Source organism: Salmo salar, chromosome ssa18 (assembly GCF_905237065.1).
Source record: "Salmo salar chromosome ssa18, Ssal_v3.1, whole genome shotgun sequence".
NCBI lineage: Eukaryota > Metazoa > Chordata > Actinopteri > Salmoniformes > Salmonidae > Salmo > Salmo salar.
The window spans coordinates 20,495,398-20,639,576 of record NC_059459.1 but is presented as its reverse complement, the minus strand read 5'-3'; the positions used below and the strand labels follow the sequence as shown (position 1 = coordinate 20,639,576).

The window sequence follows — 144,179 nt, the reverse complement described above, 5'->3', positions numbered from 1 at the left end:
GGTCAAACATTTCAGGTAGCCTTCCACAAGCTTCCCACAATAAGTTGGGTGAATTTTGGCCCATTCCTCCTGACAGAGCTGATGAAACTGAGTCAGATTTGTAGGCCTCCTTGCTCGCTCACGCTGAGGTCAGGGCTTTGTGATGGCCACTCCAATACCTTGACTTTGTTGTCCTTAAGCCATCTTGCCACAACTTTGGAAGTATGCTTGGGGTCATTGTCCATTTGGAATACCCATTTGTGACCAAGCTTTAACTTCCTGACTGAGGTCTTGAGATGTTGCTTCAATATATCCACATAATTTTTCTTCCTCATGATGCCATCTATTTTGTGAAGTGCACCTGTCCCTCCTGCAGCAAAACACCCCCACAACATGATGCTGCCACCCCCGTGCTTCACAGTTGGGATGGTGTTCTTCAGCTTGCAAGCCTCCCCCTTTTTCTTCCAAACATAAGATGGTCATTATGGCCAAACAGTTCTATTTTTGTTTCATCAGACCAGAGGACATTTCTCCAAAAAGTACGATATTTGTCCCCATGTGCAGTTGCAAACCGTAGTCTGGCTTTTTTATGGCAGTTTTGGAGCAGTGGCTTCTTCCTTGCAGTGCGGCCTTTCAGGTTATGTCCATATAGGACTTGTTTTACTGTGGATATAGATACTTTTGTACCTGTTTCCTCCAGCATCTTCACAAGGTCCTTTGCTGTTGTTCTGGGATTGATTTACACTTTTCGCACCACAGTACGTTCATCTCTAGGAGACAGAACGCGTCTCCTTCCTGAGCGGTATGACATCTTATGGTGTTTATACTTGCGTACTATTGATTGTACAGATGAACATGGCACCTTCAGGCATTTGGAAATTGCTCCCAATGATGAACCCGACGTGTGGAGGTCTACAATTTTTTTCTGAGGTCTTGGCTAATTTCTTTTGATTTTCCCAAGATGTCAAGCAAAGAGGCACCGAGTTTGAAGGTAGGCCTTGAAATACATCCACAGGCACACCTCCATTTGATGTCAATTAGCCTATCAGAAGCTTCTAAAGCCATGACATCATTTTCTGTCAATTTCCAAGCTGTTTAAAGGCACAGTCAACTTATTGTATGTAAAGTTCTGACCCACTGGAATTGTGATACAGTGAATTATTAGTGAAATAATGTGTCTGTAAACAATTGTTGGAAAAATGACTTGTGTCATGCACAAAGTAGATGTCCTAACCGACTTGCCAAAACTATAGTTTGTTAACAAGAAATTTGTGGAGTGGTTGAAAAACGAGTTTTAAGGACTCCAACCTAAGTGTATGTAAACTTCTGACTTCAACTGTATATATATCCATTGATTCTTGAAGAATGTAACTTAGAAATGCCCCATGAGCTTAGTTCAACTCATGAGCTTAGTTCAACTGTTTCACTCCATGTTAATATAAGCTTGTTTTTCACCAATGTTTGTAAACATTGTAAATGTAAACAAACACTGTAATGCCTCATAACATGGTTAAAACAATAATGTTGATATCATGGATGGTCAGGCTTTGCATCCATAGCTCTGTCTATTGATCTGAGAGTGGTTACAATTCTCCAGGCCCATCCCTCAGCTTTTTACTAAAACAGAGGCGTGGCACCCGTTTGTTATTGTTTCATCTCTGGATTTGCCCTTTAAACAGCTGCATATTATCAAGATATCAAAGTGTCACCAACAAAAAGTTTAACAGTAGGCCTATAGCAAATGCATCATCTGGCATACATTTTTCACATGTAAATAGCACTTTTCAGGAGTGCTCAAAGCATGCTATTCCATAAGCGCAGCATTTATTTTTCAACTCAAATCAATGAGCCCAATCAGTCCTCCATAAAAACAAAATCATAGACAACAGAGTATGGCTGGCTAATAAGTCCTTGGTTTTGGGGTTATGCTCAGGTAAAACAATTTGGCTAATCTATACCATATTTCCAAGTCCTATTCTTGAAGATCAAGGTGTATAACATTTATTGGAAGGACTGAAATTCTGATAGACTTTGGGTTTTAATGTAAAGATAATTTAATCGTATTATTATATGTAGTATAAAGTGATAGGTTAGAAAAAGCCTACATAACCAACTCATAAAGTAAAATGTAACATCCAGATATGGCCAGCTATGTAAACTTCAACATTGATTTATCCTGCAATAGATGTGGTTCAACTGGTAACATAAATTTTTGTCTTCTTCTAAATGCCTCTTAAGGGGAAAGTAATCTAAAAGTAACTGAATGTAATCAGATTATGTTACTGAGTTTGGGTAATCCAAAAGTTACGTTACTGATTACAATTTTGGATAGGTAACTAGTCACTGTAGCGGATTACATTTAGAAAGTAACCTCCCCAACCCTGATTGTGGCCTGTGGAATGTTGTTCCACTCCTCATCAATGGCTATGCGAAGTTGCTGGATATTGGCGGGAACTGGAACACGTTGTCGTACACGTCAATCCAGAGCATCCCAAACATGCTCAATGGGTGACAAGTCTGGTGAGTATGCAGGCCATGGAAGAACTGGGACTTTTTCAGCTTCCTGAAATTGTGTACAGATCCTTCTGACATGGGGCCGTGCATTATCATGCTGAAACATGAGGTGATGGTGGCGCGACAATGGGCCTCAGGATCTCGTCACGGTATCTCTGTGACTTCAATTTCCTCTATAAAATGCAGACTTGCAGACTTGTCACCCATTGAGCATGTTTGGGATGCTCTGGATTGACGTGTACGACAACGTGTTCCAGTTCCCGCCAATATCCAGAAACTTCGCACAAGAGAAATAAGCTTTTTAAGAGTATGGACATTTTCAGGGATATTTTATTTCAGCGCATGAAACATGGGACCAACACTTTACATGTTACGTTTATATTTTTGTTCAGTATAACTTGACATCGGAACTGCAACATAGAGGCAAAGGGTGCATTATGTGGGTCCATTACTTCGTTTTCAAATATTTTGGATGTAAACATTCAAAGTGTCCACCTGGGGGCGGCCCGTCAGGAAGTCCAGGATCCAGTTGCAGAGGGAGGTGTTTAGTCCCAGGATCCTTAGCATAGTGATGATGTGAGCCATTACCAGCCTTTCAAAGCACTTCATGGCTACGGACGTGAGTGCTACGGGTCTGTAGTCATTTAGGCAGGTTGCCTTAGTGTTCTTGGTCACAGAGACTTTGGTGGTCTTGAAACATGTTGGTATTACAGACTCACTCAGGGACATGTTGAAAATGTCAGTGAAGACACCTGCCATTTGGTCAGCACATGCCCGGAGAACACGTCCTGGTAATCCATCTGGCCCCGCGGCCTTGTGAATGTTGGCCTGTTTAAAGGTCTTACTCACATTGGCTACGGAGAGCGTGATCACACAGTTGTCCGGAACAGCTGATGCTCTCATGCATGCCTCAGTGTTGCTTGCCTCAAAGCGAGCATAGAAGTTATTTAGCTCGTCTGGTAGGCTCGTGTCACTGGGCAGCTCGCGGCTGTGCTTCCCTTTGTAGTCTGTAATAGTTTGCAAGCCCTGCCTCATAAGACGAGTGTCGGAGCCGGTGTAGTACGATTCAATCTTAGCCCTGTATTGGCGCTTTTCCTGTTTGATGGTTCATCAGCGGGCATAGCAGGATTTCTTATCAGCTTCCGGGTTAGAGTCCCGCACCTTTAAAGCGGCAGCTCTACCCTTTAGCTCAGTGCGAATGTTGCCTGTAATCCATGGCTTCTGTTTGGAGTATGTACGTACAGTCACTGTGGGGACGACGTCCTCGATGCACTTATTGACTGATGTGGTGTACTCCTCAATGCAATCGGAAGAATCCCGGAACATGTTCCAGTCTGTGATAGCAAAACAGTCCTGTAGTTTAGCATCTGCTTCATCTGACCACTTTTTATAGACCGAATCACTGGTGCTTCCTGCTATAGTTTTTGCTTGTAAGCAGGAATCGGGAGGATAGAATTGTGGTCAGATTTACCAAATGGAGGGCGAGGGAGAGCTTTGCACACGTCTCTGTGTGTGGAGTACAGGTGATCTAGAATATGTTTCCCTTTGGTTGCGCATTTGACATGTTGATAGAAATGAGGTAAAACTGATTTAAGTTTCCCTGCATTAAAGTCTCCGGCCACTAGGAGCGTCGCCTCTGGGTGAGCGGTTTCCTGTTTGCTTATTTCCTTATACAGCTGACTGAGTGAGTGTGGTCTTAGTTCCAGCATCCGTCTGTGGTGGTAAATAAACAGCCACGAAAAGTATAGCTGAAAACTCTCTTGGCAAATAGTGTGGTCTACAGTTTATCATTAGATACTTTACTTCAGGTGAGCAAAATCTAGAGACTTTCTTAGATTTTGTGCACCAGCTGTTGTTTACAAATATGCACAGAGCAAACCCCACATAATAACACAATTGGTTAGGCGCCCGTAAAACTTCTGCCATTTCTTCTGGCGCCATTTTCCTCATTAATAACCATAAAGGGGTAGTTTGGGGGCGAGTTGCCCCCAACACACTCATCCAACATATTACTACTTTCCAAAAAAATTATCTCAATTTATCTCTCTAAACAAGTGGATTATTTATCTTAAGGCTTTCCTACTTGTATATTAAAAAAAATATTATAGATCTAACTTCATTGGAATATATATCACTTTTTCAAAATGTCAAAGAATTTGGTCAACTTACCACAAAATCGTTTTGTTGAAATATCTCCAAAAGTTGTGACGACACAGAGGACATTTTTTGTTGAGTAAGAGCTGTGGCAGCCATGAAATGTGTTGGAGAAATAATTTGGTGACATCTTGTGGTTTTAATGTGAATTACGGGAGGGGGGGCTAGTTACACCCTAGTACCTTATAGTACATAATGTTCAAAATGTTGGCTGGATATTTCAACTCTGTATTGCAAGCGTGAATGTCTGACTGAAAACCTTTATGAGGTTGAGCCACAGCTCGTTCTAGCTAGGTTAACCATATAATCATATAATCACATCATTGTTTCCGCGAGACAGCGTGTTGTCGAGAATCTTCACGATCAATTGAAGAATCTTGTAGCTTGTGACCCCCCCTGTGATAAATCGTTTAGTGTGCGCACCACTACGTTGACAAGACAAAAAACTACAGGAAAAACGGTGCCCATTTCAAGCGTATCTTTCTAAAACATGTAAAGTTATTTCAGAATATTTACGCAAATTAGCGGGCTAACTCATTAGTCCTGCTTTGTACGCCTCATGTCTGTGAGTTTTATCTCGAACCACGCGCACAAGCACGCACACACAATCACAGGTTGTTTTGGATTACTATTTTTCTATTATAATATTCATAGTGTATGAAGTACTTCTCAGGCTGCTGTAGCTGTTTCATGTCACAATACAAATAATGTGAGTGCTGTGACATTACATCTTGGATTAAATGGACAGATCTATGTAACATGTTGGGAGAAAGAAACGGTTTCATCACTAAGATCATAACATGTTGTCGTGAGTAGTTTTTTGCCCCGCACCATAGGAGAGTTCTGCCGCTAAAGGGAAGGATAAGAGCACAAGGCGCCACGGGTATAAGGTTCCCCTGAGCAACGATGAAACTTTCAACCTGCGGCACATGGGTGTAACTAACTGGAATAATGTGGATCAAAGACTGACAAACAAAGTGGGTGGAAATGCTGGAGTAGTGTCTGTGTTCGAGTGAAGGACGTTCACCAGAGAGGGACAGCGTTTATGAAACGCAGACAGAGAAACTGTAATTCATTACTGAGATAGTGTGTTTGTGCTCCTGAAGCTACTGAATTCAATTAGCAACATTATTAACACTGTATAACATCTGTGAAATATTTACATTGGTGTTATTTACATTATTTATCTAAGTAAATCGGTGGCAAATTAACAGTGCAACTTATTGTACTTTATAGAAAATATTCAAGTTCAAACACCTGCAGCCTCAGATTTATCAAAGCTGCATTTATTCAATAAACAACAATTAAAAATAAGTGTTTGTTCCCTGAAATCCTGTCAGAAATGTGGTCTTGAAATCTGTGGCATACATGAACTCATCAGAGTGGACCAGTTCAATGTGGAAGTGTAACCTTTACACTGCAATTGAACTTCCACATACACATGTTATGAAAGGTGCCAGTGGCCCCCAGATCTTCTGACATTGATTTGAAGACTTGCTACTTTATTAGGTACTAAGCCCTTTAAACGTGTCCTATACTGTGGCATGTTATGAGCCAATGCTTCATTGTCCAGCTTTATTGAGAGTCAGGGTACGCACAGTCTCCACCATTTCCCCAGAGTGAGGTCATGGTTGTAGGAAGAAGAGAAGATCCAAGTGCAATTTAACCCCTCTCTCTTATCTGTTGTTATAACAGAAGGATTCCAATAAGCCAGGGAATGGCCTAGTCAGGTGTTATTCATAAAAAATGTAAGCAAAGACATATTTGTTTTATTTTCACTTCATATATATGAATTTTGATTGTGAAACAAAAAAGAGGTAACTATCCTATTGAATAATTGTTAACACTAGAAACAAGTTTGCATTTTCCCTGTAAAAAAAATTGTCTTGTAAGTGAGATGAAACCAAATGTATAGGTTGCTCAATTGCATGTGTGGAATCTGTTCATCTGAACATTTCATAGAAATAATGGGTTTGTAAAGATTAACGAGTGTCTTGATTGGTCCTCCCTGTTTTGGCAAAGTTCCTCAATGAGTCAATACAGGTACACAAGCAGATGATGCTTAGAATACATACTGACCCAGCCACATGTGAATTAAGACAGTAAGTTGTTCACATTGTTTTAGACTGATCTTTCAAAATGGCCTGTATGCTATAGGAGGGCTGCTATGGCTATAAGGACTATGAATAGAGCTCGCCAACTTGTAGTCCTAAAATCCAGAAATAACTTACCTCTGGTTTGTTCAGCCACCTCTATGGGAAAATGAATGGGGAAATAAACACCGAAAATAAGGTATGAGGTTAACACAGGTTTAGGAGATATTCTATGACATAATAGCAGTCAGCATGACCTTTATGAAATATGAAGCCTTAATGTGATTTTTTTTTTACGACATAAATTCTTCAAAATTCCCAAAAATGTACGTTAGTTGATGAATACTATCGCATAGAACAACACGTAAAAGGTCGCCTAAGCCTGTGTCTATCACATACCTCATTTTCGGAGTTTATCCAAAACGGCATTCATTTTCCTCATAGGCTTTGTCCAGTGAACCATGGCGGAATTATTGCCTACCTATAGACGCCATTACTATTTCTCTCTATAGTCAGTGACATAACGCCATCTAGTGGAATTCAATATACTAAAGACAATGACATTCCTTTGTATCTTATTGAAACTACAGAGTATGAATCAGTGAGGTAAAGTAGTCAAGTAAAAATGCTTTAAAGTACTACTTAAGTAGTATTTTGGGGTATCTGTACTTTACTTTACTATTCATATTTTTGAAAACTTTTACCTCACGACATTCCAAAATAATGTAATTTTTACTCCATACATTTTACCTGACACCCAGAAGCACTCGTTACATTTTGAATGCTTAGCAGGACAAGAAAATTGTCCAATTCACACACTTATCAAGACAACACATGGTCAACCATTCTGCCTCTGATCTGGGGGACTCACTAAACACAAACACATCTTTTGTAAATTATTTCTGAGTGTTGGGAGTGTGCCCCTGGCTATCCATACATTTTAAAAACAAGAAAAGGGTTCTGCCTGCTTTGCATTAGGAATTTGAAATGATTTATACTTTCACTTTTAATTATTAAGTATATTTTAGCAACCATGTTTACTTTTGATACTTAAGTATATTTAGAACAAAATACTTTTAGACTTTTACTCAAGTAGTATTTTACTGGGTGACTTTCACTTTTACATGAGAAACTTTTTTTAAGGTATCTATAATTTTACTCAAGTATGACAATTGGGTACTTTTTCCACCACTGATGACTATTGTGCCTTGTGTGTGATTTAAGAAAGCAAAAGAAGAGTAAATAAAGTAGCCACAAGTACAGGTAATTATATACCCTACACATACTCTATGTAGCACTTGTGCAACTTTACTAATTGACTGTTAGGTATTGTTAAATAATAAAGAAACAAAAAAACAGAATATTATCTTATGAGCTGTTATATAGACCCATAGGGCTCTTTAGTAGGTCTGCAGTGAGACAGTTTTGAAGGCCAGTTTAACAAGCCAGACCAAGACCAAACCCTCAGGCCTCATATATCTCTCAGTTTCTCCTCTCTGCTTGCAAGAGGAGAGTAGAAAAAACAACAACAGAGAAATAATGAGAAAAGCACAGAAGCCAAGCAAGAGTCAGTACTGAATAATTGATTGTGTTTGTCTTTTCTGTTGTGTGTGAAGACCGAGGGTTGGGCAGAGCTCATGCCCCTGAGCTGACCAGATAGGTCCAGTGTATTGTGTCTGAGACTGACCAGGGAAGAGGGGGAGGGGTGAGTGGAATGGAGGAATGGGGCAACAGCGAATCCAGAAGGTTTAATTTATCTCTGTGATACTGTATTGTGTGTTATATACGTGAGTTTGAGTGTAGCTGCTCAAGTGACAAGAGGCTTCTTTACTGGGGCAAAACACACTGAATATCGTATACGGTAGCCTCCTCAAGTATACTATTAGTCTCTCTCGACAGACATTCATACACACAATATCTAGCTTGAGATTTTGATGGCTCATGAAAATAGTATACCATAGGTCAAGGTGGCTTACTTGATGGTTCAAATATGCATGATACTGATATCACATGCTATTTTCTGATTGCACAACTGTATGGTTTGGTCAAAAAATAAAAGCATGCAATGATGCACGGTTGCATTAACAGATATTATAAACTGGGTGGTTCGGGCCCTGAATGCTGATTGGCTGACAGCTGTGGTATATCAGACCGTATACCACGGGTATGACAAAACATTTATTTTTACTGCTGATCTAATTACGTTGGTAACCAGTTTATGATAGCAATAAGGCACCTCTGGGGTTTGTGGTATATGGCCAATATAAGAGCTGTATCCAGGCACTCCGTGTTGCATTGTGCACAAGAACAGTCATGGTATATTGGCCATATACCACACCCCCTCGTGCCTTATTGCTTAAATATGAACACCTAAGTGGATCTTATCTTTATGTAGTCATATAATATGAAAAGATGCCCACTGACGACTTTTATGAGTGAGACAAGGTTGTTGCTGAGGGGCCTAAGTAACCCTACACAGTATGCAGTGTTCTAAGAGAGAAACAATGTCAATCACAGGAGGTTGGTGGCACGTTAATTGGGGAGGGCAGGCTCGTGGTAATGGCTGGAGCGGAATAGTATTAAATACATGTGTTTGATGACATTCCATTCGCTCTGTTCCAGCCATTATTATGATCTGTCCTCCCCTCAGCAGCCTCCTGTGATGTCAGCATACCTTTATTGTGAGTGTGCCAGTAATAAGGCATATTTTTTCTGGGGGAAATGGCAACTTCTCCTGAGGCACCGTGTCTACTGAATGTGATCCTTGATAAAACAGGAGGCTCACCAATCAATCTCTCTATGTGGCCCACAGCCAGAGAAAGCCACTGCACCAAATGTTTGCCTTGCGTCATAGTGACAAGTTAACATACAGGCAGCAGAGTAACCATCCACAAGCAGCCTCTAGCTGTCTTATAATGAATTCCCAAAGGAATGGGGAACTATCGAAGTCAGTGGTGTTACTGGAGGCTCGGAATAAAGTCAACAAATCTCCTTTAACCCACTGTTCCCCGGGCGCCGATGACGTTGATGTCGATTAAGGCAGCCCCCCGCACCTCTCTGATTCAGAGGGGTTGGGTTAAATGCGGAAGACACATTTCAGTTGAATGCATTCAGTTGCGCAACTGACTAGGTATCCCCCTTTCCCTTTCCTTTCACTTAGACCTTACAGAGGTGAAAGAACCCCATTTGCACACACACCCCATGTACACACACACCCCATGTACACACACACCCCATGTACACACACACACACACACACGCACACACACACACACACACACACACACACACACGCACACACACACACACACACACACACACACACACACACACACACACACACACACACACACACACACACACACACACACACACACAATAAAGGCTTAGGAAAAAGAAAACATGAAAAATACAATGCACACTGATTATGTACACCAATTCAATAGAACTATTATAGAAAATCACAGTAAACATTATTTATATGATGGTGCGAAATTGGGTCTTTTCAGTTAAGTAACTTAAAATACGGGGAGATTTTTGACTGAAGAATTTAAATTCTAAGAACTTAGAATAATGTATCCAAATGTCCACTAGATGTCCCTTGTGCATCATCTATCACAGTAGGCACTTTCAGAAAGTATTTACACCCCTTGACCTTGTTCACATTTTGTTGTGTTACAGCCTGAATTTAAAATGGATTAAATTGATATTTTGAGTCATTGGTCTACACAGATTACCCCATAATGTCAAAGTGGAATTATGTTTTAAAAATTTGTACAAATTAATTAAATATGAAAATCTGAAATGGCTTGAGTCGGTAAGTATTCAACCTCTGTTCAGGAGTAAAAATGTGCTTAACAATTCACATAATAAGTTGCATGGACTCACTCTGTGTGCAATAATAGTACTTAACATGATTTTTGAATGACTACCTCATCTCTGTACAGAGGAGATTGGTGTCACTTTAATTGGGGAGAACGGGCTCATGTTAATGACTGGAGCGGGATCAGTGGAATGGTATCAAATACATCAAACACATGGTTTCCAGGTGTTTGATGCCATTCCATTTGCGCCGTTCCAGCCATTATTACGAGCTGTTCTCCCCTCAGCAGCCTCCACTGTCTCTGTACCTCACACATGCAATTACAATATCTGTAAGGTCCCTCAGTCGAGCAGTGAATTTCAAACACAGATTTAACCACAAAGACCAGGGAGGTTTTCCAATGGTTCGCAAAGAAGGGCACGTATTGATAGATGGGTAAAAATAGAAAAGCAGACATTGATATCCTTTTGAGCATGCTGAAGTTATTCTTTACACTTTGGATGGTGTATCAATACACCCAGTCACTACAAAGATACAGGCATCCTTCCTAACTCAGTTGCCAGAGAGGAAGGAAACCGCTCAGGGATATCACCATGAGGCCAATGGTGACTTTAAAACAGTTACAGATTGTAATGGCTGTGATAGGAGAAAACTGAGGATGGATCAACAACATTCTAGTTACTCCACAATACTAACCTAATTGACAGAGTGAAAAGAAGGAAGTCTGTACAGAATAAAAATATTCAAAAACATGCATCCTGGTTGCAACAAGGCACTAAAGTAAAACTGCAAAAACTGTGGAAAAGAAATTAAATGTATGTCCTGAATACAAAGCGTTATGTTTGGGGCAAATCCAACACTACACATCACTGAGTACCACTCTTAATATTTTTAAGCATGGTGGTGGCTGCATCATGTTATGGGTATGCTTGTCATCGGCAAGGGAGTTTTTTTTAAGATAAAAGACACGAAATAGAGCTAAGCACAGGCAAAATCCTAGAGGAAAACCTGGTTCAGTCTGCTTTCCAACAGACACTGGGAGACAACTTTACCTTTCAGCAGGACAATAACCTAAAACACAAGGCCAAATATATACTGTAGTTGCTTACCAAGACGACATTGAATGTTCCTGAGTGGCCTCGTTACAGTTTTGACTTACATCGGCTTGAAAATCTATTACAAAACTTGAAAATGTCTAGCAACTTGATAGAGCTTTAATTATTGAAAATAATAATGTGCAAATATTGTACAATCTAGGTGTGCAAAGCTCTTAGAGACTTACCCAGAAAGACTCAAAGCTGTAATAACTGCTAAAGGTGATTCTAACATGTATTGACTCAGGGGGTTGAATACTTACAGTACCAGTCAAACGTTTGGAGACACCTACTCATTCTAGGGTTTTTCTTTATTTTTTTTACTATTTTCTACATTGTAGAATAATAGTGAAGACATCAAAACTATGAATAACACATATGGAATCTTGTAGTAACCAAAATAGTGTTCAACAAATCCAAATATATTTTATATTCTTCAAAGGATGTACTGTACCCTTAGCCTTGATGACAGCTTTGCACACTCTGCATGTAATCAATATATATTAGTGTTTATTTTTCATTCTTTTTTAAATTTTGAAATGTTTAAATCAATTTTAATCCCACTTTGTAAGACAACATTTTGAAAAAGTCAAGGGACGTGAATACTTTCTGAAGGTCCTGTATCTCTTCAAAGTGTGACTCAAGTTGCTAAAATGATCTGTTTTGGTAGGCTTAAAGTACACTATATATATACAAAAGTATGTGGACACCACTTCAAATTAGTGGTCTCGGCTATTTCAGCTACACCCATCGCTAACAGGTGTATAAAATCAAGCACACCGCCATGTAATCTCCATAGACAAACATTAGCAGTAGAATGGCATTACAGAAGAGCTCAGTGACTTTCAACGTGGCACCGTCATAGGATGCCACCTTTCCAAATAGTCAGTTTGTAAAATGTCTGCCCTGCTAGAGCTGACCAGGTCTACTGTAAGTGCTGTTATTGTGAAGTGGAAATGTCTAGGAGAAACAACGGCTCAGCCATGAAGTGGTAGGCCACACAAGCTCACAGAACAGAACCATAGAGTGCTGAAGCAGGTAGCGTGTAAAAATTGTTAGTCCTAAATTGTAACACTCACTACCAAGTTCCAAACTTCCTCTGGAAGCAATGTCAGCACAATAACTGTTTGTCGGGAGCTTCATGAAATGGGTTTCCATGGCCGAGAAGCTGCACACAAGCCTAAGATCACCAAGCGCAATGCCAAGTGTTGGCTGGAATGGTGTAAAACTCGCCGCCAATGGACTCTGGAGTAGTGGAAACGCGTTCTCTGGAGTGATGAATCAAGCTTCACCATCTGGCCGTCTGATGGACAAATCAGGGTTTGGCGGATGCCAGGAGCACAATTGCATAGTGCCAACTGTAAAATTTGGTGGGGGAGGAATAATGATCTGGGGCTGTTTTTCATGATTCGGGCTAGGCCCATTAGTTCCAGTGAAGGGAAATCTTAACACTACAGCATACAATTACATTCTAGACGATTTGGTGCTTCCAACTTTGTGCCAACAGTTTGGGGAAGGCCCTTTCCTGTTTCAGCATGACAATGCCCCTGTGCACAAAGTGAGGTCCTGACAGAAATGGTTTGTCGAGATCAGTGTGGAAGAACTTGACTGGCCTGCACAGAGCCCTGAATTAAACTCCATCGAACACATTTGGGATGAATTGGAACGCTGACTGTGAGCCAGCCCTATTTGCCCAACATTAGTACCTGAACTCACTAATGCTCTTGTGGCTGAATGGAAGCAAGTCCCCGCAGCAATGTTACAACATCTAGTGGAAAGCCTACCCAGAAGAGTGGAGGCTGTTATAGCAGCAAAGGGGGGACCAACTCCATATTAATGTCCATGATATTAGAATGAGATGTTCGAAGCACAGGTGTCCACATACCCCAAAACTGATAATCTGGTAACTCATACCCAAATAATGTTGTTCACTCATCCTATATTTGAATTTTCAGCCAGAGCATAAATTTGATTTGGGAAAAATTCTAAAACCTGACCTCAAACTTGTATCTGAAACAGACTGGGCGAGTTTGTTTTGCATGGCCTGGTGCCCCTGGTGGGTGGAGATTTCACTTAAGGACCATGCAATGGAATGGTCTAAAATGTACCAACTCCACACCTCCGGGGCACCGGTTCATGCAAAACAAACTGGCCCAGTGTTTAAAAAATGCTAGCTATTTCCTCATAGAAGATGTTGTCATGTTTTTGGCCGAGACATCTCATTGGCTGCGCTGGCAAATAAGCTGTTTACTTTCATGAATATTTTTATTGCCCAGTGTTATGATACTGATGTATAGTTTATTGTTCACTGCTCGGTGACGCAAACCACCATTAAAATACTGATTGCTTGTCGCAACAGATGGTTTGTTTACATAGCAGGTTAGGATAATTAATGTGGCAGGTTAGGTGAACTAAGGCAGCAGGTTAGGTGTATTAGCATAGAAGGTTAGGAGAATGAGGTTAAGGTTAGAAAATGGTTAGGTTTAGCTATAAATCTACGACGCGAAGATTAGGCTTAGCTATAATGCCACTAGACGAAGCTTTAGGCCTACTCCATCTAGCCACAAAGGTAAAACTTAAACACACCATCTGTGGCAACAAACCATCAGAATCATAATACCCCTTCAAAGTAGGATTATACATATGCAAATAAATGATGACTGGTCATTGGTCAGAATATTCCAAATCATATTGTGATGTCATGCTGTGGGCCAAGAACTCCATCCCACCAGAACAAGCACAAATTCCAGGTGTATTTTTTTTTCTCAAAAAGCTCTTACACTAAAGGGGCATTATCATATTTATTTATTTTTACAATTTCAGTGTTATTTCAACCTCAATAGGGTGGAAATATCTTCTTTCTTTTTTTTACGGAAAATCTAGTTTTTGACTGCACTGACTGGTGCCATGTTGACACTACCGGTGCAATACAGGTAACCACCAGGTGTCACAATAAACAAATAAAAGGTTGTTTCTTACAAACATATTTATTTTTCCCGCAAATAATATATGGTACATTTCATACACATTTCTTACATTTCATAATATTATTTCAACACAAATGATTGTTTATCAAAATGGCTCTAACAGTAGTAGCCAATCACTTGAATTGCTTTAGAGACTCTTTGAACAGGTAGGCTTCTTAGGTTACATTTACAACCATACATGCTGTAACTTGAACTTCAGTGATTAACACGAGGGGTGAGGAGCCATTCGAATTTATCCAGTTTTTCCTGTTGTCTCAATTAAGTTTTAAGGAGTAGGGCCAACTGACTCAAACAAAACTGCCTACAGCTGGGGATGGATGGATGGGTAGATGGATTGTAGATGATAGATAACCGAAAGATGCTTGGAAGCGTGTCGAAATGACGTCATTGTGTTATGCAATGTGCGCCATTTTGGATGGAAAAATCACGGACGATTTCCGTGATCCCTGACTCCTCACTTTGCATGTGAATGTTGACTATTTTTACCTCACGCAAGTTGCACTGGTTGAATAAGCAGTGCAATCCGTGTTCAGTAATAGCTAACTCTGCTAAATTAAACAATGGCAGGTAAGCTACTTATGTAGCCGGGAAAGGGTCCCAATACCACTTACTGCTGTGTGGCCTGAATGCAAGTTTTAAATTACACAGCATTTGACTCTAAATGGGTTGGTGAACTGACGCTAGCGAAGTAATGATTCCAATATTATTGTTATGCAGGAGTTGCCGGTGGAAATGATTTGCAGTGGTGTTTCTCACAAGTGAAGGGGGCGATAGATGAAGATGTTGCAGAAGGTGAGTACAGTAACGTTAGGTTAACGAATGAGTTAGCGTTTGAGCTCAAATGTGATCAAAGATGTGATGCTGTTATCTTATTTCGTTAACTACGCCTTTGACTTACTGTCTTTCACGAACAAAGTCATGACACTGTTCATGTATATGAGTACCACTGCTGGGCAATGCTGAGTTTGTTTTTCTTACTTGCTAACGTTAGCATGGTAGCTAGCTCCTCTTGCTTGCAAATCAAGTTGGCTAGCATTATTAGCAAGCTAACGTTATACCCAAACAACTGTACCCAGTAACTTATGTCCCGCACATGTATGTAACATATAATAAGAATTAGGCAGTCAGAGTACGTCTTAATTATTGTCATGTAGGCTAGGTAGTAAGATACACGCACTGTCGTAAACTAGCGCGTCATCTTGCTAACTACTCTAGCTAGTTATTTGTGGGCGATTTAGTCAGTGACGTCGAAGGTCTGCGTCGGCAATATGGCAACTGAACGCTCTGATGCAGTAGGGAGGAAGTCAGGGTGTTTGATTCATTCAAAGTCATAGTCATTTTTCTTGGGTTGACTGATATATCAATTATTTTCAGGGAAGTAGAAATCCTACTATGCATAGTGTATGCACCCATGAAAGTTGCACCAGGATAGTTTTTTTTTCTTCATATATTGCTTTTGATGTTATTATTTACTAGGTGCTGTTCTTTTGCTGATGTGTATCTATTTGATTAGAATAGCCCTTATACATTACACATAATACTATTCCAGAATCCAGCTTTAATGGGACATGTCCTCCTTTCAGCTGATATCATCTCAACGGTTGAATTCAACCATTCTGGAGAGTTGCTAGCAACTGGAGACAAGGGAGGCAGAGTTGTCATATTTCAACATGAACAGGAGGTGCATTTTATAATTACCAGCGAAATGTATTTTCATGAACAATGACATACATTTTTGGAGTTAGATATGATAGGTTGTTATGGAAAGAAAGGCACTGGATTAAATTCTAAACATAATACATGCTTAATATCCAAGTTTGTCACACAGTGCACATCTACTTTTCTCTTTCAGTGTAAAAATCGACCACACCTGCGAGGGGAATACAATGTTTATAGCACTTTTCAGAGTCATGAACCTGAATTTGACTACTTGAAAAGTTTAGAAATTGAGGAAAAAATTAACAAAATAAGATGGTTACCCCAACAAAACTCTGCTCACTTTCTACTCTCAACAAATGGTAAGAACATTTTGCTTTAACCTACTAACCTTTTTGTTAAGTTCTCTTCACCCTCAATTTCTTTTTTTTTGTACAGATAAAACTATCAAATTGTGGAAAATCGGTGAACGAGACAAGCGAGCTGAGGGTTATAACTTGAAAGACGAAGACGGACGTCTCAGGGATCCCTTTAGAATTACCTCCCTACGGGTTGGTTTAAAGTTGCTTTACCTTTTAAGATTTCAACCGACACTGTACAAGAAAAAACACAAAGTCTATGCATGCTTATAGCTTCCTCCCCTAAATAAATCTGTCCTGTGTTTACAGGTACCAGTGCTGATGCCCATGGATCTCATGGTAGAAGCAAGTCCTCGTAGGGTGTTTGCCAACGCTCACACGTATCATATTAATTCAATTTCTGTAAATAGCGATCATCAAACATACCTCTCTGCTGATGATCTAAGAATTAATCTATGGCACTTGGAAATCACGGACCGAAGTTTTAGTATCCTCTTCTGAAAACGTATCAGTCCTCATCCTCATGACTTTTAGATGCAAATGTTTGCTTCATCCAAACTGTCCTCTATTAGTGTATACAGTTCTCAATTTCAGTTGAGATTTTTTTCTTATTGGTCCTGTGCAGTTATAAGTCAAACAAATACATGTGTGAACACCAAAAGTTTCTTACATTTCAACTTATTTCAGAAGAGATAGGCTCCCTTGCACGATTCACTATGTTTGACCACATCGGTATGAGCCTTTAGTCCTATTTCAGTTAATTTCCTTAACAGTGTCTTCTCAGACATTGTAGACATCAAGCCTGCCAACATGGAGGAACTGACAGAGGTGATCACAGCGGCTGAGTGCCATCCAAACCAATGCAATGTATTTGTGTACAGCAGTAGCAAAGGCACCATACGCCTCTGTGACATGCGAACAGCAGCACTCTGCGATAGGCACACCAAGTGTGAGTATTCATAGAGCCTAGTTCTCTGCATTCCAAATGATGTTCATTCACAGATAAATTAGTTTAAATTAATCTATTTTCAGGGGTTTTGTCTGTCATTTTGAATATCTCTCCATGTTTGTGATTGCAGTCTTTGAGGAGCCTGAGGATCCAAGCAGCAGGTCATTTTTCTCTGAGATCATCTCGTCCATCTCTGACGTGAAGTTCAGTCACAGCGGGCGCTACATGATGACCCGGGACTACCTCTCCGTCAAGGTGTGGGACCTCAACATGGAGAACAGGCCAGTCGAGACATATCAGGTACCTGCCTTGCTCTGCCTAGTGATAACACTACCAACAATGGCATCATTTTCAGTGTGGTCCACAATTGTCCTGTTAGGTGTATGGAAATAGTTGGATAGATGCAATTATTTTCCAAATACACTAATCAACATTCTCCTGCTCAGGTTCACGAATACCTTCGCAGCAAGCTTTGCTCGTTATATGAAAATGATTGCATCTTCGACAAGTTTGAGTGCTGCTGGAACGGTAGCGACAGGTAAGAAACTCTAGCGCTTTCTCTGTTTAAGGCAATCTGCACCAACAATGTTGTTCTTTGGACAACTTTTCTGCCAATATGTAAGTTTAAGGAGTATCTTTGTAGAATTATAAATGACCCACTGTTTCCTTCCTTTCTCAGTGCCATCATGACCGGCTCCTACAACAACTTTTTCCGGATGTTTGACCGCAACACCAGGAAGGACATCACACTGGAGGCCTCTAGGGAGAGCAGCAAACCGCGGGCTACACTCAAACCCCGCAAAGTCTCCACCGGTGGCAAGAGGAAGAAAGACGAAATTAGCGTGGACAGCCTGGACTTCAACAAGAAGATCCTGCACACCGCCTGGCACCCCAAAGAAAACGTAATCGCTGTGGCGGCAACCAACAACCTGTACATTTTCCAGGACAAGATCAACTAAAAAAAAATAATTGGGCTCCATCCTGAGGCCAAGGCTTTACTGTTCCTGCGTAGTTAAGCCTAGTGGTTTATCTGTAACAGAAACAAACAGCCCTCTTGTCCTCCTGGTGAAGTTTAATGCACTTGTCTCCTTTTTTTGTGGCAGGAGGTTGATTGGTCGGCCTGTTTTCTTTTGAGTCTGAGGTTGATTTAGCCTTGGGTAAATCAGTGCCAGGGCCAAGATCGGACCCTGAGAGCCCACCTTGTGTTGAATCAATGGAACGGCACTCATAAGATGTCAAACTCTTGAACATTGGTGTTTGTGTTGACATTTTCAGCCTTCATTTCATAATCTTATCAACCAAACTATGGAAAGCCCTGAAAATGAGCTCTTGTCATTGTTGTAACATCCTCATTACGATTTTTGGGCCTTTCTGAAACATGGATATTTCATGGGTTATAGGCCTACCTGTTAACATTCCCCATTGACCATGCATTCAGGCTAAAGCACTTGCAACAGGTCGTGAATTTGGAAACTGGACTTCTTTTCTCCACCCACTCCCTCCTATCCAAAATGTATCCCCCAGACATGGTAACGTTATATCACAGACTGTATCTATTCAAATACACTTTTATGGTGTCATCCACTTAATAAAAGTAAATCGAACTACATATGTGTTTTAGGATTTAAATCATGTTTTTAATTGCTTTGCATGTTTTTATGTTGTAGTGAGGTGGAAAAAATGTAAAGTCGCACTACAGTCTTTTAAGTAGTTCTTTCAAGCTATCTCTAAAATAACTACTCTTAAGTTTCAGAATCGCCATTTGAGACTGACCATGTGCAAGTGTCAATATATGTGTTGCTCTCATTTAAGATACAGGCTGGAAACTTAATGTGAAGAGACGCAAGACAAAGGGAATCTGCAGCCTTAATACCTACGTCTATCAATGACAGCTACCGGTTATGTCCCCAAATGTTTTACAAACCTTATGTGCATTATTTTTTTATTCTATTTTATAGATGTATGTCTCATATTACTGCTGCTATTTGTGGCTGTCTGTGAAAACAAGGTATATAATAGTCAAAGAGTACTGCACACCATACAGATAGATCTAGTGATATACAGAGTTCCTCCAAAACATGGAAAGTTCTTTGTGTAGTAAGAGGAGATTCAGACAAACTTCTTCTTACATGTGCCCTTTAAATCATTCATTGGTATGCCACTAAAGTCAAAACTGCATACTTTGTTTTCCAAGTTATATCAATGCAAAAATGAAGGTTGAATAGACCTGTACTGATTTTAAAAACAGGAACATTGGTAAAAAAGCCTTTCTGTTTAATCATTCTGAACATGGTGGCAGTGTATTCACTTGTTTGATTATGTTGACCAAAGTTAAATAAAATCTAATTGTGTTCATCTGCTTTATGCCTCCATTACTTTAAATGGGTGAGAATAGTCCTGGAGCTACAGTTGAAGTCGGAAGTTTACATACACTTAGGTTGGTGTCATTAAAACACGTTTTTCAACCACTCCACAAATTTCTTGTTAACAAACTATAGTTTTGGTAAGTCGCTTAGGACATCTACTTTGTGCATGACACAAGTCATTTTTCCAACAATTGTTTACAGACATATTATTTCACGTATAATTCACTGTATCACAATTCCAGTGGGTCAGAACTTTACATACAATAAGTTGACTGTGCCTTTAAACAGCTTGGAAAATACCAGAAAAAATGTCATGGCTTTAGAAGCTTCTGATAGGCTAATTGACATCATTTGAGTCAATTGGAGGTGTACCTGTGGATGTATTTAAAGGCCTACCTTCAAACTCAGTGCCTCTTTGCTTGACATCATAGGAAAATCAAAAGAAATCAGCCAAGACCTCAGAAAACAAATTGTAGACCACAAGTCTGGTTCATCATTGGGAGCAATTTCCAAACATCTGAAGGTACCATGTTCATCTGGTACGCAGGTATAAACACCATGGGACCACGCAGCCATCATACCGCTCAGGAAGGAGACGCGTTCTGTCTCTTAGAGATTAACGTACTTTGGTGCGAAAAGTGCAAATCAACCCCAGAACAACAGCAAAGGATCTTGTGAAGATGCTGGAGGAAACAGGTACAAAAGTATCTATATCCACAGTAAAACAAGTCCAATATCAACATAACCTGAAAGGCTGCTCAGCAAGGAAGAAGCCACTGCTCCAAAACCGTCATAAAAAAGGCAGACTACAGTTTGCAACTGCACATGGGGACAAAGATCGTACTTTTCTGAGAAATGTCCTCTGGTCTGATGAAACAAAAATAGAACAGTTTGGCCATAATGACCATCGTTATGTTTAAAGGAAAAAGGGGGAGGCTAGCAAGCCGAAGAACACCATCCCAACCGTGAAGTACGGGGGTGGCAGCATCATGTTGTGAGGGTGCTTTGCTGCAGGAGGGACTGGTGCACTTCACAAAATAGATGGCATCATGCAGAAGGAAACTTATGTGGATATATTGAAGCAACGTCTCAAGACATCAGTCAGGAAGTTATAGCTTGGTCACAAATGGGTCTTCCAAATGGACAATGACCCCAAGCATACATCCAAGTTGTGGCAAAATGGCTTAAGGACAACAAAGTCAAGGCATTGGAGTGGCCATCACAAAGCCCTGGGCAGAACTGAAAAAGTGTGTGCGAGCAAGGAGGCCTACAAGCCTGACTTAGTTACACCAGCTCTGTCAGGAGGAATGGGCCAAAATTCACCCAACTTATTGTGGGAAGCTTGTGGAAGGCTACCTGAAACGTTTGACTCAAGTTAATCAATTTAAAGGCAACGCTACCAAATACTGAGTGTATGTTAACTTCTGACCCACTGGGAATGTGATGAAAGAAATAAAATCTGAAATAAATAATACTCTCTACTATTATCCTGACATTTCAAATTCTTAAAATAAAGTGGTGATCCTAACTGACCTAAGACAGGGAATTTTTACTAGGATTAAATGTCAGGAATTGTGAAAAACTGAGTTTAAATGTATTTGGCTAAGGTGTATGTAAATGTCCGACTTCAACTGTAGATGATACTGTAGATGTATATTCAGTAAATTGCAGAATTCAGAGAAAATGAGGGAATTCATTTGAGCGCTCAAAAAATACAATGTAAGTAGCAAAGATAGTTTATATGTCTTACTGATCATACAACAAATTGGAGACATCTTATTTCAGTGATATTGACTTATTTGCTTTAAAACTGCATGGTAATTACATAACTTGGGATGCTTTGAAACAAGTGCCACTGCAGATGTGGTACCAGGTACTTCATTCTTTAGAGTACCTGAAAGTACCACTTCTTAGCATATTATGTACCAAATATAGTACCAGCTGAGACTAAAATAAATAATTACCAAATAAAAACATTGTTTTGTATTTGTAACATACTATAGCTATGAAAAACAAACAAAACATTTCATCATGATTGTACTCAAATAGTTGCTACATTTATGGACCTATAATGTTTTTATCCGATTGTCAATCACTGTGCACATTCATCCACTCCACTAATTCCAGCATTCAAACAGTCCACTGTGCACCAGTCATTGGATGAATGGAAAGAGACAGTTGTTACAAAACACCAAAATGTGTAATGACATTCAGTGATTGTCATCAGGCCTTCACTCTTGTAGCCTGAATTAAATCATCTTGCTGACAAATTGAGCTTTTTTGTAAAAAGAAAAGTTGGGACATCTGAAAAGGGGCTGAAATACAGGACGCAAACAAGTGTCTGTCCTGAGCTCATCAGCACGGGAAACTGGGGGCTCAGTTGATAATGTTGCAAGTTTGCGAGCCTGCTGAATCCAGTCAATACAAGGTTGTATGTTTGCTAGCGAAAGCTCAAGACAGACATAAGAGAGATGAATGCAATTGAAAGAACCTGAACCAACGGTCACTGGTTTAAACCATGACAGAGTGGTGGGGGTGTTCATTTCATTTGGAATAAGCTTTTATTTTCATCTTTACCACTGTAACAGTACACAATAGAATGTTAAACAAATAGGAGAATAGGTTAAATTAGAGACCCCCCAAAAGTTGGAATTTTGTTGCAATTCACACCCTGCCTTTCACATGTTGCATGAAATGTATTAACAACCCCAGCTTTTTTTAAAGAAAATTTGTGCAGGAAATTATTTCACAATTAATATTCATTCACATTAATCATTCCCTTAAGAATAACAAAGAGGCAAAACAAACTCAATATGCTTAAGAAAATTAGAAACAACAATGCCAATTGGCAGCAGTTCAATATAAAACAACATTCTAAATAGTGAGAGGAACAAGGCATTACAAATCAGTTCCTGATTCAAGGCATTTCTGGGAGAAAGAAGCAGTCACAGCATTCAGAAGATAAGAGGCAATCAGATAAAAATGGAGAATGCTACATCAACCACTTCTCCTTGGATTCTGAAGTTGCCCCCATTTGAAGGCATGCCAGCTGTATGAGTCAGTGGTGTCATAATGCAGCATCAGCTTCAGTAGGTGCTGTATGTGCTGAGGCGCCTCCCAATGTATATCCTGAGAAGAAGAACAGAATAGCAAATGGCCATTCAAAATACTATTTTGATTCAAGTAAAAATGTATCATGGCTACTCTGAAATATCTATCCATGGCCAGCGGCATGCTTTCACAAAGCCTACATTTCCTCAACAGGGTAGTGTTTGCTTTATTGTATTACAACTCTCTCAAAAGGCATTTAGTTAAAATACAAAACAATTCGACACCCATCTGGGGCACCATACATTTAGTAATAGTAAAAGGCAGCTTTGAAAGTATTCAATAGACTGCATGTATTTGTACTGTGTTTAAATAACAAAATGCTCAGTCCTTTACCCCAGGCCAACTGCGAGTATATGAGAAATGAATAATGAAGGAAGGAAAAGCTTGAGGAAGTCAGGGGAGAGAACGCCTCCCTTCTTCATGACGCTGGTCTTCCTGATGCTGAGAGAGGCTGAGCGCCTGGGGTGTTTCAGCAGAAACTCCCTACAGAGACACAACACAGTTACAACTGGGTTAGTAAATCTTTATCTTAAAATCAGTGATTACAGGTATTTTTCTGACATTGAAATTCTTGGGTGGGCCACCTAAGCATTTTTTCTGGTCGCCTAAGTCTAAACAGTGTGTATGGAAAAACCCTTTCAGTGTAAAATTAAACAACTAAAACCAGATATATAGTGCCTTCAGAAAGTACTCAGACTTTTTCCACTTTGTTACGTTACAACCGTATTCTAAAATGGATTAAATAAAATAAAAATCCTCTGCAATCTACACACAATACCCCAAAATGACAAAGTGAAAACAGGTTTGAACATCTCTGGAGAGACCTGAAAATAGCTGTGCAGTAACACCTGACAGAGCTCGAGTACAACCTGACAGAGCTCAAGAGGTTCTGCAAAGAAGAATGGGAGAAACTCCCCAAATACAGGTGTGTCAAGCTTGTAGCGTCATACCCAAGAAGACTCGAGGCTGTAATCGCTGCCAAAGGTGCTTCAACAAAGTACTGAGTAAAGGGTCTGAATAATTATGTAAATGTATATTTCAGTTTTTAGATGTAAAAATAAACAAATGAGCATTATGGGGTATTGTGTGTAGATTGATGAGGGAAAACAACGATTTAATACATTTTTGAATAGGCTGTAACCTAACAAAATGTGGAAAAAGTCGTCTCTGGCCGGTAAACCGTGCCAATATATCCTCCAAACAGACTTCAATAGCATTATCACTTTTATACAACAGGTTACCAACATTTTCAAATAATGATTTACATATTTCCATTAAAAGCGTTATTTTCATACTATTTCATCCTTCCACAAGATATAGTCCCGACACAAATCTAGGGTTGCTACCCAAGCCGACTGGTCGTTCGTTCTATCGGTTCGTTTGCCAGAGACGCAACCCAGTCGTTCAGTCTTTTTGTTCTTCATGTATGGACACAACCCAGTCATTCGTTCTAAATGTTCCATTGCCATACTGGCTGGCAAAATTCTTATCCCTTGCTTGCTAGCTAGCCAACTACGACTAACTTACAGTCACGTCAAAAAGTACAGACAGAATAACCGCTAAGTAGCTGCATTTGCGTTTGTTTAAGCTGTTTTCTAGTGACATTTATTTGGATCCATCCACAACAATGAGCTAATGGTGAACAATTTCGCCCGGCATAGAAAATGGGCTCTCGTCAGAACACGGTTGTTCAGAGGCGCTAGCCAACAACACAACTAAAACAATCACTTCAAACGGAAGCTGGAAAGAAATCAAACTAGCTGCAATTCGTATTGCTTGACCTGTTTTCTATATATATCCATAAAAATGATGCTGATTCATGATTTCGACTGGCTGAGAAATGCTACCTGTCCGTCTCATCCCTGACACGTTCATTAATACAGGACAGCTGGAGATGTAATTTGAATATTGAAACAATGTTGCAAATGTCAGAGAGACAGACAGAAAGGTTTATACAAATCTCCACTGTTGAAAACTAAATGTTAGAATAAAATAAGAGAGATAATGTTTAAATGCTTTTTATAGTGGAGATCAAGTTGATAAATGGCCTGGCTGGGCTGATGAAACAGTGGATTGCACAGGAAATGTTAACGTCATAGATTTAGCCAGTGGTAATTTGTGGAATAGACACCAGCTGGAATGCGGTTTTAACCAATCAGCATTCATGATTAGACCCACTCGTTGTATAAAGATTATGGACCTTAATTTTTTTTATATATAATATAATCTTTGAAAATTTACAAATCACCAAAATAAAAGCTAGACAGTCAGAGAAAATTGAAAATTCCCAAAACAATGACTTTAGCAGTAATGATTTTGTTATTATATTTGAGCAAAATAATACAGCATTAGCCATAGCAAAATGCATATAATTGCAGGAAATTAGCTTTAAAACGGCAAGATTTTTTTCTCAGCTCCATGGTAGAATATGTAGAATTGCAGGACATTTGCAACATTCTCTCTCAGCTGCATGTCAAAATGTGTAGAATTGCAGGGAGTTTGTTTTAAAATAAGTCTCTCAGCCGCTAAGACCTCTAAAATTCTCTGTACAATTCAGCCGTGCCGAAATGTTCTCTCTCTACATTCAATTTCTATCTTCAGCATTATGAACATTGGGCCCTACTGTATATAATTACGAGGTACTATGCACTTTGGTGGGTTGTTCTCAGGACGACTGGACCAGTCCCAGATCCAGTCAGCATTCTTCTTCAGTAGATTCTCTACTTCCCGGATTATTTCTTGGTTATCTTCCTCAGACTGAAATCAATGAAGAAATTCCTTAGTAAAACCACTTTCCACATTATAATCACAAACATGTTTGTACTATTCACCTAATGTAAAGTCTGGTATTATCATGAATTATTACCTTCTGAACATCACAATACATATCAGAAGATAAACAGAAGACAACTTTACAACCCCTAAGGACCATGTATTTACCTGTGAACTGTTTCCCTCTGAGCCTCTAAACAGAAGAAGAGGAGTCTGTGACCTAAGCGGACTGGAAAGATAGACAATAAAGATGACTCAGGACATCCCTAGAACTTTTGAAATGTGTATTAGGTCATCTGCTAAGAAAGAGCATTATAAATTACATTTACATTTTAGTCATTTAGCAGACGCTCTTATCCAGAGCGACTTACAGTAGAGTGCATACATCTTATTACATTTTTAAATACTGGCCCCCCGTGGGAATCAAACCCACAACCCTGGAGTTGCAAGTGCCATGCTCTACCAACTGAGCTACAGTGGGATAATCCTTATCTCCACATTCTCAGGCCTTGAACAGGGATACCAAGGCTTTGCCTGGAAACCATATGTTGAAATGCATTGAATTGTATAAGGGGCAAAAATGAGCATTTGAATCAGGAAAGTTTCCTCTCAACCTCTACAAGCCAAAATGTTGAATAAAGTTTATTTTAATATACTTTACCGGTTTGCGGTAGAAATGTGAGAGAATATATCCACTAAGAGGATGGCTGACATTTTACATGCTCCTGACCAAATTGTGCTATTTTGTTAGTTTTTTTGCGTTGTTTGTAACTTCTTTTTAAAGTTATTTTGTACATAATGTTGCTGCTACCGTCTCTTATTACCGAAAATAACTTCTGGACATCAGAACAGCGATTACTCACCACGAACTGGAAGAAGCTTTTTCCTTTAACGAGTCCGACGAGAAGGATACACTGCTCTCCCGGGAACAGGCCCAAATCCCTGTCATTTGCGTGAAGAAAATACGGAGCAAAAGAGGATGCAGATCAGGTTGCCTTCTGAGAATCCGTAGGCGAGCAAGTAAACTCCCACTTCCTTCCATTCTACTTGCTAACATGCAATCATTGGAAAATAAAATTGATGACATACGATTACGATGATCCTACCAACAGGACATTAAGAACTGTAATACCTTATGTTTCACAGAGTCGTGGCTGAACAACGACACGGATAATATAGAGCTACCGGGATTTTTCATGCACCAGCAGAATAGAGATGCCACGTCTGGTAAGACGAGGGGTGGGGGTGTGTGTCTTTTTGTCAATAACAGCTGGTGCGCGATGTCTAATATTGAAGAGGTGTCGAGGTATTGCTCGCCTGAGGTAGAGTACCTTACAATAAGCTGTAGACCACACTATCTACCAAGAGAGTTCTCATCTATAGTATTCGTAGCCGTCTATTTACCACCACAGACCGATGCTGGCACTAAGTTCGCACTCAACAAACTGAATAAGGCCATAAGCAAACAAGAAAATGCTCATCAAGAAGCAGCTCTCCTAGTGGCCAGGGATTTTAATGCAGGCAAACTTAAATCAATTTTACCAAAGTTTTACCAGCATGTCACATGCGCAACCTAAAAAATAAATAAATAAAAACTCTAGACCACCTTTACTCCACACACAGAGATGCATACAAAGCTCTCCCCTGCCTTCCATTTGGCAAATCTGACCATAATTATATCCTCCTGATTTCTGCTTACAAGCAAAAACTAAAGCAGGAAGTACCAGTGACTTGCTCAATACGGAAGTAGTCAGATGACACTGATGCTACAGGACTGTTTTGCTTCCACAGACTGGAATATGTTCCGGGATTCATCCAATGGCACTAAGGAGTATACCACCTCAGTCACCAGCTTCATCAATAAGTGCATCGACGACGTCGTGCCCACAGTGAAGCCATGGATTACAGGCAACATCTGTATCGACCTAAAGGCTAGAGCTGTCGCTTTCAAGGAGCGAGACACTAATCCGGACGCTTATTAATTACTTAAAAATCATACAATGTGATTTTCTGGATTTTTGTTTTAGATTCCGTCTCTCACAGTTGAAGTGTACCTATGATAAAAATGACAGACCTCTACATGCTTTGTAAGTAGGAAAACCTGCAAAATCGGCAGTGTATCAAATACTTGTTCTCCCCACTGTATATACACACACACACACACACACACACACACACACACACACACACACACACACACACACACACACACACACACATATATATATACACACATATGAAACCTTTATATAATTATACTCTCCTGTGGATATATTGTTTCACATTCCTACCCCCCAAAAGGACCAACTGCACAGGCAACAGGTAAAGTAGTTTAAAATATAACTGTATTCAACATTCTTGCTTGTAGAGGTCGTAAGAGGTAACTTCCCTGATAGAAATACTAATTTCTGCCAGACATAGAATTCAATGGAATTCATCTTCGGGTTTCCAGGGAAACTAAGGCTCAGCACTGTAACCATTTCCTTTCCCCATACCTGTCACATTGTGAGCTTCCTCTCGAGGTACTCCTGCTTGACTCGTGTTGGGCGTCTAGTAGTAACTTCTCCAGGTCTACATCAAGAGCGGTTGTTGAGATCTGCTCCTGGCACACCTGACTCCCACTGCCAGTGTTATAGTGCAGCTCCACCCAGGAACCTGGGGATACATATTTCCCACAGATAGATATAAACTAGGTTGGCAACTTAGCTAGTAACGTTAGCTAGTTATTTTCCATTGTAGTGTTTAGTGTTGAATCTTGCCAGTCAGGAATGAACGGAAGTATAACGTGATCCAATTCCGTGAGAAATAGAAATTTAGGACTATGTTTACAGTCATAGGACTAGTTAGTTACGTTAGCTATTATTTGACAGGCCTTAACAATATTCCCCTGACCTGACAATTCCAGTTGAGGCAAACATGAACTAACTAACGTTAGGTATATTAGCTAGTTTGTTAGTCAGCTATATAGACTTACATAAAAAGTGTGGCCAGCAGACGTTAGTTTAAAAAAGCGTATTTGATGTTTAGTTACTGTACTGACCCTGCAAGCTCTCCTCATACGGAATTTCCTTCTGAAGCGACATGTTTATTTCAAACTCGTTCGAATCTACCGATAGAGCTCTGTCGACGAACTATAAAAACGTTTGGTCTTATTTTAATAGATCACACGAGTAAGCACTAGAAGTTGTTGTGCAACACTACCAGGCAGCAGGAAAACAATGATAATGAAATCTTTTGTTGACAATGGCCAAGTGAAATGTGATTGGCTAGTAACTTAAGGGCTGTCGTTGGTGAACATCACGCATGCGCTGCTCACATGTACACTACTAGCACAGAGTGTGTACGGTCTTTGGTCAGAGAGGAAGAGAGGTAAAGAGAAAATTCGTCTCCCTCCAGCAGGTGGCGTTTTTCCACCCAGGAATCGATTCGTTTTTGTATGGAGGTCAATGAGAGTGTCAAATTTGGTCAACAAAAAAACGAGTAGCTTATTTACTGTGTCAGGTTTATTTCATTGAATAGACGTTCCGTAAAGCCTAGGTTGTTACGAATGTACTGATATAAGTAGGACACGTGACATCCCCGCAATGTTTAGGGAAAAAAAAAACTTTATATCGAAGTTGTCTCTAGATGGCTATGCATATTCATAACATGAGGCTAGTAGCATAGCGTCTCTCTCCATTGAATTCAAATGATTGACGTCAACAACCCTTATCGAATATTCAAGTATTAAAATGATGAGATGAACCTACCAATCCAAAGAACGGATAGGCGGGAGCTAGACAGCCGGCTGTGCTGCTTTGTGGACAACTAATCCCACTGTTAGGGCAGAAAGACAATTATCTTGACATTATATCCATAATATTTGTTTAGGTACTAGCCTTGGAGCTGGTCGTCACTAGTTACAACAGCCACAGTCACAAACCCCATCTATTTCTACAATTTATCTTCTTAAAATCTGATTTCAGCCTAACTAACCTCAACCCGAACCTTAACCAAACTGATAACGTTATGCCTAACCCAAACCTTAAAAGACCAAAAATATACTTTTTATGATATAGCCAATTATGACGTTCTGGCTGTGGTAACCCCTGGACCTTTTCTATTTTACCTTTATTTAACTAGGCAAGTCAGTTAAGAACAAATTCTTATTTTCAATGACAGCCTAGGAACAGTAGGTTAACTGCCTTGTTCAGGGGCAGAATGACAGATTTTTACTTTGTCAGCTCAGGGATTCAATCTTGCAGTTACAAGTCCAATGCTCTAACCACTAAGCTACCTGCCGCCCCAGCTTGAGGTCCGTGGGGCGTTTAAGCCCTGAACAGTGCCTGACAGGCAAAACTGTCTCCCAGGCTGCGTGCTGCCCCTAAGACTAGAGCCAATTGCATGCAAGGAACAACAAGCCATCGAGCGACAGTCAGAGACAGAAAGCCACCTAATGCACATTCAAATGTCATAAATCAACACTGCAGAGCTCTGCCTGATTGCTTTACTGCTTTTGATATCTGGAAATGTGCATGTAGACCCTGGCCCATTTAATATTGTTAGCCCCAATTCTGACTTGTGCTCCAATATCTGCTTCACTGATTTCTGCTCTCGTAAAAGCCTGGGTTTTCTGCACATTAACACTAGAAGCTTATTATCTAAAAATGATAAATTGAAAGTGTGGGTTCACAGCTCCAATCCAGATGTGTTGGTCATTACTGAGACATGGTTAAGAAAGAGTGTTTTGAACACTGACGTTAACCTTTCTGGTTATAACCTTTTTCGACAAGACAGATCTTCCAAAGGTGGTGGAGTGGCAATCTTACCAAGGAACACCTTTAGTGCTCGGTCGTCTCTACCAAGTCTGTCCCCAAACAACTGGATTTGCCGTTTTTAAGCATTAACTTTCAAATAGCTCTTTGTTGCCTTTGCTGGGTGTTATCGTCCACCATCAGCACCGGCCTGTACCCTAAATACCTATGCTCTCTCCTGGCCCCATACACTAAGTCTGAATTTGTCCTGCTAGGTGACCTAAACTGGGACATGTTTAAACCACCTGTCGAAGTCCTAAAGCAATGGGACTCCCTAAATCTTTCTCAGATTATTACCAATCCCACAAGGTGTAACTCTGGAAAACCCAGAAAAAGTTACTCTCCTTGATGTTATCCTCACAAATAATCCTGATAGGTATCATTCTGGTGTTTTCTGTAATGACCTTAGTGATCAATGTTTTACAGCCTGTGTTCGTAATGGCTGCTCAGTGAAACGACCTGTCCTGATTTGTCATAGACGCTTGCTAAAAACTTGAATGAGCAAGCTTTCCTTCATGATCTGCCCTCTGTAAATTGGTATAGAATCAGCTTGATCCCCCCTCTATCGAAGACGCTTGGACCTTCTTTTTTTATATTTTCAGTAGTATTGTTAACAAATACGCCCCCATAAAGAAAAAGATAATTAAAAACAGGTTCAGCCCCTGATTCGACCGTGATCTGGCAGAGTTACTCCACCCCAAGAATTCCATTTGGAGAATCTAAAGCAAAACTTGAACAACTGAAAACAGTCCACGCATACTCAGGCTGACTGGCTCTCGTTCAGGCAAATGAGAAATAAGTGCACTCAGGCTATCCGGAAGGCCAGTTAGTTACTTTAAGGAGCAGTTCTCTCTCTGTGGGTCTAACCCCAATAAGTTCTGGAAAACGGTTAAAGACCTGGAGAATAAACCCTCCCCCTCACAGCTGCCCATGTCCCTTAATGTTGATGATGTGGTTGTTACTGACAAGGAGCACATGGCTGAGCTCTTTAATCACCACTTCATTAAGTCAGGATTCCAATTTGACTCAGACATGCCTCTTTGCCCGTCTAACATTTCCTCATTTCCCATCCCTTCTAATGTGACTAGTCCCGATGCTCCTCCCCCTTTTACCCCTGCCCCACTGTAACGTTTCTCCCTGCAGGCGGTCACTGAGTCCGAGGTCCTAAAGGAGGTCCTGAAACTTGACCCCAAAAAACATCTGGGTTAGATGGTTTAGAGACCCTTTCTTCTTTAAGGTTGCTGCCCCTATCATCGCCAAGCCTATCTCTGACCTTTTTAACCTCTCTCTCCTCTCTGGGGAGGTTCTCATTTTGTGGAAGGCAGCAACAGTGCATCCTTTATTTAAAGGAGGAGATCAAGCTGATCCTAAATGTTATAGGCCAATTTCTATTTTGCCCTGTTTATCAAAAGTGTTGGAAAAACTTGTCAATAATCAACTGACTGGCTTTCTTGATGTCTATAGTATGCTCTCTGGTATGCAATCTGGTTTCCACTCAGGTTATGGATGTGTCACTGCAACCTTAAAGATCCTAAATGATGCCACCATTGCCCTTGATTCTAAGCAATGTTATGCTGCTATTTTTATTGACTTGGCCAAGGCTTTTGATACGGTAGACCATTCCATTCTTGTGGGCCGGCTAAGGAGTATTGGTGTCTCTGAGGGGTCTTTGGCCTGGTTTGCTAACTACCTCTCTCAAAGAGTGCAGTGTATAAAGTCAGAACATCTGCTGTCTCAGCCACTGCCTGTCACTAAGGGAGTACCCCAAGGCTCGATCCTAGGCCCCACGCTCTTCTCAATTTACATCAACAACATAGCTCAGGCAGTAGGAAGCACTCTCATCCATTTAAATGCAGATGATACAGTCTTCAACTCAGTTGGACCCTCCACGGATTTTCTGTTAAACACTCTACAACAAAGCTTTCTTAGTGTCCAACAAGCTTTCTCTGCATGTAACCTTGTTCGGAACACCTCCAAAACAAAGGTCATGTGGTTTTGTAAGAAGGAGAGCCGGTGTGATTACTACATCTGAGGGTTTAGAGCTTGAGGTAGTCACCTCATACAAGTACTTGAGGGTATGGCTAGACACACACTCCTTCACTCAGCACATATCAAAGCTGCAGGCTAAGGTTAAATCTAGACTTTGTTTCCTCTATCGCAATCGCTCCTTTTTCACCCCAGCTGGCAAACTAACCCTGATTCAGATGACCATCCTACCCATGCTAGATTACGGAGACGTAATTTATAGATTGGCAGGTAAGGGTGCTCTCGAGTGGCTAGATGTTATTTACCATTTGGCCATCAGATTTGCCACCAATGCTCCTTATAGGACACATCACTGCACTCTATACTTCTCTGTAAACTGGTAATCTCTATATACCCGTCGCAAGACACACTGGTGGAATATTATTTTTAAAACCCTCTTAGGCCTCACTCCCCTCTATTTGAGATACCTACTGCAGCCCTCATCCTCCACATACAACACCTGTTCTGCCAGTCACATTCTGTTAAAGGTCCCCAAAGCACACACATCCCTGGGTCGATCCTCTTTTTAGTTCGCTGCAGCTAGTGACTGGAAAGAGCTGCAAAAGACACTTAAACTGGGCAGTTTTATCTCCATCTCTTCATTCAAAGACTCAATCATGGACACTCACTGACTTCGTGTGATATATTGTTCTTTCTACCTTCTTGCTCTTTGTGCTGTTGTCTGTGCCCAATACTGTTTGTACCATGTTTTGTGCTGCTACCATGTTGTGCTGCTACCATGTTGTTTCCATGCTATGTTGTTGTCGTCTTAGGTCTCTATTTATGTAGTGTTGTGGTGTCTCTCTTGTCGGGATGTGTGTTTTGTCTTATATTTTTATTTTTAATCCCAGCCCCCGTCCCCACAGGAGGCCTTTTGACTTTTGGTAGGCCATCATTGTAAATAAGAATGTGTTCTTAACTGATTTGCCTAGTTAAATAAAGGTTAAATAAAATAAATGAATACAAAAATTAGCTTTAAGCCTCAGAGCTTGACCAGATTCAATAGCAGCTTTAGAGGCTGATAAGTCAGGATCAAATCAAATCAAATCATTTTTGTCACATGCACCGAATACAACAGGTGTAGACCTTACTGGGAAATGCTTACTTACAAGCCCTTAACCAACAATGTAGGTCAATAAATAGAGTTAAGAAAATATTTACTAAATAAACTAAATAAATAAAAATCAAAAATATTTACTAAAAATACTTAAAAAAAAAAAAAGTAACACCATAAATGAACAATGACGAGGCTATATACAGGAGGTACCGGTATGGGGGGGACAGGTTAGTCGAGGTAATTTGTACATGTAGTTAGGGGTAAAGTGAGTATGCATAGATAATAAACAGTGAGTAGCAGCAGTGTAAAAACAAAGAGGGGGGGGGGGGGTGTCAATGTAAATAGTCCGGTGGCCATTTGATTACAGTCTTATGGCTTGCGGGTAGAAGCTGTTAAGGAGTGTTTTAGGCCAAGACTTGGCGCTTTGGTACCGCTTGCTGGGCGGTAGCAGAGAGAACAGTCTATGACTTGGGTGACTGGAGTCTTTGACAATTTTTTTGGCCTTCCTCTGACACCGCCTAGGATATAGGTCCTGGATGGCAGGAAGCTTGGCCCCAGTAATGTACTGGGCAGTACACACTACACTCACTACACTCGGCTGCCGAGCAGTTGCCTGTCAGGATGCTCTCAATGCTCTCGATGGTGCAGCTGTAGACATTTTTCAGGATCTGGGGACTCATGCCAAATCTTTTCAGCTTCCTGAGGGGGAAAAGGTGTTGTCGTGCCCTCTTCATGATTGTCTTGGTGTGTTTGGACCATGATAGTTTGTTGGTGATTAGGATACCAAGGAACTTGAAATTCTTGACCCGCTCCACTACAGCCCCGTTGATGTGAATGGGGGCGTGTTCGGCCCTTCATTTCCTGTAGTCCACAATCAGCTTCTTTGTCTTGCTCACATTGAGGGAGAGGCTGCTGTCTTAGCGCCACACTGCTAGGGGCCATCCTCCCTATAGGCTGTCTCATTGTTGTCAGTGATCAAGCCTACCACTGTTGTGTCGTCTGCAAACTTAGTGATGGTGTTGGAGTTGTGCTTGTCCATCCAGTCGTGGGTGAACAGGGAGTACAGGAGGGGACTAAGCACGCACACCTGAGGGGCCCCCGTGTTGAGGATCAGCGTGGAAGATGTGCTGCTGCCTACCCTTACCACCTGGGGGTGGCCCGTCAGGAAGTCCAGGATCCAGTTGCAGAGGGAGGTGTTTAGTCCCAGGGTCCTTAATAGGGATGCACCAATATTACATTTTTGTCCGATACCGATATCCAATATTTTACTTGCCAAAAAAAAAACTATACCGATAACCGATATTTAACATTTTAGCTGCCTTTTAAGCATTATAGTACAGTTAAATAGAAACACACACACACACACACACACACTGACCAAAAACGTATTTTGTTGGCATTTCCGTATTTCCCCATTACCAGTAAAACATAATCAAAACCTATTTCTTTCACTTACTTGCTGTGCTGTTTTGTTGTTTATTTGTTCAGTCTCAACCAGGATTTCATCATACATATCAAGCAGTGAAGTTTCAGCTTTGTCTGTCCGTGGCCTCTCTTCCTCGGTGCGCACTGTCACTGTGTCCATTTCCATCTTGTCCAGCTGTGTCTAACATTTCACGTAAACCCTGTTTCTTGTCTGCATCGAAGTAGCGGTCCTTGTACCTAGAATCGAGCATAGTGGTGACACAGTAAAGAGGCTCAGAGAGAATGCCACCGAATCGCTTGTTCACAGCCTCTTGTACAGTACTTTTGCAAGTTTAACCCCACGGTCTGTGTCGGCAGTTTTGTTGAGCAGGCATTCCAATGCCATGACAGAGGGTATCACGTCTGCTGCAGACACAGTTGATGAGCTTATTTCTTGAGTCAATTGTTCAAATGGAGCTAGGAGTGTGTTCATGTTTCCAAGTTTCAAACATGCTCTCAAATGCCATTGAACAGCAGTGGTATGAGAACCTTGAGCATGCAATACGGCTTTCCTCAGTACGAAATCCTTGTCGACCCACTGTGCTGTCAGACTCAGCATGCTCATGGGGCTGACATCGCTGGTCCAAATGTCAGTCGTAAAGCTAATTGCAGTGACCCTCATAGCAAGTAGCTCATGGATGTGTGTTTCAACAATACTGTGTAACTCCGGTAGGACAAAATAGCGCCTACTTGGTAGTGTGTACCGGGGCTCGAGGTGCTCGACCAGTCGACGAAAGCCAACATCATCCACGACAGAGAACGGTTGATTGTCAAGGGCAATGAATTCCATTATCTTGCCATTAACGGACTTCGCCTTTGAGTTGTCTTGCTGAAATTTTCTTACTCTTTCAAATGACTGCTCGACTTGAACTTGTTTAGTTGTTGGTGTGCGCTTAGTATTCTTCTGCTTTTGTTCTGTGTAGCGCTGTATTTTTCGTGGTGTCATTACGTCATCTACCTACGTCATATAGGTATGCAAGTCAGCTTTGAAATCAGTTTTGCACATCGCCATTAAACTAGACATCGGGACAATGCCGATGTTGGCATTTTTAGCTAATATCGTCCAATTCAGATATGCTTAACGATATATCGTGCATCCCTAGTCCTTAGCTTAGTGATGAGCTTTGTGAGCACTATGCTGTTTAACGCTGAGCTTTTAGTCAGTGAACAGCATTCTCACATAGGTGTTCCTTTTGTCCAGATGGGAAAGGGTTGTGTGGAGTGCGATTGAGATTACGTCATCTGTGGATCTGTTGGGGCGGTATGCGAATTGGAGTGGGTCTAGGGTTTCCGGGAGGATGGTGTTGATGTGAGCCATGACCAGCCTTTCAAAGTGCTTCATGGCTACTGACGTGAGTCCTACGAGGCAGTAGTCATCTAGGCAGGTTACCTTCGCTTTCTTGAGCACAGGGACTATGGTGGTCTGCTTGAAACATGTAGGTATTACAGACTCGGTCAGGGAGAGGTTGAAAATGCAGTGAATACATTTGCCAGTTTGTCCTCGCATGCTCTGAGTACACGTCCTGGTAATCCGTCTGGCCATGCGGCCTTGTGAATGTTGACCTGTTTAAAGGTCTTGCTCACATCGGCTATGGAGAGCGTGATCACACAGTCATCCGGAACAGCTGGTACTCTCATGCATGCTTTAGTGTTGCTTGCCTCGAAGCAAGCATAAAAGGCATTTAGCTCATCTGGTAGGCTTGCTTCACTGGGCAGCTCTTGGCTGGGTTTCCCTTTGTAGTCTGTAATAGTTTGTAAGCCCTGCCACATCCGACGATCGTCAGAGCCGGTGTAGCAGGATTAAATCTTAGTCCTGTATTGAATGCTTTGCCTGTTTTATGGTTAGTCTGAGGACATAGTGGAATTTCTGTAAGCGTTCTGATTAGTGTCCCATTCCTTGAAAGCGGCCGTCTACCCTTTAGCTCGGTACGGATGTTGCCTGTAATCCACGAATCAGGAGGATAGAATTATAGCCAACGAAATGCATTGTGAGCAATGATGTATGTTGTGGAAAATACAGCAGTTTAGTCAAAGATTCTTATTGGTCTTGCACAAAACCCCATATGTAAATACTCAGTGTCTTCTTTTCATGACTCTTCGGACAAGCTCATAGATACCATTTGGATTAATAGATTCACAATGTATATAAATAATTGAATCCTTATATCTGGAAAAGAAGAGAAGAAGAAGATTTGAAGAACATTGCTATAAGATTGGGCTCTTGAGTGGCGCATCTAGCACTGCATCTCAGTGCTAGAGGCGTCACTACAGACCCTGGTTCAATAAAGATATCCTTCAAGGCAGTATTTTGTCTGTCTGCAGGTGGCAGTGAAGGTCCATTGTAAATTCCTGGTCCTGGTGTCAAATTCTCTCCCTCTCTGTGTGACTTTTTGTTTCGATTAATGTCCTGAATGGACAGATAATGTACTGTGCCTCAAGTCTGAAAGGCTCTGGAATAAAGACAAACTTAATTTGAACAACTTGTGAAATGTAGTTTTGTTTTCTTATCCTAGGAGGATAGGAAATATAGGGAGCTGCCATTACAATTGGATGCCAGCTACCTCAAAGTACTGGTTCTTGGCAGGATAAGATGGTTGAAGTTGGGCTTTTTGCTTATTGGTGAGGACTAGCTTAATACAAATTGCCACAAGATGGAAGCTGTTAGAATCGATAGTCATTCTAATGTGGACTTGCTGTAAGGAGATAACTTGATTGAAATGAAATGAAATTTGGCTATAACTTCAACCAATGGGGAACGTATCCTGATGCAAAGACTGTCCCTTTGGAGTGAGAAGGTTTACACTGGATCATTTTAATCCATTAATAAGAATATATCTTTCATTCCTCTCTGGGTGAAAATAAGATAATAGGATGAGAAAATATAACAGGTAATAAGATCCTTGAAGGCAGTTCAGTAGTTTTTCTGCAGATGGCAGTGAAGGTCTGTAGTAATTCCTGGATGCCCAACTCTCGCCTTTCTCTAGCTTATGAGACCTGTCTTGTTTCAAACTGCCCCTAAATCGGAAGCTGTCCAATGCACTGGACATGGCATTTCAACTTCAACACTCCTGGGAATTTATTGTGATGCACTAATCAATTCAGCTTCAGATTCCATATACTGTACCTGCATGTTCTCATTCTCTTTCTCTCTTCCCTATCTCTCCCACACTCACAGTTCAGAATGATAAAACATGATATAGATAGAGCCATTAGGAATTCTCTCCAGTCCATAGATGGAAAGAATACTTTTTTCGCACTGCACCACAAAATTACACTTCAAAGTTAGTATGGGAATTCACCAGCAAACCAGCGGATGCATCAAACAGATACATTTCACACCATTATTACTATTATACATTCTCAGGAAAATGCATACCATATTATAGCCTGAAATCCAGTCTGTTAACACTAACATTCCCTCCTTGTACTCTGTGTCATTTGTTTTGTACATGACAAGGAGTGACAAGCAGTGGAATGATAGCTAAACAGACTGGTACCCAGGCTAACTATTATGCATGGTGTGATTCTGTTGTTCAGATGGAATGGTGCAATGACTGCATGGTTAAAAGGTGCCATGCTTTGTGCTGAATCCCCTACAGTAAACATATTGCAAAATAGGCAAATATATTCAGAGAAATCCACATTATCAAAATGACTATGGCCTCAACAGTAGGTGACTTTTCTGAAAGGTTACAGGAGATGAAAATATTTATCAAAGGATGGCATGATATTTTAATCACTGAACCTCTTATACCATCATTCATCTTCAGCTAGTATAGAATTTTTTTTTTAACTGCTCTCCAAAATATACTTATTTTTTTGGTGCAAATTCTAAAAGTTATTTGAAGTTAGATTGACCTCTGTTTTATGTAAAAACAGTCTTACAGGGGATGCAGTTAGCCAGCCAAACAAGCCAGCCAGTCAAGATTCAGAGAGCTTGACATGTCACCCCATTTTATATGCAACCTATACTTCCTGTTATTTACCTTCCTTGTCAGTGTTTAGTAATATATATATACTGGCAAAATTGAATGTGATCATACTGTAGATATCCAGAAAGAGACTAAATCGACACAAATATGAAAAGTGCATAGGAATGACATATCGTTTTTTTTTCTGCAGTTAGCACAGCAGATCTGATTTGTATAAGTTTTGGTATCTTTCAGTGTTTGCTCCAATACTTGCAGTCTTTGGGCCCGATTCAAACTTATGCCCCATTCACATTAACTATATAATTAGGTTTTACTAGATCATTTCTTCCATCCTAGCCAAATTTCCTCATCTGCTTGCATATGCCTTTCCTATATCAAGGTGTTTTGGTACCTCTCTTATCCACTATGCTTTTCCGCTTGCTAACTTTTACTATACCATAGGTCAATATAGTCTACCAGTCTGTCTATCTTGCTCATTATCCACCATTCATAGTGACAACAGTAGTAGGTGGATCGTTTGTCCAGATCTGCAATTGGCTGACTAGCATATCACACATAAAAGCATTCAATGCTGCATCAATTTTCAATATGAATCCACAAGAACAAATAGGAATAGCTGATAGGCAGTGGAGAAACCAGGTGTATCATTGTGCATGAAAGAACAGTGAAGACATGAGACAAGCAGCTCAATAAGCTCCCCTATTGATCTTGTTTACGGACAGTACAATTATCCTTACTAGACAAGCCTACAACACCACAACGAAATTAATAATTTCATTATTATTTTCAAGTGAGTACAAAATTCCACTCTACAGTGAAAATGTCATTAGAATAATTCTGCAAAAAGCCCTGTATTTGAAAGTTCCATTCCAGTTGGATCAGTTTATAAGGTCTAGAAAGGCACAGTAGCAGGCCAGTCTGACTGTATTTCTACTTCTGATACTGAGATGTGCTGTCTGTTGCAGATCGTAATTCTCCCAAGTCGTCCTATAATAATGTGGAAACATACTGTATGTTCCCGGCAGGCCCACACGGTTAGCCGTTTTTGTAATTTTATCAGTAACTAACTGTTTCAATCAACAGTATGATAATGTATGAACTGAATACAGTAGATGAATGTAGAATGCACAGTAAAATACTGTACATTTGTTTTACTGTGCATTCTAAGACCTTCCTGTAATCTCAACAGTAAAACACTGTAGAATGCACAGTAAAATACAGCAAATGTGTTTTACAGTATTAATTATGGTGTATTGTGAGAAAATGTGGGCGGCGAAAGAGTCTCTGGCTCATTAACATATTTTAAGGTGTGCCTTGAAACAGGCTATATTTGTTGCACCCATGAGTGAGAATGCTGTACCCCCACAGAATACAGTAATATGTTTTTTTTTAGGAATTCTACAAACTTTGCCAATTGCTGCCAGTAATTTACTGTAATTCAGAATATAGTACCATACTGCATTTTTGGGATGCCAAAAGCCTTTTGAATACTATTGGGTATATGGTATTGTTGTTTCTCACCCATTAACATATTTTGAGGCATGTCTTGTAAGAGGCTATATTTCTTGCTCCTGTTTGTGAAAGTGCTGTACCCATTTAAGTGATATGTGGTAGTGGTACTCTAACAATAAAATGTTTAAAAGGGACAGATTAGAATGGCAGCAAGTCTCAAACTTTTAATGGTTGAGTGGCTAGCCATGTCTTTTTGTTCTGTTTTGCTCTTTAGTCACAGTCAGTTTAGAAGCCTTTGTTAAGACTTAAAGTGCAAATGATATCAAACACCAAATATCAGTTGGTATGTTGTATTATAAACTGTGTGGTTCGAGCCCTGAATGCTGACTGGCTGACAGCCGTGGTATATCAGGCCCTATACCACGGGTATGACAAAACATGTATTTTTACTGCTCTTATTACGTTGGTAAACAGTTTATAATAACAATAAGGCACCTCGGTGGTTTGTGATATATGGCCAATATACCATGGCTAAGGGCTGTATCCAGGCACTCCGGAAACAGGTACAAAAGTATCTATATCCACAGTAAACGAGTCCTATATCGACATAACCTGAAAGGCCGCTCAGCAAGGAAGAAGCCATTGTTCCAAAACGACCATAAAAAAGCCTGGCTACGGTTTGCAACTGCAAATGGGGACAAAGACCGTTCTTTTTGGAGAAATGTCCTCTGGTCTGATGAAACAAAAATAGAACTGTTTGGCCATAATGACCATCGTTATATTTGAAGGAAAAAGGGGGAGGCTTGCAAGCCGAAGAACACCATCCCAACCGTGAAGCACGTGGGTGGCGTCATCATGTTGTGGGAGTACTTTGCTGCAGGAGGGACTGATGCACTTCACAAAATAGATGGCATCATGAGGCAGGAAAATGATGTTGATATATTGAAGCAACATCTCAAGACATCAGTCAGGAAGTTAAAGCTTGGTCGCAAATGGGTCTTCCAAATGAACAATGACCCCAAGCATACTTTCAAAGTTGTGGCAAAATGGCTTAAGGACAACAAAGTCAAGGTATTGGAGTGGCCATCACAAAGCCCTGACCTCAATCCTATAGAAAATTTGTGGGCAGAACTGAAAAAGCGTGTGCGAGCAAAGAGGCCTACAAACCTAATTCAGTTTGACCCAAGTTAAACAATTTAAAGGCAACGCTTCCATATACTAATTGAGTGTATGTAAACTTCTGACCCACTGGGAATGTGATGAAAGAAATAAAAGCTGAAATAAATCACTCTCTTTTTTTATTCTGACATTTCATATTCTTAAAATAAAATGGTGATCCTAACTGACCTAAGACAGGGAATTTTTACTAGGATTAAATGTCAGGAACTGTGAAACACTAAGTTTAAATGTATTTGGCTAAGGTGTATGTTTACTTCCGACTTCAACTGTACATTTACTGCAGCATACTGTAAATGATGGTGCTTTGTGGAGAAATATTGAGGGAGGAGAAAGAATCGCTGGAACATTAACATATTTTAAGACTTGCTTTAAGTGCCTATATTTGTTATACCTTATTGAGAGTCCTGTACCAATTTAAGTGATATGTGGTAGTAGGTCCCTAAGAATTAAATGTATGTAGGGAACAGATCAGACTGGTAGTGGGTCTTAAACCTTTTAATGGTTAAATATTTACCCATGTCCATTTGATCTGTTTTGCCCTGTATTCACAGACAGTTTGGAAGCCTTTATTTAGGCCTCTACAAGTGCAAGTGACATAAAACATAAAGTATTCTTTAATATGAAAATGCCTTTAGCCAACCTGCTTGCCCTAATCCCTTGTAATTACAGTAAAATACTGTAGAAATGATTGTCTTACAGCTTAATAGTCACGTTTAATGCATTATACTGCGCTTCATTGCTCTGGCATCAAGTTACTGTGAATATCTCAGTATATCATAAGATAGCTGGTTGTAATTTATTTTGCTCCTTCTTCAAAGTAGCCATCCTTTGCCTTGATGACAGCTTTGCACACTCTTGGCATTCTCTCAAACAGCTTCATGAGGAATACTTTTCCAACAATCTTTAAGGAGTTCCCAAATATGCTGAGCACTTGTTGGCTGCTTTTCTTTCCCTCTGCAGTCCAACTCATCCCAAACCATCTCAATTGGTTTGAGGTCGGATGATTGTGGAGGCCTTGTCATCTGATGCAGCACTCCATCACTCTCCTTGGTCAAATAGCCCTTGTACAGCCTGGAGGTGTGTTTGTCCTGTTGAAAAACAAATGACAGTCCCACTGAGCGCAAACCAGATGGGATGGCGTATCGCTGCAGAATGCTGTGGTAGCCATGCTGGTGGGAACCATACATGCAGAGATCATCCGTTCACCTACACTGCGTCTCACAAAGACACAGCGGTTGGAACCAAAAATCTTAAATTTGGACTCATCAGACCAAAGGACAGATTTCTACCGGTCTAATGTTCATTGTTCGTGTTTGTTGGCCCAAGTCTCCTCTGAACAGTTGATGTTGAAATGTGTCTGTTAGTTGACCTACGTATGTGAAGCATTTATTTGGGCTGTAATCTGAGGTGCAGTTAACTCCAATGAACTTATCCTCTGGAGCAGAGGTAACTCTGGGTCTTCGTTCCTGTGCCCGGTCCTCATGAGTGCCAGTTTCATCATTGCACTTGATGGTTTTTGAGACTGCAAATAAAGAAACTTTCAAAGTTCTTTACATTTTCCGGATTGACTGACCTTCATGTCTTAAAGTAATGATGGACTGTCATTTCTCTTTGCTTATTTGAGCTGTTCTTGCCATAATATTGACTTTGTCTTTTACCAAATAGGGCTATCTTCTGTATACTACCCCTACCTTGTCACAACAGAACTGATTGGCTCAAACGCATTAAGAAGGAAAGACATTTCACAAATTAACAAAGCACACCTGTTAATTGAAATGCATTCCAGGTGACTACCTCATGAAGCTGGATGAGAGAATGCCAAGAGTGTGCAAAGCTGTCATCAAGGCAAAGGGTGGCTACTTTGAAGAATCTCAAATATAACATACATTTTGATTTAACACTTTTTTTTTGGTGACTACATGATTCCATATATGCTATTTCATAGTTTTGATGTCTTCACTATTATTCTACAATGTAGAAAAGAGTAAAAATAAAGAAAATGAGTAGGAATGCAATGAGTAGGTGTGTTCAAACTTTTGACTGGTACTGTATGTACAGTATTTGTTGATTAATATACTTCTACTTTATGCTTTTTGTTAAGTTTTACAATTGTGTTTTTGTTTTTGTGCATTCTGCGCTTTGAAGATCATTCAAAAAACGTCTTTTTTTTTTTAAATGTCCCACGTTATTACAGGGAAGACCCCTCTCCCCATTCTGTTCCATCATCCTTTTTAGATCTGCTGGAAATGGATGACTCATTACTTTTTGACAAGATAGAGTTCCTTCCATCCAGTGAAGGACACACACATACACACACACACACACACACACACACACACACACACACACACACACACACACACACACACACACACACACACACACACACACACACACACACACACACACACACACAGAGAGAGAGAGAGACATTCTGAATTCCCAAATCCGCAGAGGACATGGAATATATCCACATTCATTAGCATTCATGGTCTGTAACGCCTGGATGTTCTTAGTTCTTTTAATCAAAATTACAACCAGGGGTATAATGAAGGCATGCGTCATGCATGGTCAGCTATGCATACATTACAATTAAAAGCTTTGGTTTAGCACAGTTTTTAACTGACAATAAAAAGGTTGAATGTGAATGCATGTGTATTAATCTCAATTGCTCAAAGTGATGAGAAAATTGTGGAAGCAAAGACGGTAGCCTATTTGTTGAACCTTTGACTTGATAATTGCTGAAAGTAATGCTGTCATCACATATAAGTTATGTTAATTTACATATGGATGTTACAGGCATGATCAAACAAATATTACCTTTTAACCTATAACCCCTTTGATTTAGCATAATTTTAACGCTGATTTTTGTTTTTATTCCCGGTTACGATAGCACTGTAGCACTATCGTCATCGCTACACTTTCACACACATACAGTTTTTACTCTGGATTTCCATCAATGATTTATCTCCCACTCTAAGGTTCTCGAACATGGTCGCAATTTATGGCTGTGACACCAAGGCTGGTAAAAGTATGCTTTATAAGCTGCATATGGCAGTAGTTCCCACTGCTTTCACATCGCTGTCCAGTCTGCTTCTCCCTATTTCACCCTTCTATATAAGCCACATTAAGTCACAGTGATTCTGGAAAATTCGACTGTGCTGTCTGAAACATTGCTGGTGTAGTCAGAGCCGGAGGGGGTTTCACACAGTAGGGAGAGAGGGTCAAATACAATACTGAACAGGTTGAGGGAGGAGCACCTGTAAGAATGAGAAGAAGTATGAAACCAAGGCACAAAGTGTCAGAGCACATGCCAGGAATACTGAGAGGGTAAAGTGTACATAACCAAACAACAAAGAGTAGCTTATATCATAACTACAAACAATTGCTTGGAAAGTTAATTGAACATACAGTATGGATATGAAAACCATGAGAAGAGAGGTGGATTATCATCAGCATATACTGAGCAGAAGAAAAAGAAGTAACATGACCGCTTCAGGTATTCAAAAACAACCACAGGTGCTCTTGGAGGGGAATAGCTAGGCCCTACTAGAAAAGCAAAAGGAAAAATTCTAACCACAAATAGGTGCTAAGTGGCATAAAAAATCTAAGTCCAGGGACTTGTTAAAAAGCCTAAGTGGGCTCCTGAGTGGTGCAGTGGTCTAAGGCACTGCATCGCAATGCTTGAGGCGTCACTACAGACCCGGGTTTGATCCCAGGCTGTGTCACAGCCAGCCGTGACCGGGAGTCCCATAGGGCCGCTCACAATTGGCCCAGCGTCATTAGGGGAGGGTTTGGCCGGGGGGACTTTACTTTTGTCATCGTGTTCTAGTGACTCCTTGTGGCGGGCGGGGCGCCTGCAGGCTGTCAGTTGAGCAGTGTTTCCTCTGACACATTGGTTAAGCAGGCAGGTGTTAAGAAGCGTGGTTTGGCAGGTCATGTTTCGGAGGACGCATGACTTGACATTGGCCTCTCCTGAGCCCGTTAGGGAGTTGCAGTGATGAGACAAGATTGTAATTGGATATCATGAAAAAGGGGATCAAAAATAAAATCTAAGTGGGTTAAGTTATTTTTGAAATACACCCTGATGATGGTGTAAGCCGATAAACGTTTGTGTATATACTGAGCAGAGTTGGGACAATTTATTGAATAAATACAAAATAATGTTAATGAATTGAAAATATCATTCTCTTCTATGGACCATCTCTGAAAAGACAATTGAAGAAGTTGGTCTAGCTTTTTTCTTATTTCTGATCTTTGAGTGGACATTTGTAGATAAGGGAACATGGGCACATAGATTTATTCATTTCAGTTTTTTCTTAGCATGAAGTCAGCTAGGCTATATTGTGTTGGGGATATTGCAATATTTTTCCTTGTGTAGGATATACAGCAACCGTACCTCGCTATTGCCAAACAGTACCCTATCTTTGCCAAGGTAATTGATTGTGTTTTTCTTGCCCTTGTACAGTGCATTGCCAATATTCTTGAGATTTACCAGATACAACATAGGATTATATATGGTACATTTTCTACACCTCTACCTCATTGATTACAGAGTTTCTATTTTCAGAGGTAGGCCAACATATTATTCAGCCACTGTAATAGCACAGCAAGTTGTTGAATAACTTAATGTTTGTATCTTGGCATTCCCTTATTTACAATGACAGCCTACTAGGGAACAGTGGGTTAACTTCCTTGTTCAGGGGCAGAACAACAGATTTTTACCTTGTCAGCTCAGGAATTCGATCCAGCAACCTTTCGGTTACTGGCCCAACGCTCTAACCACTAGGCTATCTGCCGCCCCAGCAAATTAGCTGCCAAGTATAGTCTGTCCAATTGGAGTGCTCATTCATCTCATTAATCTGCCTCCCTACTGTTTGATCGGGCTAAAAAGAGATTACTAACTTGTCTTGCAGTAACTCAGCTCTACTAAGCAGTGTTTTCTATTATATTAAACCCCTGGTTATTCTCAGAAAGTGATGCTAGTGTACTGTTTTGTGGCCATTGAGACCACTCCTATTGGGATGTTATAAAACGGCTGCCTTTTAACAAGCATGAGATCTCTCTTCCATGAGAAAGATAATGAGAGAGAGTGATCGCTTGGATGAACAAATTCCTTTGGTTTCTTTCTTTGCTTTGCTCATCAGAAAATGCAAAACTGGCTTGTCTGAGGTTTCATGAGCCCCATGGGAAACTCACAGAGCATAGAGGATGTGGATTTAACAAAGGATAACACACCAATCAACAAATAAGATTTCAGTTTCTATGGGACAGCCGGGAGAGCTTCTGTAGAGTACACTCAGACTGTCTGTGTTTTACAGACTGTATCAAATAGCAAAGTTAGATTTTTATTTATTTAGGCCTATTGCTTTGAAAGTTTGATAAATTATTCAAACACTACACAACACTTTCACAAAGAACATCTCATCTGGTGTTCAATTTTACCATCGTGAAAACAAAATACAGAATACCTTTTTCAGGTGCTAAGAGTAAAAATGTGTGAGCATTTTTTAAAGTGATTACATCTGTACACTAAGCCAGGTGCTTCATTACTTAAAGATGAAAAGATCAGGACTATGGGACATCAAACCAGGATTAGATATCTCCAAGCAGTCAAAGATTATTCACTGTATAGAACAAAGCCATACCCATTTTTACGTGCTTAAATTTATATCGATATTCACCTGATTAGAACGCATCTTCATATTCATGTAGTTAAAACATAGCTACTGTATATCAGCAGTAAACCTACTATCTCACACATCAAGACTTTATCAAATGGTGTATGATTGCTAGATGGTTTGGATCATCAGTTTGGATTACTTTCTCTGATTTGTCTCTGAAACCCCTACTGTGTAATGATTGGCCAGGATTCAATGTGGTATTCGTAAATCAAACATTCCTATGAGAAGTTCTTTAAGTTTGCCTCACTAGAGGTTACTACTTTCCAGACAAATGAGGTACCAGGATTTTCTGGAGACTCTCTGCCACAGATTGTATTTTGAGTGCATTGACACATAAAGTCCTCCCACCATATAAATGTAAACAACTAAAATACACTAATGGATCCTTTGAGTGAACTTCTCTGACCCCGAGAGAGAGAGAGAGAGAGAGAGAGAGAGAGAGAGAGAGAGAGAGAGAGAGAGAGAGAGAGAGAGAGAGAGAGAGAGAGAGAGAGAGAGAGAGAGAGAGAGAGAGAGAGAGAGAGAGGGCATATTGTTTACAGAGGGATGTACTGTATCATAAGTTGTCAAGCCCTTGAACATTTCCAGTCTGTTCAACACTCTTAGAAAAAAAGGTTCTTTGGCTGTCCCCATAGAAGAACCGTTTTTGGTTCCGTTCTTCAAAGGGTTCTCCTATGGGGATAGCCGAAGAACCCTATTTGGTTCTAGATAGCACCTTTTTTTTTTACCCCTTTTTCTCCCCAATTTCGTGGTATCCAATTGGTATTTACAGTCTTGTCTCATCGCTGCAACTTTACGGGAGAGGCGAAGGTCGAGAGCCATGCGTCCTCCGAAACACAACCCAACCAATCCGCACTGCTTCTTGACACAATGCCCATCCAACCTGGAAGCCAGCCACACCAATGTGTCGGAGGAAACACCGTACACCTGGCGACCGTGTCAGCGTGCACTGCACCCGGCCCGCCACTGGAGTCGCTAGTGCGCGATGGGACAAGGACATCCCTGCCGGCCAAACCCTCCCCTAACCCAGACGACGCTGGGCCAATTGTGCGCCGCCCCATGGGTCTCCTGGTCGCGGCCGGCTACGAGAGCTTGGACTCAAACCCAGAATCTCTAGTGGAACAGCTAAGCACCTTTTTTTCTAATAGTGTACACTCTATTCAAATAAAACTGCCAAAGAGTGTGTCTCTGCTCATAGTTCTTCTTACTAATGGAATGGTTTTTCATAACTCATCACATGAATCAGAAGTAAAGATGCTCTCCCCTGCATCTACTTGCAGCTCTCGTTTCTCTCTGTAACAAATTCTACAGTACATTGATGCCAAACCGTGCTCTGGCTAATCTCCCACCCTGAACGCCATAATTCTCTTTTTGCCGCCTTACCTTGTCTACACTATCGATCTACTTCAATTCCAGTGTGGCCTTTTCCTCTGCTCTGCTCTCCTCTCCTCCCCTGTTCTATCCACCTTCCCTGATGCCTGGTTCCACTGGCTACCTCTACCCAGCAGCATCATTGCTGTACTTTATCTCTCTAGTCAGCAGTCAGCAGTGCTGGATCACAAATTACCCCTCAGTATGTTGTCAATTACCATTCCACTCGCTGTATATTACAGTGCTATGTGCCATAAATCACTCCTCAATGGTCTTTCTGCTTCTGTTAGCAGCTGCAAGTGCCATTGGATTGTCCAGACATCCAGATATTCTCTCATTTAGACAGGTGCTCTCTGACAGCATGATAAAATACTACACATATCCATCCAATAGCTCTGTCAAGTGCTGCATGGCTTTAGCACTGAAGGACTTCAAGTTGTTTCCATTGTTACATATCTCGTGATTAAACCTCTTGGTAGACACAAGAGCCTGAGAATTTATCAGCAAGAGGGTAGAAAAGTCTGTCAACAAGGTGCAAATATATGGTCTTTTAAAATGATAAACAACAACGGCACACATGAACACCCACAACAGAGGACGATGGTGTGATTAACCATCACACTCAGATTTGTAGGCACAAGGAATCTCTCCAAAGAGAGCGGTGTTCTGTTTTTGTTTACCTGTAATTGCCTCAAGTTATGACACATCATTTTCATTTGGCAGTGGTGAAGTAGGAACCTCTGGAAACATGTTCCTTGAATACCAATGGGTGCACCTATCACTATCTTTAATATTTAATATTCTATGATGGAGAGAAAGTCAGTCATCCATGACCTGTCAGTCCAACTAAGACCCTCGCTCTACTATGTGGGATAATTGTCTTGATTTAACATATTTTTCATATTCATCATAATACCCCAAACTCTACCCAAGTCCCCAGCTATCACAGATTTTGTTTTAATTTAAGGGAAATGTAGGTATGGAAAATTGAAGAATGAAAATATATGCAAGACATGTGCAAAATGAAGATAATCTCAGTGAGCTAGCTATAACTTTTCCAATATTGTATCTTGCTTTACTCCCAAAAGTATCTGTAACCTGATTACAATATTTTTGTTGATAACATAACTGATTACAGTTACTGTTTTTTTGTTTTAATCTGATTACATGTAACCACCTTTATGCGCGATGAAACAATGAATAACGTCAGGCAACCTGTCGTTTCCAAGTGAAACACCTACTTTTTTTTTTGTCAGATACAAATAACATTCTCCATGCACTGTAATTTACAAATTGATAAGAGGCTGAGCTGTTGATAAGAACTAGGTAAATGAGTAAGATGCTTGGAGAAGGGGATTGTAAATATAAATGACAATTATTTTAGATATATTTTAACTTTTGATCGCGGGAGACAAATGGGAAACCAGTAATACGGCTGCAAACAAAAGCATATCAACATATAACATTTTCCAGTGAAGTTGGAGACTAACTATAGGCTTCTGTAGCCATGCGCAAATGACAGTATAGCGCCAAAATTACCAAGTTGATTTATGATTTCTAGAATGTTTTAATTATATGCCCAGACATTTCACTGTATTTTTAGATCATGTTAAATATTAGCAACTATCGGTAGCCACTGTCAGTTATACCTACATACACTACCGTTCAAAAGTTTGGGGTCACTTAGAAATGTCCTTGTTTTTGAAAGAAAAGCTAATTTTTTTGTCCATTAAAATAACATCAAATTGATCAGAAATACAGTGTAGACATTGTTAATGTTAATGTAAATGACTATTGTAGCTGGAAACAGCTGATTTTTTTATGGAATATCTACATAGGCGTACAGAGGCCCATTATCAGCAACCATCACTCCTGTGTTTCAATGGCACGTTGTGTTAGCTAATCCAAGTTTATAATTTTCAAAGGCTAACTGATCATTAGAAAACCATTTTGCAAATATGTTAGCACAGCTGAAAACGGTTGTGCTGATTATGTCCATTACTGTCCTGGTTGGTGATTACTGTCTTATTTCACTGTAGAGCCTCTCGCCCTGCTCAATATGCCTTAAACAACCATGTTGTTCCACCTCCTACATATGTGATGACATCACCTGGTTTAAACGTCTCTAGAGACTATATCTCTCTCATCATTACTCAATGCCTAGGTTTACCTCCAATGTACTCACATCCTACCTTACCTTTGTCTGTACACTATGCCTTGAATCTATGCTATCGTGCCCAGAAACCTGCTCCTTTTACTTTCTGTTCCGAACGTGCTAGACGGCCAGTTCGTATAGCCTTTAGCCGTACCCTTATCCTACTTCTCCTCCGTTCCTCTGGTGATGTAGCGGTTAATCCAGGTCCTGCAGTGACTAGCTCCACTCCCACTCCCCAGGTGCTCTCATTTGTTGACTTCTGTAACCGTAAAAGCCTTGGTTTCATGCATGTTAACATTAGAAGCCTACTCCCTAAGTTTGTTTTACTCACTGCTTTAGCACACTCTGCCAACCCGGATGTCTTAGCCGTGTCTGAATCCTGGCTTAGGAAAACCACCAAAAACCCTGAAATCTCCATCCCTAACTATAACATTTTCCGCCAAGATAGAACTGCCAAAGGGGGCGGTGTTGCAACCTACTGCAGAGATAGCCTGCAGAGTTCTGTCTTACTATCCAGGTCTGTACCCAAACAATTCGAGCTTCTACTTCTAAAAATTCACCTTTCCAGAAACAAGTCTCTCACTGTTGCCGCTTGCTATAGACCACCCTCTGCCCCCAGCTGTGCCCTCGACACCATATGTGAATTGATTGCCCCCCATCTATCTTCTGAGTTCGTGCTACTAGGTGACCTAAACTGGGACATGCTTAACACCCCGGTCATCCTACAATCTAAGCTTGATGCCCTCAATCTCACACAAATTATCAATAAACCTACCAGGTACAACCCCAAATCTGTAAACACGGTCACCCTCATAGATATCATCCTAACTAACTCACCCTCCAAATACACCTCTGCTGCTTCAATCAAGATCTCAGCGATCACTGCCTCATTGCCTGCATCCGTAATGGGTCTGCGATCAAATGACCACCCCTCATCACTGTCAAACGGTCCCTAAAACACTTCTGTGAGCAGGCCTTTCTAATTGACCTGGCCGGGGTATCCCGGAATGACATTGACCTCATCCCGTCAGTAGAGGATGCATGGTTATTCTTTAAAAGTGCCTTCCTCACCATCTTAAATAAGCATGCCCCATTCCAAAAATATAGAACTAAGAATAGATATAGTCCTTGGTTCACTCCAGACCTGTCTGCCCTTGACCAGCACAAAAACATCTTGTGGCGTTCTGCATTAGCATCGAATAGCCCCCGTGATATGCAACTTTTCAGGGAAGTTAGGAACAAATATACACAGGCAGTTAGGAAAGGTAAGGCTAGCTTTTTCAAACAGAAATGTGCATCCTGTAGTACAAACTCAAAAACGTTCTGGGACACTGTAAAGTCCATGGAGAATAAGAGCACCTCCTCCCAGCTGCCCACTGCTCTGAGGCTAGGAAACACTGTTACCACCGATAAATCCACTATAATTGAGAATTTCAATAAACATTTCTCTACAGCTGGCCATGCTTTCCACCTGGCTACCCCTACCCCAGTCAACTGCCCGGCACCCTCCACAGCAACCCGCCCAAGCCACCACCATTTCTCCTTCACCCAAATCCAGATAGCTGATGTTCTGAAAGAGCTGCAAAATCTGGACCCCTACAAATCAGTCGGGCTAGACAATCTGGACCCTCTCTTTCTAAAATGATCTGCCGAAATTGTTGCAACCCCTATTACTAGCCTGTTCAACCTCTCTTTCGTATCGTCTGAGATTCCCAAAGATTGAAAGCTGCCGCGGTCATCCCCCCTCTTCAAAGGGGTGACACTCTAGACCCAAACTGCTACAGACCTATATCTATCCTACCCTGTCTTTCTAAGGTCTTCGAAAGCCAAGTTAACAAACAGATTACCGACCATTTCGAATCCCACCATACCTACCTATGCAATCTGGATTCAGAGCTGGTCATGGGTGCACCTCAGCCATGCTCAGGGTCCTAAGCGATATCATAACTGCCATCGATAAGAGACGTTACTGTGCAGCCGTATTCATCGACCTGGCCAAGGCTTTCAACTCTGTCAATCACCACATTCTTATTGGCAGACTCAACAGCCTTGGTTTCTCAAATGATTGCCTCGCCTGGTTTACCAACCACTTCTCTGATAGAGTTCAGTATGTCAAATCGGAGGGCCTGTTGTCCGGACCTCTGGCAGTCTCTATGGGGGTGCCACAGGGTTCAATTCTCAGGCCGACTCTCTTCTCTGTATACATCAATGATGTCGCGCTTGCTGCTGGTGATTCTCTGATCCACCTCTATGCAGACGACAGTATTTCGCATACTTCTGGCCCCTTTGGACATTGCGTTAACTAACCTCCAGACGAGCTTCAATGCCATACAACTCTCCTTCCGTGGCCTCCAACTGCTCTTAAATGCAAGTAAAACTAAATTCATGCTATTCAATCGATCACTGCCCGCACCTGCCCGCCCATCCAACATCACTACTCTGGATGGCTCTGACTTTGAATACGTGGACAACTACAAATAGCTAGGTGTCTGGTTAGACTGTAAACTCTCCTTCCAGACTCACATTAAGCATCTCCAATCCAAAATTAAATCTAGAATCGGCTTCCTATATCGCAACAAAGCATCCTTCACTCATGCTGCCAAACATACCCTCGTAAATGTCACAACTTCCGCCGAAGTTGGTCCCTCTCCTTGTTCAGGCGGCGTTCGGCGGTCGACGTCACCGGTTTTCTAGCCGCCACCGATCTACTTTTCATTTTCCATTTGTTTTGTCTTCATTGTACACACCTAGATTCCATTCCCATAATTATATGTTCCTTATTTAACCCTCTGGTTCCCCCACAGTTTTGTGCGTGTTTGTTCATTGTAAGTTGGTCTGTATTTGTGAGCTTGAATATTTTCCTTAGAATATTTTTTGTTTTTAGTAAAGTTACGTGAATTACTCATCTCTGTGTCCTGCGCCTGACTCCGCCTTACCTGCTACACCTAGACGCCTTACAGAAACACGCACCAGAAAATGGAGTCAGCAGGTGCACAAAGCCCTCCTTTGTTAGTAGAGGAGCGCGTCCAGCAGCATGCGACCATGTTGCATAGTCTCGGCACAGCCATGGATCGCGTGCTGCAAACAATGGAGCGATGGGAGAGAGGAGGTTTTCCAGCGCCCCCATCATCATCACAACAACCCACACCGCTGTCCACCCCTCCTTCACCTGGTCCCAGTGGGATTCGGCTCGTGCTCCAGAGGGAATATGATGGGACCGCTGCCGGGTGCCAGTGGTTCCTAATCCAGCTGGAGCTCTACCTGGCGACCATCCACCCGGCTCCTTCGGGACGCGAGAGAGTGTCCCCCCTTGTCTCCTGTCTATCCGGGAAGGCTCTGGAGTGGGCCAACGCCGTATGGGGAGAGGGCGATGCAGCGTTGGACCACTATGAGGATTTCACCCGCTGCTTCCGGGCGGTTTTTGACCATCCGCCTGAGGGTAGAGTGGCAGGGGAACGCTTGTTTCACCTAAGGCAGGGGACAAGGAGCACACAGGACTTTGCTTTGGACTTCCGAACCCTGGCCGCCGGCGTGGAATGGAATGACAGGGCCCTGATCAACCATTACCGGTGCAGTCTGTGTGAGGACGTCCGTCGGGAGCTGGCCTGCAGGGACACCACCCTTACCTTCGACCAGCTGGTGGACCTGTCCATCCGGCTTTATAACCTGCTGGCCACCCGCAGACATCCAGATCGGGGTCCGTCAGTTCCATCCCCCAGCACCTCCGCTCCGACACCCATGGAGCTAGGAGGTGCTGCTCTTAGGGTGACCGGAGGGGGGGGGCATTCCCTGCACCATCTGTGGCCGCAGAGGGCACACTGCTGGTCGGTGCTGGGGGGGTTCCTCAGGGAGTCGAGGCAGCAGGCAGGGCACAGTCGTGTCACCCCAGGTGAGTAGGTACCAGACTCACCCAGAGCCCCCTGTTGCTCACATGTTTGTGTTTATAGAATTTCCTGAGTTTTCCCCGCATTCCCAGCATAAGGCGCTAGTAGATTCAGGTGCAGCTGGGAACTTTATTGACCGTTCATTTGCCCATAGTTTAGGGATCCCCATTGTTCCTGTTGATATGCCCTTCCCTGTGCACGCCTTAGATAGTCGACCATTAGGGTCAGGGCTGATTAGGGAGGCCACCGCTCCACTATGCATGTTTATACAGGAGGGTCATGAGGAGAGAATCAGCTTCTTCCTTATTGATTCTCCTGCATTTCCTGTGGTGCTGGGCCGACCCTGGTTGGCCTATCATGACCCCACTATTTCGTGGCAACAGAGGGCTCTCAAGGGATGGTCACGGAAGTGCTCGGGGAGGTGTGTAGGTGTTTCCATCAGTGCGACTACGGTGGAGAGTCCAGACCAGGTCTCCAGCATGCACATCCCCTCAGAATATGCCGATTTGGCTCTCGCTTTCTGTAAGAAGAATGTGACTCAACTACCACCCCATCGACGGGGGGATTGTGCGATAAATCTCCTGGTAGACGCAGCACTTCCCAGGAGTCACGTGTATCCTCTGTCACAGGAGGAGACGGCGGCTATGGAAACATATCTCTCCGAATCTCTGGGGCAGGGATACATTCGGCCTTCCACTTAATCTGCCTCCTCGAGTTTATTTTTTGTGAAAAAGAAGGATGGAGGTCTGCGCCCGTGTATTGACTATCGAGGTATCAATCAGATCACTGTGAGGTACAGCTACCGGCGGCCTCTCATAGCCAGTGCGATCGAGTCAATGCACGGGGCGCGCTTCTTCACAAAATTGGATCTCAGGAGCGCTTACAATCTGGTGCGTATCCGGGAGGGGGATGAGTGGAAGACGGCATTTAGAACCACCTCTGGGCACTATGAGTACCTCGTCATGCCGTACGGTTTGATGAATGCTCCATCAGTCTTCCAGGCATTTGTAGACAAGATTTTCCGGGACCTGCACAGGCAGGGTGTAGCGGTGTATATCGACGACATTCTGATATACTCCGCTACATGCGCCGAGCATGTGTCCCTGGTGCGCAAGGTGCTTGGTCGACTGTTGGAGCATGATCTGTACGTCAAGGCTGAGAAATGTCTGTTCTTCAAACAGTCCGTCTCCTTCCTAGGGTACCGCATTTCCACGTCAGGGGTGGAGATGGAAAGTGACCGCATTGCAGCCGTGCGTAATTGGCCAACTCCAACCACGGTAAAGGAGGTGCAGCGGTTCTTAGGGTTTGCCAACTACTACCGGAGGTTTATCCGGGGCTTTGGCCAGGTAACGGCTCCCATTACCTCACTGCTGATGGGGGGACCAGTGCGACTGCAGTGGTCAGCTGAGGCGGACAGGGCTTTTGGTCACCTGAGGGCTATGTTTACCTCGGCTCCCGTGCTGGCTCATACGGATCCCTCCTTGGCATTCATAGCGGAGTTGGACGCGTCCGAGGCTGGGATAGGAGCTGTGCTGTCTCAGCGCTCGGGTACGCCACCAAAGCTCCGCCCCTGTGCCTTCTTTTCGAAGAAGCTCAGCTCGGCGGAGCGAAACCATGATGAGGGGGACCGGGAGCTGTTGGCTGTCGTCAAGGCTCTGAAGGCGTGGAGGCATTGGCTTGAGGGGGCTAAACACCCTTTTCTCATCTGGACTGACCACCGCAATCTGGAGTAGATCCGGGCGGCGAGGAGACTGAACCCTCGCCAGGCAAGGTGGGCCATGTTTTTCACCCGTTTTGTTTTCACCCTATCCTACAGACCAGGTTCCCAAAATGCCAAGGCAGACGCACTGTCCCAGATGTATGACACAGAGGAGCGGCCCATGGATCCCACTCCCATACTTCCGGCTTCTTGCCTGGTGGCACCGATGGTATGGGAGCTGGACGCGGACATCGAGCGGGCGTTACGTACAGAGCCCACTCCCACCCAGTGTCCAGCTGAGCGTCTGTACGTTCTGTCTGCTGTCCGCGACCGTTTGATCTATTGGGCCCACACGTCACCCTCCTCTGGTCATCCTGGCATCGGTCGGACAGTGCGCTGTCTTAGTGGGAAGTACTGGTGGTCCACCTTGGCTAAGGACGTGAGGGTTTATGTTTCCTCCTGCTCGGTGTGCGCCCAGTGCAAGGCACCTAGACACCTGCCCAGAGGGAAATTACAACCCCTACCCGTTCCACAACGGCCGTGGTCACACCTGTCGGTGGAATTCTTGACGGATCTTCCTCCATCACAGGGAAACACCACGATCCTGGTCGTTGCGGATCGGTTTTCTAAGTCCTGCCATCTCCTTCCTTTGCCCGGTCTCCCTACGGCCCTACAGAATGCGGAGGCCCTGCTCACCCATGTCTTCCGGCACTACGAGGTGCCTGGGGACATAGTTTCTGATCGGGGTCCCCAGTTCACGTCCAGGGTCTGGAGGGCGTTCATGGAACGTCTGGGGGTCTCGGTCAGCCTCACCTCAGGTTTTCACCCCGAGAGTAACGGGCAGGTGGAAAGAGTTAACCAGGATGTGGGTAGGTTTCTGCGGTCCTATTGCCAGGACAGGCCGGGGGAGTGGGCGGCTTTCATCCCCTGGGCAGAGATGGCCCAAAACTCACTCCGCCACTAACCTATCTCCCTTCCAGTGCGTACTAGGTTATCAGCCGGTTCTGGCACCGTGGCATCAGAGCCAGATCGAGGCATATGCGGTGGATGAATGGTTTAGGCGCTCGGAGGAGACCTGGGACGCCGCCCATAAGGCGGCAGAAGACGACCGCCGACCGCCACCGGGTCTGGCTCTCGACCCGAAACCTGCCCCTCCGCCTGCCCTGCTGGAAGCTGGGTCCGCGGTTTGTGGGGACATTTAAAGTCCTGAGGAGACTGAACGAGGTTTGTTACAGGTTTGTTACAGGTTACAGCTCCCCCCTGTTACAGGTTACAGCTCCCCCCTGATGTGTCTCCCCTCAGGCCGATGGTGGCTGGTCCACTCCAGGAATCTGAGGTGCGGGAGGTTCCTCCGCCCCCTCTGGACATCGAGGGGGCCCCCGGCGTATGCTGTTCGAGCCATCATGGACTCAATGCGTCGGTCGAGGGGCCTTCAGTACCTCGTGGAGTGGGAGGGGTACGGTCCGGAGGAGAGATGCTGGGTGCCGGTGGAGGACATCCTGGACCCTTCGTTGCTGCGGGAGTCACCATCTCCACCCGGATTGCCCTGCGCCTCGTCCTCCACGTCGTCCCCGCTGCTGGAGCCGCGCATCGGGGGGTACTGTCACGACTTCCGCCGAAGTTGGTCCTTGTTCGTTCGGCTCGACGTCACCGGTTTTCTAGCCGCCACCGATCCACTTTTTATTTTCCATTTGTTTTGTCTTCATTGTACACACCTGGTTTCCATTCCCATAATTATATGTTCCTTATTTAACCCTCTGGTTCCCCCACGCACGGTTTTGTGCGTGTTTGTTCATTGTAAGTTGGTCTGTATTTGTGAGCTTGAATATTTTTCTTCTTGGAATATTTGTTGTTTTGAGTAAAGTTACGTGAATTACTCATCTCTGTCCTGCGCCTGATTCCGCCTTACCTGCTACACCTAGACGCCTTACAGTAAAACTGACCATCCTACCGATCCTCGACTTCAGCGATGTCATCTATAAAATAGCCTCCAACACTCTACTCAACAAATTGGATGCAGTCTATCACAGTGCCATCCGTTTTGTCAGCAAAGCCCCATATACTACCCACCACTGCGACCTGTATGCTCTCGTTGGTTGCCCCTCGCTTCATACTCATCGCCAAACCCACTGGTTACAGGTTATCTACAAGTCCCTGCTAGGTAAAGCCCAGCCTTATCTCAGCTCACTGGTCACCATAGCATCACCCACTCGTAGCACGCGCTCCAGCAGGTATATCTCACTGGTCACCCCCAAAGCCAATTCCTCCTTTGGTCGCCTTTCCTTACAGTTCTCTGCTGCCAATGACTAGAACGAACTGCACAAATCACTGAAGCTGGAGACTCATATCTCCCTCACTAGCTTTAAGCACCAGCTGTCAGAGCAGCTCACAGATCACTGCACATAGCCCATCTGTAAACAGCCCATCTATCTACCTCATCCCCTAACTGTATTTATTTATTTATCTTGCTCCTTTGCACCCCAGTATCTCTACTTGCACATTCATATTCTGCACATATACCATTCCAGTGTTTAATTGCGATATTGTAATTACTTCGCCACCATGACCTATTTATTGCCTTAACTCCCTTATCTTACCTCATTTGCACTCACTGTATATAGACTTTTTGTTTTCTTTTTTTCTACTGTATTATTGACTGTATGGCCAGGTCGCAGTTGCAAATGAGAACTTGTTCTCAACTAGCCTACTTGGTTAAATAAAGGTGAATTTTTTTTTTTTTTAACAAATTAAAGAAGCAATAAAACTGGCCTTCTTTAGACTTCTTGAGTATCTGGAGCATCAGCATTTGTGGGTTTGATTACAGGCTCAAAATGGGCAGAAACAAAGAACTTTCTTCTGAAAGTTCATTAGACAAGTACATTAGAGTGTCTAGTTTGAGAACCCACTCGTAGAGTGTCTAGTCTTGCTCAGTTGGGCCTCCCACTCCTCTTTCTATTCTGGTTAGAGCCAATTTGCGCTGTTCTGTGAAGGGAGTAGTTCACAGCGTTGTACGAGATCTTCAGTTTCTTGGATTTTTTTTGCATGGAATAGTCTTCATTTCTCAGAACAAGAATAGACTGACGAGTTTAAAAAGAAAGTTCTCTGGCCATTTTGGGCCTGTAATCGAACCCACAAATGCTGATGCTCCAGATACACAACAAGTCTAAAATAGGCCAGTTTAATTGCTTCTTTAATCAGTCCAACCGTTTTCAGCTGAGCTAACATAATTGCAAAAGGGTTTTCTAATGATCAATTAGCCTTTTAAAATGATAAACTTGAATTAGCTAACACAACGTGCCATTGGAACACAGGAGTGATGGTTGCTGATATGCCCATGTAGATATTCCATTAAAAATCAGCCGTTTCCAGCTACAATAGTCATTTACAACATTAACAATGTCTACACTGTATTTCTGATCAATTTGATGTTATTTTAATGGACAAAAAATGTTATTTTCTTTCAAAAACAAGGACATTTCTAAGTGACCCCAAACTTTTGAACGGTAGTGTACATTTATATCTGCCACTTTAGCTTCCTTGGATTTTGCATGTAATCAGTTACTGCCAACCCTTTGCACGCACTCACAATATTTGTATTCTGGAAAACTGAATTCAATGCTCCAACCACTTATTCTCAAAGAACATTGGAAACCATATGAAACCATGCTGTCCCAAGTAGAGACTCAAATACGCAGCAAGACTTCTATTAAATCAATCTATTATACTATGTGACTCCTGGTTACAGCTGCAACTGACTAATGCTATTTTCTATGTTATCCGTAATGTAACTCAACTTTATATAGCGAGGTACCGTAGCCAGCAAAATGTTTACATCTTTGTGTTTTATTCCATAACAACAGGCATAAGGATATGTTTCTGGCAGAGAGCCTTTGTCTGTAGTTACCATGGAGATAACACAGCACCATTATGCCTCTGTCCATCCCAACAGGACAGGCTGGTCTCAGACTCTCAGCAGGATGTGACATAATGAGGTCACCACACTGCAAATGTCCTTATTTCAGCCAAGTTGCTCTAAATTGACGTCGAAATTGGACATATTTCCATGTCCTGAGGACGTCGGGAAATTAGTTCAAAACCAGACACTAGGGCAACAGTGAGCGCTATTGCCATCAAGTAGGGTTGGGTTTTGCTAGGGCGTTGTGGATAAGTGTAATCTCATGACTCTGGATCAGAAGGTTGTGTGTTTGATCCCAGTTGTGGACACTGTTGTTTTATGTTGACCATGAGAAGCAAGATTAACTTAACCATTCAGAATGATTGCCTAAACTTAACCCGTATTAACTTTAAAAAATGTGACTTTTGGAGAAATGGAATATACAGAGCAGCAGGAGCAACAAAAACACAGAGAACGTGGATCAAATCAAATCATATTTTATTGGTCACATACACATATTTAGCAGTTGTTATTGCAGGTGTTAGAGAAATGCTTGTGTTCCCAGCTCCAACATGAACATCTGATTCTGCAGTGAGACTGTGAGAGCTTGTTGCTTATTTTCCAAGGGGGTCATTCCGACCTGAGTTAAGCGCAGGGAAATGGAACGTAATTCCCTTTTTATGCACTTTTCTCCCTAGGTGTATTCTGACCTTGAACTTAAGCATGAGAATAGCATTCTATTTTCACCTGCTATTCGTTTGGGGTGGATATCAAAGAAATCAAGGTGTGGCAGAGGTGTGTCTACAGATACACCGTATTTTGACCTTGACTTAATTCCCTCATAATTCCACCACCTTTATGCGTGATGAAATTATGAATAAGGTCGGGCAACCTAGCGGTTCCAAGTGGAACAACATCTACTTGATTTTTTCCCATAGAAATAACACCAGGCATGCTCCATATATTATAATTTACAAATTGATAAGAGGCTAAAATATTGATTAGAGCTAGGTAAACAAGGACATTCAGAGACTTGTCCGAAGCCACTCCTGCACTGTCTTGGCTGTGTGCTAAGGGTTATTGTCCTGTTGGAAGGTGAACCTTTGCCCCAGTCTAAGGTTCTGAGCGCTCTGGAGCAGGTTTTCATTAAGGATCTCTCTGTACTTTGCTCCATTCATCTTTCCCTCGATCCTGACTAGTCTCCCAGTCCTTGCCGCTGAAACAAATCACCACAGCATGATGCTGCCACCATCATGCTTCACCGTTCTGGCGGTGCCAGGTTTCCACCAGACATGACACTTGGCATTCAGGCCAAAGAGGTCAAGGTTGGTTTCATCAGACCAGAGAATCTTGCTTCTCATGGTCTGAGAGTCCTTTAGGTGCCTTTTGGCAAACTCCAGGTGGGCTGTCATGTGCCTTTTACTGAGGAGTGGCTTCCATCTGGCCACTCTACCTTAAAGGTCTGATTGGTGTAATGCTGCAGAGATGGTTGTCCTTTTGGATGGTTCTCCCATCTCCACAGAGGAACTCTGGAGCTCTGTCAGAGTGACCATCGGGTTCTTGGTCACCTCCCTGACCAAAGCCCTTCTCCCCCGATTGCTCAGTTTGGCCGGGCGGCCAGCTCTAGGAAGAGTCTTGGTGGTTCCAAACTTCTTCCATTTAAGAATGATGGAGGCCACTGTGTTCTTGGGAACCTTCAATGCTGCAGACATTTTTTGGTACCCTTCCCCAGATCTGTACCTCGACACAATCCTGTCAACATTTCTAAAAACCGGTTTTCTCTTTGTCATTATGGGGTATTGTGTGTAGATTGGTGAGAAAAAATGTGTATTCAATCCATTTTAGAATAAGGCTGTAACATAACAAAATGTGGAAAAAGTTCTGAATACTTTTCGATTGCACTGTCAGATGGTTCGTGGGAATCCATCAAAGATGGATCTATAATTTACCATCTGTGGTGAGTAATAGTTGTTGTATTTTAAGACTGGCAACATGGCTAACCCCAAGTATGTGTAGCACAGGAATGTTAAACAGCAGAACTTCTGCAACTGAGACATATTCCATCAACTGGAATGAGAAAGGACTTTTGGAGATGAGTTATGAGAATACCAAATTATGTGTATTTTACTGTGTGCCTTCCTCACTGGCAAATACAGATATGAAAATGTTTTATAACAACAGTAAAATGAAATAACTAATATTTCAAATGGTAATAAGAATGCCACCATCATTATGTTGCATAAGACTTGAAGAACGAGTGCAAACTTGTTTCAAAGGGAAACAAATAGAGTAGCCTATAACATTTCCACAGACGAAAAGAGCATGCTAATCAAAGAAACTGTCTGGCACGGAGGCAACCATAAATAAGGCTGTGAATATAACCTCACAATAAAATTACATGCACCATAATGTGTGTGCAGGGCCTATAACAATAACCAATAAAATGTGGCTCTTGGTATGTTTCTTGTTTGACTTGGGGGAAGGATGTAATGATATCTCAAACTGTAGCGTTATCATTTCTTGAGCGCTGAACTGTTCTGTGTTCAATATTGTTGTGCCAGCCATGACCTTGTAGGCATAATTTCCCTCTCATTTGATTGCCTTGTTCTCATTGGTAGTTTGGAGAGGAGGGGGCTCTTTGAAGGCAATGCAATTTGTTTTGATCAAAAGTTTCATCACCCAATTGTGAGCAGATGATGAAACACAAGGAGATCTTGGCTCCTCGGAATACACTTATCATGTTCCAATTGCCCTCCTGAATAGGGCTTAATGTAATGTTCATGTTCTAGATTCTCTGCCATTTTGTATTGATTTCAGTGCTATATTCCCCTGCTCATGTTCATAATATGTCATTCTCAAATAAGCTTTTATTCAAAGGTTTATTCCTTATGGAGACCATTTCTAGTCCAATTAGCCTGATGAGCTAAGGAAGGACATAACACAGAATTCGGCGCGTGATGAATTAAAGGACAGTTCCACAGCATGTTGCATAATCCTTACTTATGTGATAACATAAACAGAACAATTACTAACTACAATGCATTCGGAAAGTATTCAGACTCCTTTACTTTTTCCATATTTTGATACGTTAGCCTTATTCTAAAATTGATTAAATAAATAAAAATCCTCAATCTACACACAATAACCAATAATGACAAAGCAAAAACAGGTCTTTAGAAATTGTTGCAAATTTGTTCAAAATAAAAAACTGAAATAGCACATTTACGTAAGTATTCAGGCCCTTTTTTCAGTACTTTGTTGAAGCACCTTTGGCAGCGATTACAGCCTCGAGACTTCTTGGGTATGGCGCTACAAGCTTGGCACACCTGTATTTGAGGAGTTTCTCCCATTCTTCTCTGCAGATCCTCTCAAACTCTGTCAGGTTGGATGAGGAGCGTCTCTGCACAGCTATTTTCAGGTCTCTCCAGAGATGTTCGATCAGGTTCAAGTCCGAGCTCTGGCTGGGCCACTCAAGGACATTCAGAGACTTGTGCCGAAGCCACTCCTGAGTTGTCTTGGCTGTGTGCTTAGGGTCATTGTCCTGTTGGAAGGTGAAACTTTGCCCCAGTCTGAGATCCTGAGCGCTCTGCATCCGGTTTTCATCAAGAATCTCTCTGTACTTTGCCCCGTTCATCTTTCCCTCGATCCTGACTAGTCTCCCAGTCCCAGCCGCTGAAAAACATCCACACACCATGATGTTGCCACCACCATGCTTCACCGTAAGGATGGTGCCAGGTTTCCTCCAGACATGATGCTTGGCATTCAGGCCAAAGAGTTCGATCTTGTTTCTCATGGTCTGAGAGTCCTTTAGGTGCCTTTTGGCAAATTCCAAGCGGGCTGTCATGTGCCTTTTACTGAGGAGTGGCTTCCGCCTGGCCACTCTACCATAAAGGCCTGATTGGTGTAGTGCTGCAGAGATGGTTGTCCTTCTGGAAGGTTCTCCCATCTCCACAGAGGAACTCTGGAGCTCTGTCAGAGTGACCATCGGGTTCTTGGTCACCTCCCTGACCAAGGCCCTTCTCCTTGGCCCTTCTCCTTCTCCTTGCTCAGTTTGGCAAGGTGGCCAGCTCTAGGAAGAGCCTTGGTGGTTCCAAACTTCTTCCATTTAAGAATGGTGGAGGCCACTGTGTTCTTGGGGACCTTCAATGTGGCAGACATGTTTTGGTACCCTTCCCCAGATCTGTGCCTCAACACAATCCTGTCTCGGAGCTCTACGGACAATTCAGTCAACCTCACGACTTGGTTTTTGCTCTGACATGCACTGTCAACTGTGGGACCTTATATGGACAGGTGTTTTGCCTTTCCAAATAATGTCCAATCACTTCAATTTAACACAGGTGGACTCCAATCAAGTTGTAGAAACATCTCAAGGATTATCAATGGAAACAGGATGCACCTGAGCTCAATTTCGTGTTTCATAACAAAAGGTCTGAATACTTATGTAAATAAGGTATTTCTTATATATATATATACACATACACACATTTTCAAACATTTCTAAAAACCGGTTTTCGCTTTGTCATGGGGTTTTGTGTGTAGATTGATGAGGGAAAAAAATATTTAATCAATTTTAGAATAAGGCTTTAACGTAACAAAATGTTGGAAAAGTCAAGGGGTCTGAATACTTTCCGAATACACGGTATATAGAATGGAAAACCGTTTTTCTTTCAGTCACATTGTTAAGGCAATAGAATTCCTCTATTTCGATTAATTCAAGCTATCTGAAATGGTGGTGTTAAAGCAAATGCAAGGCCCCAGAGAGAAGGAAGTGAAGACAACTGCATAGACAGGTTGGTTGTTTAGCAACAAAACCGATGCGTGCACAACTATGGGACAAAACAGACAAGGTTGGCATAGATTGTTGACAACATGTAGACTATATATTGTCTCCAATGTTTATTGAAAACATAAATACATTTACACAATAAGCACCTCTTGTCTCTCAAATACATCGTTACAGATGTTGGTTAGTTGGCTCGCAACTTTTTTGCAATATTAGCATTAGCATAGATATGACATCAGCCAAACACCTCAAAACAAGACATGGTATCAAGAACAAGATAAAATTAGCTGAAATGAGCCACATACGATTCCCCACATGACAGCTTCATGTCATTGTTGCTAGCTATCTGGCCATCCAGAATTATAACCACACACAGCCTTCAGCTCCATTGCAGCATGCATCATTTCGTGACTTTGTCAGCTAACCTGTCTATACATATTATGATTATATAGTTTGTTTTGCTATGGATCATCAACAGGGGTTGCAGTGACTCATGTGTGCATCACTAACATAATTTACTTCTCTCTGATGGCATAAATCCAACACCCATCAATTAAAGGAAAATTCCACCCCAAAACTAGATTTTGGTATTTGTTTCATTAGTCCATTGTTGACATAGTCCCAAAATGTTTTGCTTGTCAGCAATCAAGTTTTCAAGATATTCAACTTTCAAAATATAAAAATCATCCCCATATGATGCAAAATGCACTATCATATGATGCAAAAAAATAATGTATTTTGAAAGTTATCTTCAAAACTTGATCGGTGACAAGCAAAACATTTTGAGACAGTCAACAATGGGCTAATGAAACAAATACCAAAATATATTTTTGGGGTGGACTTTTCCTTTAATGTACTGATATATTTTACTGAAAAAAATGATAACCTTTTCTTCTTTTGTGTTCATCCTGCCAATTTGCAGGCTGTGAGTGAAATATCATATAAATAATATACTGTATTCAGCATGCACCATAAAATCTGTTGATTCTGGCATGGTGTTTCCTCTCGCTACTGATAAAGACAGAAATAATCAAATTATATTGGTAGTGATGTCTGCAGTAGAATGATTCAGTCTGTCTTGCCATGTGGGAAACCAGGGATCTCTTTCTGTTATCTCCTCTGGGTCTGTGCAATATGGTACATGAAGGTTGAAACATTGTCCTTATTCCGTAGGTAGAATACAATGAACATGTTTAGAGCGTAGAGTTATAGTTTTGGTTTTCTGGAACATTTACATAATGTACAAAAATCATACCCCTCAAACTCAATTGGTACCCCAAATGCATGTATGCTTATATAACTTACGTAATATTCAGGGAATACTGTAATATTCAGGGAAGACATGTTTAAATATGTTTATTCATAAGACATGCATATGCTCCCTGACATTATACATGAACAAATTATAGCCTAGATATTAACATTTAGCATTACATTATGGGCAGCAGTTAGCTTAGTGGTTAGAGTGTTGGGCCAGTAACTGAAAGGTTTGAATACCTGAGCCTACTGGGTGAAAAAATATTTTGCTCCAGGGTCACCATACTACTATGGCTGATCCTGTAAAACAACACATTTCACTGCATCCCAACCGGTGTATGTGACAATAAAAACATACTTTTTTTATTGTATTTTTATTAAGCAAGATCCATGGAGATATTAGCCAGCTCCCTTACAACATGCATGAAGTACTAAACAACATGGCATTCATTAGTTTCAAAGTCAAATACATCTAAATGGTTGTTATGGGATTAAAGATTGTAATGAACTCAAAACTATTGTACATTGACACACACATAAAAACAGTAACAGGTGCATTACAAATTGATCACAGTTTGCTTGCAGCACCCCACTGGGCACAAACGTCAATTTAACGTATATTCCAAATTGGTTCTACGTAATTTCATTGAAATTATGTTGAAACAACATTGATTCAATCAGTGTGTGCCCAGTGGGACAGAACTGAATATGGAACGTTTTAGGAAGTTGGGAAGTTTTTCCCAATAGGTACATTGTCTTTCCTTAATCCATAAGAGACTGTACATGACTCCAACTTGTAAAAAATGAAATCTGTATTCAGACAAGAAATAGTAGCTAGTCCAAAAAAAGCGTATTCATAGCCCTCGTCGATCCCTTTTGCAAAGGATCTTTTTGAAAGACCTCCTGAAGTCATTGTTGAATATAGTGTATATGACTGGATTCAGTGAGCTATTGCAGTATCCGAACCAGAAAAAGAAATTGAACAATGTCTCAGGGACACAGCAGGAGTCACATATAGCGGTGAGTGTGTACGTGAAAAAGAAGGGGAACCAGCAGACGACAAACACTCCCATGACCACAGCCAGAACAAATGTGAAGCGCTTCTCTCTGTTCTGCCTTCCTTTCCACCGGCTCACTTTCACATACTGCTGTGCATCATCACCTTTAGTGGACGGTTCTCCTAGTTTCACCTGACACACTTTGGTCTTTTCCTTGCTCCGCTTCATTTTGATGGAGCACTGGTTCTCGTTCCCATCAGACGAGGAGCACTCTTCCTCCACATTTAGTCCATTGACCTCCTCGTCCTCCTCCACTCCATCTCTCCCTCCTTTGTTCCCTGTCTCCAAAGGGTCCTGCTGAACTAAGCCATACTGACTTTTATCTGGATTATCGTTTTCTCTTCTCCTCTCACCCGGAGGGGCCCTGGTTCTCTTCTTGGCAACCTGGTAAATTCGAACGTACACCAAAATCATGATCACACATGGGGCGAAGAATGAGGCGGTGCTGGAGAATATGATGTACCACTTCTCCTCATTGATCTTACATGTGGGACCCTCCTCTTTGGCTCCTTCCTTCTCCATCGAAATGAGAGGTGGGAATGATATAATGGCAGCCAGCACCCACACGAATAACACTATACATTTGATCCTGCGTGGCGTCCTTTTCGAGTTGTACTCAATGGCTTGAGTGACCGACCAGTATCTGTCCAGACTTATGGCACACAGATGTGTGATGGACGAGGTGCAGAACAGAACATCCAGGGCCAGGTAGATCTCACACCACACTTGACCAAAGTACCAATATCCCATCAGTTCATTAGCCAGAGAAAAGGGCATTACCAGAGTGGCCACTAAAATGTCTGCACATGCTAAGGACACTAAAAACAAGTTCTGAGGGGCTCTTAGGGCCTGGCTGGTGAACACAGCGATGACCACTAGGACATTGCCGAACACTGTGAGTAGAATAAGGATACCCACCAGTATTGTCAGAGGCACAGAAGTCTGCACAGTGTAAGGGTGCCTAGCAGGCAAAGTCCCGTTGCTGTAAGTCAAGTTATCACAACCCATAAGGATGAAGCGTGTGTCTGTATAAGAGTCCTTGTTCGAAGAGCCACAACCGATCCACTATTTTCACACATTTGTTAATGAAGCATCCAAGGATGAAGTAGCCTTCATTTTTGCCCACTGGGGAAAATAATGTCATATGAACAATCTAACAAACAAATAATCTCAATGTTAGATATTTTTGTTGATCAAAAAAGTTGATACAAAAATAAATAACCAGGTAAAAGAGAAAATACTCCTTAAACAGAACTGTAGTTCTACTCCCTCTGTTTTCCAGCTTCCAAAAACTCAGCTTTATCAACTACATATTCAGGGAAAAAAGTGGTCAATCGTTATCCTTCAAAAACGTCAAATGGCCCCACGTTGTGCATAGAATAATATCTGATCAGGATGATATTTCTCTGCCCACTGAAACAGTAGTTGGTGAAACAGATCTGTATGTGGCAGAGGATGGGACTGCTGCTTTATATATGGTTTGGAGCCTCCGCTCCCCAGTCAGTATATTTCAGTGGGAATTATGGGCGGGGTCCAACTCTATCGCAGCTACAGATTAGTTATATTGCTGCTTTCCAAACTGAACATTGACAAAATATCGTCATTCCGAATATTCTCCGGATATACATATATATTTAGTATTTTGTGACTACGTCTACTGTTTATTAATGAGACAAATTAGACATTGATAAAAATGTTAATGACAGGAAATATCCCAAGATAAACGCTGCAAGCAGTAAATGATAGTTTCATATACTAATTGGAGCGGGGGTTAAATTGACATGACATGTTGAAGACAACTTAATGGCTTTTATTCAAGATGACAACATATTATAGAATAAGATTTACAGTCAGAGTTGACCTTTTACAGGTAATTCGTTAGGGAGTCGAATCAAAGACCCAATTGTTACATTTAATCACCATGGACAGAAATTATAGGGATAAAGCCCCATCTGCTGACAAAGCGCGATATAACACTTTAGGATACTGTAGTATCGCGAGAAGAACATGTTATATCAACAATCGGCATTTCCGGTAGAATTTACTGAGGAGGAAGGGAACTGTTTTGTTGTTGTCTACGATTTGATTTATTAGAAACAATTTAAGTAAAATCTGAATATCCTGAGTCTGTATTAAAGCAAATACGGGAAGGTAAGATTATTAATTAACATTGAATAATTTTCAATTAGTTTTTTTCTGGCCAAAATTGTCATTGCTGCCAGCGGTCGCTGTGTTGTGGTTGTGATGATGGCCTAGCTACTAACGTTACTTGCTAGTGGTAGCTAACATTCTAGCTAGCGATGCCTATTTTAAATTAATTTGGAAGTCGGTAACTAGATTTTATACCTATCAGAGTATGGAAATAGAGGTCAATAACGAACTAGTTACTTTAAAAACGAGTGAAAATGTGTTAACCTACCCCTAACACCGAAATGTAACTAGCTAACGTTAGCTAAGCCTACTACTACTTAGCTTTGTAGCTAGCTAACTTATTTGCTATTTGTTGGTCGTCCCAACTAGCCACAAAGTCATAATTATAGATAAACCGCCTATTTCTACAAACTCTTTAAAATCTGTTTTTAAATCTAACCATAAACTTTACCACACTGCTAACCTTATGCCCAACCATATCCCTTGATCATGACTCGGGGTCATTTCATTTCACACAAGTATTTGCTTTGGACAAAGCCGTCCTCTGAAGGGGGGGACTTTTGTTAAGAACAGCAACGCTCGGTCTGAACATTAACACGCATCGCTTGCGGTTATGTTTTGGAAACATAAGGAGCAGATTTCATATCTTTTCAAATCGGCGGAAAAAAGGTTAAATTGATACTCACCTTTTATGGGTTTAGGGTTCCCACGCGGACATATTTCCACGTTACAGCGCTTGTTTATGAAAACAGATGGAAGACCGAGTGGAGTAGCTGTGCTAATTGGCTGTCGAACACCAGTGGCGTAAAGTACTTAAGTATTACTTTAAAGTATTTATACTTCAAGTTGTTTTTGGGGGTATGTGTACTTCACTATTTATATTTTTGACAACTTTTCCTGCAATACATTTCTAAAGAAAATGTTGTACTTCTTACTCCATACATTTTCCCTGACAACCACTCGTTACATTTCGAATGCTTAGCAGGACAGGTAACTTGTCAAATTCATGCACTTATCAAGAGAACACGTGGTCATTCCTACTGCTTCTGGCCTGGCAGACTAACTAAACACATGCATCTTTTTGTAAATAACGTTGGAGTGTGCCCCCTGGCTATCCGTAAATTGTAAAAACAAGAAAATGGTGCTGTTTTCTTTGCTTAATATAACGAATTTTAAATGATTTATACTTCTACTTTTGCTACTTAAGTATATTTTAGCAACTACATTTACTTTTGATACGTAAGTATATTTAAAACCAAATACTTTTAGACTTTCTCAAGTAGTATTTTACTGTCTGACTTTTACTTGAGTAACTTTCTATTAAGGTATCTATACCTTTAGTATGACAACTGGGTACTTTTTCCACCACTGCCGAACACCTGTGTTTTAACGGAAGACAGACGCCTCAAAGGCGTTATCTTTAACTGTTTTAATTAAGCTATAAGGCACGAGGGGGTGTGGTATATGGCCACTATACCACGGCTAAGGGCTGGATATACCACGGAGTGTCTGGATACAGCTCTTAGCCGTGGTATATTGGCCATATACCACAAACCCCCTAGGTGCCTTATTGCTATTATAAACTGGTTGCAAACTTAATTAGAGCAGTAAAAATAAGTTTTGTCGTACCCGTGGTATACGGTCTGATATACCACGGCTGTCAGCCAATCGGCATTCAGGGCTCGTTCCATCCAGTTTATTAAACCGGTAAAAAAATTGTAGAGTAAATGTGTATTTTGTATTTGTGAAATCATTTTTTGTGAAATGGAAGTAGCGATTTCTGTTTATAGAACCATACTGTAATTGAGAGTGGAATCCATAGCCAATTCATCCTTTCCACAGAACATGTAAAGTCCTTGGATTAAGGAGTAACGTTAGTCCAATATTGAGCTAGCCTAACCCTAGGAAATATGACTTTTGCTTCCAAAACCGGACTGCGGCTCATAACCCCCCCCTTACAGAAGAAGCCTTCGTCCAATGACTCTTATGTGTAATTTAATGGCACTAAGAGTCATAATCAACGGCTAGCCTAACCTTAAATGAAGACAAAAAGCACATTTTAGTTTTTACGATGTAACCAATTTTGACTTTGTGGTAACTAGTAACAACCGTATTTGTTGTTAATGTATAAATAGGTAGTTAGCAACGCTAACAAAGTAGTAGAAATGAATTGATTTTATTTGACACTTTAAAAACACAATACAAGCACATGTGGATACAATGCATTCAAAAATGTCTACGATAACACAACTTATTTCCATTGTGGTCCTCTTCAAAAATAGCTAAAAGCTGAATAGTAATAAACATCAGCAAAAATAATTAAATTTTGCAAAGACCAAAACAATAACACATTTAAATAGTCCTTCACTGTCCAAACCCCGTTAGTTGCGACGACCTGCGAGTAGCCTGGCTCCGCCTTGCAAATCTTTCCACTGCCTTGCCATCCTCGCTGAGTTGTTGGGGCAATGTGTTTTTTGCTGTTGTTACTTTGTTTTGTCATTTTACTCTGTTGTATCCCCCCCTTTCATTGTCCATTATTAGATGTCAGAGGATTTGTTGAAACAGTTGGGCAGCTACAAAGCCCAGTTACAACAAGTGGAAGCCGCCTTATCAACCGATCCTGAGAACGAAGACCTTCTCAAATTACAGAAAGACTTATCGGTAACTAGCTATCCATGTCACGAGTATTAGCCATTACATTTTTGGGTTTTTAAGTCAATGAGTGTCAATAGGTTTCTTAATGTGATTATTATCTAGGAACAAAATGGCCTCAATGTTATGTATCCTTCACAGGAAGTCATAGACTTGACAAAAGACCTCCTGACGTCGCAGCCCTCTGAAGGTACTGCTAGTGCCAACAGCTCCGATGCAGCCCCCCTGAAACACAGCTGGAGCGTTGGCGACAGGTGTATGACTGTGTGGAGTCAGGATGGACAGTGAGTGTCACCAGAAGTTCCTCAGTCAATATTAACCTACACTGAACAAAAATATAAATGCAACATGCAACAAACATTTTACTTAGTTACAGTTCATCTAAGGAAATCAGGCAATTTAAATGAATTAATTAGGCCCTAATCTATGGATATCACATTACTGGGAATACAGATATGCATCTGTTGGTCACATATGCCTTAAAAAAGGTAGGGGCGTGGATCAGAACCAATCGATATTTGGTGCGACCACCGTTTGCCTCATGTACCGCGACACATCTCCTTCGCATAGAATTTGTCAATCTGTTGACTGTGGCCTGTGGAATTTTGTCCCAATCTTCAATGGCTGTGTGAAGTTGGTGGATATTGGCGGGAACTGGAACACGCTGTCGATCCAGAGCATCCCAAACATGCTCAATGGGTGACATGTCTGGTGAGTATGCAGGCCATGGAAGAACTGGGACATTTTCATCTTCCAGGAATTGTGTACAGGTCCTTGCGACGTAGGGCCGTGCATTATCATGCTCAAACATGAGGTGATGGCGGCGGATGAATGGCACGACAACGGCCCTCAGGATCTCGTCACGGTATCTCTGTCCAATCAAATTGCCATTGATAAAATGCAATTGTTAGTTGTCTGTAGCTTATGCCTGTCCATACCATAACCCCACCGCCACCATGGGGCACTCTGTTCACAACGTTGACATCAGCAAACCGCTCGCCCACACGATGCCATTAACGTGGTCTGCGCTTGTGAGGCCGGTTGGATGTACTGCCAAATTCTCTAAAATGATGGAGGCTGCTTAACAGTAAAATATCTGGCAAGAGCTCTGGTAGACATTCCTGCACAGTCAGCATGCCAATTACATGCTCCCTCAAAACTCCTTCAAAACCCCACCGTGGAGCACTCTGTTCATAATGTTGACATCAACAAACCGCTTGCTCAAACCATGCCACACACGGTCTGCCATCTGCCTGGTAAACTTGAAACCGGGGTTCATCTGTGAAAGCACACTTTTCCAGCGTGCCAGTGGCCATCGAAAGTGAAGATTTTTCCACTGAAGTCGTTTACGGCGCTGAACTGCAGTCAGGTCAAGACTATGGTGAGGACAACGGGCACACAGATGAGCTTCCCTGAGAAGATTTCTGACTGTTTGTGCAGGGGTCCTTCTGTTGTGCAAACCTACAGTTTCATCAGCTGTCCGGGTGGCTGGTCTCAGACGGTCCCGCAGGTGAAGAAGCCGGATGTGGTGGTCCTGGGCTGGCATGGTTACACGTGGTCTGCGCTTGTGGCGCCGGTTGGACGTACTACCAAATTCTCTAAAACTACGTTGGATGGGGCTTGTGGTAGAGAAATTAACATTCAATTCTCTGGCAACAGCTCTGTTGGACATTCCTGCAGTCAACATGCCAATTGCACGCTCCCTCAACTTGAGACATCTATGGCATTGTGTTGTGACAACTACACATTTTAGTGGCCTTTTATTGTCCCCAGCACAAAAATATTATGGGACCAACACTTTACGTGTTGCGTTTATAGTTTTGTTCAGTGTAAAATAATCAACTGATACATGACCAATTTTACAATGCTGCTAAGTGGGAAGGCCATCTTTCTTAATCTTGCTTGCACACTATGGTCTTGACTTACCATTTGACCTACACTCTTGTAATTTATTTGTTCAATGAAGCAGTGATAGACATGACAAAACTGTTGTGAGATATTTTTAATTAAGAGCCTAGGCCCTGAATAAGAACAATAACAAACACTCAACTGTATTTCTTCACAATGTTGTGTGGTAGGGCTTGGGTCTGTGGCTCGTACTCACCTGCTTACAGCCGTGATTCTTTGACAGGGTGTATGAGGCTGAGATTGAGGAGATAGACGGCGAGAACGGCACAGCGGCCATTACCTTCTTCGGCTACGGGAACGCAGAGGTGGTGCCACTGCAGAACCTCAAACCTGCCGAGGAGGGCAAGCATTCTGAGGAGGACGGGAAACCCAAATCCAGGTAGGAGTGACAACGCTTATGTTAAATATGTCCTGTGTAGGGTCAGGAGTTTTTCACTTTTCCGTGATGTCCCGAACAGTCCATGGAGGATCTAAAATTGTAACTTTGTATGTGCGTGCCATGACAGGAAAGAGCAGATAGCAGACCAGAGGGAGTACAAGAAGAAGAAGGCCCAGAAGAAGGTGCTGAGGATGAAGGAGCTGGAACAGGAACGAGAAGACCAGAAATCCAAGTGGCAAAGTTTCAACAACAAGGCCTACAACAAGAACAAGAAAGGACAGGTAAACACATGTTCATCTACTTTACACACACATCTTAACACTAGAAAAGCCGAGCCCCGTAATTTGTTTTACTCTACATTCAAACAGTCAAATACATTTCATGTATGCTATTGCAAAAATAATAATTTGGTTATGTTGACGAAAGTATTAGGTAACATTTAGAATCTGGGGGGGAAAAGTTATTTAATAAATACAATAGCATTTTCATTAGTTTGTTACTGTATGCTATACATAAAAATGAAGACACACCACAATTCAGTATTAAATCCATCACAAAGAAATCATTATTTCATTTTGGAAGGTCTTAAGAAACAACCTAAGAAAATCTATTTCGAAAGAACAGAATAGCATATTTTAAGTTGTATTATGTTACTAGTCTGTGTTTAGTAGCCTAGGCTATATGCTGCAGCGAGTGCTCACATGTTGAATGCATGGATTTTCAGTTATTCTTGGAAAAAGTGATATTTTCACATGCAGCCTGTTGTGGTTTGGCAAAAGTATTTTTATTTTTTAGAAACCTTAGAATATGCTATTTCAAAACATCTGACCTGTGTGAACCTCGGTAGGGTGATTTGAAGAAGTCACTTTTTGGTAAGCTCTGGTCCCCCCTTTGTCAGTTACGCAAGCATCAATTACAATTTGGCAGATGATAATATTGTCACCCATCATACTTTTGTCAATTTAATCTTGTCTTTAGGCTACATCTATTATATATGAAATTAGCTTTGATATAGTTTAGGTGTAGTTTCGATGGGCCCCGTTATGATGGTCAGCCAACTGTCCGATGAAAGGGGGGGGTTACATTTCCTCCCCAAACTGCTTATAACACAAATTCTGTGCTATTGAAATTCTAACAACGTCATTGTGTTAAATAGACTTATTTAGGAAAATGTAAGGATGAATGGGGACATGACTTAAAAAATGGCAAAGATATTACAATTTGAAATGAATGTGAAGTCAAAATGACAATCTCTGCACTTCTAGTCTTAAACTAAGTAAAATTTTGTATGTTATTTGCACATTTTCAGCCATTGCTTTGTTGCAGGAGAGCGGTACCATCACAAATAGTCTTGAGATTTCCATTGTGTGTTGCAGGTGAAGAGGAGTATATTTGCATCGCCCGAGAGCGTAAATGGAAAGGTGGGAGTAGGAACATGTGGCATTGCAGACAAACCCATGACCACGTATCACGACACATCCAAATATAACGTCAGGCATCTCATGCCACAGTGACCAAAAATGTTTTCTTGGTGTTTAAAGTATCCCACTGTATAGTAGGAGGATCAGTGTTTACCATTGTGTTTATATGGCTTAGGTTACTCAAGTAAAGGAGCTTTGAAACTAATCGCTTACTCACCATTGGTTGGCTCATTGGAATATTGTTCTTACCGGTATGTCATATAGAACAGCAGAATTCTTAATAAAATAAACTACCCCTGTAATGGATCAGCACAAATAAGTGTACTCAAGTGTTTAGATTGTGGTGACATTAGTCTGGGTTGCTGTATCTTTCTGAATGCAACAAAGGCAAAAACTATAATATATGCATGTTACACATTTATTATAGCTTTTTCAGGGTGAATTGGACTATATTAGACATTTTTACTTTTTGCTGTTTAGTGGTAACTATTTTTAAAGCATTTTCAGTTTTGTACATTTACAGTAAAACAAATTGTCATTTTTGTTGAGGTAAGATGTCCCTCTCATTTTGCCCTGAAATTACGAGTAGGTTTCCATATTGGTACTGAATGTTTAACAGTTCCTCCAGATGGCAGTAATGCGTTTTGTACCATCTTTGTTTCCGTGATGTACATCAATGACCTTGTATCACTGCTGGCGACGTAAGCTTTTCTTTTTCTCAATTAAAATCAGGGATGAGTTGTGTAGTCTCCTATGTTTGTGATTTATTGCAAGATTGCATCTGTCTGGTGCTAGCACAGAAGTGTACTGCATAGAAAATACATGATTTCAGTAATGAATAGTGTATATATAATTATAGCTTTGGACACACCAATAACAAGGAACAACTGGACATTGTATACCTACGTGGGGTGGTAGAGGTTTATTGATCAAGTTTAAGGGACCACTACCAGGAAACACAAAATGGTAGCAGGGGGCCAGCAGCATGTTCTTTTGTAAAAGTCACCTTTGATGGCTGATTTAGCGCAGTAGTGTTAAGAGACACTTTCTTAGAACCAGTCTTTTTCATAGTGCATTTTACAAATTACCCAACACTGACATTGAATAAAGACTTGGAACTAAGAAACCTGTGCAAGTGTCAATTTAGCCTTGTTAAGACACAGTTGGTGGTGATAATCTATTTAGTTGTATCACAAAAATATGGGTATGGTCATATGACATTTCCAATTTGGTTAGTGGAATAGTCTTGCAGTGCAATTAGGGGAAAGTTAGATTTTTTTCTACATAAATACTCAGAATATACAGTGTCAGGGTTTTAACATTGGAATGCTTCTCAGCTACAATGCAACAAATAAGTTACTAAGTAAAAACTCTGCCATGTGTTGTTCATCAATACAAAGACATGAGCTCTCAACTGGTCAATCCAAAGCCCATGATGAAAAAAATTGAAAACTACATTCAATACACATGCAACATGACTTTTGTTCAAACCATTATCTTAATATTGATTACTATTTGTAATTAAAGCTATTGAAGTTACAAAACAAGCACATTCAATTTGGTGTTGACGGCCAAAATTGTGTGCCTAAAACAGCCAACTTAAGAGTTGACATAACTGGCAAATGTTATTGCTTCAGAATTGTGCTTGGGCCTTGAAGTGCGATATATCTCATAGCTGCCTAATGTATACAAACAATTATTTTGAAATCTCAACAGGGATAAATGTCCATCTCACAACAGACCAGAGTGATACATTTAGCTTGTCGTGTACCATTGCACTAGCTTTTGTCTAAGAACTTGTCAACGCTCAGTTCAAAACCACAAGACTTATATAAAACCAAACTTTACAGTTGTCAAAACATCCAAATAATATTATCCATTCATTTCATAATTCAAGTATGACCAAGACAGTACAGCACGATAAATATTGGGAAAATAAATACATTTCTCAATCATAAGGTAGGAATAACATTGGTGGCTTGTATAAGATTTGGGGTATAACTGTGGGCTATGCAAGCTGTGGGTACTGTATAAGAAAAATGGTTTGGATTGGAGATAGAGAAGCCCTAGTAACTTGCTTGGTGATTGACAAGAATTGTTTCTTTTCTCAGATGGTCATCTTCTAGGGGTTTCCAAAGGGGGGGGGGGAAGTTGCCCTTGTCACTGGTGAGCTTCTGGCTGGTTTTATGTAGTTTTTGTGCTGGTTTTAGGAGGAGATGGGCAACAGACACATCAGAGTCAAGATTTTACAGTTGAGGTAAGATCTGTCTTTTCGAACTGTAGGTGGGGTTTAGCTTTTAGCTGGTTCTTGATTTAGGCTGGTTCTTAGGAGGTGAGTCCAGATTTAGACTGCATAAGGAGTTGAACTTCAGGTTGGTTCGTAGTAGAGGACCAGTTATAGACTGCAGGTGGAGTGGTGTTTTAGACTGGTTCTTAGAAGCCCAGTTTAGACTGCAGGTCTGGATGAGGAACTATAGGTGTGGATGAGGAGCTTCAGGATGATTCCTAGAAGGCCAGTTTAGACTGCAGGTCTGGATGAGGAACTACAGGTGTGGATGAGGAGCTTCAGGATGATTCCTAGAAGGCCAGTTTAGACTGCAGGTGTGGATGAGGAGCTTCAGGCTGGTTCTTAGGAGGAAAAGGCCAGTTTTAGACTGCAGGTGGAGTAGCCCTCGTCGCTGGCCAGGCTCTGCCGACTGTTGTGGTCTTCCAAGTCACTGCAGCCGTTGGTGCTGATACTGTCCAACTCTCCATGGGAGAAGTCAGTGCTTTCCACGTCCACCTTGATCTCTTCTACAGAAATTAGAGTCAGAGGAAATATTTAATAATGATCCTCCCACACTTATTAATCAGGTGAATGTATTGAGTGACAATTAATGCTTGATGACACCCAGTGCTACATTATATAGACTGTAACACATGTAAATTCTATTGACTGGTTTGAAATGGAACTAAACTGTCTTTGTATAACATTGCCACTGTCAGACAAATTACAGTGAGCTCCAAAGGTATTGGGACAGTGACTGTTTTGTTTTGGCACTACTCCAGCACTTTGGATTTTGAAGTTGAAACAGTAAGAGGTTAAAGTGCAGACTGTCTGCTTTAAATTTAGGTTATTTTCATCCATATCGCGGTGAGCAGTTTAAAAATTACAGCACTTTTTGTACATAGTCCCCCCCATTTTTGGGGACCAAAAGTATTGGGACAAATTCACTTATATGTATTACAGAAGTAAAAAGTTGAGTATTAGCTCCCATATTCATAACACGCAATGACTACATCAAGCTTGTGACTACAAATGTGTTGGGTGCATTTGCTTGGGGTGTGTTTCAGATTATTCTGTTCCCTCTAAGGGACTAACTAAGCTCTGTGGAATTGGCTCACCTTGGTCTGAGTCAGAGTGTTCTGGGGAACCTAGGCTGTCCATACGGACCCTGTCCCTGTCTCCGCCTCCGGGGGTCTGCAGGTGGGCCAGCTGCCTCTGCAGGTGCCTCTGCTCTCGCTCCAGGCTTTCCAGCTGGTGCTGGCTCCTCCGGTCCATCTCCTCTAGTTTCTACAAACATACAGAGAGGAGAGAGAGTTAATCAACCTAATGTGTGCATAACCCTTAATATTTTATTAATAATAATTACACACACACACATATATATATTTATATTTTAAATGTAACCTTATTTAACATAAATGGTGTAGGCTAAAGAGCAACTATTTATCAAATTTCCTCAGACATCTGCACATCCCGAGTGGCACAGCGGTCTAAGGCAGTGCCTCTCAGTGCTAGAGGCATCACTACAGACCCTGGTTCGATCCTGGGCTGTATCACAACCGGCCATGACTGGGAGTCCGATAGGGCAGCGCACAATTGGCCCAGCGTCATCAGGGTTAGGGAAGGGTTTGGCAGGGGCAGGCCCTCATTGTAAAATAAGAATTTGTTCTTAACTGACTTGCCTAGGTAAATAAATACAATAAAACACAGCCCTCTGTCTCACAGTACATATTCAGTTTTACTGTACAAATGATAGAATCTTCAACAGCTGCCATTTACAAACATTTTAAATTGAATGTTTTTATTTTAATTTTACTCTACTCTTGCAACACTCAAGATTGAGGGACAAACTGCGTGTTGTGTTCTTCTGAGCCTGAATAATCATATGTGAATTCATCCACATCAGACCAGGCGAAAAATACCAACAGATCCAAACGGCTGTAGTTGCAAAGTAATTCCTGACATTTTTGTATGATGGCCAATTGTAGACCTGAATTTGCTGCTGGGAGGAAAACAAAGGCAACAGCTGTGTTGGTTAAGGCTGAACATACAAGCCACACTTCCTTTCATTTTGTATTTTAATTCTGAAACACAGTAATGTGCCAAACATCTCAGATCAATTGCAAAGGCTTTTTCCGAGTTAACAAGGGGGAGACAAATAGGTTCTCCAGACTCAGGGCCGGTTGCAGGCTTAAGCGGTCACCCCTCCAAAAAAAATACATTGTATTCCTAAAGTACTCAGACCCATTGACTTTTTACACATTCTGTTACATTACAGCCTTATTCTAAAATGAATTCAATTGTTTTTGTTCCTCATCAATCTATACACAATATCCCATAATGACAAAACACATTTTTGCTAATGTATTCAATATAAAAAACTGAACTAATATTAACATAAGTATTCAGACCCTTTACTCAGTACTTTGTTGAAGTACCTTTGGCAGCAATTATAGCCTTGAGTCTTTTTGGTTATTACACTACAAGCTTGGAACACCTGTATTTGGGGAGTTTCTCCCATTCTTCTCTGCAGATCCTCTCAAGCTCTGTCAGGTTGGATGGGGAGCGTCGCTGCACAGCTATTTTCATGATTCTCCAGCGATGTTAGATCGGGTTCAAGTCCGGGCTCTGGCTGGGCCACTCAAGGATATTCAGAGACTGGTCCCGAAACCACTCCTGCGTTGTCTTGGCAGCATGCTTAGGGTCATTGTCCTGTTGGAAGGTGAAGCTTCGCCACAGTCTGAGGTCCTGAGTGCTCTGGAAAGGTTTTCATCAAGGATCTCTCTCTACTTTTCTCCGTTCATCTTTCCATCGATCCTGAAAAGTCTCCCAGTCCCTGCCACTGTAAAACATCCACACAGCATGATGCTGCCACCACCATGCTTCACCGTAGAGATGGTGGCAGGTTTCCTCCAGATGTGATGCTTGGCATTCAGGCGAAAGAGTTCAATCTTGGTTTCATCAGACCAGAGAATCTTGTTTCTCATGGTCTGAGAGTCTTTTGGTGCCTTATGGCAAACTCCAAGCGGGCTGCCATGTGCCTTTTCCTGAGGAGTGGCTTCCGTCTGGCCACTCTACCATAAAGACCTGATTGGTGGAGTGCTGCATAGATGGTTGTCCTTCTGGAAGGTTTTCCTTTCTCCACAGAGGAACTCTGGAGCTCTGTCAGAGTGACCATCAGGTTCTTGGTCACCTCCCTGACCAGGACCCTTCTCTCTTGATTGCTCAGTTTAGCCGGGCGGCCAGCTCTAGGAAGAGTCTGGTGGTTCCAAACTTCTTCCATTTAGGAATGATGGAGGCCACTGTGTTCTCGGGGACCTTCAACGCTGCAGAATTTTTTTTGTAACCTTCCCCAGATCTTGCCACAATCCTGTCTCGGTGCTCTATGAACAACTCCTTCGACCTCATTGCTTGGTTTTTGCTCTGACATGCACTATCAACTGTGAGACCTTATATAGACAGGCGTGTGCCTTTCCAAATCATGTCCATTCAATTTAATTTACCACAGGTGGTCTCAAGTTGTAGAAACACATCTCAAGGATGATCAATGAAAATGGGATGCACCTGAGCTTAATTTCGAGTCTCATAGCAGAAAGGTCTGAATACTTATGTAAATAAGGTATTTTTGTTCTTGCTAAAATGTCTAAAAACCTGTTTTTGACTTTGTAATTATGAGGTGTTGTGTGTAGATTGATGAGGAAAATGTTTTATTTAATCCATTTTAAAATAAAGCTGTAATGTAACAAAATGTGGAACAAGTCAAGGGGTCTGAATCTTTTCCGAATGGTACTGTATATATATTTTTAGGAACTCCATTGGGGTCTCAACTTACTATTGAGAGTAAGAATAGGAAAATACACCTGGTGAAATTTGGTTGTGCATCAGCAGTTTTTCTCTGGTTAGAGTAGGCTATGTCAGTCACTCAATTAGGCATGTCGGCTAACAATTTTTAGATTGGTAGTTAGTCTAGCCAGCTATCTAACTACCAGCTATCTATCTAAACTTGTAGTAATCATGGGCGAATACCAACCGGGCATGCAGGACACGTGCCCAGGAGCCCTGACCTCCAGTGGGCCCCCATTGATTTCTTTTGTCATTCTCACTCAGAAATAATTAGGCATAAGTCATTACAAAATATGTAGAATTGCAGGAAATTAGCTGTACAACTGCAAAAATGTCCCATAGCAAAACGAATTGAATTGCATGACATTTTGTATAAAATTGCAAAGTTTTCACTCTGCCTCATTGCAAAATGTGTAGAATTGCAGAAAACTTCATTTAAAACTGCAACATTTTCTGTACACCCATTGCAAAATGTGTACAATTTCAGGAAATTAACTTTAAAACATACATTTTTCTCTCGTTAGAGCTGGCCCTGTCCAAACTACATCTACAGATAGACACAATAGGGGGAAAACCTTTCTAACCAATCATGTTTGATCAATCAGTTAGACCCATTTAAGGTATATTCCCATTTTCGTTGGATTTGCTTGAGTCAGGCCCAGAAGTGTGCAGTCAGGAGTAGCAAGTGATTTGCAGGCTGAGAAAGTAGATCACATTGTGTTTCTGTGCTGCAGTGCTATGGCAGGTCATGGGAGCACAAAGCTTCTCTATCCATAGGCTAGGGGCTTCAATTTAACCATTCACCAGATCCCATGACACCATGGTCCCCATGACACCACCATGGCGGCATTGTTGACTACAATACCTTAATGTGACCCTTGGCCTTGTTAAGCAACCCCAGGGTAGTGTGCCGACTGCAGTTGGGTCCCAGTGGGATCAACATCTTTAACCTCTCCAAACACAGGCGGAGATGTGCTCGTCTGAGAGGGGGAAGAAACAATAGAGGACTAATCTTTAGTGAAAACAATAATAGGAACAGTCTCTACATCCAGATGCAATTCCTGGAATTGAATAACATTTATTTTATACATAAATTAATTCCTTGATGAGGCCCTATTATTCCCATCCCCTCCACATCGATGGATGAATAAATGAATATATTTGGACAAATTAGACATTGATCTGTTTTTTAGTAATGACATTACCTATATATTTTTTTCCATTTTGTTGGATAGACAGGCTAATCCATTACTTAGATGGAATACATAGTCTGTGCCCAGAGCTATGAGCTGGCAGGCAGACAATCTCATTTTAAGGCCAGGGCCTTTGCGCCATAAGAACTGAACATCCTAGTGTCTAGATTTGGAAGGGCATTATTCTTACTATCAAATGTATTGAAATATAGGTCAAGTTGGGATGTCAACTCCTGTCTGGCTAATGATGACCAACCCTTTGTAGTACAAAGAGTCCGTTTGAGATTACGTTTTTATCATCCAGATGCCTGGCCCTTCACTCTCTGTGATCTACATGATTCCCACACTGGCTGCTCTCTACAGATTAGCACTTGTCACTGTATTTTGGGAACCGTGCCCTGACATGTGCTTTTCCTAGGAAACAAAGATCAGGTCCTGTGCAATAAACTGATTTTCAATGCACAGAAAAGCTTAGTTTATGTGGAGGGAGGCACACCGTCTAAAACAAGCACTTCCAGGTCCAACTGTGGAAACGTATGGTTAAGAATCTGTACTGGACTACACACCCTAATTTGCCTTGCAAAACAGACATCTTTGTTCTATGCATTATGCTACCCCCAGAATGCTAGCATGCTAATGACCACCACTGTACAAACAAGATTGAAATTGTGAAGATGTTGATCAAATAAGTGGTGTTTGAAGTCCAGCCATGAAATAATAAATAAGCCAGTATTACATTTTTAAATTGTGGGTCAATATATTTAGCATATCACTAGGATATGCAAAAATATATGCAGCCTCCTGAGTATTTTGGATTATCAGCTTGAAGTTCCATTTTGAAAAGACAGCTTGGTCTAGAGATAAAGTCCCTGGGAATAGCCATTTTCCACATTACTTAAAATTGTATGAAATTTGTAGAAAAACAATATTTCCATCCCTGTATTATATGTGTGCTATCAAACCATGTATCAGTCTGCACAGTTGAATGATTTTGTGGACACATAATGCACCATAAGACATATAAGCACAATATCCCTTTGACTAATGAATTATCTTGTAACTCAAGTGTTTTACCCCGTAGTACACAGTTGTGTGAGCAAATCACAGTTCGGTGGGGAACGGAGTAGAGAAGAAAATGGCAGATTAATACAAATGTAGTATTTACAGAGATCTTCAATTTATCAATAATAACCATTAACTGTCAATGGAAATTCTCGTAATGGACTCTAACACAGAATGATGGTCACAACCCCTTCTGACTCACCTGTTTTTTTCCAGCTCATTGTGTGCTGACCTGGGTGTAAAAAAAAAAAAAATGGACAGGTTATAGACATAAATCAAAAAACAAGATATGTTAGCAAGAGAGAAGGGAAAAAAAACTGGTTTGACAGTTTCTTTCTAGTTTCACTGGTTTTTTTCCACATTTGACTGATGTTGGAGCCAAGTCCAATAATGAAGGGATAAAAACTAAAATGTTATCATGCAACTGTAACATGGGTATTTATAATAAGAGTTATGAATAATTATGACAAGATTAATTTACCTGTGGTGAATATTGTCAATTTTCTTATTCTTGAATTTCCGTTGTCTCTGATGATGCGTGCTCTGAGTTGCAGGGTATGTTGAGGCATATCCATGTTCACATTCTGGTGATGAAATATACACTAAGTATACAAAACAGTAAGGACACCTGCTCTTACCATGACATAGACTGACCAGGTGAATCAAGGTGAAAGCTATGATCCATTTTGGATGTCACTTGTTAAATCCACTTCAGTCAGTGTAGATGAAGTGGAGGAGACAGGTTAAAGAAGGATTTTTAAGCCTTCAGACAATCGAGACATGGACTGTGTATGTGTGCCATTCAGAGGTTGAAATGGCAAGACAAAAGATTCATGTGCCTTTGAACGGGGTATGGTAGTAGGTGCCAGGCGCACCGGTTTGTGTCTAGAACTGCAAAGCTGCTGGGTTTTTCAAGCTCAACAGTTTCCTGTGTGTTTTAACAATGGAGGGTACCTAATGTTTGGTATACTCAGTGTATATAAGTAACACATTATACACTACAAATTCTGTCATCTCCGTCAGACAAAGGCTTACTTTCATGGTAGTGTTTTGTTCTGTAACATTTGTGACATCAAGCTATAGTCTAAAGTCCCAACACAACAGGGAATGCGCAGACAACATGTCACATACCCCACTCCCTCTTTAGATATGCTGAAGATTCCAATAATCTTTCAATGTTGGCAAACAGTAGTCATATACTGTTGATTATTGTAATATATACACTACCGTTCAAAAGTTTGGGGGCACTTAGAAATGTCCTTGTTTTTGAAAGAAAAGCATTTTTTGGTCCATTAAAATAACATCAAATTGATCAGAAATGGAAACAGCTGATTTTTTATGGAATATCTACATAAGCTCATTATCAGCAACCATCACTCCTGTGTTCCAATGGCACATTGTGTTAGCTAATCCAAGTTTATAATTTTAAAAGGCTAATTGATCATTAGAAAACCCTTTTGAACTGGTATTAGCACAACTGAAAACTATTGTCCTGATTAAATAATTAACTGGCAGCTTCATGAAATAGTACCTGCAAAACACCAGTCTCAACGTCAACATTGAAGAGGCGAGTCCGGGAAACTGGCCTTCTAGGCAGAGTTCTTCTGTTCAGTGTCTGTGTTCTTTTGCCCATCTTAATCTTTTTATTGGCCAGCCTGAGATATGTTTTTTTTTTGCAACTGCTTACAAGGCCAGCATCCCGGAGTCACCTCTTCACTGTTGACGTTGAGACTGGTGTTTTGTGGGTACTATTTCATGAAGCTGCCAGTTGAGGACTTGTGAGGCGTCTGTTTCTCAAACTAGACACTAATGTACTTGTCCTCTTGATCAGTTGTGCACCAGGGCCTCCCACTCCTCTTTCTATTCTGTTTAGAGCCAGTTTGCACTGTTCTGTGAAGGGAGTAGTAAACCGCATTGTATGAGATCATCAGTTTCTTGGCAATTTCTCGCATGGAATAGCCTTCATTTCTCAGAACAAGAATAGACTGATGAGTTTCAGAAGAAAGTTCTTTGTTTCTGACCATTTTGAGCCTGTAATCGAACCCACAAATGCTGATGCTCCAGATACTCAAGTCTACTCAAGTCTAAAGAAGCCGTTTCCAGCTACAATAGTCATTTACAACATTAACAATGTCTACACTGTATTTCTGATCAATTTGATGTTATTTTAATGGACAATCTTTTTTCTTTTCTTTCAAAAACAAGGACATTTCTAAGTGACCCCAAACTTTTGAACGGTAGTGTGTGTATATATATATATGCTTGTAGCTTGACCCAACACTGTCGTTTACCTTCTCAACAGCTGACAAGAGGACAGTTTTAAAGCCACCTGCAATGCATTTTGGGATAAATTCCATCAAGGTTATTTTGTTTGAGTAGCAACCAGTGATTTATATATACTGTATATACACACTAGATTACTGATAGCTGGCACTACCCCACCAGCTGGTAACAGCAGCATGGTGCTAGTTGAAACTTGTCATCTGGATTTGTTCACCATCTCCAATTCTTTCCATTCCACTTGATATTATTTAGAGTAGGATAGCAGCCTACACGAGAAATAACTTGTAATATTGATTGTTACCATCTGGATGTCACTGTGATGCAGTCTACACTGCTCAATGGGGAGTTTGCGCTGAAAGCCGGCAACACAACCACACTGGATACAGTGTCCTTTGCTCCCGCTTGCCACACTAAGGAGAGGGAAGCGGCCACTAGATAGTGCAGCGAATATCAGGCCAGGGTGACAACTAAAGAAGATTTATCGTAGTGATTTTCACCGAAAATGTACAAAGTTATGGCTTTAACATCTAACATTTCATTTTTGTAAAATAATAATCACTCTTGTAAAAACGGAATTATTCTAAACACTCAGACAAGACAAGTTTAAAATTCTAGCTGAAGTTCCTATCCATAAGCATAAAATAGCTAGATGGGATGGGCTCATCAGGACAACTGACTGAATTGAATCTGTTCATCTCCACTCATCAAACATCATCAATTTGGGCACCAAGCATGTCAGTATAGCTTAAAAATGTTTTGGAAGCTATAAAAATGCATTTATTAATGTCTACATTTGTTTTTGACACATTGTATTATATTACAGACACCTTAATGCATACTTTTAAATTATATGTGAGCTAAACATAAAGTATAATTATTTGAGATAACTAATGTTACTGTCCCCACTACAACAAAAAATATTAAATACATGTAATTGTGTCCTTGAAACGTTTAATTGAATTACTGTATAATTCCATTCATTCCTATGGAGGCCTGCTACTACTGGGGAGTGCCAATATGGCCCGAAATGTGGCTTCAAAACAACCCAATTGTCAATAATTCGCAACGTCATCCATCCAGTTTATATACATCATTGGCAGCAACCTAGTGTTCGTGCTGTAAAGCACGTAAGCCTAAACCTATATTTTGTACATGGTTTATTGAAAAATACCAACGAACTCTTTCTTCAAGACATAGGACTATTCATTAATTAGGTAATGATGGAATATCACATAGTAGGCTATTACAGTACGCAATAAAATGCATATAGAAGACTGTGTCCATAAGCCTACAAATCCCAGAGACACTTTGCAAATCGGAATGCGACGTCAAAGTTGAACCTGTGTTTGATTGGATATCTGCAAGGACTCGCAAGATGGGAACATGTGTTTAGTCCAATCAAAACGGTATATTTTGCTCCATGTGGATAGAGAGGAAGCGCAATTGACAGGAATAAAGAAATTATAGGGATGGAATTATAGGGTTTCTCTATTCAGCTTCTGCACAATATGCCGAGTTTTCTCAATGAAAATTAACATTTGTTAAGGTTTGATTTGCCTCATTTGACTTTGGTCTGAGATAAACAGGCCTCCTAGGAATTAATTTGCTTTTCTTCGGCCTGCAGGCATCCACAGATAGAAGTTGAAGGAAACCCTATGCTAAATGTTGAGTAGGCTAGGTTTTTTTAAAACAAGGTGAGTGAGTTTGATAGATCGATTAGCCTATTATGTAGCCTAAATATTTTAATAAGTAATTCGACGTGTTCAACGGAAGACAGTCTATTTTACACACACAGGGATGCCTTCACGGATACCATTAGGCTGTTTAGTTTAGATTGTCTCTAAGGAAAGACATTAATGGAGCCATAGGCAAGTCTCATCCAATTGGAAAATGCGCAATTTAATATACATTTAAATACGGTTACCGTTCATGGAAAATGCCAGAGGGTGAGAAAGTAATTCGATGTCACGGGTTTGTTTTTGACCATGTATTGTTATTTGTAGGCTATAGGCTCTCTTTCATTTAAACCAATTTGCATTGGCATAATAGGTTTAAATATTATTCACAATCAGGCAAACTGCCTCATGTTTACGGTTGCCACTCATGTTTGCGTCTTTTGTCGCCATTTCGGTCCATTGCATTGTTGTCTGCCTTGGCCAGTCTGCGTCTGAAATCACCAGAATAGACCACATTACTTACTTCCGTTGTTCTTTTCATGGTTTTCAATGTAATTTGCTGCATCCAGCAAAACCTGAACGTTTTTCATAAAAGTGTCGATTTGCTCCATTGCGGAACATTCGGAGTATATGACGTCGTTAATAGAATAACCAGACATCTCGCTAAAATCTTGTTGGTCCATGGACTCATCCGACTCCAAAACAACCTCGTTGGATTTCAACTCGCTCTGCTGTCTCATATATTTAACTATTTTATTTTATGACAACTGCCAGTGAGACTGAAGGTCCTCTTGTCCCGACTGTAATGTGCAGAGAGAGAGACTGAAATGAACTGGAGTAGATGAAATTGTGCAGTCCTTGAGCCACTTGCCCTACCTACTTGGTGGTTAATCCCTCCCACCAACGCATGCGTCGCATTCAACATTGTCAACTGTATGTAAGCGTCATAAACATATCGCTGGAAAGTAACATTAATACATGTAGCCTATGTAGTCTTAAACGCACTACATCAGTATGCACAATATAGATAAACCCGATGAACAATTACAACTCCCTGAAATGGACTGAATAATATACTTAAAATGTTTTGCTCAAGTGATCACTCCACCTTCATGATACAAATAGTTCACATAATTTGTAACACATTATTTAATGTATTTGGTTTTAGACTGGTTCAAATAATTACTTTACTTGTCTTGTATATTGTTACCGTCATTATGACTAGCATCTGTATCAAAACACAAACTTAAGTTATGAGGTAAAAACAAATGAGGCTGGAGGGCATTGGATGTTATCAGTTCTAAAAAATCAAGTGTGACCAAGGAGAGAGGAAATGAACCTGCTGGAAATGTCTTCCTCTACCTATCACATCAAGTCTTCACATAAAGTGCATTGTCATCCGGCCTCAATCACTTTGATGTATTTAAATTGGATGCTCTGCAGGGCCTTGATGTGATTGGGAGTGTGCCTCCAAAGTCAGAGTTTACAATATGAGTACACACTGTGGAAGCATTTGGGATTATATATCCCACGTGTTCCTTCCCCAAAGTTTAGGGCTCTATTCATTCACCCTGTAAAGTTCAACTTCCGGGATGCGGGTTGAATAGAGCCCTTAGTTACTTTAGCACCCCCTGTTGCTACTTTGAGCCAGTTTTAAAACATACAGTGCCTTCAGAAAGTGTTCATATCCCTTGACTTATTCCACATTTTGTTGTGTTACAGCCTGAATTCAAAATGTATTAAATACTTTTTAACACACAATACCCCATAATGACAAAGTGAAAACTTGTTTTCAGAAATATTTGCAAAAGCAGACACCACCATGCTAGAAAATGGGAAGAGTGGTACGCAGTGATATGTTGTGTTGGATTTGCCCCGAACATAATACTTTGTATTCACAACATAAAGTTCATTACTTTGGCAAATGTTTTGCAGTTATACTCTAGTGCCTTATTGTAATCAGGATGCATGTTTAGCAATATTTGTATTCTGTACAGGCTTCCTTCTTTTCACTCTGTCATGTAGGTTAGTATTATGGAGTAACTACAATGTTGTTGATCCATCTTTAGTTTTCTCCTCTGTAACTGTTTTAAAGTCAACATTGAAATCCCTGAGCGGTTTCATCCCTCTCCAGCAGTTGAGTTAGGAAGAACACCTGTATCTTTGTAGTGACTGGATGTATTGATACACTATCCAAAGTTTAACTTCACTATGCTCAAAGGGATATTCAATGTCTGCTTTTTTTCCCTCTTTTTTTTACCCATCTACCAATAGGTGCCCTTATTTGCAAGGCGTTGGAAAGTCTCCCTTGTCTTTGTGGTTGAATCTGTGGTTGAAATTCACTGCTCAACTGACGGATATTACATATAATTAAATGTGTGGAGTACAGAGATGAGGTAGTTGTTAAAAAATCATGTTAAACACTATTATTGCACACATAGTGAGTCCATGCAATTTATTATGTGACTTGTTAAGCAAATTTGTACTCCTGGACTTGCCATAAGCTTGCCATAACAAAGGTATTGAATACTTATTTTCTCAAGACATTTCAGCTTTTCATTTTTTTTTTTACATTTGTAAAAATCCCAAAAGACATTCCACTTTTACATTATGGGGTATTGTATGCAGGCCAGTGACACAATCTCAATTTAATCAATTTTAAATTCTGTCTGTAGCACAATAAAATGTGGAAAAAGTCAAAGGGTGTGAATACTTTCTGAAGACAATGTAAACATAACATATTCTGGAGATGAGCTTTATTTACCAAGATAACATTTTGTATTGTTATGTTTGACTTCAATAGACTTGACTTCTGAAAGAGTCAACTCTAAAAAAATTGTTCCATTGTGGGACCACTTCAAATGAAGTACAGAATAATATTTATTGGCCCATATATATAGGATACCATGAAATGACCATATTTCACCATCTAACATTGAAAGCCCCAGAGCTCTACAATAAAGCTTACTTTGAAATTGAATTAATTTCTAGTTGGACGGTCTATTACTATTGTGTCTTTGACTGATTAAGAAGTCATTTTTTCCTTGGCAGAGAAGGAAGGGGGACAGAGGGTAGAGGGGCTGGCTTTTAGGGGGCAGCCATGCGTGTGAGCCTGTGTTGTGCAACTGAGACAATGGCCGCAGATGGCTGCCCCACTGCAGAAGTGACCGTGGCTGTGGCTGTAACGGACGCCTGGGAGAGAGAACACCCTCCCACGGAGTCTATTTCAGCTGCCTGGCAAGGACTGACACACACACACACACACACACACACACACACACACACACACACACACACGACACACACACACACACACACACACACACACACAGAGAGAGTTAGAGAAAGGGAGTGAGACAGATGCTCATGTTGAAAGCGTATGAGGATTGGGTTTAGGTACGAATAGTCAAGGCCTTTTAGTATAACACGTTTTGTGTGGTACACTGAGGCTCAGCTTTTCTTTAGAAAAACTATTCCAGCTAGCACTCTAGCAGACCTTTCCTACAGTCTGTCCCTTGCCAGGCCTTGCTCGGTGCAATCCATTGTTATTAACTATATTCGTTGGCTTGCTGAGACGCATGCTCAGGGATAGTCAGCTGTGTAGTGAGGTTAACCAGGTTTAATCCGCTGTCTTTTTCTTATTGGATAGATATACACTTTATTTTCTACCTAATTAATATGCAAATTCAAAGCACACTCATAGAGCAGAGAGGGTGAGGATTTTGTCTAGACTAGAGAATGTCCTGTCCATATTACAGACTAGGCTAGTGGACAGACTGTCAGCTCTCTGCTTTGACACAGACAACATAGAAAACTGACCCAGTGTAGGATGGTGTAGAATGTGACCCCAACTGGAGTAATCTGAAAAGCTTGAGGATTACACCAGTGGCTCAGCTGTCACAGAGGAGGCAAAGTCACACTTTGTGTGTGTGTGTGTGTGTGTGTCAGTGTGTCAGTCAAACCAGCAGTCCCTATGGTTACCCTCAGTAGGGAGTGTATCACATGTAATGTTCTGAACAGCAAGCTGTGTGTTCTTAAAGAGGAAGGAAAACTATAGATAATAGGCATGTGGAAATTACTAACATTGTCTCTTTCAGCGTGTACAGACATAATGTGGGTGATTTGTCTAATGCAGGTCACATTTTGAATGGAATTGTGTATCCTGACAAATAACAAATGCTATCACATAGTGACCAGAAATACGTTATACTGAACAAAAATATAAACGCAACATGCAACAATTTAAAAGATTTGACTGAGTTCCAGTTCATACAGTGTTAGGAAATCAGTCAATTGAAATAAATTCATTAGACCCTAATCTGTGGATTTCACATGACTGTGCAGGGGTGCAGCCATGGCTAGGGCTTGGAGGGCATTGATTCTAACATACAGTTGCAAGAAAAAGAATGTGAACCCTTTGGAATTACCTGGTTTTCTGCATAAATTAGTCATAAAATTTGATCTGATCTTCATCTTAGTCACAACAATAGACAAACACAGTGTTCTTAAACTAATAGCACACAAATTATTGTATTTTTCTTGTCTATATTGAATCATTTAAACATTCACAGTGTAGGTTGGAAAAAGTATGTGAACCCCTAGGCAAATGACTTTTCCAAAAGCTAATTGGAGTCAGGAGTCAACTAACCTGGAGTCCATTCAATGAGACAATATTGGAGATGTTGGTTAGAGCTGCCTTGCCCTATAAAAAACTCTCACAAAATTTGAGTTTGCCATTCACAAGAAGCATTGCCTGATGTGAACCATGCCTCGAACAAAAGAGATCTCAGAAGACCTAAGATGAAGAATTGTTGACTTGCATAAAGCTGGAAAGGGTTACAAAAGTATCTCTAAAAGCCTTGATGTTCATCAGTCCACGGTAAGACAACTTGTCTATAAATGGAGAAAGTTCAGCACTGTTGCTACTCTCCCTAGGAGTGGCCGTCCTGCAAAGATGACTGCAAGAGCACAATGCAGAATGCTCAATGAGGTTAAGAAGAATCCTGGAGTGTCAGCTAAAGACTTACAGAAATCTCTGGAACATGCTAACATCTCTGACGAGTCTAAGATACAAAGAACACTAAACAAGAATGGTGTTCATGGGAGGACACCATGGAAGAAGCCACTGCTGTCCAAAAAAACACTGCTGCACGTCTGAAGTTCGCAAAAGAGCACCTGGATGTTCCACAGCACTTCTGGCAAAATATTCTGTGGACAGATTAAACTAAAATTGAGTTTGGAAGGAACACACAACACTATGTATGTAGGAGGAAAAAAGGCACAGCACAGCACACCAACATCAAAACCTCATTCCAACTGTAAAGTATGGTGGAGGGAGCATCATGGTTTGGAGCTGCTTTGCTGCCTCAGCTCCTGGACAGCTTGCTATCATCGACGGAAAAATGAATTCCCAAGTTTATCAAGACATTTTGCAGGAGAATGTAGGGCTATCTGTCCGTCAATTGAAGCTCAGCAGAAGATGGGTGATGCAACAGGATAACGACCCAAAACACAGAAGTAAATCAACAACAGAATGGCTTCAACAGAAGAAAATACGCCTTCTGGAGTGGCCCAGTCAGAGTCCTGACCTCAACCTGATTGAGATACTGTGGCATGATCTCGAGAGCAGTTCACACCAGACATCCCAAGAATATTACTGAACTGAAACAGTTTTGTAAAGATGAATGGTCGAAAAATCCTCCTGACCGTTGTGCAGGTCTGATCCGCAACTACAGAAAATGTTTGGTTGAGGTTATTGCTGCTAAAGGAGGGTCAACCAGTTATTAAATCCAAGGGTTCACATATTTTTTCCACCCTACACTGTGAAAGTTTACACAGTGTGTTCAATAAAGACATGAAAATGAATAATTGCTTGTGTGTTATTAGTGTAAGCAGACTGTGTTTGTCTATTGTTGTGACTTAGATGAAGATCAGATCAAATTTTATGACCAATTTATGCAGAAATCCTGGTAATTCCAAAGGGTTCGCATACTTTTTCTTGCCACTGTACTGTCTGCTGACTGACTGTTCTCAAAACTGGTACACAAAATGAAATATTGTGTAAGTGTTCAAAGATATTGTATTTTACTTTAAAGAGTAAGATATTTCCTATCTGACCTTATTGGAACATATTGTCTATATATGACTATGTTATTACATACCATGGTGGTCATCTGATCTGAGATCCTATTTATGTCTGTAGTGAGGCATTATGCAGTTGTGCCTATTGTCTGAACACAATGGTTGTTCTTTGCCCTGAGGTCACAGCAGACGGTCACTCCACCAGGCCAGAGTGTGTCACCTGTTCCTTAAAGCATACCACCACAGACTCCTCCTCCCGTTAACGCTCAGACAAAGCGGGGGTTGCTGTTCAGAAAACTTTCGAAAGTTTGTCACCTACTTTTTCTGAATTATATTCTGAATGATTTAATCCTCCATGTTTGCCTGTCACTTATTGTGTGGTTCACTAGAGGATACAAATAGGCGTCTTATATAAATTCAAAATAAAATTGGATTACAAACGTTTCTTTGACTACTTTAAGAGTAGTTTAATGCAGGGAGATCTCACTCCCAATTATAGTCAATCTGTCACCTCCTGAGATGAGGGTGGTGGTATGATCCTGTCTCACACCCCTTACAGGAACACCTGTTGGATTGTAAATCACCTCTATGTCTCCACGGCCCCTCTCATTGGATTACCATGGCAACCTCTATTTAGGCACTACAGCAATAGACCGAATTAATATAGAAAGGGCTTCATAGGCAATTATCAATCAGGAAGATGCAGTTTTTTTGGGTGATATCGCCATTTTCTAGCACCCTGCTGTGTCTGCTAGAAAATGAAAGCCTTATTACCTGCTGTATTGTATGCGTGTGGGTATTGCCAGGGGTATTCTACCTGGAGCCTGTTGATAGGAGGATGCAACATTATAGAATGTTCTGATCTAAAAGTGTTATGTAGAATCAATATGATCGACTTTAAAGTATCTACAAATAAGAGGCAGCTTTATTCATGACATTTCCATCTGCAATATTCTGACATCACGGAATACACCCCCTTTTGCCCTCAGAACAGCCTCAATTCGTCGAGGCATGGACTCTATAAGGTGTCGAAAGTGTTCCACAGGGATGCTGGCCCATGTTGACTCCAATGCTTACCACAGTTGTGTCAAGTTTGCTGGATGTCCTTTGGTGGACCATTCTTTTTTCCTTTTTTTTTTTACCCTCTTTTTCGTGGTATCCAATTGTTAGTAGTTACTGTCTTGTCTCATCGCTACAACTCCCGTACGAACTCGGGAGAGGCGAAGGTCGAGAACCAAGCCGCACTGCTTCTTGACACAATGCACATCCAACCCGGAAGCCAGCCGCACCAATGTGTTGGAGGAAACACCATACACCTAGCGACCTGATCAGCGTGCACTGCGAAATACACCAATTGTGCGCCGCCCCATGGGCCTCCCAGTCGCGGCCGGCTGCGACAGAGCCTGGACTCGAACCCAGTCTCTGGTGGCACAGCTAGCACTGCGATGCACTGCCTTAGACCACTGCGCCACCCGGGAGGCCCCTAGTGGACCATTCTTGATACACACGGGAAACTGTTGAGCATCAAAAACCCAGCAGCATTGCAGTTCTTGACACAAACTGGTGCACCTGGCACCTACTATCATACCCCGTTCAAAGACACTTAAATATTTTGTCTTGCCCATTCACCCTCAGTGGCGCACATACACAATCATGTGTCAATTGTCTCAAGGCTTAAAAATCCTTCTTTAACCTGTCTCTTCTCCTTCATCTACACTGATTGAAGTGGATTTAACAAGTGACATCAATAAGGGATCATAGCTTTCACCTGGTCAGTCTATGTCATGGAAAGAGCAGATGTTATGTTTTCTACACTCAGTGTATGTCAATGTTTGTTGCATGATTTAATGACATAAAAATGCTAAAATATAGAAAAGAACGCAAGCAATACTGTATGTTTCAATCAACAATGGACCATGGTAAAATAAAACAATCACGTAAACGCACACTGTTTTTATTATATGTTGTGAAATGTCATTTCCTAAGGAATGTAATGAAATTCTATGAAGCTGCTATACAGAGCACAAGTTATATTACAAAAGCTCAGTCCATACAAAAGCAATTCAAACAAAAGAACAAGAACAATATAAGTAATATATTAGTAATGCAGGTTACAAACTGGGAATGTGAACACGATATACTGGGTTTATGCATCTAAGCTTGTAATACTTCAACAGACCATAAACTGACAAGCATCAAAACATACTAAATAAAATGTCAGACCGTAACAAATTGATCAACCTTCATTTCAGTATTGCATTTAAAAACAGCTTCACAAAACACAGTATTTACAAAGGAAAACCATGTTTCTCCTTTTGGATTGAAGCAAATCATTCACATTGCTTACTGGGATAAATCCAATCCTCGATTTATACCATCTCTGGATGTTTTACTGTCTTTAGGTTTAACTCAGGTCCAGAGAACAGCTTTTTTTTTTATTTTTTATAACATATTGCTATTAAGGCCACACACATTTAATTAAATGTTTGTGAAAAGTAGACTCCCTCTTGTTAAACTACTATAGTGACCTTAGTTTAACACCTGGTGACCTAATCAAGATATTTTAGCCTCTTGGGGAGGCAAAAAAGGTACAATGTAGCCATAATCAGAGAGGAAGTTGAATATCTCTACTGGAAGCTTCACAACATTTGTTTTTTGCTATAATCTTGCATTTCTTCCTTCAATGTCAGATTTCTCAACAAAAAAAAATATGTTAAGAGGGGCATCCGTTAAACATTTTATTACATTTGTATGGCCTAATCAACTTTCAAATGATCTATCAAAATACTGTCTCAACAAGTCTTTCACATTCATATAACATTTCCATAGCCTTACATAGGCCTAGCTATCTCACATCATTACATTTGTCATTTCGCTTTCAGTCATATGATATCCATGCCTACATAATCGGTGAATGTGGTAAAACGTATTCAGCAATATTGAGCTCCTGGAGATTGTATTAATCATCATACTTTCAGTCCATTTAGTCACAATAACGAATAAGCAGCAACCACTAAAATAATATCACTGGCATAAATAAAAGTTGAAACGTTTCTGCCTAGCTAAAATTGCCTTCTCTGTCTTGCATTGTTAAAAGTATTATGTATAACAAATGGATTATTAAGAACACAAATATGTACTGTAGTGTATATCAAAATGTGAACCGAATAATCATAAACACAACTACAACCCATACTTTATCCTACTCATAAAACTCTACTAAAACAGCATTATTATGTCTAGGTCCAGATACAAACCAACCACACTTCTTCTACATTCAATACATCCAGGCACCAGGATATGACACTCACTTGACACTGCCTCATGACATGTACATGTCTTACCTTCAACTATGGGCTACTGTACATTCAAGGATGAGCCGACTGGAAAAAGGATCTGACCACAAATACATAGCAGGCAAAATGTGGTATTTCGGTGAGTTTTCTATTTTAAAGAATTCGTTTCTGTAGCTATATACTATCATGTGTTTTGATTACACAATGGCGAATTGGCTATTGTACATACTGAGAACAATAAAGCTGATACACTACATGTTCATCGCCATGCCTACTATTCATGTGTGGAGTCCTCAGAGGAAGTAATTGAGTAATAAGAAGATTGTAATAACAGGCTTATTGTCACAGTTGCTCCCTCCCAAAAGCTGGAGATCTATTAAGATCTTAGTGAGTCATACATTCCCTCTCTAAGGAACGCACCTCATCCTATGATCTCATCTCATACCAAACAAGCTGACCTGGCTTTCTTCAGGTTCTCTCCCTCTAGGCCTCAGCCTTCTCCTTCTTTTTACTCATTTTTAGGAAGGAGGGAGTGCGAAACTTTTTCTTCTTCTTTGGGGACTTGGTTTGGCTCTCAGGGGTCTTGTCTCCCCCTGATTTCTCTGTTATGGAGATTTCAACCGTTTCTGTGGTGCTGACGCTGATCTTGGATACCTTGATGTTCAGTTTCTCCTCCAGTTCTTCCATATAGTCGTTCCCATTGGGTATGATCTCTGTTAACAGGAAGAAACCAAGTCAGTGAGGAAGGGTTGGTGAACGAAGCACTTATACACTTAAAAAAAAGAAGAATACTCCTTTACAGGAAGTACGAATATGACAATTTTGTCTGTAGTGCCCCCTTTCCAAAACTCTATGGATTAGAACCAATGTTTAAGAGAAGGAATGCCCTGATTTAGGAATTAAGCATCTCATTGAAACTCTATTTCACACAATGGTCTTGTCCCTTTCTAATGAAATAGCCTATACCTTTGGCTGGAGACATGAGTGGAGACAGGGACAGTGAGATGGTGGACTCGTCAAAAGTTGTCATCTCATCTGTGACATCATCAGCATCTGCAAGTTCAAAGTTCAAGGGTTATCAATAGGGCCTGGCCAAGTAAAACTTTGGGCCCTAGTCATCACTACTGTAGATAACAGAGGTGGGAATAAAATTATCTTCATTATGACAGAGTTGATATTTGTAATGAGATAGGGGAGAATCATACCATCCTGACCCAGCTGCCTTTGCTCCAAAACACTCTTATACTCTTCTAGCATTTTCTCTGTCAGCTCACTGAAGGGGTTGGGAGGAAGAGAGCGTGTCTGTTCCTCATCCTCAATGATAAAGGCCTGAGGGGAGAGAGGTACATAAAAATGGGGTTAAACTTTTAACTGCTAGACATACTGCTTAGTGACCAATGAGCGCCACAAATGCAGTTAAACCTAAAACCATTGGTAAGGTCAATACATACCTGTGATCTCCAACCCAACTACTTCACTGAACACATAATATAAGGATGGACCAACGAAGACCCACATTAGACTTCTGATCACGACAACTATGAAACTCACTACCATATGGGCAGTTCCACCAATTAGGTGCCTTTTGAGAAGTGTAACTTGCCAATTTTTTGTTGTTGTTGATTTTAATTAATTTTAACATTCTGTCATAAAGATCACATGTTCAACTTTATAAAAATCGTTTTTTTTTTCTCTTCTTTTTTCCCCCCATCTCAACAGCTTAAATAAAAAAATGGACTATAGTAAGTGCTATACACAGTGCCAAATAATGTGACAGGGTTGATGATTTAATCTTAAATCAGCCATAAAATCTCTTGTGACAAATCAAATGTTATTTGTCATGTACACATGTTAAGCAGATGTTTTTGCGGGTGTAGCAAATGCTTGTATTTGTAGCTCCAACAGTGCAGTAATATTCTGTCATAAAGAGCACATTTTCAACTTTATAAAAAAGCAAGTTGGAATGGAAGTGTGTTTTGTGCAACAGGGAACGCAAGCTTCACAACAAAACAAAAAAACATTTCTAGCCTATGGATAACAGGGTTGACATGTTGTGCTCGACACTCAGTTTTCCACCACAAAACACCAGAAAATGGCCATTGTTCAATGTTCCTTTTGAAAGAAATATTTAAAAAAGGAATAGTTTCACCATTATAAAACGAGAATTGAGTTCAGGTAACTGGGTTGACTTTATAATAAGGGACAGACGTAAATGAATCACAAATCACATTAAATAAATGATCATCTTCAGAAATGACTGTCAAAGCAACAAAATAACTCGGGCTTTAGAATGATGGTGAAAACTTGGCTGAAATGATGGAGTTAAAATCTCCCTAGAGGTGACACAGGGTTGACGGACATGTCAAAATGGACATGTCAAAATGCTTAATTTTGCCACTTTTGCAAGTCCCTTAGTCATAGTATACATCTGATTTATTGAATTCTCCATGTGGTCTATATTAGAGGGCACTTCATTTAATATAACGGGCTTTTTTATTTATTTTATTGGTGCACAATTTCTACTTAAAATATCAAAGGGACGCAAAAGGAAAACATTTAGTGGAAAGACATATCATGTTAGGGTTGTGTGGTGTGATGTTGATCCAACTACTTACAGGTCCTGGTATGGTGTCCACAACGATGCCAGCTAGAAGATGGGACTTTGGTCCTGAAGTCATATGATCACCAGTGTTCTGTTGCCTTATCTAAAAAAACAAATTTCCATTACAAATAATTGTAAGTTCTGTTTTCAAGACATTGGCATAACTCTGGGTAATTAGAACTATCTACTACACCCAAATGAGTCCCTAGACTAACGGAAGTCTATTTAGTCTATTTTTGTTCTGAAATGATTCAGTGACACCACATTTTGACTCCATAAAAATTAACAGAAAGGCTTTATGACTGATTGATCCTCTGGTCCACCCAGCTGTCATGCCAAAGGGAGACAGGTTGCACCCTATAGGTCACTGCGATCAATACCAATTTGCTTGGGAAGAGAGTTCAATAGTACCTCCTATGGTCAGGCTGTTGAACTCAATATTCATCCCAGCCCAATATGTCTGAACTTTCAATCAGGAACATGATTAGAAAACACAATGCTCTAGCTCACCAGGTTCCTCTTCTCCAGAACATCAGTGGGGTTTGTGTTAAGGGGAACAAACTGGTTGGGGTCCTCGATCTTTATGGGGGTGCCAGTGCCATTGCTGGTCTCTTCAGATTTCATCCACTAAAAGGAAAGATATTGTTTTAATAAAGACATTTCAGACTGGAGCTCATTAACACATTTGATGCATTGGGTAAGCAAAGAAGATTTTATGTAGAAAAATGTTGGTGTTTCATACATACAGTTACACAAGATTCCACAAGAGGGCAGGCTAACCCACACATTTAAAACTGCTCTGGCAATCTCTGGCCTTATATATGAGCAAATATTTTAGCTCTGCCATAGGAACACAGATTGTTAGGTTGAAGCAATAGAGATAATACTGCATGTCTACCAGTACACAAGATAGATTGAAGAACAATGTTTATAGCAGCTCACCATGGTCTTGGTCCTGGGGCTGCACTCTCCACTGGGTGAATGTTCAGGCACATTGACCTTCAGGTAGCTGTTGGGAGAGTTGAGCCAGCGGGTCCTCTCCCTCTTCTGTTTCTGCACCAGGACGTTAAACGGTTTTCTCTGACCCAGATCACTGTCAACCAACGGGACAGTGTAGACCGTGGCAGGAATCTCCACGTCGTTTTTGGTCCGAATCTTTTCCCTCACTATGGGGTGGTGGTATGCGTAGCCTGTCCGGTAACCCTAGCAACACAGAGACATTGTTTTAGTCCACCTGTCAAAATGGACTCCATGAAAACTCTGCCGCCTGTTATCCATCAACTGTAAAGCCTCTATACATGAATGTTAATTAGGAAATGTGATTTTCAAGGAAAAGGTTTGTGCAAAATAATTAAGCTCAGTACCACAAGGTGTTCTCTGTTTAAGTGATTCGCACCTTGGCAGCATATAAAATCAATCTCCCAAAAACAAGTTTTCGGACATTGGTCCTACAGTTTTCCATCAAGGTTTGTAAGATTATTTCCATCTTTAACCATGTGAAACCTTACACTCCATAAAAATGACTAAAGCCAGTGGTTTAAGCAGTTCCTAGAACACCCAATGTTCAGCCTCTCTAGTGAAGACATTCTTTACATTGTTGGAACACTTTGTACAGTACATATAAACAACACTTTCAGAAGTGCCTGATTTCAAAGGGAATAGATAAAGTCTGGCCACACAGTGCAGTTGGCAGGGGAAATGTTGTGTGGAACACATCAAAGAAAAGGGGGGTGGGGGACCGCAAACCCCAAACTCAACCATGTTGAGCGGAACCCAGGGAGTGTGTTGAGTTTTCCAGTCAATCGACTCTGAAGGATTGTGTGGTCTGTGCTCTTTACTCCACACAGCATGGCCTGCCATCTGGAATCCATGATGGGGGAGGCGGGCTATGATGACACAGAGCTGTACAAGCTAACACAGCTGTAGCCTACCCAGGAAGTGGCATGTCATTAGTAGTTTCAGTAGAGGCTTTCTCAGAGCAGGGTGTGCTGTGCCCAGAGATTGTGTCTGTCCCTTATCATTAGTAGTGATGTTGAGATAGTAGTGTTTAAAGGGGAGAAGCCCTCTGAACATCACACAGTTATCTACAGGGGATGCTAAACAGACCCAGCATTAGCAAACAGTCTGCTAGCCGCAGCCTAAGATTGGACATTCATCTATGATAAACCCCCAACGGTGTGGCACTCTTTAATAGGTTATATGGGACAATAATCGTGCATTAGTTCAAGGAGCTACAGCTGGCATTCATGACCTCCCATGTTTGATTCATGGGAGATCTGGTTGGGATTATGATGTCAGTGTATTCCCACACATCCTCAGGATGTGCATGGGAGAGGAAACGCAAAGCATTGTGGGAAAAGTCAGATAAAATAGTGAGGTCACTTACCAGGTTGTCCAGCATCCTCATGAGTGACTCGAACTCTGCCTCGCCTACTTTCCACTTGACCTCGCTGTCCACGGTGACCCCGGCAGCAGCCACTCCGTGGGTCAGGGGCTTGAGCCTCTCCCTGTCCAGGAGCACCAGGTCCTCCACTCCTGCAGAACACTGCAGAGCACTGACCTGAAAGGCCACATCAAAAACACATATCATAGTTAAGACCAGGAGTTTGTCTTGACCATGTGAAAAGACCAGGTCTAGCTAATAATGAGTAAAGTCTAAAACTACAGACGTAGGATCTTAATTTGAACCAGTTTGCTACAGCAAGAAAAATGATCCTGCAGCAACAGGAAATGTGAATTATTATGTGGATAATAATTAATGGACATCTTTGTAGGAGTTTATATATTTTTTGTAAGGGAAAATCAATTCAAATTTCAAGGTGCAACAGTAGAGGTTAATAAAGCACAGAAATCCAAGACTGACCACATGTGGAATGACCTGCTCAATTGAAACACTATCCCAGACACATATAAGAGAATACTATCTGTCTGTTCCACATAGAGCTATGAGCTACAATGAGACTCAACCAAGTCCTAGAACACTGAACTCCACCTGGTGCTCTTTGAGAACAGTGGTTTCAAAGACAGAGTCCTTGATTTAGCTTTGTTTTAACAGATGTCTGACTTATCACAATTTTTTCTCTCATGCAGAGAATGTAACACCATTCAATTGGAAAACAACCAACACCAAGTTTGATTCCTTTCCAAAACTAGGGACCATTTTTCTTTACATGAGGGAAACCATTCTACAAGTATAACCCAGTGATTTATATATACACTAGGGATGCACGATATATCAGTAAGCATATCGGAATCGGCCGACATCAGTTAAAAATTCCAACACCGGCCTGATGTCTAGTTTAACGGCGATGTGCAAAACCAATGTCCAAGCTGACGTGCATACCTATAGCAACGTAGGTAGATGACGTAATGACGCCACGAAAAATACAGCGCTACACAGCATTCCTAACCTAGCCCACAATGTCTGCTGTGTGGATCTATTTTGAAGTTCAGCGACTACTTAGAACAAAAGCAGGCGCACACTTCCAACAACTAAACAAGTTCAAGTCGAGCAGTCATTTGAAAGAGTAAGAAAATTTCAGCTAGACAACTCAAAGGCGAAACCCATTAACGGCAAGATAATGGAATTCACACTACCAAGTAGACGCTATTTTTCAGATGTAGCCCTAAAGGAGTTACACAGTATTGTTGAAACACACATCCATGAGCTACTTGCCATGGGCGTCACTGCTATTAGCTTCACGACTGACATTTGGACCAGCGATGTCAGCCCCATGAGCATGCTGAGTCTGACAGCACAGTGGGTCGACAAGGATTTCGTACTGAGGAAAGTCGTAATGCATGCTCAAGAATGTGCTGGTTCTCATACCGCTGCTGCCATTTCAATGGCATTTGAGAACATGTTTGAAACATGAACACACTCCTAGCTCCATTCGAACAACTGACTCGAGAAATAAGCTCATCAACTGCGTCTGCAGCAGACGTAATTCCCTGTGTCACGGCATTGAAACGCCTGCTCAACAAAACAAAACTTCCGACAGACCGTGGGGTTAAACTTGCAAAAGTACTGTACAAGAGGCTGTGAACAAGCGATTCGGTGGCATTCTCTCTGAGCCTCTTTACTGTGATGCCACCATGCTCGATGCTAGGTACAAGGACCGCTACTTCGATGCAGACAAGAAACAGGGTTTACGTGAAATGTTACAGACACAGCTGGACAAGATGGAAACCGACACAGTGACAGTGTGCACCGAGGAAGAAAGGCCACAGACAGACAGAGCTGAAACTTCTCTGCTTGACATGTATGATGAAATCCTGGTTGAGAATGAAACGACTAAACAAATGAACAATGAAACAGCACAGCAAGTAAGTGAAAGAAATAGGTTTTGATTATGTTTTACTGGTAATGGAGACATACGTAAATGCCAACAAAATAACTTTTTGGTCAGTGTGTGTGTTTCAACTATTTAACTTAACTAGAATGCTTAAAATGTTTAATATCGGTATCGGGTTTTTTGGCAAGGAAAATATTGGATATGGGTACATACCTAATATACACTATATATACAAAGTATGTGGACACCCCTTTAAATTAGTGGATTCAGCTATTTCAGCCCCACCCGTTGCGGACAGGTGTATAAAATCGAGCACATCTCCATAGACAAACATTGGCAGTAGAATGGCCTTACTGAAGAGCTCAGTGACTTTCAACATGGCACCATCATCATAGGATGCCACCTTTTCAAGTCAGTTCGTCAAATTTCTGCCCTGGTCAACTGTATGTCTTGTTATTGTGAAGTGGAAACGTCTAGGAGCAACAACAGCTCAGCCGCAAAGTGGTAGGCCACACAAGCTCGCAGAATGGGACCACTGAGTACTGAAGCACGCAAAAATCGTCCATCCTAGGTTGCAACGCTCACTACCGAAACACTAAATTCTAAATGGCATCTGGAAGCAACGTAAGCACAATAACTGCTCGTCGGGAGCTTCATGAAATGGGTTTCCATGGCTGGGCAGCCACACACAAGACTAAGATCACAATGCGCAATACCAAGCGTCGGCTCGAGTGGTGTACAGCTCGCCGCCATAGGACTCTGGAGCAGTGGAAACGCATTCTCTGGAGTGATAAGTCACGCTTCACCATCTGGCAGTCCGACGAATTTGGGTTTGGCGGATGCCAGGAGAACGCTACCTGCCCGAATGCATAGTGCCAACAGTAAAGTTTGGAGGAGGAGGAATAATGGTCTTGGGCTGTTTTTCAAGGTTCAGGCTAGGCCCCTTAGTGCCAGTGAAGGGAAATCTTAATGCTAGAGCATACAATGACATTCTAGATGATTCTGTGCATCCAACTTCGTGGCAACAGTTTGGGAAAGGCCCTTTCCTGTTTCAGCATGGCAATGCCCCTGTGCACAAAGTGAGGTCCATACAGAAATGGTTTGTCGAGATCTGTGTGGAAGAACTTGACTGGCCAGCACAGAGCCCTGACCTCAACCCCGTCGAACACCTTCGGGATGAATCGGAAGGCCGACTGCGAGCCAGGCCTAATCACTTAACATCAGTGCCCGACCTCACTAATGCTCTTGTGGCTGAATGGAAGCAAGTCCCCGCAGCAATGTTCCAACACCTAGTGGAAAGCCTTCCCAGAAGAGTAGCAAAAGGGGGTACCAACTCCATATTAATGCCCATGATTTTGGAATGAGATGTTCGACAAGCAGGTGTCCACATACCTTTGGTCATGTAGCGTACACGTAGTTATTAATTTAATACATACTGATGTGTTTAGACCACACAGGTTAAGTGAAGCAAAATAACACATTCTGTATATTGGATCGCAACACGCCCTCATCGAATTTAAATGATAAGAACACAGAAATAGCAGTGAACTAACTATTTCATGACCTATACAATGATGTGGTAGAACAAGTGTGGCTGATGAATTAAAGTGTTACCTGGATTTCACAAGCCTGCTGTGAGTGGTAAATGTAGTGGAAAGCCTCCTCTATAGTTTCCCCCAGAGCAACCAGACCATGGTTCCTCAGAACGAGCACCTGCAAAAAGATGAAGCGAGGGATAACAACAAGTTCAAAAGGTGAAATGAATAAGTGAATACAAATACATGAAGAAAAAGAATTGAAGTGAAAACAACTTCCAGTAACACATTACATTTAGAATGCTCTTATACCTGTGTAAAAACACCAATTACTACAGTAACAGTTTGATTAAATGGCAGGCAGTCTAATCTCCATGGTGATGGAATTCTGTGTGTTCTGTTTCTATGTACGGCACACACTACAATACCTGTTGGTGTTGTTAAAGAAACCAATAGTTACCTTGGCAGTGGGCCCTAGGGCTTTCTGGAACTCCACCTTCTCGTCTTGATCATCCAAAAAGCCTTGGTAACTGAAGTATGCAACATCGCCCAGAACCAGAGCCTCTTGGGAAATTGGCAAGATGCCACATTTCATTGAGGACACCTGTGAATTCAGGATAAAAGCAACCGTGACTATGCTGTGTCAACAACAACTACCTAAAGGCACCTTTTATTTGATTTCCGGCTGGTAAAACATCAGACATATTGCATGAACTACAAGAGACGACCTCAAAAGGCAACAGTACTAGTACATTAGGTGTACTTACAGTACAAACAATAACAAAACCAAGAGGTTCCTCTTAATTATAAACTGAGTTGTTCGAGCCCTGAATACTGATTGGCTGACAGCCGTGGTATTTCAGACCGTATAACACGGGTATGACAAAACATTTATTTTTACTGCTCTAATTATGTTGGCAACCAGTTTATAATAGCAATAAGGCACATTGGGGGTTGTGATATATGGCCAATATATCACGGCTAAAGGCTGTGTCCAGGCACTCCGCGTTGCGTCGTGCATAAGAACAGTCCTTAGCCCTTGTATATTGGCCATATACCACACCCCCTCGGGCCTTATTGGTTAACTCAGTCATTGAGTATCATGGCCAGGTGACATGGCCACTCATTGAGTTTTAGTTGAGAGTGTACTCACTGCAGCGGTGGCAGAGGTGTGGATGTGTATGATACACCTGATGTCAGGGCGCATGGAATAGATAGCAGAGTGAGGGCTGAAGCCAAAGTGGTCCACCTCCAGGTAGGTGGATCCCTGGTCGACAACGTCACCAATCATGTTCACTTTCACCTGGAAGCAGACCAGGACACAATATCAGTAGGGCTACCATGGCAACCAGATACTGAGTCGGATGCAAAGCCGCACAACTGTACTGGGAATTATTCCAACTCACTGTAGGCCGTCATTGTAAATAAGAATGTTCTTAACTGACTTGCCTAGTTAAATACAAACATTTTAAACTGTGCTACCATATTGCTGCACTATTAAAATAGATTCATTATTCCACTGTTGTTTTTCCTTATTTGAATTATTAGTTAAACTATATTCAGTTGTTATTATGATGATACTGCAAGAGGATTACAAGTAATCTAGTTATCATTCTATTGGGACTTAGCGCTCCATCAATACTGTAACTATTGGCAACTACATGCTGACAACAAGCTGAAAAACATCCATTCAACAAAACTGTAATTTCTCCTTGACCCCTTGGTGAAGTAGAGTGAGGCGTGTCTCAGCACACCCAGAGGCTGTCTGGGTGGCTGGTTATTGATTATGTAGCTTATGTCAATAGTCTGAACACATATTCTGCATGATTCACACCTCAATGGGGTTTTCTGGATACTGCTGATAGTGTTGTTCACCCACTGGAGGAAAGCACAAACTGTTATTTTCTATGGTAGTTCTAAGAAATCTGGAATATGAAAATGCATGCACCATTATACCTACCAGATTGCCAGCCGTCACTTCAGTGAAAGAGAGCCCTTGTGGGATGATAAGAACATGGTCTTGTTCTTTGCTAACCCGGATCTGTACAAGGAAAAGGTCAAAAAGCAAAATGTCAAAAGGCATTGCCAAGAACAACATTGCACCGGTTACATACAGTAAACTGGATGTAGACTATTCTCAAGATAAAAACGTCTAGACTATTTATTTGTATTTCAACAATGCTTGAAAATTGCTAAAATAAAATGTGTATTGGGTGACTGAGGACTCCATGTGTCGTTTTGACATGCCTACAGTAATCACAATTCCTACTGTGCTTATAATGCTACATTAAATTTGTGTTACATGTAAGTAGAGAGGTCTAATAAGGTTTTTTATGAGGGTAATACTCACAGTAATGTATGAGCTGGTGAAATGGGCCCAGTTGAAGAGGTCCACCAGTCTGTAGACACTGGCTAGCTTACAGCGACACTGTTTCTCCCCTTTAGTAAAGGATGCAGACTCTACCCCATAGAGGTCATTGACCGGGGTGACCATCCCTAGGCCTGGAGAAAACACATGCATTCATAGTGAACTGATGTGATGAGAGCACAGTGACTAACATCCCACAGCCTTCGTGACAACCACCACAAATTACAGCTTTCTTTGTGTGTTTACACAAGCTGGTGTGTTAACCTTTCATACTACTTCAGAGATATAACATTTATGAATGTTCATGAAACAAGAACATTCTTCATGTTCAAGTTGCAATTTGACACGGTCAATGTAATTTGATTTCTCTTTGGTTTGAGCTTACAAGCACCATCTATGCTTACTTGTTTAACTTGAGCAGCTCTTAAAATGGTCCTGCCTCGCTCTTACAACATTTACTTCAAATGATTGCTATAAAAAAAATGTCTTCCTCATAAACTCACTACATCTCAGCATCCCATGCTTAACTTTTGGATCATAAAAGCGGCTGTTCTCAGTACTTCTCATAAAAGCTCTGAGTAGTATATATTTTTCCTACTGTATAAGGGCATTGGACAAACCGGAACCCTATTATTTTACAAGCACTTTAGGAGGGACTGTTGATTTATAAAGAGACAGTTCTGCCTCCATTACCTCAAAGCCACATTCCTAGTGTTTTTAAAATGGAACTTTTTAGCCCTAGGGTTCATAGTGACCGCCATTGAAAGGCGGAGGGCAACATAATTTACACTCCAGACAGCTGTAATTCATTATAAAGTCGGGAACATTTGGTTCACTTAGAAACATTCGGAATATGGTCAACAAGTTATTGAGCAGAATTTTGCTGCATAAGGGCTCTCAATGTCACACGTTTTTGTGAATTCCATGTCCCAAAACGTTGTCAATGCAGAGAGAATCAGGATGCATCACTGAAAGACTATGCAGAATGCGCAGACCTACACAGCTACTTACTGAGAGGAGATGTGAAGGAGCCTGGCCCTCCCATAGAACTGGCCATGATCAGATCAGCTATCTGCCTCAGAGCCAGCAGCCCTGTTGGATTATTGCCCTTCGTCATCTGATCCTGGATCAGTCCTTCCAGTTCATCCTTAAACACCTGGAAACCAAACAATGACATGTTAAAATGACACACCTTGGAATCCATGACTCAGTGAAAATAGTTCCAATGACCACTGGCTTACATCTATCAATGCTTACCACTCCAGGATAGTGGTCACTGGTCACAAAGAAAATGAGGAAAGGATGTTAGCTGGGTCATTCCTACTCTGCGGTGCCTTTTCTGTCCCTAGGAAATATAATTTCTTATTTGGTGTAAAATGTGGATTTAAATATAAAGGTCAGGTGTCCTTTACCTTAAAAAACCCAAAATATGGATCCTGAAAGGGAATTATATGCATTTTAAACACTTTTTGTCCATGGATGTAGGAGTTTTTGCTGTCCACAGGTGTAATTTATCAACTTCCACAAGAAATATAAGGCATTAAATAAATCAAATCTTTCCTTATTTTATAGTCCTAGTTAGTCTCTTTCATCAATAACATTTTTTCATGATTATTGAATTTATTACTATACTTGTATTTAATATTTTCTGTGTCCCTGATACCACTTTCCACCCTGTTAGTTTGTTGTACTTCTCCATTTAAGAAAACAACCTCTTCCTACAATGACCCCACATTCAGGAAGTGTCATAATTTATTTGGTGGGAAACTATGGTGCAAAGCTAAATAAACATAAACACTGAGTTTTATCCATTTGTCCATGTTTCATGTTGTTAGTCTATGTCCCACTCATAAATTTCCACCCTGTTAGGCTAAATTATATAGAAAAATATTATTCAACTGCTGGTATGGTCTGTGCATTTACGCAATACTTTTCACCTTGACCCTGTTCCAATTCCATGTCTATTCAGCCGTTCGCATTAGGACAGGGTGCACAGTGTACTTTCAGGCCTAACAAGGCCCTCCTTATTACAAGTTTACACAAATCACATTAGAGGTTTCTAAACCCCTCTTTATGTCCATGTGAATAGAGGTGACTGGGAGGTAGCCCTCCCATTAAGTCAGCCTATTAATTTATGCTCACAGTATTGTTGTGAATCTTGGGTACCCTTCCCAAAAAAGACGATTATTCTGCAAGCTCTTTGGTGGAACGCCAGCATTCCACACCATTTCAGAGCGGTTCCCATGGTGATGAGCTAAGTTCCACTTGTTGGGGTCTGTTATGCAATCACAGATGAGCGTGGGCTCATCTCATTTTTTACAGGCATGTGTTTGTTGCACCTCCTAGCAGCCTCTCTAACCACATTTTACTGCTTGATTATCTGCCCCTCTGATTCACAATGGCATATATGATGTATTTATCATCGGTGCATGTAGGCAACATTTTCTGCTTATACTCAAGGGTTTGAGTCAAATAGGAATACATACAGTGGATGCCAATACTTCTGTTCATGCCTATATGTTGTTGTCTCTCCATTTGATTTAATTAAAAGCCCAGTGCAGTCAAAAACGTGATTGTCTTGTGTTTTATATATTTCCATACTATGATGAAATTGAAATAAAACGGTAAAATTGTAAAAAGGATGATAATGCCCTTTTAGTGTAAGAGCTGTTTGAAAAAAAAAACCTGAAATTTCAGCCTGTTTTGGTGGGATGGCGTTTTGGCCTGCCTGGTGACCACCTGGTAATCACCAGGTGGTAAATTAGTAGACCAATAAGAAAAAGTTCCAAACATAGAAATAGATTTAATAGACGGGCATCCCCATTCAAGTCATTGATGGCATAATGGGTGGACTTGTGGCCATTGCGAGTGTACCCATAGGAGCAAAGCAGAAAGTAAAAGCAGGAACTGTACCCATAAATCTGTGCTGTGATTTGTTGAATCAACTCAACTGACATTACAAAAAATACATTCCATTATATATGAGGCACATCAGTTAGAATGAACATTCTACATTATCATGGACATTTTTCCATCACAATACCAGGCAGCCATTATCACATGATAATAAGTAATTCCCCATCGACCACACCCACAAATTGGGGAAAACCTGCAAAAATCCCATTGACCCCCATTGTAAGAGACAACTTCGTCGTAGATTTTTTGTTATACAGAAAGAACAAAACATGTTGAAGAGCTGCTGTGTCGTTCAATGTACATGTAACCAGCTAAAAAAATCCAGACCTAAGGTTCGCAATGCTCTCACGTAGGGAAATGGAGCCTGTGAGAAGAGCCCTGTGACTTCAGCATGGAAGAGTGGGAAATGTGGGGACCTGTTGTCCAAGTAGGCTACACGTAACTATATGTGTGGAAAGCATTTCCCCACAGGTAAGACATTTAACTTGTTTAGTATAGTCCGTTTGTAACTCCACTCACTTGTAGATGTATAGTCCTTTTGTGTTGTTGGTCTTGGCTAGCTAGCTAGCACTCACGTGGCAGCTAGCAACATCATGGGGCATGAGGGAAGCCCTACAATATAACGTTTTTCTAAGTAGTGAGAACACTCGAGAGCAGGCAATGTTGAAAAGTCAACTTTAGACATGTTCTACTTTTCTTAAAATGTAGTTTTTTAATTGACTAAAACAAGCAGACAACCATAAAATGTAAACTTTTTTTGCTGTGAGCCAATGGGGTAACCTAGGTAACCACAGGTTGTTTCCCCACAAATTGCCTGGGCTAGAGGTTCTAAGCCCATTATGTTTTCCAAACCTTTCTGCCAATAACAGCTAGTTTTCATTCTTCCCCTCCCCACTCAGACCACTCCCTGACAGTCCTAGCAAAAATCTTGCTTGAGAAAATGGCTCTTTGCTAAGAAGCAATTTTTTTATCATTTCTGACTATTTTAATTGAAAACAATCACGGTAAGATACTTAACTGTTACCCAGAAATGATTTGATATTTAAATAAAAATGGCTACATTGGACCTTTAATAATGCTAAACTGTGAACTTGGTCAGACAATGTATATTAAAGCTGACATTTATTTTTGGACTGGTTAATATTTAATATTGTTTCCTCTGAAAGTAGCACATTTCACTTCATTGCAACAAATATTAACACTGCAAAAACATGGTGCCAGTTGATTAAACGTTTTGCCACCATTGCTGGTCTGACCAATCGGAATCCACATTTCAAGATTGTTTTGATCATGCGGATTGGGACATGTTCCGGGTAGCCTCAGAGAATAATATTGACGTATACGCTGATTCGGTGAATGAGTTTATAAGGAAGTGCATAGGAGCTGTTGTACCTACTGTGACTATTAAAACCTACCCTAACCAGAAACCGTGGATAGATGGCGGCAATCGCACAAAACTGAAAGCACGAACCACCGCATTTAACCATGGAAAGGTGACTGGGAATATGGCCAAATACAAACAGTGTAGTTATTCCCTCTGCAAGGCAATCAAACAAGCAAAATGTCAGTATAGAGTAGAGGTCGACCGATTAATCGGCATGGCCGATTTCAAGTTTTCATAACAAATCGGCCTTTTTGGACGCCGATCATGGCCAATTAGATTGCAATCCATGAGGAAACTGCATGGCAGGCTGACCAGCTGTTAAACGAGTGCAGCGTCAAAAGGACCTTGTGGCTGCAACGAGCCAAGGTAAGTTGCTAGCTAACATTAAACTTATCTTATATAAAACAATCAATCTTCACTAGTTAACTACACATGGTTGATGATATTACTAGGTTAACCAGCTTGTCCTGCGTCAACTTTGCCAAACAGGTGACAATTTAACAAAAAGCACATTCGCGAAAAAAGCACATTCGTTGCACAAATGTACCTAACCATAAACATCAATGCCTTTCTTAAAATCAATACACAGAAGAATATTTTTTTAAACCTGCATATTTAATTAAAATAAATGCATGTTAGCAGGCAATATTAACTAGGGAAATTGTGTCACTTCTCTTGCGTTCAGTGCAAGCAGAGTCAGGGTATATGCAACAGTTTGGGCTGCCTGGCTCGTTGCGAACTGTGTTTCTTCCTAACAAAGACCGTAATTCATTTGCAAGAATTTTTGATAATTCTGACATAACACTGAAGGTTGTGCAATGTAACAGTAATATTTAGACATACGGTTGCCACCCGTAGCGACAAAATACGGAATGGTTCCGTATTTTACTGAAAGAATAAACGTTTTGTTTTTCAAAATGATCGTTTCCGGATTTTACCATATTAATGACCAAAGGCTTGTATTTCAGTGTGTTTATTATAATTAAGTCTATGATTTGATATTTGATAGAGCAGTCTGACTGAGCGGTGGTCGGCAGCAGCAGGCTCGTAAGCATTCATTCAAAACAGCACTTTACTGTGTTTGCGAGCAGCTCTTAGCAATGCTTGAAGCACAGCGCTGTTTATGACTTCAAGCCTATCAACTCACGAGATTAGGCTGGCAATACTAAAGTGCCTATAAGAACCACCAGCTTTCATATTCATGTTCTGAGCAAGGAACTTAAACGTTAGCTTTTTTATGTGGCACATATTGCACATTTACTTTCTTCTCCAACACATTTTTTTTTCATTATTTAAACCAAATTGAACATGTTTCATTATTTATTTGAGACTAAATTGATTTTGTTTTACACTGCTCAAAAAAATTATGTGAACACTTAAACAACACAATGTAACTCCAAGTCAATCACACTTCTGTGAAATCAAACTGTCCACTTAGGAAGCAACACTGATTGACAATAAATTTCACATGCTGTTGTGCAAATGGAATAGACAACAGGTGGAAATTATAGGCAATTAGCAAGACACCCCCAATAAAGGAGTGGTTCTGCAGGTGGTGACCACAGACCACTTCTCAGTTCCTATGCTTCCTGGCTGATGTTTTGGTCACTTTTGAATGCTGGCGGTGCTTTCACGCTAGTGGTAGCATGAGACGGAGTCTACAACCCACACAAGTGGCTCAGGTAGTGCAGCTCATCCAGGATGGCACATCAATGCGAGCTGTGGCAAGAAGGTTTGCTGTGTCTGTCAGCGTAGTGTCCAGAGCATGGAGGCGCTACCAGGAGACAGGCCAGTACATCAGGAGACGTGGAGGAGGCTGTAGGAGGGCAACAACCCGGCAGCAGGACCGCTACCTCTGCCTTTGTGCAAGGAGGAGCCGGAGGAGCACTGCCAGAGCCCTGCAAAATGACCTCCAGCAGGCCACAAATGTGCATGTGTCTGCTCAAACGGTCAGAAACAGACTCCATGAGAGTGGTATGAGGGCCCGACGTCCACAGGTGGGGGTTGTGCTTACAGCCCAACACCGTGCAGGATGTTTGGCATTTGCCAGAGAACACCAAGATTGGCAAATTCGCCACAGGCGCCCTGTGCTCTTCACAGATGAAAGCAGGTTCACACTGAGCACATGTGACAGACGTGACAGAGTCTGGAGATGCCGTGGAGAACGTTCTGCTGCCTGCAACATCCTCCAGCATGACAGGTTCGGCGGTGGGTCAGTCATGGTGTGGGGTGGCATTTCTTTGGGGGGCCACACAGCCCTCCATGTGCTCGCCAGAGGTAGCCTGACTGCCATTAGGTACCGAGTTGAGATCCTCAGACCCCTTGTGAGACCATATGCTGGTGCGGTTGGCCCTGGGTTCCTCCTAATGCAAGACAATGCTAGACCTCATGTGGCTGGAGTGTGTCAGCAGTTCCTGCAAGAGGAAGGCATTGATGCTATGGACTGGCCCGCCCGTTCCCCAGACCTGAATCCAATTGAGCACATCTGGGACATCATGTCTCGCTCCATCCACCAACGCCACGTTGCACCACAGACTGTCCAGGAGTTGGCGGATGCTTTAGTCCAGGTCTGGGAGGAGATCCCTCAGGAGACCATCTGCCACCTCATCAGGAGCATGCCCAGGTGTTGTAGGGAGGTCATACAGGCACGTGGAGGCCACACACACTACTGAGCCTCATTTTGACTTGTTTTAAGGACATTACATCAAAGTTGGATCAGCCTGTAGTGTGGTTTTCCACTTTAATTTTGAGTGTGACTCCAAATCCAGACCTCTATGGGTTGATAAATTGGATTTCCATTGATTATTTTTGTGTGATTTTGTTGTCAGCACATTCAACTATGTAAAGAAAAAAGTATTTAATAAGATTATTTCATTCATTCAGATCTAGGATGTGTTATTTTAGTGTTCCCTTTATTTGTTTGAGCAGTGTATATTAAGTTAAAATAAAAGGGTTCATTTTTCATTCAGTATTGTTGTAATTGTCATCATTACAAATATATATAAAAATCATCCGATTAAATCAGTATCGGCTTTTTTTGGTACTCCAGTAATCGGTATCGGCGTTGAAAAATCATAAATCAGCCGACCTCTAGTATAGAGACAAAGTGGAGTAGCAATTCAACGGCTTAGACACGAGACATGTGGCAGGGTCTACAGACAATCACGGACTACAAAAGGAAAACCAGCCACGTCACAGACACCGACGTGTTGCATCCAGACAAACTAAACACCTTCTTTGTCCGCTTTGAGGATAATACAGTGCCACCGACGCAGCCAGCTACCAAGGACTGTGGGCTCTCCTTCTCTGTGGCAAACATGAAAAATACATTTAAGCGTGTTAACTCTCGCTGCCGGCCCAGACGGCATGCCTAGCTGCGTCCTCAGAGCATGCGCAGACCAGCAGGCTGGTGTGTTTACGGACATATTCAATCTCTCCCTATCCCAGTCTGATGTCCCCACACGCTTTAATATGGCCACCATTGTTCCTGTACCCAAGAAGACAAAGGTAACTGAACTAAATGACTATCGCCCCGTAACACTCACTTCTGTCATCATGAAGTGCTTTGAGAGGCTAGTCAAGGATCATATCCCCCTAGACCCACTTCAATTTGCTTACTGCCCTAATAGGACCACAGATGATACAATCGCCATCACACTGCCCTATCCCATCTGAACAAGAGGAATACCCATGTAAGAATGCTGTTCATTGTACCCTCCAAGCTCATCCTTAAGCTTGAGGCCCTGGGTCTCAACCCCACCCTGTGCAATTGGGTCCTGGACTTCCTGATGGGCTGCCTCCCGGTGGTGAAGGTAGGAAACAACATCTTCACTTCGCTGATCCTCAACACTGGGGGCCCCACAAGGGTGCGTGCTCAGCCCCCTCCTGTACTCCCTGTTCACTCATGACTGCGTGGCCATGCAAGCCTCCAACTCAATCATCAAGTTTGCAGACGACACAACAGTAGTAGGCTTGATTACCAACAACGACGAGACAGCCTACAGGGAGGAGGTGAGGCCACTCGGAGTGTGGTGTCAGGAAAACAACCTCTCACTCAACGTCAACAAAACAAAGGAGATGATCGTGGAATTTAGGAAACAGCAGAGGGAGCACCCCCCTATCCACATTGACGGGACAGCAGTGGAGAAGGTGGAAAGTTAAGTTCCTCGGAGTACACATCACAGACAAACTGAAATGGTCCACCCACACAGACAGTATGGTGAAGAAGGCGCAACAGATGCACAATTGAGAGCATCCTGTCGGGCTGTATCACCGCCTGGTTCGACAACTGCACCGCCCACAACCGCATGGCTCTCCAGAGGGTGGTGCGGTCTGCACAACGCATCACCGGGAGCAAACTACCTGCCGTCCTGGGCACCTACAGCACTCAATGTCACAGGAAGGCCAAAAAGATCATCAAGGACAACAACCACCTGAGCCACTACCTGTTCTCGCCTTCTGAATGGTAGCGGGGTGGTCAGTACAGGAGCATCAAAGCTGGGACCGAGAGACTGAAAAACAGCTTATATCTCAAGGCCAACAGACTGTTAATAAACAGTCATCACTAACACAGAGAGGCTGCTGCCTACATACAGACCTGAAATCATTGGCCACTTTAATAATGTTTACATATCTTTCATTACTCCTTTCATATGTACACCACCGTTCAAAAGTTTGGGGTTACTTAGAAATGTCCTTGTTTTTTGAAAGAAAAGCAAAAAAAAGTGTCCATTAAAATAACATAAAATTGATCAGAAATACAGTGTACACATTGTTAATGTTGTAAATGACTATTGTAGCTGGAAACAGCTGATTTTTATGGAATATCTACATAGGCGTACAGAGGCCCATTATCAGCAACCATCACTCCTGTGTTCCAATGGCACGTTGTGCTAGCTAATCCAAGTTTATAATTTTAAAAGGCTAATTGATCACTAGAAAACACTTTTGCAAATATGTTAGCACAGATGAAAATGGTTGTACTAATTAAAGAAGCAATAAAACTGTCTTTCTTTAGACTAGTTGAGTATCTGGAGCATCAGCATTTGTGGGTTCGATTACAGGCTCAAAATGGCCAGAAACAAAGACCTTTCTTCTGAAACTCGTCAGTCGATTCTTGTTCTGAGAAATTAAGGCTATTCCATGCAAGAAATTGCCAATAAACTGAAGATCTCGTACAACGCTGTGTACTACTCCCTTCATAGAACAGCGCAAACTGACTCTAACCAGAATAGAAAGAGGAGTGGGAGGCCCTGGTGCACAACTGAGCAAGAGGACAAGTGCATTAGAGTGTCTAGTTTGAGAAACAGACGCCTCACACGTCCTCAACTGGCAGCTTCATTAAATAATACCCGCAAAACACCAGTCTCAACGTCAACAGTGAAGAGGCGACTCCAGGATGCTGGCCTTCTAGGCAGAGTTGCAAAGAAAAAGCCATACCGCAGATCTGCCAATAAAAGGAAAAGATTAAGATGGGCAAAAGAACACAGACACTGGACAAAGGAACTCTGCCTAGAAGGCCAGCATTCCAGAGTCGCCTAGACACTAATGTACTTGTCCTCTTGCTCAGTTGTGCACCGGGGCCTCCCACTCCTCTTTCTATTCTGGTTAGAGCCAGTTTTCGCTGTTCTAACTGACCCCAAACTTTTGAACGGTAGTGTATATACTGTATTTTATACCATCTATTGCATCTTGGCTATGCCTCTCTGTCATTGCTCATCCATATATTTATATATTCCTATTCCATTCCTTTACTTAGATTTGTGTGTATTCGGTAGTTGTTGTGCAATTGTTAGATTACATGTTAGATATCGCTGCACTGTCGGAACTAGAAGCACAAGCATTTCACTACACTCGCAATAACATCTGCTAACCATGTGTATATGACCAATAATATTTGATTTGATGAAAACATCAATGGTGTAGTGTCTCTACAAGACCCAACAAACATAGGCCTGGATCTCAAAGAGCAAAACTTTTCAGGCCATTTGATGGTCTGCAACCAGATAATTAAAGTGACTGTACTGTGTACACACATTAACATAGACAGAGAACAAGCAACATACTGGACTCTGTAGAATCTGAGTGACTCTCTTCTTCTGCTCCATCATGTTGAAGTCCTGCTGTATTTCAGGTGACATGTTCCTGCTGCGGAGGTACTCAGGGTCGCTCTCATCCACCCGGTCAAAGTACCTCTCCTTGGAGTCTGTGCTGGATAGGGACAGGGTCATGGACCCAACAGCCTGTCTGATCTCCACCAAACTCATACTGTACAAATCTTCAGGATCGCGCCTCCCCTCTCTCTGGTCCTCACCTGCCACACTGCAGGACAGCTGGCTCTGGGAATCTGTTGGGGACAGACCAAAACTTCAGTTTCTCACCAGAGCTAGTCAACAAGTGGGGCCAGATGTTGAAAATGTATTTAATTCACAGGAAACTTAATTAATAGTAAATCAGTTCATTTTATTGCTGAGGAAATCTAATAAGATTTGCACACACACACAATTTGGGCTCCCGAGTGGCGCAGCGGTCTAAGGCACTGCATCGCAGTGCTAGAGGCGTCACTACAGACCCTGGTTCGATTCCAGGCTGTATCACAAACAGACGTGATTCGGAGTCCCATAGGGCGGTGCACAATTGGCCCAGCGTCATTACGGTTTGGCCGGGGTAGGCCGACATTGTAAATAAGAATTTGTTCTTAACTAAATAAAATACAAAACCTCTAACCACTATCTCTGCAGGCAGACAGAGAATCCCGTGTCAACTGTAATCTGTGAGGGAAGGAAACGATAACCACCTACGTCTAGTCATGCCAACAGCCACAATAATGTCAATAAAACATCATAAAGGGGCTTTGTGTTACCACCTCATGTAAATCAACTAGTTTTGGAGGGCAGTTAGCACCTCGGGTGTTAAAGTAACACCCATTGGGGTGGTGGGCAACATACTTTCTTTTGTTGCTCTACTATGCCTGATCAATGTCAGGGTCGTCAGCACGTTCTTATCAACACAACTAGATGTGATGAAGGCTGGACAAAAATTGTGGCAACAAATATTTTACTCGTTTTACAGTGTCAAACGTGGGCTAGTCAATGTACTTTTTCTGCAATGAAATGCCAAAGATAACTTAAACTGTTATTTGAAGATAATATACAGTAATTACAGAAAAAAATCAGCAGAGCATTTCCTGTATTGTACCCATAGAATAACTAATGATGAGGGGCTTCTAATCAAAATAAATGGTAAATGAATTCAACCATATGTTCAAAAAGGAGTAAAACAATAAATACCATGCTCTGCTAATTCGTACTGGCAAGCAGCATACCGAGGCACTCAATAGAGTTAACGCTTAAAATCACATCCAACAATGTGATGTGATGGAAGAGCAGACTAATAGAGAAAATTGCATGCATGAGATCAATCAAAAGTCTAACGAAGATACTCAACTCACTGGAAATAGAGATTATGTATATTATGGACGTAGTCGAGTATACTTAGAAAACTCGAAATCGGCTACTCCATTGAGGATCGCATCAAGACAAAAAGTTGAAAATGCATGCCAATTTATAGTCGACATCGACTAGTGACTTTCACCTTCCATGAGTATTATCAAGACGCAGAGTGCTACAACACTTTGCACAAAACCAGTCCACAGGAAACAGACAACATAGTATGCAGTAACTATTTGAAACATCAAACCTTTTTGGCAGTGATCGTATCCTCGTAGGCTATCTAACGGCAGAAGTCCAACACAGTCCTGGACAGAATTAGAATTCAAAGATCGAGAGGGAAAAGTGTTAAATGTATTCCAGATTTCGATGCATTCTGACTGCAATGGTGTAAAAAAATTATCCGTATGTGCATTGTAGCTAGTGAATATCTAAACAGCTGTGTGTGCACGATGCGAGTACGTCCGCGTGTTGTGTGTGGGCATACTGTACTCTCTTTGGAGTGGGTGTGTTAGTGTGGGGAAAAGGGGAAAAGAGAGACCATGTGACTTCTCATATCCGCCTACTAATTTGCCAATTTGGCGGGACAAAAAAATGGCAATTCGCACCCCCTCTCAATCTAACCGAATCCAACTCTTGACTGACTTCAGTAACAGTAGGCTAAGTACATATAAAGTGAAGTGAAACTCTTTTATGTTATCAAGACCTCCAATAGGCTACAGTAAAACAGATCATGAATAGATCGTATTGCTGGACTAATTTCCTGAATACTTATACTTATAACAATGGGAATAGGAATGATGTCACTGTTGTAAAAAGTGTGAGTGTGTGTGTGTGTGTGTGTGTGTGTGGAAGAGCGTATGTGTATGACGATCTTGAAAATAACCATCCGCTATTTAATTTCATGAATAATTGAGAAATCTGCCTTTCCCATGGCCTTGGAGAAGAGGTTGACGTCAAATCTTTGGCCCAACATTACCAACAAATAAAACGTAAAAGCCTCAACGTGTTGTGTATCTCCCCTGACGAATACAGTCAAAAAGTGAATGCATGCAGTAAGTAGTAGGTTATTCTAAATCAGGTGGTTTGCTCTGTGGCTCAGTGGAAGCAATGCAACACAAATGTTCACATATGCATGCCTCAATAATACACATTACAGGATTGTCCCTTCTTCAGTTCACAGTGATCAGACATCCTTTTAGGAACAGGAGTATTGTGTATGTGTCACACTGAAATAATCCCATTTCCACAATCTTGGGTTTGTCAGAATATGACTTAACCTAAAAAGCACTTTGAAGGGCAACGCATTTCATACAATTGCATCACTTACTGAGAGAGCTCTTGAGTCTAGACATCATAGCTATACTTGATCTGTTTCTTGAATAATCGGACTATTCTAGAAACACCATTGAAGTCTTAACTCTCAGGGGTATATTTCACAACTCTCAGAACTTTAGATTGAAAAATGATGTATCAAATGGACCAAATTATACACTGCTCAAAAAAATAAAGGGAACACTTAAACAACACATCCTAGATCTGAATGAAAGAAATAATCTTATTAAATACTTTTTTCTTTACATAGTTGAATGTGCTGACAACAAATTCACACAAAAATAATCAATGGAAATCCAATTTATCAACCCATGGAGGTCTGGATTTGGAGTCACACTCAAAATTAAAGTGGAAAACCACACTACAGGCCGATCCAACTTTGATGTAATGTCCTTAAAACAAGTCAAAATGAGGCTCAGTAGTGTGTGTGTGGCCTCCACGTGCCTGTATGACCTCCCTACAATGCCTGGGCATGCTCCTGATGAGGTGGCGGATGGTCTCCTGAGGGATCTCCTCCCAGACCTGGACTAAAGCATCCGCCAACTCCTGGACAGTCTGTGGTGCAACGTGGCGTTGGTGGATGGAGCGAGACATGATGTCCCAGATGTGCTCAATAGGATTCAGGTCTGGGGAACAGGCGGGCCAGTCCATAGCATCAATGCCTTCCTCTTGCAGGAACTGCTGACACACTCCAGCCACATGAGGTCTAGCATTGTCTTGCATTAGGAGGAACCCAGGGCCAACCGCACCAGCATATGGTCTCACAAGGGGTCTGAGGATCTCATCTCGGTACCTAATGGCAGTCAGGCTACCTCTGGCGAGCACATGGAGGGCTGTGCGGCCCCCCAAAGAAATGGCACCCCACACCATGACTGACCCACCGCCAAACCGGTCATGCTGGAGGAAGTTGCAGGCAGCAGAACGTTCTCCACGGCGTCTCCAGACTCTGTCATGTCTGTCACGTGCTCAGTGTGAACCTGCTTTCATCTGTGAAGAGCACAGGGCGCCAGTTGCGAATTTGCCAATCTTGGTGTTCTCTGGCAAATGCCAAACGTCCTGCACGGTGTTGGGCTGTAAGCACAACCCCCACCTGTGGACGTCGAGCCCTCATACCACCCTCATGGAGTCTGTTTCTGACCGTTTGAGCAGACACATGCACATTTGTGGCCTGCTGGAGGTCATTTTGCAGGGCTCTGGCAGTGCTCCTCCTTGCACAAAGGCGGAGGTAGCGGTCCTGCTGCTGGGTTGTTGCCCTCCTACGGCCTCCTTCACGTCTCCTGATGTACTGGCCTGTCTCCTGGTAGTGTCTCCATGCTCTGGACACTACGCTGACAGACACAGCAAACCTTCTTGCCACAGCTCGCATTGATGTGCCATCCTGGATGAGCTGCACTACCTGAGCCACTTGTGTGGGTTGTAGACTCCGTCTCATGCTACCACTAGAGTGAAAGCACCGCCAGCATTCAAAAGTGACCAAAACATCAGCCAGGAAGCATAGGAACTGAGAAGTGGTCTGTGGTTACTACCTGCAGAACCACTCCTTTATTGGGGGTGTCTTGCTTATTGCCTATAATTTCCACCTGTTGTCTATTCAATTTGCACAACAGCATGTGGAATTTATTGTCAATCAGTGTTGCTTCCTAAGTGGACAGTTTGATTTCACAGAAGTGTGATTGACTTGGAGTTACATTGTGTTGTTTAAGTGTTCCCTTTATTTTTTTGAGCAGTATATTTCCTGTGCCATAGAAGGCACACATAGACATCACATTTCAAACAGCAACATAGTGATATGCCCCTCAACCACTAGTGGGATTGTGCAGATATCGTGCTGATTAGCCTACAGACATAGACAAAATTATTCCAGTTCTAGTCAAGGGTTGAATGAATTAAGAACATTTAAAAAATAGAAATGACAGTTCATTACCTCTTCAGATTGATGTAAACATTTTATTCCTTGCTTGAATTAAATGTAATAGTATATTCTGGCATCCTTTTAAAACTATATTTTGATATAATGTGTATCTCTGGCCCCTGTTTTGGTCCCTTGTGAATGTGGTTCACTAGCCCATTCAGGAAATAATACTACTTAACTATATTAACTCTGTTAATGAACTCCCACTCTGGGTTGTGTCCTAACCACTCGCAACATATTTTTGTTCTGAGAAATTAAATTGGCTTTATTGCACAAAAATAGAAATAAGATTGTGTTCTGCCAACTTTTGTGTCAAACACAAAGACATACAAATTACAACAAATCATTGATGTGCTCTGCCAACTTTTAGGAGCAATTAATAATATTGACTTACTATAAGAGCACTCACTCCCACGCAAACACACACAGAAAGTTTAGAGTAGAATTTGGTCTCCAAATGCACCAAACGTAAACATTTCTTGCTGCACCAAGGACCTCTAACCTATCGGTTCAAAAGGTGACACGCACACACACACTTGGGGAGAGGAAGCAGAGTGGAGTCTCCACGGCGAGGCAGATACGGGGACATATGGTTTGATGTAATGAAAAGCAGAACATTCTCACTGCAGAGCTGTGTGACCCTTCAACTCCCAAAGGCTAGCATGGTTTCAACCCTGCCTGCACACTACACTAAACATGTAGTGCTCATACACACACATACTCAGCATCCTCCCACTGAAGCCCTACATTCTCTGTAACTCTATTTTGACTTTTTAAACAGGGCAATCCCTCTTGTGTAGCATTGACCAGATGTCTTGTGTTATTACTAGAGATCTTATTCATAAACAGTAATAAATATATATCAGAAACACAAGCATACCTATTTCTTATGATTGATTACTAAGGGCCTAAATGCAATCCCCCAAAACACATAAAGGAAAATTCCACTCAAAAACAATATATTGTTATTTGTTTCATTAGTCCATTGTTGACATAGTCCCAAAATGTTTTCATGAAGAACTGAGGAAACCCACATTATCTTAGGATAACAACAAGAGAGATAACAGCACAATGCGTTTATGAGATCCTACGTCATCCCTGACATGAACTTGACCTCACTCCTTGGCAGAGGGAACCATATAAAAGGCTGATTTATAGAATAAAATGGGTTTACAGTAACAAGTCTCGCTGCTCTTCCAAAGGCTTCCAATGAACTTCCAAGATGTCCACTCTAACATTATTAACAAGTAGGAGACTAAGGAGATGATTGTGGACTACAGGAAAAAGAGGACCGAGCACATCCCCATTCTCATCGAAGGGGCTGTAGTGGAGCAGGTTGAGAGTTTCAAGTTCCTTGGTGTCCACATCACCAACAAACTAACATGGTCCAAGCACACCAAGACAATCGTGAAGAGGGCACAACAAAACCTATTCCCCCTCAGGAAACTGAAAAGATTTGGCAAGGGTCCTCAGATCCTCAAAAGTTTCTTCAGCTGCACCATCGAGAGCATCCTGACTGGTTGCATCACTGCCTGGTATGGCAACTGCTCGGCCTCTGACCGCAAGGCACTACAGAGGATAGTGCGAATGGTCCAGTACATCACTGGGGCCAAGCTCCCTGCCATCCAGGACCTCTATACCAGGCGGTGTCAGAGGAAGGCCCTAAAAATTGTCAAAGACTCCAGCTACCCTAGTCATAGACTGTCCTCTCTCCTACCGCACAGCAAGCGGTACCGGAGCGCCAAGTCAAGGTCCAAGAGGCTTCTAAACACCTTCTACCCCCAAGCCATAAGACTCCTGAACATCTAGTCAAATGGCTACCCAGACTATTTGAAGCCCCTCCCACTCCCTCTTTACACCACTGTTACTCTCTGTTGTCATCTATGCATAGTCACTTTAATAACTCTTCCTACGTGCTACCTCAACTAGCTGGTGTCCCGCACATTGACTCTGTATCGGTACACCCCTGTATATAGTCTCACTATTGTTATGTTACTGCTGCTCTTTAATTACTTGTTACTTTTATCTCTTATTCTTATCCATATTTTTTTAAACTGCAATGTTGGTTAGGGGCTCATAAGTAAGCATTTCACTGTAAGGTCTACACCTGTTGTATTTGGGGCATGTGACTAATAAAATTTGATTTGATTTGACTCTAGACTCATTGCAAAGTTATGCATTTACATACAGAACCACTGATTTAAAACCCGTGCGTCAATCTAAGTAACATAATTTCAAAAATCCCCATCAAAATCTGTAAATTTAAGCTCGAGATATCAGTTTTTTTGCAATACACTGCATCCACCTATGTCGGCTTTCCGCATCTGTGGTGGAAGGTGGAAGGTAGCCGAGCTCCAGCGGTGTTTGTCAGACCATGAGACATCCCAAAAATCAGTCTTCTCATGAAAACATATGTAGCGTCCAAACGGTTTGGCCTACAAACTATTATGGCCACTCCATGGAAAGGGGAGACTCCCACAAGTGTCACAGGACTTGTTTGAAGGTAACCCATACAAACAAATGGTAGTATGTTTTGTGCCAACAAAAATAAGAGGTTAATTATGTGTCCATAAAAACACATATTTCCTTAGCTTTCTTATATCTCCTAGATATAGGACAGACACTTCAAAACCTTATGCCTTATAATTTATTTTTAGACTGTCTTTTTTGCCATTTATGAATGTGTTATTCAATGCGTTTCTGTGGGCTATAGTAGTAAATGCCAAATTCAATATTTTATAAAATATTTTTTATATATTTTGGAGGGATACCTAAAGGGGTCCTAAAATGTTAAATGAAATAGCTAACGGATCCATATTATGACCATCTTAAAACAATTCCATATGTTAGCTTAGTAAAGCCCACGCCCCCTCCCTCTACCACCCAAACGGCTTAGACTTTTAGATTGGTAACATGTGAATGGCACATATCCACTCCAGAAGATGCAATATGCTGCACGTCTTTTGGGTCAGTTATGTGGTGTGCTTTTTTCTGTTCTCATTGTCAAAATGGGCATAATAACTTCCAATCAGTGTTTTTTACAACTCACAAAATAATTGTGAAAGAGAAAGTTTGGCAGGAATTCAATTAGATTTCAGCTTTAATGAATCAGTGGACCAGAACTCTGGCAGGCAAGACAGACAGTAGTATATCCTAATAAACTGACTGTAATGACAACTAAAATCATGAATTTATACCTTTCTCTCCATTTGGTTCTTATCACCATGTGTTCATTTAGCTTTTTGTTTTCTTTAACTGTTTTTCCCATCAGAGCATCTGAATCAACACAGCATTGGTCAAACAGGAATGTTTTGGCCAGTGTTTTTTATTTTTTGTATTTTTTTAGCTTACTCCGTCAGTAATTGTTTGATTGTCACAAGAACTCTTGATGAAAATATTTTTTCTATTTCAGTGTTCACATTTTATTTTCATCATATTTTCGTCCATAAAACCTTTGAAAAATCTGTTGTCAGGTATTTCTTTGGCCAATCTTGACGCTTCAACTTGTGGATCTTATTCAGTGGTGGTCTTGTTTCAGCCTTCTTGACCTTGGCCATGTCTCTGAGCACTTGACACCTTGTACTTCTGAACACTCCAGGTAGGTTGCAGTTCTGGAATACGGTGGCACTGGAGGATAATGGGTTCCTGGTAGTTTGACGTTTAATTCTTCTCAAGTCTTTTGCAGTTAATTTCCGCCTTTTCTTCCCCATGCGTTTTTTGCGCCCCAGTTGATTATTCGCAACAAAACGTTTGAATGTCCGGTGGTCACACCTCAATAGTTTAGCTATTTAAAGAGTGTCGCATCCGTCTGAAAGGCATTTTACATTTTTGGCTTTTTAGTGTCAGTTAAATTTATTTTTTGGCCCATTTACCTGAGGTAATGAGGCTGCCTAATAATTATGCACACCTTGATATAAGGTGGTATTCACTTTGGCCACACCCTCCGTCATTACACAAATACATATCACCTGAAAATGATTAAATCCAATAAGCGTTCAAGTTTATATGGTTTGGAGTTTGAAAATGTGAATAGAAACAATGATAAGATCAGAATACTCACTTGCCTAATAATTGTGCACACAGTGTAGTTATTACTGTACTAATCTGTAACACAACATTAACTATCAATGAATCTAATCATGGAATCTCCTTCACATACTCCGCCTAATGTTTCTAGCTGACAAGACTTCTGGTTCGTTGAAGGCCATTAAAGTTTATAGGCATTATTATTATGTCTGTTGCTCAAACTGAGGAAATAATGTCCACGTCATGGTGGCTGTAAACTTAAATGAGGGGATAATGAGAAAAACGACATGTCTTCACAGGAAGCCTCATGGTGAACTCCGGGCTTCCAGCCAGAAAATCATATGTTTGTCAGCGCAGAGAAAGAAATAAGAGGTCGAGAATCATAATAATGTAGACCAGGCAGCCCTATCTCCCCCCAAACTTCCTTTTTCAATGAATCAATCACATTTTCTTTATAAACCCATTTTTACATCAGCAGTTGTCACAAAGTCCTTTTCAGGGGGGAGTCTAGGTGTCTTGGAGGTGGAAACATCCTATTCTCATCAGTCAATATTACAGGTCATGTTGCCTTCTTGATTGATTATTCCTGCCGTCAGAGCAAAATGTTAAAGGTCATAGCCCCTTATCAGCCATTTGCATTCGCTCTACGTCATATCTGTTGATTTTCTTGTGTCTAGTTAATGACTCTTTAAAGATTGAAAGGGCAACTTTTCTCTCTAGGGTCTATGAAATATTTCCAGAGACTTTTACGTCCATGTCTGTCCCCTCCCATACCTCAATTTCAGGAATTATCCTTTGGCCTCTGTGATGGGGAACACCATATTTTATTATCAACAAAAGGACCTTTGACCCTAACCCAACTAATTGATACCAACTGTTGAGAGCCGACAGACACCACAGTCCTCTTGGGAGAAAAATAACATGTGTTGTTTATGAGTTAATTTGATACAGTAAAATATCCCACCGCATAGTTTCAGAGTTTGAGGAAATGGATACCTCATCGAATTTCACCAACAGCGCCTTCAAGTCGGTTCCACTGAGAAAAAATATCCGTTAACAACAGTTCTCTCAAGAGAATACCACCATGGACCAATGTTGAACAACTTCACAACTCCCTAGATACAATATGCATAAACATGAACATTCTTAACCTTTACACATTTTCTTTGAGAGCGTCTTAGCCACTGAATTTGTTACCCACTTCAAGCCTTTTTGTAAGTAATGAAATAGGATTAAGCCACTGTAATGCTGATTAAATTGATACCTCACTGTAAATGGGTGGTGCACAGCTTTCTCATATAATGGAAATTTAGATAATTTCCCCCAAGAGCCTTATGTAATAACCAAGTCAGTGTCAAAGGCCTGAGAACCGTCTATTTCTGAAACCCTATTTCAGGATATTGAGCTCTGCGTAGCTTAACTGAAGGCTACTCCTTCTGCCTTTGGTCTGAGCTATTGTTTCCCCTTGTAGTGTTCTAAGTTTAATGTCAAATGCACAAACAAGAGAACTACTGTTACAAACATTTACATGTATGCTAAACTCTATAATATGAAGAACATGCTATAGGGGAACATAATCATATGGAATTTCTAAATAAGAAACCCTCTGACTGCAAGTCTATCTTTTCAATACAATCACACTACTTATGAATATGCATTGTACTCTCCACTAGACTTGAACATGGTTCTGCTATTCACTTAAGCAGTGTGGGTGATAAGCAGCAATGTACATGTACAGGCAACTAGGGACCTGGAGCAATTTACATTGCTGCAGTCAGAACAGTATTTTCCACAGCTTTATATAGAATTTAAAACTGACAGATACAACACATACATAATGACTAGGAGAGAGGACTGAGCTGGATGGGGGAGAATGAGGAGACGGCCAAGCTTGGTTTATTTACAGTACATGGAGGACCTGGCAGAGACTGGATTGGCCTCTATTGCCTCCATCATAGGATGTGGTCTAGGGTGCGGCTGACTATTGGGCTGGAGTAAGGGTCTGGCCAAGTTTAACTCCTGGTGGGTTTATCATATAAAACTAGACCATGGGAAGATGAAGCTGAAAGCTAAAACATATACACTGAGTGTTCAAAACATTAAGGACACCTGCTCTTTCCAGGACATAGACTGACCAGGTGAATCCAGGTGAAAGCTATGACTCCTTATTGATGTCACTTGTTAAATCCACTTTAAACAGTGTAGATGAAGGGTAGGAGACAGGCTAAAGAAATTTTTTTAAGCCTTGAGACAATTGAGACAGATTGTGCATGTGTGGCATTCAGAGGGTGAATGAGCAAGACAACAAATTGAAGGGCCTTTGAACGGGGTATGGTAGTAGGTGCCGGGCGCATCGGTTTGTGTCAAGAACTGCAACGCTGCTGGGTTTTCACGCTCAACAGTTTCCCGTGTGTATCAAGAATGATCCACCACCCAAAGCACACACAGCCAATTTGACACAACTGTGGGAAGCATTGGAGTCAACATGGGCCATCATCCCTGTGGAACGCTTTCGACACCTAGTAAAGTCCATGCCCCGACGAATTGAGTCTGTTCTGAGGGCAAAAGAGGGTGCAACTCAATATTAGGAAGGTGTTCTTAATGTTTTGTGCACTCAGTGTTTACCAAAATAACTTTACTTTTAAGAACATGGCAACTATTTGAGTAAAATTCATGGCTAAAGAGACTTGTGTTGTGTAGAAAATATCCAATATGTTCCAAATTATGTCTTTCTCATTATGATGTACTGCATCTGTTCCTCCCATCCCCTATTTTGCCAAAACATTGCTTAAACTTGACAAATTAATTGCTAATGCTCAATTACATGGTTAAAAAGGTTTGGATCACGACCCACTGCATGTGCACTTGATGGGAGTCTGAAAACCTAGATTAAAGGACACAATTAGCTATGAAATCTTGCATGTCTCAATTCCACTACACATGCCTACCCAGTGTATAATATTTCTAGAGAGAGAGAGAGACATTCATTGAAACAGCTGTTGGTAACTTAATTAACTCAGCATCTGGAACTGATGAGGTTCTGGTCACAGAAAGACCAGACAAACAATAAAAAATATATCTCGACAAGATTGTAAAAACAGCTTTAACTATAGAGTACATCAGCAAAAACAAAACATCTAGATGGTTCTTACCTAAGAAGGGGTACTATAGCATCTTTTTGACAAATCTGACAATAACTCTATCCTCATGATTCCTGCTTACAGGTAAAAACTCTAACAGAAAGTAACAGTAATGTGCTCAATACGGAACTGGTGCGATCAAGTGGATGCTAAGCAACAGGACTACTTTGCTAGCACAGACTGGAATATGTTCCGGGATTCATCTGATAACATCAGTGACCGGCTTCATTAATAATTGCATTGACGACGTCATCACCACAGTGACCGTGCATATATATCCCAACTAGAAGCCATGGATTACAGGCAAGATCCACACTGAGCTAAAGGCTTGAGCTGCTGCTTTCAAGGATCAGGACACTAATCTGGACACTGATAAGAAATCCCTCTACGACCTCCGACGAGCCATCAAACAGGCAAAGTGTCAATACAAGACTAAGATTGAATACTATTACACTGCCTCTGACAATCGTCAGAAGTGGCAGGGCTTGCAAACTATCACGGATTACAAAGGGAAACCCAGCCGCAAGCTACCCAGTGACACCAGCCTACCAGACAAGTTAAATGCCTTCCATGCTCGCTTCGAGGCAAGCATCATTGAACAATGCATGAGAGCACCAGCTGTTCCAGATGACTGAGTGATCTTGCTCGCCGTAGCCGATGTGAGTAAGACCTTTAAACAGGTTAACATTCACAAGGCCGTGGTGCCAGATGGATTACCAGGACGAGTACTCAGAGCATGCACTGATCAGCTGGAAAGTGTCTTCACTGACATTTTCAACCTCTCCCTGACCCTGTCTGTAATACCTACATTTTTCAAGCAGACCACCATAGTCCCTGTGTCCAAGAACGCCAAGGTAACCTGTCTAAATGACTATTGCCCCATAGCACAGACATTCCAGACACCCTAAACCCACTCCAATTCTCATATGATGCAATCTCTATTGCACCCCACACACTGCCCTTTCCCACCTGGATAAGAGGAACACCTATGTGAGAATGTTGTTCATTGACTACAGCTCAGCGTTCAACACCATAGTGCACTCCAAGCTCATCACTAAGCTCAGGACCCCAGGACTGAACACCTCCCTCTACAACTGGATCCTGGACTTCCTGAATGGCCGCCCCCAGGTGGTGAGAGTAGGCAACAATACATTGGCAACTCTGGCCCACAACATGGGGGTCCCTCAGGGGTGCATTCTTTGTTCCCTACTGTACTCCCTGTTCACCCACAACTGTGTGGCCGTGCATGACTCCAACACCATCATTAAGTTTGCTGACGACACGAAGGTGGTAGGCCTGATCAACGACGACGAAAAGAAAGGCAATAAGGATGAGGGCAGTGACCTGGTAGCCAGGACAACAACCTTTCCCTAAACGTCAGCAAGACAAAGGAGATGATCTTGGACTACAGGAAACAGAGGGCCGAGCACATCCCCACATTGACAGGGCTGTAGTGGAGTGGGTTGAGAGCTTCAAGTTCATCGCTGTCCACATTACCAATGAATTAAGATGGTCCACAGAGACATCAACACAGTCATGACGAATGCACAGCAATGTCTCTTCCTCCATAGGAGGCTGAAAAGATTTGGCATTGGCCCTCAGATCCTCAAAAAGTTCTAAAGCTGCACCATTGAGAGCATCCTGACTGGCTGCCTCACCGCTTGGTAAGGCAACTGTGTGGCATCTGACCTTAAGGCGCTACAGAGGGTAGTGTGTACAACCCAGTACAACACTGGGGCTGACCTCCCTGCCATCCAGGACCTCAATACCAGGTGGTGTCAGAGGAAGGTCCTAATACTGGTCAAAGACTCCAGCCACCCAAGTAATAGACAAGGGGTATTCAACTCTTACCGTATGAGGTTCGGAGCCTGCTGGTTTTCTGTTCTACCTGATAATTAATTGCACACACCTGGTGTCCCAGGTCTAAATCAGTCCCTGGTTATAGGGGCACAATGAAAAAAGTGCAGTGGAACTGGCTTCAAGGTCCAGAGTTGAGTTTGAAGGTTGTAGATTGTACTCTCTGCTACCGCAAGGCAAACAGTACTGATGCACCAAGTCTGGAACCAACAGGACCCTGAACAGCTTCTACCCCAAACCCATAAGACTGCTAAATAGTTAACGGAAAGGCTGGAGCAATGAACCGCCCTTGCTGTCTCTGCCTTGCCGGTCCCCCTCTTTCCACTGGGATTCTCTGCCTCCAACCCTATTACAGGGGCTGAGTCACTGGCTTACTGGTGTTCTTCCATGCCATCCATGGGGGGGGTGCGTCACTTGAGTGGGTTGAGTCACTGACGTGGTCTTCCTGTCTGGGTTGGCGCCCCCCCCTTGGGTTGTGCCATGGCGGAGATCGTTGTGGGCTATACTCGGCCTTGTCTTAGGACGGTAAGTTGGTGGTTGGAGACATCCCTCTAGTGGTGTGGGGGCTGTGCTTTGGCAAAGTGGGTGGGGTTATATACTGCCTGTTTGGCCCTGTCCGGGGGTATCATCGGATGGGGCCACAGTGTCTTCTGATCCCTCCTGTCTCAGCCTCCAGTATTTATGCTGCAGTAGTTTATGTGTCGGGGGGCTAGGGTCAGTCTGTTACATCTGGAGTATTTCTCTTGTCTTATCCGGTGTCCTGTGTGAATTTAAATATGCTCTCTCTAATTCTCTCTTTCTCTCTTTCTGTCTTTCTCTCGGAGGACCTGAGCCCTAGGACCATGCCTCAGGACTACCTGGCATGATGACTCCTTGCTGTCCCCAGTCCACCTGGCCGTGCTGCTGCTCCAGTTTCAACTGTTCTGCCTGCGGCTATGGAACCCTGACCTGTTCACCGGACGTGCCTGTTGCACCCTCGACAACTACTATGATTATTATTATCTGACCATGCTGGTCATTTATGAACATTTTAACATCTTGACCATGTTCTGTTATAATATCCACCCTGCACAGCCAGAAGAGGACTGGCCACTCCTCATAGCCTGGTTCCTCTCTAGGTTTCTTCCTAGGTTTTTGGCCTTTCTTGGGAGTTTTTCCTAGGGAGTTTTTCCTAGCCACCGTGCTTCTTTCACATGCATTGATTGCTGTTTGGGGTTTTAGGCTGGGTTTCTGTACAGCACTTTGAGATATCAGCTGATGTACGAAGGGCTATATAAATACATTTGATTTGATTTGATTTGAACCAAATATCTACCTGGCCTATTTGCATTGCCCCCCTTTGCACTAACTCTTTTGACTCATCACATACACTGCTGCTACTGCTTATTATCTATACTGTTGCCTAGTCACTTTACCGCTACCTATACATACATATCTTCCTCAATAACCTCATACCCCTGCAGATCAACTTGGGACTGGTACCCCATGTATATAGTCAAGATATCGTTAATCATTGTGTATTTATTCCTTGTGTTATTATCTTTCTGTAATTTTTTTTTTCTCTCTGCCTTACTGGGAAGGGCCAGTCAGTAAGAATTTCACTGTTACTCTACACCTGTTGTTTATGAAGCGTGTGACAAATAATATTTTATGTGATTTACACAGCATTATGTATACAGTTATTTCTGTATACATACTGTATACAGTAATACTGAATAAGATACTGAATAAGATGTACAACATAAAAGCACAGTTGAAAAATATATGCTACATGAAACCAAGTGAGGGTGGTCTACAGTGATAGGTGGGATGGGCTGAGAGAAGCTAAGGCGTGGGATTAAAGAGCTCATCATCGGTAAAGATATTAATTGTATGTATTTGTGTATGTATATACAGTACCAGAAAAAAGTTTGGACACATCTACTCATTCAAGGGTTTTTCTTTATTTTATTATTTTGTACATTGTAGAATAATAGTGAAGACATCAAAACTATGAAACAACACATATGGAATCATGTAGTAATCAAAAAAGTGTTAAACAAATCAAAATATATTTTAAATTTGAGATTCTTCAAAGTAGCCACCCTTTGCCTTGATGACAGCTTAGCACACTCTTGGTATTCGCTCAACCAGCTTCATGAGGTAGTCACCTGGAATGCATTTCAATTAACAGGTGTGCCTTAAAAGATCATTTGTGGAATGTCTTTCCTTCTTAATGCATTTGAGCCAATCAGTTGTGTTGTGACAAGGTAGGGGTGGTATACAGAAGATTGCCCTATTTGGTAAAAATCCATATTATTAGAAGAACAGCTCAAATAAGCAAAAAAAAGAATAATACTTTAAGACATGAAGGTCAGTCAACCCATAAAATTTAAAGAACTTAGAAAGTTTCTTCAAGTGCAGTCGCAAATCCCATCAAGCTGTCATAATCGTGTATGTTGGTGGCAGGGAAGTCAGGCGCAGGAGAAACCAAATTGGTTAAACTGGAGTACTTAATGACAAAAACAAACTCCAAAACCAAAGTACAAAATAACATGGGTAAAAATAACCCGTCGCACACCGATACAAAATACACACGTAACATAACATCACAAACAATCACCGACAAGGACATGAGGGGGAAACAGAGGGTTAAATACACAACATGGAATTAATGGGATTGGAAACAGGTGTGTAGGAAGACAAGACAAAACCAATGGAAAATGAAAAACTGATCAATGATGGCTAGAAGACCGGTGACGTCGACCGCCGAGCACCACCCGAGGAAGGAGGGGCATCGACTTCGGCAGAAGTTGTGACACAAGCACTATGATGAAACTGGCTCTCATGAGGACCGCCACAGGAAAGGAAGACCCAGAGTTACCTCTGCTCCAGCGAATAAGTTCATTAGAGTTACAAGCCTCAGATTGCAGCCCACATAAATGCTTCACAGAGTTCAAGTAACAGAGAAATCTCAAGATCAACTGTTCAGAGGAGACTGCGTGAATCAGGCCTTCATGGTCGAATTGCTGCAAAGAAACTACTACTAACGGACACCAATGATAAGAAGAGACTTGCTTGGCCAAGAAACACGATCAATGGACATTAGATTGGTGAAAATCTGTCCTTTGGTCTGTTGAGTCCAAATTTGAGATTTTGGGTTTTAACCGCTGTGTCTTTGTGAGACACAGAGTAGATGAACGGATGATCTCCGCATGTGTGGTTCCCACCGTGAAGCATGGAGTAGGAGGTGGGATGGTGTGGGGGTCCTTTGCTGGTGACACTGTCTGTGATTTATTTAGAATTCAAAGCATGGCTACCACAGCGTTCTGCAGCAATACGCCATCCAATCTGGTTTGCGCTTAGTGGGACTATCAGTTCTTCAACAGGACAATGACCACAAAACACACCTCCAGGCTGTGTAAGGGGTATTTGATGGAGTGCTGCATCAGATGACCTGGCCTCCACAATCACCTGAACTCAACCCAATTGAGATGGTTTGGGATGAGTTGGACAGCAGAGTGAAGGAAAAGCAGCCAACAGGTGCTCAGCATATGTGGGAACTCCTTCAAGACTGTTGGAAAAGCATTCCTCATGAAGCTGGTTGAGAGAATGCCAAGAGTGTGCAAAGCTGTCATCAAGGCAAAGGGTGGCTACTTTGAAGAATCTAAAATCTAAAATATATTTTGATTTGTTTAACAGTTTTTTGATTACTACATGATTCCATATGTGTTATTTCATAGTTTTGATGTCTTCACTATTATTCTACAATGTAGAATGTATGTATGTACAGTATATATGTACACTACCGTTCAAAAGTTTGGGGTCACTTAGAAATGTCCTTGTTTTTTAAAGAAAGGCAATTTGTTTGTCCATTAAAATAACATCAAATTGATCAGAAATACAGTGTAGACATTGTTAATGTTGTAAATGACTATTGTAGCTGGAAACGGCAGATTTATTTATGGAATATCTACATAGGTGTACAGAGGCCCATTATCAACAACCATCACTCTTGTGTTCCGATGGCACATTGTGTTAGCTGATCAAAGTTGATCATTTTAAAAGGCTAATTGATCATTAGAAAACCATTTTGCAATTATGTTAGCACAGCTGAAAACCTTTGTAGTGATTAAAGAAGCAATAAAACTGTCCTTAGACTAGTTGAGTATTTGGAGCATCAGCATCTGTGGATTCGATTAAAGGCTCAAAATGGCCAGAAACAAAGAAACTCGTCAGTCTATTCTTGTTCTGAGAAATGAAGGCTATTCCATGAGAGAAATTGCCAAGAAACTGAAGATCTCGTACAATGCTGTGCACTACTCCCTTCACAGAACAGCGCAAACAGGCTCTAACCAGAATAGAAAGAGGAGTGGGAGGCACCGGTGCACAACTGAGCAAGAGGACAAGGACATTAGAGTGTCTAGTTTGAGAAACAGATGCCTCACAAGTCCTCAACTGGCAGCTTCATTAAATAGTACCTGCAAAACACCAGTCTCAACGTCAACAGTGAGAGGTGACTCCGGGATGCTGGCCTTCTAGGCAGAGTTGCAAATAAAAAGTAATATCACAGACTGGCCAATAAAAAGAAAAGATTAAGATGGGCAAAAAAACACAGACACTGAACAGAGGAACTCTGCCTAGAAGGCCAGCACCTCGGAGTCGCCTCTTCACTGTTGACGTTGAAACTGGTGTCAAAAATATATAAATATATATTTTTGTCCTCCGAAGAGGGAGGGGGGCTTGTTGGGTTAATAAAAAAAATAAGTAAAAAAGACTACTGAATAACACATCTGGCAAGTGAAATCCTTATCAGTCCAACTTTTCCTTCTAAACAGACTCACAGGTGATTCATTCCATTTACCCATGATATGGATTGTCATTCTGATCAGTCACTGAGCAAGTCATTATGGAGTCTATATAAAAGTAATCGTCTTAAAATGAGGAGCTTCTTTCAAAACATTTCCTGATTCACAGATATGACAAAATATAAATTAACTTGCCCTGTTCGTAGTTACAAACTATAGTTAAATTCAATTGTCTCAACAACCACCATTGCAGAAACTTGAATGCTGTTCCACTTACCTCTCTGTGGGGGAATTTGTCACATCAAACTCCCACAGTTCTGCCAGTTGTCAGTCTGCAGTTTACATTATCACAATGGGAAGGGTAAAAATCTAGCTCCAACTAGGAGGAAGGACTGCTGCTTTGCCTCTCATCTCCTACTCCCTCAGTTCCTCACTGACGTGGGCTGTACATTCTCACAGCTTGCTCGGAAAAACCTCCAAACGTGTCAGATGAGGTTGTGGAGATACCAATCTGTTGTATGGGACTGTATTGTGCAAAAGTGGGAGGAGCAATACAGTCACACACCCACCAGATATGTTCTGGCAAAGATGACTAGAACAGGAATATTCAATGTTTTGAGAGTGGGCTTTTAATGACTAAATAGTTAATATCAAATTAAATAAATGGTAGAAATAGAGTGTTACACAAAGATCTGTGACATTACAATGAAATAAATATTTTTATCAATTCATACTTTATTGCTTTTTTCACTTTCAGTTGTCTGGATGAGATATTTTCAACCTGTTTTCTGTGTGCAGCTAGGCTACTTGTTGTAAATTGTGCAGCTCGGAGGACAATGCAGAGAATGCTTGCCCACTATCACCTCATCCTCCCACACAGGAGTGGATGAGTAAAAGAGCACTGCTTCCCTTCTCCACTGTGCTGCCTGCCTGAATACATGACATATAGTACATTTTATTCAGTACATTGTGGCCTAGAGCCAAGCATTTGCATAAAGAATCAGTAAAGCAATACAGACACTAACAAAAAGAAATAAAACATGAGAGAGAAAGAGAGAGAGAAAGTGTGTGTGTGTGAGAGGGAGAGATACAGAGTGAGAGAGAGAGAGAGAGAGAGAGAGAGGGAGAGAGAGAGGGAGAAAGAGTGTGTGTGTGAGAGGGAGAGGGAGAGAGACAGAGTGAGCGATAGAGAGAGAGAGGGAGAGAGACAGAGTGAGCGATAGAGAGAGAGAGGGAGAGAGAGAGGGAGGGAGAAAGAGAGGGGGAGAGAGAGAGGGAGAGAGTGTCAAAGAGTGTTTGTGTGGGAGGAAACAGAGAGATGGAGAAGAGGAATATTATTTTTGATATAGGAGATATGAACACCTATCATTTACATTTACATTTACGTCATTTAGCAGACGCTCTTATCCAGAGCGACTTACAAATTGGTGCATTCACCTTATGATATCCAGTGGAACAACCACTTTACAATAGTACATCTATATTTTTTTTGGGGGGGGGGTTAGAAGGATTACTTTATCCTATCCCAGGTATTCCTTAAAGAGGTGGGGTTTCAGGTGTCTCCAGGGGTACTGGGTATTCTCACTATGTTATAGGGGAACCCAGTACTGTAGACATTGTGTGGGCCCGACTAACACGTTGTTCCTTTATGTATCTATTACACATTTGATTAGACGACAGTAGAATACACACATATAATACAGAAGTATAGACAATATAACTTTAAGGAAAGAAAAAGGGAAGAGCATCAGTAGTGATTTTAGGGCCTCTTTACACTACACTGCTTTCACAACATAAAGTAGGTTCGGGAGAGATACTTGTATAATTTATTAAAGAGCCGGATGTAGATTCAAATCTCTCTTTGAAGACATCAACCGGAACTTTGGCGACTACTAAATATTTTTGAAACCTGCATAATACATGCATAATCTATGAGCAGAATTACAGACTTACCTCAATTAGCCAGGAATTCCCTAGTTTGAAAGTGACTGTTTTTCTGGAAGCTGTGTGCCATTTTCACTACATTTTCCGCTATGCAAGCCAGCCCCTAGCAATTCAAGCAGGTTGACATAAAGTGTAGTGAACTTTGCTCTAAGGGCAGAAATATTGGGCAGAACAAATCCAATTGGTTTCAAAAAGATCAATGGGTGGAGTTTAACAGATGCATAACTTTTTAAAACAAGGGTGGAGGTTTCAACTGAGAATATTGTAAAGAAAACTTTGAGTTACAAGCTGTAATAAATCATTATTGTGTTACAGTAGTCAGACAAAAAGTGACAAAATCTCTAAGATACAACTGGTAAAATACAGCAAGGGGCAGCAACGTAAAATGCTAAGCTTAGCAGAGCTAGTTGGCTAGCAGATAGCTATCTCTTACTAATGTTGAGTAATAGAATAGAACTAGCTCAGTCTCAAATATACCAGTAAGTCATCTCCCCCTTACTTTATCAAACTATTTAGTTGAATAAGTTATTTAAACTTAAAAATTGGAACGGATTGTTATGCTTCCCTGGGGTTAGAAATGTCAAATACTACACTAAGCTGAACTAGCTAGCTAAGCAGTTAGCTACCTATTACTAATGTTGAATAAAAAAGCAGAGCTAGCTAGCTAGCTTTCAAATATGCCAGTAAATGAGAAAATGATAAGCAAAATGAATTGGTAAGATTAAGCTTAATAAACTATAAATTGGAATGTTTAGTTTAAATGCTGCTCACCCAAATTATTTTTTTAAATGTTTAATTTAACCTTTATTTAACTAGGCAAGTCAGTTAAGAACAAATTCTTATTGACAATGACGGCTTAGGAAGAGCGGGTTAACTGCCTTGTTCAGGGACAGAATGACAGATTTTTACCTTGGCAGCTTGGGTATTCGATCTAGCAACCTTTCGGTTACTGGCCCAGTGCTCTGACCACTAGGCTACCTGCCACCCCTAAGAAGATAACCATATGATATGATTTAGAAAAGTCCATGGGCACCAAGTTATCTTAACCTAAACTAACATTACTGGACCTGGGGAAGTATTTAAACAGTGCATTCAGAAGGCTGCCCCGAAGGCAGTTGACTTTCTTAAATTACCGTTTCTGCTTGAAGTCTTCCCTTATGGCCTCAAGTGATCTTGACCCAAGTTAACATTTCTGCCCCCAGGGCATCGTAAACAGTCTGTTCCAATTTGTTTTGTTTATATCGCTTATTCAACTAAACTTTTAATAAAACAAATGTTAACTGACAAACTGTCAGATTTGAGACCTAGTTTGTTAGCTATTCTATTTTATAATTCAACATTAGTAGGAGGTAGCTCTCTGCTCAACTAAACTACATTTAGCTTAGCATGTTACATTTCTGCCCCCATTGAAGTATACCAGTCTATTCCAATGTTTACGTTTATACAGCTTATTCAAAATATTTTTATATAGTAAGTGGGAGCTAGCTACCTATGTTCTATGACTCAACATTAGTAAGAGATAGCTATCTGCTAGCCAACTCATTCTGTTCAGCTTAGCATTTACATGGCTGCCCCTGGGGCTGTCCATTCCTGTTTTTTAAGTTCATATAGCTTATTCAACTTAACATTTCAATAAAGCAGATGCTAGCTGACTTACTTGTATATCTGACATCTACTTGCTCTATTTTATATATACACTGCTCAAAAAAATAAAGGGAACACTTAAACAACACAATGTAACTCCAAGTCAATCACACTTCTGTGAAATCAAACTGTCCACTTAGGAAGCAACACTGATTGACAATAAATTCCACATGCTGTTGTGCAAATGGAATAGACAACAGGTGGAAATTATAGGCAATTAGCAAGACACCCCCAATAAAGGAGTGGTTCTGCAGGTGGGGACCACAGGCCACTTCTCAGTTCCTATGCTTCCCGGCTGATGTTTTGGTCACTTTTGAATGCTGGCGGTGCTTTCACTCTAGTGGTAGCATGAGACGGAGTCTACAACCCACACAAGTGGCTCAGGTAGTGCAGCTCATCCAGGATGTCACATCAATGCGAGCTGTGGCAAGAAGGTTTGCTGTGTCTGTCAGCGTAGTGTCCAGAGCATGGAGGCGCTACCAGGAGACAGGCCAGTACATCAGGAGACGTGGAGGAGGCCGTAGGAGGGCAATAACCCAGCAGCAGGACTGCTACCTCCGCCTTTGTGCAAGGAGGAGCTGGAGAAGCACTGCCAGAGCCCTGCAAAATGACCTCCAGCAGGCCACAAATGTGCATGTGTCTGCTCAAACGGTCAGAAACAGACTCTATGAGGGTGGTATGAGGGCCCGACGTACACAGGTGGGGGTTGTGCTTACAGCCCAACACCGTGCAGGACGTTTGGCATTTGCCAGAGAACACCAAGATTGGCAAATTCGCCACTGGCGCCCTGTGCTCTTCACAGATGAAAGCAGGTTCACACTGAGCACGTGACAGACGTGACAGAGTCTGGAGATGCCGTGGAGAACGTTCTGCTGCCTGCAACATCCTCCAGCATGACCGGTTTGGCGGTGGGTCAGTCATGGTGTGGGGTGGCATTTCTTTGGGGGGCCGCACAGCCCTCCATGTGCTCGCCAGAGGTAGCCTGACTGCCATTAGGTACCGAGATGAGATCCTCAGACCCCTTGTGAGACCATATGCTGGTGCGGTTGGCCCTGGGTTCCTCCTAATGCAAGACAATGCTAGACCTCATGTGGCTGGAGTGTGTCAGCAGTTCCTGCAAGAGGAAGGCATTGATGCTATGGACTGGCCCGCCCGTTCCCCAGACCTGAATCCAATTGAGCACATCTGGGACATCATGTCGCAATCCATCCACCAACGCCACGTTGCACCACAGACTGTCCAGGAGTTGGCGGATGCTTTAGTCCAGGTCTAGGAGGAGATCCCTCAGGAGACCATCCGCCACCTCATCAGGAGCATGCCCAGGTGTTGTAGGGAGGTCATACAGGCACGTGGAGGCCACACACACTACTGAGCCTCATTTTGACTTGTTTTAAGGACATTACATCAAAGTTGGATCAGCCTGTAGTGTGGTTTTCCACTTTAATTTTGAGTGTGACTCCAAATCCAGACCTCTATGGGTTGATAAATTGGATTTCCATTGATAATTTTTGTCTGATTTTGTTGTCAGCACATTCAACTATGTAAAGAAAAAAGTATTTAATAAGATTATTTCTTTCATTCAGATCTAGGATGTGTTGTTTAAGTGTTCCCTTTATTTCTTTGAGCAGTATATATATATATATATATATATATATATACTTTTTTAGCCCCACCCCTTCAGAGGACACATATCTTTTTTTTTTAAATGTTTTTTTACAGCTTTTCTGCTACATATACATACATTTTACATATTCATTTTACATACACATTTTGCATACATGGTACTCTTATATAAAGCAATCACATAACAATAAAGCAATCACATAACAATAATACATTACCAAACATAAAGTATTAATCCCACCCCTCAGCCACTCTCAGCCCATCCCACCACTTGTGCTGTGATGTTTTACAAACATTTTGAACCTTTCTAATCGTATAGTATCCACAGATTGTGAGCTAAAGATGAATACCTTTCCTACGAGTATTATTATATTATTTATTGACTGGCTTTCCAAATCGCCCAACACTGCTATTTGTAAGGTAACCATTCCTGAACCTGTGACCAGAAACAAGCTACATAGGGGCAATACCAGAATAAATGATCTAGTGACTCTGTCTCTTCGCAGCAAAATCTACAGAGCTGAGATTGTTGTATGCCACAGAAATATATAGCATTCTACATGTGGCAATAATTTTGTGCAATAATTGAAATTGAAAACTCGAAGTGTTGAATCAAGTGTTGTTTTTGGTACCAGTTCATAAACCATGTGCCATGGAATCAGTACATTGTAACTCTCTTCCCATTTATTTTGCAACTTGTATGGCGCAGCTGTTAAAATTATTGTCCTCAGATGAAACTGGTATATTTTTCTATTCATGTCAATTCCTTTCAGCCAATTTGTAACTTTAATATATGGCAGGCAAACAAGTTCCCTACCTTCTCCCTTTTCCACCTGCTTCCTCCATTTTTGTGGTAATGCTGCAATCAGTTGGTTGTAAATTTGGATTGAGCAGACATTCCCATATAGTTTCGATAGCTGCATGTGACATAACTCCACCGTTTATATTCATAACACATTAAGAAATATAATACACATTTTAATTTTTTTCTCCATAAATAATGTTATTATTAATCAGCATATTTGAGTTTAACCATAACATTTGTTGTAATATTTGTTCTATCTTCTCGCTTGCTCTATTTAGTAATTCAACATGAGTAGCTAAGAGGTGCTACTAAGAGGTGCTTAGCTAGCTAGCAACTCTGATTAACTTAGCATGTTGCTACTAGCTTGCTACATTTTACTCTTTGCAGCAGTTTGCCTAGCAGTTAAGAGCTTCCCGAGCCGGCAAGGTGGAAAAATCTGCCGTTCTGCCCTTGAGCAAGGCAGTTAACACCCAACAACAACTGCTCCCCAGGCGATGATGACGTGGACGTCGATTAAGGCAGCCCCCGCACCTCTCTAAATCGGAGGGGTTGGGTTAAATGCAGAAGACACATTTCAGTTGAATGCATTCAGTTGTGCAACTGACTAGGCACATACTTTCCCTTCACTGACTCACATTTGTCTGACTACTGTAACACAATGATTTCAAAATGTTAGCTACAACTTTTAACTCAAAGTTTTATTTACAAGATTCTCAGTTCAAACCAATGGTGTATAAAAACCCTGGATTGCAAATGATGCTATGTATCGGCAATTGAGAGGCTTTGAAGCCACCAGCCGGCC

The 144,179-nt window shown here is 41.5% G+C and overlaps 6 protein-coding genes across 8 annotated transcripts; 2 read left to right on the top strand and 4 right to left on the bottom strand.

Annotated features, from left to right (window-relative positions):
• Positions 1 to 14,931: 14,931 nt before the first annotated feature.
• Positions 14,932 to 19,963, top strand: LOC106577025 (serine/threonine-protein phosphatase 2A 55 kDa regulatory subunit B delta isoform). Of its 2 annotated transcripts, XM_014154673.2 has the most exons (10): positions 14,936 to 15,211; positions 15,362 to 15,436; positions 16,228 to 16,325; positions 16,497 to 16,662; positions 16,739 to 16,851; positions 16,969 to 17,146; positions 17,444 to 17,608; positions 17,739 to 17,908; positions 18,055 to 18,146; positions 18,288 to 19,963. In XM_014154673.2, exons 1-10 carry the CDS (start codon positions 15,205 to 15,207, stop codon positions 18,565 to 18,567), a joined length of 1,344 nt encoding a protein of 447 aa, XP_014010148.1. In that variant the 5' UTR covers positions 14,936 to 15,204; the 3' UTR covers positions 18,568 to 19,963. The 2 variants fall into 2 exon arrangements, with proteins under 2 accessions (XP_014010149.1, XP_014010148.1); XM_014154674.2 differs by lacking the exons at positions 16,228 to 16,325; positions 16,497 to 16,662 and having other exon boundaries at positions 14,932 to 15,211.
• Positions 19,964 to 21,698: 1,735 nt separating this feature from the next.
• LOC106577024 (BCL2/adenovirus E1B 19 kDa protein-interacting protein 3) lies at positions 21,699 to 29,137 on the bottom strand. The gene is made up of 6 exons (XM_014154672.2): positions 28,898 to 29,137; positions 28,353 to 28,512; positions 26,026 to 26,086; positions 25,736 to 25,842; positions 23,419 to 23,568; positions 21,699 to 23,103 (listed from the first exon to the last, which is right to left on the bottom strand). The coding sequence occupies exons 1-6, from the start codon at positions 28,938 to 28,940 to the stop codon at positions 23,061 to 23,063; spliced, it is 564 nt and encodes a 187-aa protein (XP_014010147.1). The 5' UTR covers positions 28,941 to 29,137; the 3' UTR covers positions 21,699 to 23,060.
• A 36,247-nt stretch (positions 29,138 to 65,384) lies between these two features.
• On the bottom strand, positions 65,385 to 69,109 carry LOC106577022 (alpha-2A adrenergic receptor-like). Its single transcript, XM_014154670.2, has one exon. It carries the CDS (start codon positions 68,551 to 68,553, stop codon positions 67,342 to 67,344), a length of 1,212 nt encoding a protein of 403 aa, XP_014010145.1. The 5' UTR covers positions 68,554 to 69,109; the 3' UTR covers positions 65,385 to 67,341.
• Positions 69,110 to 69,560: 451 nt separating this feature from the next.
• On the top strand, positions 69,561 to 76,802 carry smndc1 (survival motor neuron domain containing 1). Of its 2 annotated transcripts, XM_014154464.2 has the most exons (7): positions 69,561 to 69,696; positions 70,398 to 70,505; positions 72,238 to 72,357; positions 72,490 to 72,632; positions 74,480 to 74,635; positions 74,763 to 74,916; positions 76,012 to 76,802. In XM_014154464.2, the coding sequence occupies exons 3-7, from the start codon at positions 72,238 to 72,240 to the stop codon at positions 76,147 to 76,149; spliced, it is 711 nt and encodes a 236-aa protein (XP_014009939.1). In that variant the 5' UTR covers positions 69,561 to 69,696; positions 70,398 to 70,505; the 3' UTR covers positions 76,150 to 76,802.
• Positions 76,803 to 76,946: 144 nt separating this feature from the next.
• On the bottom strand, positions 76,947 to 89,258 carry LOC106577023 (max interactor 1, dimerization protein). The gene is made up of 6 exons (XM_014154671.2): positions 88,903 to 89,258; positions 84,902 to 85,004; positions 84,623 to 84,652; positions 83,031 to 83,145; positions 79,441 to 79,609; positions 76,947 to 78,849 (listed from the first exon to the last, which is right to left on the bottom strand). The coding sequence occupies exons 1-6, from the start codon at positions 89,117 to 89,119 to the stop codon at positions 78,686 to 78,688; spliced, it is 798 nt and encodes a 265-aa protein (XP_014010146.1). The 5' UTR covers positions 89,120 to 89,258; the 3' UTR covers positions 76,947 to 78,685.
• Positions 89,259 to 96,398: 7,140 nt separating this feature from the next.
• On the bottom strand, positions 96,399 to 120,839 carry LOC106577021 (gamma-adducin). Its single transcript, XM_014154668.2, has 15 exons — positions 120,555 to 120,839; positions 118,922 to 119,202; positions 109,568 to 109,712; positions 108,539 to 108,690; positions 108,149 to 108,229; positions 107,342 to 107,491; positions 106,649 to 106,792; positions 106,268 to 106,366; positions 102,745 to 102,918; positions 101,301 to 101,561; positions 100,869 to 100,985; positions 100,372 to 100,461; positions 98,962 to 99,085; positions 98,723 to 98,809; positions 96,399 to 98,469 (listed from the first exon to the last, which is right to left on the bottom strand). Exons 2-15 carry the CDS (start codon positions 119,120 to 119,122, stop codon positions 98,240 to 98,242), a joined length of 2,055 nt encoding a protein of 684 aa, XP_014010143.1. The 5' UTR covers positions 119,123 to 119,202; positions 120,555 to 120,839; the 3' UTR covers positions 96,399 to 98,239.
• Positions 120,840 to 144,179: the final 23,340 nt, after the last annotated feature.

Bases quoted from the DNA above. Each gene is read 5' to 3' on its own strand.
- LOC106577023 (XM_014154671.2), bottom strand. From the start codon at position 89,119: ATGAGACAGCAGAGCGAGTTGAAATCCAACGAGGTTGTTTTGGAGTCG. The intron at 85,005-88,902 runs GTAAGTAATGTG...TTTCATCACCAG, and splicing joins CCATGAAAAGAACAACGGAA to AATGTGAACATGGATATGCC. The intron at 79,610-83,030 runs GTATTGTAGTCA...GTATGTTTGTAG, and splicing joins AGGCCAAGGGTCACATTAAG to AAACTAGAGGAGATGGACCG.
- LOC106577025 (XM_014154673.2), top strand. The intron at 17,147-17,443 runs GTATCCTCTTCT...GTGTCTTCTCAG, and splicing joins AATCACGGACCGAAGTTTTA to ACATTGTAGACATCAAGCCT. The intron at 17,609-17,738 runs GTGAGTATTCAT...TTGTGATTGCAG, and splicing joins CTGCGATAGGCACACCAAGT to TCTTTGAGGAGCCTGAGGAT.
- LOC106577022 (XM_014154670.2), bottom strand. From the start codon at position 68,553: ATGGGTTGTGATAACTTGACTTACAGCAACGGGACTTTGCCTGCTAGG.
- LOC106577024 (XM_014154672.2), bottom strand. From the start codon at position 28,940: ATGTCGCTTCAGAAGGAAATTCCGTATGAGGAGAGCTTGCAGG. The intron at 28,513-28,897 runs GTCAGTACAGTA...ATGTATCCCCAG, and splicing joins GTATGAGGAGAGCTTGCAGG to GTTCCTGGGTGGAGCTGCAC. The intron at 23,104-23,418 runs GTAAAGGACTGA...TCTTCTTCTCAG, and splicing joins ATACTCGCAGTTGGCCTGGG to GATATACATTGGGAGGCGCC.
- smndc1 (XM_014154464.2), top strand. From the start codon at position 72,238: ATGTCAGAGGATTTGTTGAAACAGTTGGGCAGCTACAAAGCCCAGTTA. The intron at 72,358-72,489 runs GTAACTAGCTAT...TATCCTTCACAG, and splicing joins AATTACAGAAAGACTTATCG to GAAGTCATAGACTTGACAAA. The intron at 74,636-74,762 runs GTAGGAGTGACA...GTGCCATGACAG, and splicing joins GACGGGAAACCCAAATCCAG to GAAAGAGCAGATAGCAGACC.
- LOC106577021 (XM_014154668.2), bottom strand. From the start codon at position 119,122: ATGAGTTTGGTGGAGATCAGACAGGCTGTTGGGTCCATGACCCTGTCC. The intron at 108,691-109,567 runs GTAAGTAGCTGT...TGTTTTCTCCAG, and splicing joins CTCCTTCACATCTCCTCTCA to GCCTAGGGATGGTCACCCCG. The intron at 98,810-98,961 runs GTATGATTCTCC...TTGAACTTGCAG, and splicing joins AAGGCAGCTGGGTCAGGATG to ATGCTGATGATGTCACAGAT.